Genomic DNA, 143,307 nt, shown 5'->3' with positions numbered 1-143,307 from the left:
GCAAAAAATCCAAACATCTATGTTTATGTACGTATGTGTATATAAAATATATATATATTATATATACACACATACATACATACATACGTACATAAACAAGAACTCATTTAATGCCATTAAATTGAACAGCATGTATGTGTGTGTGTGTGTGTGTGTGTCCATATATGCTGTTCAGTTTAATGGCATTAAATGAGTTCTTGTTTATATGAGTTCTTAGGATTTTTGCATACATTTTTAATATAATTAAATATAATATTCAGGCTGTAAATCTTGTATCTCTCATGGCTTTCCTATGGACCAAATTGATGACGTCTCGAACCTAGTTAGCCTAGCTACCGGCAAAAGCCGGCTAGTCAACTCAATTCATTCTAAAACAAACATATAACACTTTGATAGGATTTATTTATTTATTAATTTATTATTTGTTGTTTTCTAAAATGCGAACAGTATTGTTATTATGATTGTTGTATGTCTAAATAGGATGGGAAATGTTCAATAAAAACCGCAAGGCCTTTGCTAGCTAGCTAGCTAGCCCTTTCCATGATCTCAGTTCCATCCACCTCTGTAGTAGCAACGAGATGTTCCACATAAACACACTTTTATTACCATGATTTTTATGAAACATCTCAACAAAATATCTACCAATAAAGTATCCAGTACCTAAGTGTTCCAAGTTTTTGTAGCTGCTTCCAAATACACGGTACGGTCAAAAGTTTGTGGACACCAGACCATAAGATCTGTGCTTTCTAAACACGTCTCCATTTGCTCTTCTAATAACCTCCAATCTTCTGAGATGATGTTTCAGCAGATTTTCTAGTGTGTTTGTGTGAGTCATTCAGAAACCAGGGTGTTAATAAAATGGGTACTGATGTGAGGGAGGGTTGAGAGACTGAGCTCTACAGCAGAACATCTTCCATTCCATCCTATATAAAGCATATCTTCATGGAGCTGGATTTGTGCACCAGGTTTGGGTCTCCTAGTTCAAAGTAAAGGGAACATTTTATGTAGAATTGTGTGCCCCAAAGTTTGTGGTGTGAAAAGCCGGGTGTCCAAATACTTTTGCCCACAATAGCGCGTGTATAATATACCACTTTAATCACAAGCGTGACTATTTTTGACAAAATGACTGTCCTTTATTTAGACAGTCCTAATTTCTAAATTTTTTGGCATTTCCAAAAGGATTATTTGTTAGCATTCGTCTGAAAGGTGCAGAAGAATAACTTCTGAACGTCACCCCGGTCTTTCTAACATTATAAAGTTATCTGTCTTGCAGGAAAATGTTTGTTGGAGGCCTGAGCTGGGACACAACGAAGAAGGACTTGAAAGATTACTTCGCCAAGTTTGGGGAGGTCGTAGACTGCACTTTAAAGCTGGATCCAATGACCGGTCGATCCAGAGGCTTTGGCTTTGTACTGTTTAAAGAGTCCGATAGTGTGGAAAAGGTAATAATTTTTATTATGGTCCATTTTCTGTTTCTCTTCCATTACAATAAATAAGGAATAAAACACAATCAATGGTGCTCTTATATGAAAAACTTTGCATAAAACAATGTGACTTTTCCAATGTTAACTGCTTCTCTTAATGTTTTATTCTACTGTTTTCCAATACAAGTTTTGATTTATGAATGCACATGTCATAGTTTGTAAATGTTACATGTAATGCCATGGAAAATGGAAATGCCATGATGGAATATTCATTATATTGGAATATTCATCCAATGCCATTGAATAGTCATGCACTTTTTTTTTTCTTCTTATATACTACCGATCAACATTCCTTCACCAGCCTTGCTTTGTTTTCTCTCACTTTGAGTTGAAAATTATTTTAAATTACAGCAAAACAAAGTTTACTACATCACAGACAACTCAAATGTCTGTCCTAAAGACTTTCCTATGGATTAAAACCTATTATCCATTACACAGAAAATAAAGACTCCTTCAGTAAATGTTGAATAAATGTTTGCTTAAAGAACGTCACCATATACACAATTAGACATTAACTTTTGTTAAATAACAGTTGTATGTTGTAAACATTTTTATTAGTAGTAATATTGATTATAATAATAATAGAAATAATAGAAATATAATATATAAAGAACGACTACATTGATGTGCAGCCAGGACTTTTGTCAGAGCTCAGTGGAGTCAAGTTACCACTGTTGGGCCCTTGAGCAAGGCCCTTAACCCTTCTCTATCCCAAGGGGTGCTGTCTGCACTCTGACCCCAGTTTCATACATACGTGGATACACGAAGAAAGAATTTCAATATGACATTGTGTGTATATATGACAATTTTCTCTCTGACAATAAATAATCATATTCTGACACCCTCTGTGACCACGCTAACTAGTTTACCAGTATTTCAGGATTGTAGAACTTCCAGTTAGAATCACTTCCTATCACTTTAATTTACATATTGCTTCTTATTTACATTAGAAACCTGTTTTCTCTACACGTAAGAAAGCACTTACTATGTAGTAATGACGCGATTTCATCTATCGGTTGCAGGTTATTCAACAAAAAGAACACAAACTTAACGGAAAAGTGATCGACCCCAAAAAAGCAAAAGCTATGAAGTCTAAGGAACCTGTGAAGAAGATCTTTGTTGGGGGCATTTCACCAGACACGCCTGAAGAGAAGATCAGAGAGTACTTTCATGCTTTTGGAGAGGTGTGTAAAACATCTACAAACTTCTATTTATCATAGATTACATACGAAATGATTTTTACATAAAAGAAGCATACATGGCGTCATGTTATCATATTTAATCTTGAGCTGACGGCAATGATTGGTGTTTCGGTTGTCAGGTGGAGTCTATTGAGTTACCGATGGAGAACAAAACAAATAAAAGACGAGGATTCTGTTTCATCACCTTCAAAGAGGAGGAACAAGTAAAAAAAATCATGGAGAAGAAGTACCATAATATTGGCCTTAGCAAGGTAACGCATAATGGCTTGTAGTCTAACACTGATATGTACTGCTTCCTATTAGTTTTACTATTATATCATTTAAAGTTTGATGAACCATAATGACTTTAATGGCATTACTTATAATTAAATACAGAATACTTTGCGCCCATATGGAAATTGTCGAAAAATTTATAAGTTTAGAAAGTTATAAAGTCTTTGATGCAACTGCTAATGCTTTTATATGCTTTGGCACAGTGTGAAGTCAAAGTGGCCATGTCAAAGGAGCAGTACCAGCAGCAGCAGTGGGGTGGAAGAGGTGGCTTCTCTTCTAGAGTTCGTGGGAGAGGAGGTGAGCGTGATTTTATATATAGTATGTAGATGCAATTTTATTATCACCTGCCACACCAAACTACTGTTTAACATCGCCATCCGAAGTTTTACACATATGCTGTTTAAATAGGGAGTTATTCTCAGCGAGTATGATCAGTTTTAGCCATGTAGCACTGACTAGTCTCGTCTTTAATACGGCAAAGACTTGCAACCGAGTCTGCATTTATCATGTATTCTTTCCTATAAATTGTTCATAAAAATGTAGTTAGAGCACTTAGAACAGAATCTGTAAGGTATGATTTGCCATATTGTAATGTGTGATTTAGCCTAAGGTTAAATATAAAAGACATGCTGTCTATGACATCTGGCAGAACTTTCCCACATTTGCGTAGTGATAAATATGTGTACACGAGACGGTTTTAGAAAGTAACCGAGACTGGCTCTGTTTACAAGAAAGCACTTTATTTGTCTACGTTTACACACTATCACCTTCAAAATAGTCCCTTTGCACAGCACCTTCTGCTCTTCGTGAATTTCTGCGATGGCGTCAAAACGGCAAACTTTGAGAATTCATCTTCGAGAAGAGTCCGCGGGAGCCACATCTGTCAAGTAGGGTGGGTGTGGAACCGAGATCATGCTGGAACCTCATGTGTGAGAAGAGCTCGGTGACAGGGTGCATGGTAAACTTGGAGCATCCAGAAATTGCAGGCGTGGTAACGCATGTGGTCAGAATAGCACCAGTCGCACAGCTCCAGATGTACACGGGATGATTTCTTTTGGCAAACTGATTTATGAAGGACGGTGCTTCCTGTGACTGTGCGTGCACTCTTGTGCTGCCATCTGTTGGTGTGTTACAGAACTAGTCTCGAACTTTTTTTTGTGTCTGTGTGTGTGTATCTGCAATATGATGACATTTTGTGTATCTTCATTTCAGGACCTAATCAAAATTGGAACCAGGGGTACGGAAACTATTGGAATCAAGGATATGGAAATTACGGAAACTATGGCTACAACAATCAAGGCTATGGTGGATACGGGGGCTATGATTACACGGGTTACAACTACTACGGCTATGGTGACTACAGCAGTATGTAATGCTGTTTGTGAAAACGCTGCAAAAAAAAAAACTCTAAGAAAATAATGTATGAAAGAATTTTTTTATACTGATATAATGAGAACTGTACACTAAATGACCTAAGCTTTAAGCCTAGCTGTTTAGCTCATTCATGTTTTTGTTTATTGGTTTTTTGTTTGTTTTATTTTTTTGGTTTGTTTTTTTTGTCTGTCTTTGCTTTAACCTAAGATATAATGTAGATATTTATTGTATGAGATGTGGTGCTATGTGGAATGGGGAAAGGGATGTCTTACCTTCACAACTCATTTGTCACAAGTGCCTTGAGAGCCTTCAGCAAGAGTTAAAAATGTATATCTGTAGGTCAGTGGAGAAATGACCACAAGCCAATGGCCACTTTTAGAAGAAAATAAACTATTTTTAAAAATTCATCCAGTTTACTCCAAAAATTTTTTGTCTCCTCCAATATTCGCAGAAAACGTTATATTTGAAAAAAACAGTGTAACGTAAGTATCCAATGCAATTAACGTATGAATGACAAATTATGTTCTAAGGAATTGGCTAATTTAAACTGGATTAATAAAGTACATTTCAGATGGTGTATTGCTTTCTGGATCTTCATCATAAATGTCTGAAATAGAATGCTTGAAGTTTTGGCTGTAAGCTATTATCATCCTGAGATGTTCGTATACATTTAATAGCCACTGTTTTTTCCCCTCCTATGTTCTCTGCTCAACCTGCAGACCAGCAGAGTGGTTACGGCAAATCTCCAAGGAGAGGTGGCCATCAAAACAGTTACAAGCCATACTAGCATACTACAAGCATAAACTTCAAAACATACATACAGGTATGCAGTTGCATTACTTAACCCAAGCCATCCTTAGCCATTACCTTATTCTACATTAACCTCATATGTAATGTATTTTGCTTAATTTTTTATTTTGTTTTTCTTTAAAGTTTTTCACAGCACCCTGGAGTGCTTTACTGTAGTGGTTAACATAGAAACGTCTTTCGGGCAGTAATGTAACAGCTGGCTTTTGGCTGTTTCTTGCCTTTTATGTAACAGTAAAAAAAAAAAAAACATAAAAAATTTAACAGGTACAGTACTGCTAAATGGGTACGAGAAAATAAGGATTTGCAACGAAAACACACAAAAGAAGAATGTTGTCTCCTAACTCTGACCTTGTTTGTACCTGCCAGTGGGGACTTCCTTGCAGGCCATGAGCTGACTTCCCGATTCTCTCAGGCCCGCTCAATGCGGACAGGGTACGAGAGGCGTACGCTCTCGAATGCTCCCATTTGGTATGGTCTTCCAACATCCTGTATATGAATTGTCAAAAAAACAAACAAAAAACTCCAGAAAACATAACGGATACACCAGGCTTTAATCCTTGCCTTTGCTTATTTTATTTTTTGTTTTTTTACATTCTGTTTAAAATTCATGGCATCCTTTTTTTAATGTAATTTTTTATGTAATACAACGTAATGTCATTTTTTACAGGTAATGGTTAAATACGACAGCACTGAAAAATAACTGCTTACTTTTTTAAAGGATTCCGCCTTCTCTGGATTTTCCAGTGTTTTAATATATGCCCTTTTAATCTTAACTGTAATGCTTGCTTTTCTTTATTTATAGACTGTGTAGCAGTAATAGCCAGTAGTCCATGAGCTAAAAAAAAACCTGGTTTGTACTCGGACACCACTACGCCGGAGAATTGCTTAATTTTCATTATTGTATTGTGTCTTTTAATGGCAGCGGTGAAAGAAGTTCGTTCTAACAAATTCTCTTTTTTTTTTACTTATTTATTTTTTTATTTAATCTTTTTAAACCTGAAAAAAATTTGCATGAAATGTTTTCTTACTGTAAAATTTTTAAATAATTAAAGGTTATATATTTGTGTCTGGGTGTAAATTTATTAAAGTTTAATGCATTTTTTTGGGATTTATATATTCTGGCATTTTCAAGCATTATTTCTAGATTATTGCATTTTAGTATGAATATATTTTTCTTCTAAAACAAGATGCCTACCTGTTTTTTTATTTTGAAATTAATTAATATTTTTATTTTCTGTCTTTCAGGTGGGGATATTTTTGAAAGGTAACATCTCAAGCGAAACATCTTTGTGTCAAGGCAGATGTTTATTAAGGAGTGTTAATGACTTAAGAAAAGCTTCAATTGAACTACAGCTGCTGGCTGATGTGCAGTATGTTTTATCTTTATGAGCTGCCTAATGAAGGTGGACGTTCTGATCAACATTGAACTTGCCTGCAGTTTCAGTATAACATGCTTTCTCCAGTCAAAATCTTTTTTTTTTTTTTGTGTTAATATGCTTGTTTATGTTAGTGATTTGTTTGGTGCATTATTTTAAATATTCTGCTGCTAGGTCATTAGTTAATTTCTTCGCTATAAAAGTTCGTGTCAGGAGGTTTCTTTGAGGCTTAGGAGTGTTTTTGCTACAAAACCATTCAAATCAGTGATCTAAATAAAATAAAGTATATAAATTCTGAATGAAATGCATGCCACAGAGTGTCTCTTTATTATGAGCAGTCTTTTCTGTACAGTTTTCAGTATTTACATGCTAATTAGCGTATCGTGATGGAGAATAGGTATGGCTGTACATTTCATTTTGTCTACGACATTCAGTGTAAGATACACTTCATAATTAATGGAATACCATTAAACCAATACCATTACAACGAACATCCAAAATAAAAGGTTGGATCATAAATAGGATCCAGAGAGACAAAACAATACTAAACACAGTCACAAATATTACTTCCTTCTCTACCTTTACCCTTCACAGTCATATTTGTCACACAAACTACAACCACTATATGGTTTCAAAGGTCTAGAGGAGGCTGGATTTTAATGTTTTTCAGTGTTGTAAACACTTAAGAGTGGAATGTTGATTGATTATCTAAAGCTAATCAACTCTCCCAAACTCAGCGGTCCAGTGTACAAGTTATCAGACAATTTCCATTGTATTTACATAACATTAAAAGTTGGAATGAGTTTTCTTCCAAAGTGACAAACAAAAACGTCATAAATATAGATGACAACCAAATTTACTCTTACGTTTAATATGAAAATGGTACGCTGTGATGTTATGTGGGAATGACTCCGGTTGCCAAAAGAATGATGATCAAAACAATGATGAACACAACCACTCCAATTATAATCATCATTTTTGTGTTTTTCCACCAATACTTCCTGGAAACCCGTGCTGAAGTCCTTTGAAACGAGTCGGCCTGGTTGAAATGGCATGCGTTACAGGAGAAAATGATGCAAGTGTTAAAATGATTAAATATAGAGTTATTCTGCTAAATAGCTATAATATAAAAATCGAAGTTAATAACTTACAGTGGCCTGCAGATCACCTGTTTTATCAATGAGGTCGTCTAGCCTCTCTCCCCTCTCCAACACTTTGTTTATGTTGTCTTTGAGGATAACTTTGACATCATTGACCTGCTCCTGCACTTGACTGACTTTACTGGAGCTTTGGGGTTCTGCTTTAAGCTCAGCCTATACAGGATATCCAAAGAATATACGGCAGTAATTGGTAATCTGAGTGTAAAGTACAACATTGTAATGGGAGCAGTAACTCAGTAGACAATATACACATTAATTTTAGCATTTAACATTCATTTGTATAGGCAAAACTTAAGCAGTGGTTATAAAAATCAGTAATATGCCTCAGGACTCTCAGCAAAATTGCTGTTTTTAGCAATCTGTGAGATTCCTTGTTACCGACATTTTGCTGACATTTGCTTTTACTTCCCTCCTGAACTTCCTCTATTGTTCAATGAGTGATGAAACAGACTTTAGTGTACTAGTACACTGCTATTTAGATTCTCTGTGCAACTTCATTTAGTAAACCTTTTATTTTTATTGGTTTTTTTTGCTGTTGTAATTTAAGAACTTGTTCCATCCACTGAGCTAACAGCTTGGTTTTAACCTTAAACAAATAAGTACACAATCACAAGGCAAACAAAATGAAGAAAACAGTTTCACTTACCATATTCGTCCTTCTCAGATGCCAATTCAAATGTTCTCGAAAGGTCTTAACACCACCAACTTTGTTTCATAACAGACTTTCTACCATTGCTTAACAAATACAGGATATAGGGTATTTTTTTATTCCAGGCTGCTCCGAGCGACAACACAAGTCTGAGCAAACAGGCAGGAAGGCTTCAGAACTCATTTGCACACAAGGCCACCCCTCCCAGCCTGCGTGTACATTGACTGCCGGGTAACTCTGGACTGCCTTCTTTCCTCTGAGTCAGTGAGCTATTAGGTTTAGACACACCATACGTTGGTTAAGCACCTGATGAATATGTACTACACTCATATGACTGAGCAAAGGCCACGGTCCATTATCAGAGGACTATAAACAATGGTGATAAAGGAGTGAAAAGCAATAAAAGTCTTCCAATGTGCCAGCTGACAATGTTACTTTGAAGAACATGCTGCAACATTGCAACACAACTAATGCAAAATACCCTTTTAGCAGAAAAAAACACGTTCTTATTGGCAGTGAAAACCTGTGATGTCACAAATGTGAATAGTAAAACAACGGTTAATGACAAGACAAGGATATTGTTGTCGTTAATACGGTTATAAATGTTTCATTTTTCATGTCAAAAACGTTTACTATGAGCATTTTCTTAAACAAGACTCCTGGACTACAGTCTCTATGGCTGGACAATATGGTGGTACCAGGAGACATCGTTATCTCACTGCCCTCTTGTTATAGTTTGTGTAGAGTTTCATCTTCGTGTAGGTTCCATTATGTTCCCTGTTTTTTTTTCCCCCAGTCCTGAAAATATCCCAGTAGGTGTGCTGGCTGTACTTAAAAGCTCCTATGTATAATTGTGTGTATTTGTGTGTATGTTATATGCCAATAATTGGGCTTTTTATGATTACTGCAGCTTTTATAATTGCTGCGAAATCTTCAATGTCCAAAGGCGATTATTCATTAAGCAACATGAAGCCATCTCTGATGAAACATTGGGTTGTAAACTAAAATATTTACTCAAGAAAAGTATACTTACTGAAAGGATTAAAAAGTCACCATACATGGACAGATAGTTTGCCTCAAATTCCCAACACTTACTCATAGTTTATTTAAATCTGTTTACTCATAATCCATGCAGATGCTCAAAGTAGGAATTTGGTGACAATGTGAACATCTTGATTTTATTTTTCATGTCTAAAAAATGTGGTCAGAGTGCATTGTCCCGCTGAATGAGGGAATACCATGTTGCCATTAAGTGGTTTCTGCAACAATGTTTAGGTCAGTGGTGCATGCTAATTGACCTAAGCTTGATTGACCTCCTGAAACCATCTTTTCTCCAGATAAGTGATTCACATACACCTGGCTATCCACATGATATGGTTTACATGGATAGGAAGATCTTAAGTGGCCTGCTACTGAACACCTTTGGAATGAATTGGAATGCTGACTGCACCCCAGTCCTCCAAACCCTGCATCAGTATCTAACTTTACTAAAACCCTTGTGACTGTTAAACACAAATCTCTACGAGCACGCTCCAAAATCTAGAGGAACATCTTCCCAGAAGAGTGAAGGGAATTATTAGAGCACATACCATACTTATGACCAGATGATCACAAACTTTTGGCAATATAGTGTATAGATCAATTCAAGTGTAATATACAATATAAAGTGTAAGTAGGTTCTCATTAAATAAGTTAATGCAGAACATTATAAAATATCATGCAATTCTGATGTTTTGTGTAAAACTCAGTTGCTTTTAGGTAGACTTTAGGCATAATCTTTTTGTTGTTTGTAGCACCTTTTTGTTTAGAAGGAAAAACCAAAAGCCTACAGTGTAAATGATTACTGGAGCTGCTGTCTCTGTGAATGCATTCTGGAGACTTGGAGAAGGTTATTGGGGTCAGAATAAACCACTCCCACAACACATAGTTGAGCTTCATCCTCTGGTGCAGTTCTGCTGTTTGTTTTCCTGCAGCCAGGACACACTGGAAACAGATTTGCCATGAATAATACCGGGTACAGCAAACCAGGAAAAACTTTCCTTTTTACATCGGAATCTGTCGGTGAAGGTCATGCTGGTGAGACTTGATTTTTTTTTTAAAGATCTGCTCTACAGACTATTGTGCAGGAAGTCTGTTTCTTTTTTGAAATTCATTTTCAGATTTATCCTTTCATGCCAAATAATATAATAATTAATACTGATCCGTTTATGAACCGCAGTTCATGTTCACATTACAGTAGTCTTGATAAAGCGCCTTGCATGTCCTGACATGTCACATTATTCATCAACTAATGACCTTTGCTATATTCATTACGGCTTAAATTCGTCTACAGATTAATAGTTAGCTATTGATTATATAACACTAAAAAGTATCCTCTGATTTATCCACAGATAAAATGTGTGATCAGATAAGTGATGCTGTTTTGGACGCATATCTTTCCCAAGACCCTGACTCCAGAGTGGCATGTGGTATAAACTTCCATTAAATAGTTCAATGTTCTTCCATTAGGTCATCAGTATTTTGGTATTAAGAGTCTTCTGGATATACATATACAGTGCCTGTTTAAAGTGTGGAAACACCAAGTCTTTTATAGTTTTTGAGACATGTATTTTCCTGTTATTTCTATGCAACAAACTAGGAAAAGTTCTGTAAGCGTTATTTATAGAGCAAACAGTGGACTGGAGTGATATCTATCATGGAATTGCCTGCCCAGTCACCACACCTAAATCCTATTGAACTGCTCTGGTATGAACTGGATCAATAAGTCAGAAAGAAATCTTCAACTAGTGAAGGACATCTTTGGCAAGTTTTAATAAACATGGCAAAGTATTTCAGGCCCAGGTACCAAATGCACGGCACGCCAATGATTTCAGCTGAATATTTGGAGAAACAAAATCCCAAGAGTGTGTAAGGCTGTAATGCATGCTATGCAAAGATTTTTAATCTACACATTTATATGTTTAATTAGTCAAAGTAAATCTTTACACTTTCAGCCAAGTTTGTTGCATAGAAACAATAGGAATATACATGTGTCTCTTAAAAATCATGGTGTGTAGGTGTGTATATATAAAATCAACATTTAATAATCACCAAGCAGTTTGGAATTCTATACCGATACTATGCAGGGAATCCCTTCCATCTTAAATCAGTTTAATTCTTTATGCCATGGATTCCACAAGATGTTTGAAAATTTTCTTTGAGATCCTGGTCCATGTTGCATTACTGCATTACATTTTCTGCAGATCACTAAAAATATTTCAGGACTGGTTTTAGAACATGACAAAAAGTGCAAAATGTTCATTCAGCCACTGAATTTTACAAAACTTCTGTGGGAACACGTTCTATCTATGGAGATACCACCTTTGCAATACTAATGTCTTAGTGCCATATAGCAGATCACTAGAGCCCATGTTTGGAACGGTCAGTGCTGTTTTGGTGGCGAAATGGGGACCTACAGTATGGCTAATCTGTTTAATTAACTTCAGTTAATGATTTTTATTTTTGAGTCCTTCAACGGCTATTATTCAGAAGTGCTTTGTTTACTGGGTCAAACGTTTTCTTTTTTCAAAAACAGAATGTGTAGCTAAGACTGGTATGATCCTACTTTGTGGAGAAGTGACATCAAAGGCAGTAGTCGATCTTCAGAAAGTGGTCAGAAACACTGTGAAGAGTATTGGATATGACGACTCATCCAAAGGTAAGATCATTTTTTATAGAATCGAGGCAACCTCACAGTGAACAGTGTCCCGGTTTAAACTTTTCACAATGTGTGTTCATGGTGCACACTTTGGGTGTTTTCCCACCTCAAGTCGAGTATTCCCAAGATTTACTGTGACCCTGACCAGTTACTGAAAATGTACAAACTGACATGAAATAATTGGTGGCACAGAAATATACATGATAATTATTCTCTTAACAGGTTTTGACTACAAGACCTGCAATGTGCTTGTGGCCTTGGAGCCACAGTGTGCTGAGATTAGTGACTGTGTGTTCGAAGGCCGTGATGAGGAGGACATTGGTGCTGGTGATCAGGTTTGAATTATTTTATACAAATGTAAAATGTAAATAAAATCAGAAGGCAATGATTTGCACATCTCATAAACCCATAATTTATTCGCAATATAGCATAGAAACAAATCACATTTTGAAACTGAGGATGCGTACAATTTTAACTAAAAATAAGGTATTTTTTAATTAAGCGGCTGAAACACGTCTCAAAAAAGTTGGGACAGGGCCATGTTTTTCACTGAGAAGACCAATGTTTTCCATTTGTGTCTAAAACAAGATTCTTACTGCTCATCAGTCCTGGGTCTTCTTTCTCATATTTTCATTTTTTTGGATCATGTATTTGTGGGTGACATGGTGAACTGCATTCACAGAAAATGAATCCTGAAGGTGTCTTTGAGCTCGTGCAGTGATATTCATTACAGAATCATGTCTGGTTTTAATGCACTGCTGCCTGAGGGCCCAAAGATCAAAGGGCATCCAATATTTTGCCCATGTCCCTTGCACACAGATGTTTTACCAGATTCTCAAAACCATGTCATAATACAATGTGCTGAATGATGAGATATTTAGTCTTTTCAATTTTATGATGAGGAACATTATTCCGAAATTGTTCCAGTCTTTCGTAGATTGGTGAACCTCTGCCTCTATAAAATGCTCTTTTTATGCCCAGTCATGTTACTAATCTGTTGCCAATTAACCTAATTAGTTACATATTGTTCCTCCAGCTGTTTCTTTTTGGTACCACTTACTTTTCCACCCTTTTGTTGCCCCGTCCCAATTTTCTGGAGTCCACTAAAACAGTACATTTCCTCAGGTTGTTTGTGAATAAAATATGGGGTTATGAGATTTGCAAATGCGTTCTGTTTTATTTACAATTAACACAACATCCCAACTTGGAGTTGTATTATTATTATTATTATTATTATTATTATTATTACAGGGATTAATGTTTGGCTATGCAACAGATGAGACAGAGGAATGCATGCCGTTGACCATCCTCCTGGCTCATAAACTAAATTGTAGAATGAAAGAGCTGTCAAGGAATGGAGAATGTCCCTGGATTCTACCTGACTGTAAATCACAGGTAAAATAAAAAGAAGTGCACTTCACATTACAATAGCAGCAAAGGAATTGTAAATAAATTGTGATATTCCAACAGGTTACAGTGGAATATTGTGATAACAAGGGAGCGATGGAGCCAATTCGAATTCATACAGTGGTCATCTCAGTCCAACATAAACCCCACATTACTTTAGGAGAGATTCGAGAAAATTTAATGGAAAAAGTGATTAAAGCAGTAATTCCAACCAAATACCTTGATGACAAAACTATATATCACCTGCTTCCAAGTGGAAAATTCCTAATGGGTGGCCCCCAGGTGAGTATAATTGTTTCATTGCTAGAACATCAGTTTTAAGCTTCAAATGAAAACCTCTGGAGATATTATGAGTTTGGAGCAAGAATCTCAACCGAGTCATATAAGATGTTTGATATGCAAAGTTCTTATGTGACCTGATTTTCTTGTGTATGATAATTTGATTATCAGGGAGATGCAGGTCTTACAGGCAGAAAGATCATTGTTGACACATATGGTGGTTGGGGTAGTCATGGAGGTGGTGCTTTTTCTGGGAAGGATTGCAGCAAAGTGGATCGTTCTGGAGCTTATGCTGCACGCTGGGTTGCCAAATCACTTGTAAAAGCCAAGCTATGCAGAAGAGTACTGGTACAGGTAAGGAAAGTCATTATTTATTTGTTTCTTTGACTGTTTAGCAATTAAAGAAAACAGTTACTGACAGATGATACCATCTGCCAGCCAAAGTTTTATTGAACATCTATATTTTTTAATTACCAATTGTTTTATAGATCTCGTATGCCATTGGCATAAGCCATCCTTTATCAATCTCAATATTCCATTATGGGTCATCCTCCAGAGATGAAGATGAGCTTCTGGAAATTGTTCAGAAGAATTTTGACTTAAGACCAGGTGTAATCGTCAAGTAAGTGGAATTAAGTGCAGATTTTACAACAGTAAATTGTGACATGCTTATAAGGATACATTTATGTTGTGATGTTTGTGATGATGTTATTATGATACTCTCATCATCCCTTATTTTTTTACAGAGAGCTTGGTCTGAAAAAACCCATTTTTCAGAAGACTGCTAGCTTTGGACATTTCGGAGAGAGGAATTTCCCTGGGAAAAGCAAAGAAACTGGTGCTTTAGCCACAAGGAAAACCTTTCTCTACATATCATAAGCATTTTAATGATTGTTTATTAATTCCATTGGAGGACGAAATACACAAATCATGTATTTGAGTTAAAGTAGAGCTACACCAGGTAAAATATTACCCCAGTAAAATTAAATCCATTTCGATTAAATCAGATCCACTTAAACAAAAGTAGAAAAGTATTTGTCTTTACATGTACATAAGTGTCCAAAGTACTATGATTCATTATGGCTATAGTTCATAGACTGGAACATAAAAACTGATTTTTAAGACCAAATATTTTATGAAATCCATTTTTTTTAAAGCAATAAAATAAAAAATAAAAATAATTAAATTACAGTTTTTTGTGTAATTACCTACTGCACAATGGTTACACAGTTCACCTTGGCCATATAGTTTAACTCAGGTTTTATATTACCTTTACGAATGTTAGTGTTTTAATAAATTTTCTGTCACCCAATCACTGGAGTGTTGGATAGCCATGATTGGAAAATAAGAGCTGATAACAAAATAGTTCCTAAGAGAATTAATTGTTTGTATTTAAAATTAACAACATACAAACGATGTAAAAAAGGAAATGTAAATTTAATAATTACTCTGTATTTGTTGGGACCAAATAACTTTCTTTTTCTTATTGGCCCAATAACATAAAGTAGGCTTGACCAACAGAGGATGGATTTGTTTCATTGACCCCTGGGTTTAGAAGCCCAAGCAAACTTCTGCTGCACCACTCTGCTGAAAGATCACACCTGATGGGACACAGTCTGACACTTTTTACATTGAATGAAGGCTCATTTTAATTATATTCTATGACAAATAAAGTATTGGACATTGTAAAGTTTAAAGCAACAAGAAGGAAGTTTCAGGCTACTGTTTTACACTCATTCTCATTTCAAACTGACCAACATGAATATACAATTTACATCATTGGAGTAAAGGCTAGTTTTTAGTTTGTGACATAAATCAGAGAATGAACATAGCAGAGGATGGTTTTGATCCATCAACATCTGGGCTATGGGCCCAGCACACATCTGCAGCACCACTCTGTTACCTAGCAAGGTTCCTGTAATGTCAAACACCTTTATACACATCCTTACACTCATTCTTATTTCAAACAAATCAACATGAATGTATATTATTAAAGTAATGGCTATATTTTTAAAATTTGAGACATAATGAGGGCTGGACTTCAGCAAAGGATGATTTCGATCCATTGACCCCTTGGTTATGGGCCCAAAACACTTCCGCTGCACCACTCTGCCCAAAGATGACCCTAGAAGGAGCAAAAAAGCACAGTCACCTGGATTAGGAGGCCAGTGCCTTATTCATTAGACCAGTGGAGTGGAAGTCATTGGCAGTCTGCTGTTAGTCCTCCAAAGCCTTTATACACATCTTTACACTCATTTGTCAAACTGACTAACAAGTATGTGCACTTTTCATCCTTGACGTAATGGCTATTAATTGGTTTGTGACTTAAAAAAAGCTCAGCTATAGCAGAGGATGGTTTCGATCCATCGACCTCTGGGTTATGGGCCCAGCACGCTTCCGCTGCGCCACTCTGCTTGAAGGCCACCCCAGATGGGATTCGAACCCACAATCCCTGGCTTAGGAGGCCAGTGCCTTATCCATTAGGCCACTGGGGCAGATAGATGCCCACCTTGCCTACATCACTAGCAGTCACACAGTTAGCAGAGGGTCGCTTAAGCATGTTTTAAGGTCGAAAGCCTTTATATACAGCCTTTCACTCGTTTTTGTGACATTACTGTACGACTTCATTGACGGAACGCAGCAGCTCAATGAAAAAACTCAAAGATCTGCCATTGTGTGATGAAACGCAGCCTCGCAAGTGCTCCAATACAACAGGTGGCGCTGCTGCTCTAAAAAACTAAACAAGTCAAATAATTTTCAACGCAGAGGAAGAGATTTGGACTGGAAACATGGGGACACGCTTGAAGGTTAAGAGCAATAAAAATAATGCATGTTTTTATGTTTTTATAATATTTTAGTAATTGGTAAATTACTGATCATGATGCACGTGAACACTTTGTTCATTTCTATTCGGCGTTTAAATCGAAACATTTAAAATCGTTTGTAATGTTTATAATAAAACATACTATATGTGATATATATATAAAATGAGGGCTGTCAATCGATTAAAATATTTAATCGTGATTAACCGCATGATTAAAGACGACTCTCTAATCAACATGGGCCTGGACAAACATAATCAATAACGACTCTAATCAACATGGGCCTGGACAAATATGGATGCTTTATGCAAATTTACGTTTATTATTAGTGAAACCAAACTCAGCATAGAGCATGAAGACAAAATATTCTTGTAAATGTTTTAAAGTAGTTGAGGTGTTTTAAATTATGCGAATCATCAGGACACCAAACTGAACTTTTACTATGTTTCCACACGGACGGTTTTGATTGCCGGATGTGTTCATCATGGCGGATTTTGGTGCTTGAGACTTAGCACATCAGTAAAACAAATGTTTAATGATTAAAACTTATTTATAGTTTGTTTTTTATTTAAAGAAATGATGTATATAAAAGGTTTTAATTTCCGCACTTTTATATTCATTTATTTATATTTTAACAAAAATGGTTACAAAAATGCTCACTGCATTCATCGCGTTAATCAAAACCCAATTTGCAAAATAGCATTTGATACGCAGTACTCGGATTCATAGAGAGCAGCATATTTAATGTTTTTAAACTATATATTTTTTTCTCCAGGTGCTTAGAACGTTCAAAGCTCTGCACCGAACCCGGATGACTGTGTTTAAAGATGATGACCAGGCATTAAAAGGTGTGAACAAAGTAAATAGTGTAATAGTTTGTCTTTTTCTGAAAATAGATTCTTGTCAACAACTATGTATTGTCGCATGAAATCTAAAGGGTTCAGGGATATAAAAAAAGCAAGCATTCCAGAATGCGGGCTGATGTCATATGTCAGGTTCAGCTCATTAAATTGATGTTGAAGTTCATGATTTGGCAACAAAGGTGGAGGAAATACAAAATTCTTCACTTTCTTATTGTATATTGTTTATATACAATTGCTTTAGCTGATACCTTTTATAATATTTTTCTTTTTACCAGAGTATTATGTCAAAACATGATTGTTTCATAAGGTGGGTGTGTTGGGAACAATTAGTAATTGCTTATATAGGATGAATAGAATAAATGCATTAATATGATGCATATATTAAGAAAAGCTCATTATCTAAGAAAATGGGGTTACCTTTTCTTTAATTATTTTTCTTCTTTAAACCACAGCTGCCAGATTAAAGATCAATGAAGAATTTAAGAAAAACCAAAATGAAACATCAGAAGAAAATATACAGCAGGTATAAATAAATATTATTAAAATTTGAATTTGTCGCTGATTGTTTTTTTTTTCCCTGATGGTTATTATATTAAATTAGATTTTTGTTCTGGTTTCACCTCAACAATCAGAACATGTTTGTAAGACTTTGTCCTAGTTATGACTCTCTGCTTATGTGTTTCTGCAGATGATTAAAATGAGCAGAGCTGTTGAGACAATTCTGCGGGAGAATGTCTTACAGGCAGAGCATGTTGGTGAAAAAAAGCTTGGTAATGTCTGAACGCTGAATACCGTGATGATGCACTGGTGATTATTTTTTATAATTGCTAACAAGATCTGTTATAAACAAACTGTTTTGGTTCTTTTTTTTGCAGTTCTGCGACCCCGGGACAGTCTTCTGTTAGAAAACGTACCTTACTGTGACACTCCTCAATCAAAAGCATAACGAGCATGGATTCATGCTGGACATGATCTAAGGACATGCCGAATAAAAATGTCTCTCCAAACCCTGAGGACAAATTCCATCCCAGAAACTGAAGTGCATAAAGCTGTACATTAATATTTTTAATATATATTAATATTGTAAAATAAGTCAGAATTTTCTGACTAAATCCTGCTTTGAAATTGCTCTCAGACAAATACTTTCACTTGTGCTCTGTTGTTCAGACGTCTGTGTGTTATTTAGTTTTACATAATGTGAAAACCACATCAATGTTTTGTTAAATGTATGAAAACATTTGTGAAATTCACTGTATTTAATATGCAATCTGTGAAAGGCTTCTGTGTGTTCTGAAATGTATGTTCTCTACAGTGTTTGAAAGACGGAATTAAGATGACTTGTTTCATCATTTAGCAATATGAATACATATACAATGACTTGTTTAATATTAAATAATAATACTAGTATTACAGTTTAATCATGCATGAATTAAGTCAAGTTTATTTCTATTGTGCTTTTCACAACAGACAATGTCTCAGAGCAGCTTGACAGAAATCAACAGTGAAGGTGAATGGTATGTGTTTATCCCTGATGAGCAGCCATGGCGACTGTGGCAAGGAAAAACTCCCTTAGATGTTATGAGGAAGAAACCTTGAGAGGAACCAGACTCAAAAGGGGAACCCATCCTCATTTGGGTGACATCAAGACTGTGATTATAGTCTTTAAACAATACAGAACACTGGAGAGTGTGCATGAAAACTTTGTTAGCAAACATCTGAGGAAAAAAGCAGTTTTTTAAGCTATAATCAAGCTCTAGCTCCCAGACTGGCTGCTTAGGGTATATTTGTAAATATATTTTCTGTTCTTGTAATAAATGTTATATTTGCAATGTAAAATTTCAAATGTGGATAAATGAAATATATGTAACATTTTCCCCTGCTATTAAGGAGATTTAACAAAACTGGCAAGACTCATGTGTGAAATGATGTCATTCATTTGTATGCTGAATAAAACTGAAATGCAGAGATCCACCTGGAGTTTTCTTCTTCAGATAAACTGATCTGACAAAAAGAGAACAGTTTATTGTTTGAACTCACCTGCAAAGCAGTACGTATACAGTTTTTTCCTCAGTTGCTTTGGAGCATTTCTCAGATCAGAAATAAAAATTTCTACTTGTTCAACCTCCAAATCATCACTTTTTCACATCATAAAAGCAATTTCTCGTTTCTTGGAACAAATTATGAACGCTTAGGTACATTCATTTCATTGATTTCCTATAATTGTCTGCTGTTTTCCACATTGTCTTATGTTGATCCAAATATATTATACTGGTTCTCCCCTGAATAGTTTTAACCCCCAAAACATCTCAGCACCAGTTCATTGCATAAGTCATTAAATGGAAAATGGTTAAACCAGTTATTATAATAAGTGTCTCTTCTTCACATTTCTATTCAAATTTTTTTGTAAATGAGTCTTGAATGTCACTAATGAAGACGAGTGAACAGCATCAGATCAACCAATGGTCAACTAGTTGTTCTTACAGGTCAAAGGAGAATCTTGTGAACCTTCAGTTGGCTACAGGAGGTGAACACCAGTACATTACAGTAAAAGTGTGAATCCTGTATTGTGTACATGCTGTTGAAATTCATAGATGCCAAACAGAAGAAATTCAGCCTTGTGCATTTCCAATCATTGTGATCCAATCTTGTTTCTGAACAATAACAAAAGCACTTTCTATTCTCAGGGCAATGAGATGTTCATTGACACAAAAAAACTTTTTTGAGAGATGAATGAAGGATTTTGGGGAAAGTACAGGCTTTTGATTGTTTTGTGCTGTTTGTACAAATTGTTTTGAGAAATTCACATTCTGGTTTGCAAATATTAAGAATGATTCAAGGAAATGCTCCAAAGCGATTGAGAAAAATTGTGAATCAATGCAAAGCATCGCAATTTGTTCAACTAAAAATTGTATTTATGATGTGCACAAGTGATTAAAAGATGTGGAGTTTGAACAAGTAGGTTTGGGAATTGCGCTTTTGTCGCACTCGCACCGTTCCCGATGCGCCTGTAGATGACGCTGCTTTCACATTTGCTTCCAATGCCACGGCACATCCCCATAGCCCAGATGGGAGTGTTCAACCAGAGCAACTCCTTTCTCATTTGCCCGGCTGCAGTCATTTATTGCTGAGCTTGGTCCTGACCAGACGCGCTTTTGTCTCTGGTTCGTGCGCGCTCCCGACCTCCGCGTCTCCGCGTCCTCGTGCTGCCGGTATTTGGCTTGTCTCCGGCAGGGTGTGTAGTGCAGGTGAAATCCTAGCGCCTGTGTGTAAAGGACAGAGGACAACCAGAAGACAGCTTTGTGCGAATCGGTAAGGCTCTGGTTTTATTTAAATATATATTTAAGGATGTATATATGAATGTAGGATGGCATGCTTTGATTTGCATCTATCAATCTATCAATCAATCTATCTATCTATCTATCTATCTATCTATCTATCTATCTATCTATCTATCTATCTATCTATATATATATATATATATATATATATATATATATATATATATACATATATACATATATACATATATACATATGCTGTTAGTCTTGTCTTTCAAGAGCACAATATTTGGTATACATTTTGGTACATGATTATTTATTTTTTATTCCTTCACCCTTCTTTCACCTTACATTTCCATCATGCACATTAATTTTATGTAACATACATCTAGGCCATCTGCTTTGTAGTTCATGCTTTGTGCCATTCCAATTCATAGCGTTATTTATACATAACATTCATATAGCATTCATATATAACAATTCATTACATTTTTATTATTATTATTATTTTTCTTTTTACACATAATAATCACATCTGTCTAAATATCATATTGGCTTCAGGTTTAAATAGGGAACCTGTCAGGCATCTTTGGGGCTGGTGAATGAAGTCACCTGTTTTTTTTTTAGACGTGTATGTATACATAACGGATATACAAGTGTCATAATGTGAAAAAATCCAATCCAAATGAAAAGAAATAAAGTGTGATTTCTATGAAATCAGACCAAAGCACACCAGTGAGCCTTAAAGGCATTGTCTGGAATTGAGTGGAAATAATGTAAGAGGATTAATCTCATTTGAACATGTGCATCACCAGTAGGAGAGGTAATAGAAGGGTAGGAGAACCCTGTCTCATGGTTGTGTATTTTATTCTAAAGCATATGCATATGTTTTAAGGCATGGCACATTTTCTACTTCTATGATCAAGCCGTTATGTGATCACGGTCATGAATTATTATCAAAGACTTCTGCTTACATGTTGTTTATATTACATTTATATTTGTCATTTTTCCAGAATTCCTTGCAATTATCTCAATTTATACACCTGAACTGTTTCAGGTTCAGGGCCTTGCTCACTACACTACAGTGCTGGGATTTAAACTGCGACCTTTCAACGTCAAACATCTTGACCACTGTCCACCAATCTAAAACTTAATAGTGTTATTATTAGTGGACATGATGAATGATATTCCTCTACACATCACTCATTTGCCCTCTGTAACCACTTTATACTGGTCAGGGATGCAATAAATCCATGGAGACACTGGGCATAAAGCGGGAATACATCTTTGGTGGACGCCAGTCCAACGCTGGACAACAAACACTCACGATGACACTTTTTTCCCTTCTGTTCTACCTGAATGGTTTATTCATACAACACATTCAGCCCTGTTATTAATTCTAAGTCTCAATAGCCCACGATGAATAGAGATCCGACTTGTTTTCTGTAGGTCCATGAGTAATTTTTGACTCGGATGGAAAGTCCGACGTCTAGGAGTCTTGGAGCCATAAATCGGCAGTGTATTTTTGATATAATGCCATAGTGTACTTTTAATTGAACTGAGAACTTGAAATGCCTTTGAAATGCATGTAGTAAAAACATTACAGTATGATATCGGATACAGCCAATTTGACCAATGTTTTTCGACCAACCGTTTTTTTACAGTATGTACAACTTACAAGACAATAAAAAGTATAGCATGGAAATATATGTAAGCCAAACACAAGTAGCAGGAAATCGTGATATATAGGGGATAACGATCTTTTCACGGTTTCTCCCGTAGAAGTATAAATTCATTTCCTGCTTCCGAAAGAAAGGTTTTCTACAACATCTTCACGAGCTGACCCATTTACACTCGTCAATAAATACACACTCCAAATTTGAAGAGTAGTAGGTGCCAGCATAAACACCTTCAGTGGTTGACAGGAGTGATTTGGGTTGTCTAGATGCATCAGACCATTGCAGATGTAACCAATTTAGTGCCATTTAGAAACATAAGCTAACAAAATGCCTCATATGCATAACTGATAACAGTTATCACCATGTTAGCTTAACTGAATCAGATCATATCTGGATCAGAATTCTCAGACATGGTGTCTCAGGGTGATATAGAACCGAACAGTTTTTCACAATCAAGATTAACTTGAAGGAAGTAAACCACCATCTCATATCATGTTATTATCTTGTTACTGGAATATTTGAGAAGAGAAACAGGTCCAAAATGTGTTGCTAAGCTTCTTCTTTCACCCTATTATGTAAGTGTAAAGGAATTTTTAAATTTTTATTTTAGCATGACCATAGTGATGGAGGTAACCACATTCACATGCCACAATGCACATGACTTGTGTTATTTTATTAAGCACTGGGCTTTACTTCAACCTGCAGGGCTTTTTGTAACCTTCTAATCTAATTTAGACCTCATATGTTTCCCTTTAAGATCTTCTCATGTTTGAGACACCTCACACTCTGTACCAGTCAGAGATTCCGTCTGTAAATGCGTCCTGGAACCTGCGGAACTGCTGTTGTAATATATTTTTGCAGCTCGTTTCCATGTAAAACGCAAGTTTACCATTTTAGCCTCATCAGAAACCAGGTGACATTTCTGAGGGAAAAAAAAATTCATAACTGAATAACTGGAGGGAGACCCACATAATCTACATACTCCAACATGCGTTTTATGCTTCGCTTGATTTTCTTTCAGTCACTTATATAAAATGCTCTACTTTTCCCAAGACTATTCATTAAAAATTGAATGCGATGTGTGTTTTATATCACTGCCTCGAGAGTGACTGAGAACAGGCTTATGAGGAAGTGGGTTGAAACTATAATGCCTCACATCTGGAAACACACACTTCATATTGGCCTGGAAAAACACCCAGAATTATGTTTTCACACTCTGTCTACCTAATGAATCAAATCCCTGACCTCAGGGATCAAGTGCCATGTAGTCTATAATCAGTGGCACAGTCTATGAGGGTTCTTCTTCTATTGTCCGTTTTAAGTACAGGTTTAGGGTGACATGGAGCACAGTTGATGAAATGGAGATGATTAATCCAGTTAAAGAAACTGAAAGTCGTTGTTCCAGGTTTACGAATAAAAGACGGATCAGGCATAACATTATGACATTAGAACATTATGATCAGTTGAAGTGAAGAACACTGATGATCTGTTCATCATGGCATCTGTTAATGCATGGGCAACATATATTAGGCAGCAAACAAGCATTTTGTCCTCAAAGTTGATGTGTTTAAAGCAGGAAAAATGGGCAAGCGTACGGATTTGAGTGAATTTGGCAAGGGCCAAATTGTGACGTCTAAACGACTGGGTCAGAGCGTCTCCAAGAGCAGCTCTTGTAGGATGTTCCTGGTCTGCAGTGGTCAGTATCTATTAAAAGTGCTCCAAGGAAGAAACAGTGGTGAACCAGCGACAGGGTCATTGATGCATGTGGGGGAGTGAAGGCTGTTCCTTGTGGTCTGATCCAACAGACGAGCTCCTGTAGCTCAAACTGCTGAAGAAGTTCATGCTGTTGATGCTCGATGAATCAGGATTGTTTTGGCAGCAAAAGGGGGACCAACACAATATTAGGCCGGTGGTCATAATGTTATGCCTGATTGGTGTATATATAATTCTGTATTTTATTATGGTTCATGATAAGGAATTTAGTGACACTTTGTTTGAAATCTATATTCATAAATCTCTCTTTCGAAAATAGATATGGGTCTACAGTCCCTTTAGAATGTAATTGGACATCAAGATTCTATTGTTTTTTTGTTTTTTTTTTATAAAAGACTTTCAGAAAATCAATATGACATGACGTATGAGAATTTCAGTTTTCATATGAAGCTGCTGGCCCGCAGGTGCTACATACGTCTTTCATTGTCATATTGTATATTTTTAAAACAAAACATCAAAAAACATTTGTTGTATGTTTTTATTACATCAAACTTGTGTACTTAGGTGTCTGTATATATAACTGTAATTCATTCAATTCGATTCAAGTTTATTTCTGTAGCGCTTTTAACAATGGACATTGTCTCAAAGCAGCTTTACAAAATGTAAGAATTCTAGATAAAAATTGAAATATAAGTGAACTATGTGTATTTATCCCCAATGCTCAAGCCTGGGGCCACTGTGGCAAGGAAAATCTCCTGTAAATGGCATGAGGAATAAACCTTCCAGAAACCAGACTCACAGGGGAACCCATTCTCGTTTGGGTGAGAACAAGAGTGTGATCATAAATCATAGAAAAATTATACAAACACCGGAATGTGTGATTATTAGTCATGTCTTTCTGCAATCTTTTACAGTCCGTTGATGTTAATCTCTAAATAATAATTGTCTTACTACATAAATAAGAATAACTTCAACATATCCAGTTTATTTTGCACTCCAGGGAGCACCTCCATGCTCTCCACAGTTCTTGAACTATATTACAGTTGTTTTGTAATAATTATTTGTTATTACTAGTTATAATGGATGTACAATAGATGACGCAATATTACACTGAATATTGTCACTTGGAATAACTTATAATGTATTATAAGATGATTATAAGTTATTAAGGAATTGTTATAAGTATAAAGTATAGAATAATAGACGCTTTGTCCAGCTATTCTCATAGTTTCTATGTCACAATGAGACTTTGAGCAAAAATGGGAAGCGAACACACAAACAACTACTTACCTTGTCAGAAAGACGCAGTAGTTACTTCCCATTGCTCAACACCATGTAACCATGTAACTTAACTGCCAACACGCCTGGTTTCCCTCTTAATGCATTCTTCACCTAATGAAGATTTGTTTGTCAGGTCAAGCGAAGCTGAATCTGCAGATAGTTGGAATACCTTTGTTTAATGAAATTGCATTGAGACATGCTTTGTTAGAGTAGAGTGTTGGGCCAGTCTCTTAGTACTCTGTTCTGAGGCCTAGGGTATTGTTCTGACTTTATGTATAGAAATGACTTCATTGGTGGTGGTGCACAGTTTTGATAAATAGATGATGGTGTAATCTGCTTAGTACAGGAGTGCCCAGTTCTCAGCTTGAATTTGTGATTTTATTGCTTAAACATGCCTGATCCTGGTCATTGAGTAAAATGGATCTGATGTGTTTGAACATGAACCTCAATAAAGGATAAATCCACAACCCTGGTATGTGAAGGTATTTATTAGAATTTATAAAAAAAAAAAAAAAAGTAGTCCACTGACAAGAAGTTTGGGGCACGAGGATAAATCTTTGTATAGTTCCAAACGCAAACTAATAAACTAATTAGCCATTAGAAAGATTGTTATATCTCAGTTAGCTAGGTATCAGATTTCAGGTTATATTTATAACTACTTGCTATATCAAATTTAATTTGTCACAATTTGTCACAAGTATAAACTTCTTCTTCTTCTTCTTCTTCTTCTTCTTCTTCTTCTTTGGGATGCTCCCATTAGGGGTCACCACAGCAGATCGTCCATCTCCATACCCCCCTGTCCTCTACATCTGCCTCTTTCAAACCAACTACCTGCATGTCTTCCCTCACCACATCCATAAACCTTCTCTTTTTCTCCTTCCTGGTGGCTCCATTCTCAGAATTCTCCTACTGATATACCCCATGTCCTCTACACATGTCCAAACCATCTCAATCAGGCCTCTCTCACTTTGTCCCCAAAATGTCCTACATGTGCTGTCTCGCTAATAAATTTATTTCTAATCCTGTCCATCGTCGTCACTCCCAACAAAAACCTCAACATCCTCAGCTCTGCTACCTCCAGCTCCACCTCTTGTCTTTTACTCAATGCCACTGTCTCTAAACCATACAACATCACAGGTCTCATCACAGTCCTATAAACTTTCCCTTTCACTCTCACAGATACTCTTCTATCACAAATCACTCCTGCTATCACTCTTCTCCACCCACTCCACCCTGCCTGCACTCTTTTCTTCACTTCTCTAACACACTCTTCATTACTTTTGCACTGTTGATGCCACTTACCTGAACTTTTCCACCTTCTCCACCTCTTTTCCCTGCAACCGCACCACTCCACTGCCCTCCCTCTCGTTCACACACATGTACTCTTTCTCACTCCTCCTGACAATATATGAATATATAAAGTATAAGTTCTATTGTAAATAAATGTCATGTGTTCATGTGCTGTATGAGCCAGAACTTTTCTTTAAGTCCATGTTATTGTTTAGGACAATTATTTCCTCTCATGGCTGATGATCTGTTGAATATTTTAGTTTTTAGATTTTGCACATTACCTTACATCTTATACCCTATATGTTTTTTTCATGTCACAGCTGATGTTATTTGGTAAGGGAAACTCCCCACAAACACTATTGCATGTTGCACAATGCAAATATTTGTCTTTAGTGGCATTTGTGGCAAACACAGCACATCATGCATTCTCCCTGGGTGGAAAAAAAACATGAAGCTGTTCTTGCTTTTTTTTTTTTTTTTTTTTGAGGTGCAAAGGTTGACATATCTTCTCTAGTGTTTTAAGAACCTCTCAGAGCCAGGCACCGTTTCATCATTTATCATAGTACTACACGCAGCAAAACTCGATAATGTGTAAAACTGGCATGCGGTTGCATTTCTTAGTATTTGAACAGAGAATAGGATTATGATCTTAGTAAACATTTAAAAAAATGTATAGCCAAGTATAAGCCATTATGGAGGAACACCTTTTGTCTCATTACATGTCGCAGAGAATTTGATTACACTGAGAGTAAACACTGAGAGTGCGGCAGGTTCAATGCATTATTTGTTCTTTCAGCTGTTGTGCATGGGGTTTTAAATGCCTTCATAGACCGTGTTCACTTTCGTCTTTCAGAGCCACTGAAGTCACACAATGACAAGCGATTAACGCTGGCTATTCTTGTTTCATGAGTACACCACATTTTATGTAATATCACAAGTTTGGCTTTGTGTACACATTTTTACACCCTTCTGTTCTTCTTGATGCTGCATGCATATTGACTCTTCTTCTTTATTGCTTCATTGCCTTTTTTATGACAATGAATTTCGCTTAGAAAACTTTTCCATTGTACTTTACAGCCATGTGGCTATGTGCACATCAAATGTGAAACCTGAAATCAGGAACACGATAAAGGTCTTAACTGAAAATTTAAAAACAAAAATGGCAAATTTGCATAGTCTGTAAAACATGTTCAGGTATTTATTTATTTTTGCACTAAAAAGGCCTGTTTGTGAAAGGGCCATGTGTTAGATGTCAGAAATGTATGTCGCCTAATTAAATTTATGATTTGCCGTCTGTCTGAACCACAGAAATAAAAGTGAGCTATCTGTACCATATTGAATTGCATAGCATCTTATCTTGTCTTTCCTCTGCATCATTTTGCATTGAATAGCATTGTGTTAAATCGAATCGAAATCGGATTGCAATGCATCGTAATAGAGGTGAATCATATCGCATCGGTAGCTGCTTCACATGTGTCTTTAATCTCCATTCCAGTTTTTTATTCACATTAGCTGACTATGTACTGACCCTGGAGGTGTCAAAGTTCCCAGCAAGGCTTTAGTTTTAGAAGAAATGAGCCATCGGTCTTGGAAGTTTACACACTTCTTTTTTTTTTTTTTTTTTTTACAAGTCTTATCTGGTTGACGACTAGCTAGCTAAAACCTTAGTGTGTTTATTATGTCCAAATATATTGTGTTCATTATGTCCAAATAACTACCTATAGTAGTTTTTTAGGCCAAAAAACATATTAATTTGGATATAATTTGAAGAATATGGCTATAGTTTGACTTTATTTATGCACTGACAGACTTGTTGAGACATGCCACATCACTTAGGCTGTATTCATCAGCATGTAGTCATATACACTGTGTGACTCCCATCGTCTTGTGATTGTGCTTCCACCATGAGCAGCTTGTCTGGAGTGCTATTGCTGACCCAAAGAAGTATGACATCATTAAAGTGGCCCCTGGCATGATAAGTGGAGAGATTTTGGATTTGTCCCAGCTGCTTTCCTGTTCTAAGACATGCAGATGAAGCAGCTCTAGCGTGACTTCTGGAATAGCTCGGCTGTGATGTGATGTGAGTTCCGTAATAATAAGCAAAACTAGGCGAGATACAAAATGACCTGATAAGCGTTAGGCTTCGTCTTGTAAGCGTGTGGTCTTGGCAAAATGTGCCTTCATGCTCTATTCAATTTTTTTCATGTCTCACTTCCCTGTCTGGCTCTGACCGATTGCTACACTCAGCAGCTGACTATCTTGAGGAAGCTGAGGGTAAGTTACATAGGGACTTTAGAGGATTTTGTGCTGGATGTGCGTATTAAAAGTTTTTCTGTGTGCGGGAATGACCTTGTCAAAGCATCTTCTTGATGTTAATCTCAGCGCTTAAAATGGTAAATGACAAACAGGTTTATTGTACGCTTTATCCTTGCTAGCCTTTCTTCATCCAATTTAGAACAATATGGTTTGCTGAAATTGTTAAAGACCTTACATAAGCACACAGTTATGCTTTACGTAATCAAAACCCACGCCTGAAACTAAAATGGGGATCGTCCAAGGCGTATTTAGTGCCGTTGTATACCGTGTAATGAAATCACCTTATTTATTTTGGTCTGTCATCATAAACTTTATTTACTCGGAGTTTTGCCATCTCGTCTCGCTATATGCCTTCTGCTCTGTCCTTCTTTCTGCAGTTCTTTTGTTCTCAATTCATTCGTTTCACTGTGCACTTTTTGACGATTGCAAGAGGAATGTAATCTTACCTTTTCATTAGGACCTACAGTATTTGTGGATTAGTTTAGTGATTAGCTTTGGAGATAGATATTTGCTGTGGATTTAATGACGTGTTGGTGAAAGTGATCTGAGGTGAAAACGGGGCGTGGCAGAGGGTTACAAGATGCAGGGTAATTAAAAACAGAGTGCACACAGTTCATCGCAAGTATGATGAATAGCTTTTAAGACATCACAGATGGTCATGCTTCTTTTGGGTAATGAGTTCAGTACTGGTACACAGCCCCTTCCAGTGGACCTCATTGTGCCAAGTCGGCATATTTGCCACATGCACTGGGGTACATTGAGAGACTCATGAATGTATAAGACTAGATTTGTTAAAGATGTATGGCAGTAAAACATTTTAGTTTGCCTTCATGTTGTGCTGTTGCATGGACACTAAAGCTTACTTAAGCTGCATTCACTCTAAATTTTAACATGCAAAGTTTCACAGGTCAGAGTACATCAAACTTGAACTGCGAAATATGCAACTTAATCGCACTGCGCTTACCTTTCCATTCTCTACTGTTTGCATGCATTGAATGGGAGTTGAAGGAATGAAACGTGTAGCATGACTGCAGCTCAAAGCAGACATTCAGCAGAAAATTGTTGACCACCATCTGAAAGAGGATCACAAAAGCAGACAGGACACTAACGCTTACTAAAGCAGAACGTCAGCAGAAAATTGTCTAAATCAGTTTGAACTGCACATTTTTTGTCCAAAAACAAGAACATATTCAGTGTTTCCATGCTTTCATTTTTAGGTTTTATGGTGTTAAATTGTTTCTCTGTAATCCAAGATTCTGGTACACTATTAACTACTGACTATATGCTTCTTAACTCCTGAAATCCACAGTTATTATCTGTTACTTAACCACAGGATACAAGAAGTTAATCTCATGAAAGATTGGAGATGTTACACCAGTGACATATGGTCATTCTAAGCTCCCAGCAGTGCAGCCTGTGCAAAGTGCTGCATCTGCAATAAAGCTGCTACCAAGCTGTAAAGGCCATAATCGACTCTCGTATGAACAACAATAAACCCGATTTCAAACTTTTTAAGAAACGACACGAGCAATGAACTTTTAAATGAACTAAAATGACCTTATTTTAATTGCCACTAGTGATGGGAAGATCGGGTCATTTTAATGTCTTGGTTCTTTGAATCTCATTCATCAAAATGAACGAATCTTTTTTGAGTCATTTAGTTTATTTTGTTGCTTTGCTCAGAATGAAAATAAAATATTACATTTTCAGTAAGCAGATCCCTCCGAACATGACTACATACACAAACTATGACTATAGTTCTAATAATTATATATTTATATATGTGTATTTAACTGTGTAGCATCTATGGGAGTCACGTGATAGAAGAACGAATTATTCAAACTAGAAGAGTCGAGGGATGAACTACACAATTATGCTTCTTTTTATAACCTACGGAGATTTTGCAATGCTTTGCTCATGTGCGTCCAGAAGAAAATGAACAAATCACTCGTTCTTCTGAATTACAGAACGACCCATCACTAATTTCCACATTAAAGTGAAAATTAATTTATAATTTCTTTACTTCCAAGTCCTAAAAAACTGCTTAGTCATGCCAGAATCAGGAAGGTTATGAGCTTAAAATCCACTCTGGAATGTAAGTTATTGTCGGAATCTTCTTCTCGGTGCTTGCAGGCTGCTTTTTAAGTATTTTTCTTCCCAGAATTACTAATCCTTTACATCCTCAAGAACATTAACGCTTTCATTGTGGGCCTTGATTAGATGAATAAAGAAGGTTTCTACGCATCTTCAATGAAGCGAATGTTCATTCAGTATCTCAGACACATTTGTCTGCCTGGTTTTTATTCTTTATTCAACACGGTCTTGTTCTTTATCTACAGTGACTGCAGAAACGTTTGCAAAGTTTAAGATCTCCTTCTCCAAAACTTGCAACAGTCTTATTGTGTTTGTGTCCTTTGTATGGACATTGTAAGTCGAATCCGCTGTTAAACTCATTTTAAGAGAGAGAGCGAGAGACCGACAGAAGGAGGGGGAATTGGGAATGGGGGGGTCTATTGTGATTTCTCACAATCAGACACACCCCCTGCCTCAGTGGTTAGTGGCTGCTGTGGCAACAAGACTTTAAATGGAAGAATTAAGGGCTGTCCGCTAACATCAACTCTTCCAGCAAAGGAGGCAAAATGAGAATCTGGGATTGTTTCCTGAGCACAGAAACTGTTTGTGACTGTGTATGATCAGGTGTGGCTTTTTCTCCACAATATTAAGAATTCTGTGCATAGCTTGGATGCAGCAAGAGGTGGATATTCTGTATATATACATTAAATATGACTTTATTTACTGTAAAAAAAAAAAAAGTGGAATGTGCTTGTGAGCTTTAATGTAAAGGATTACATTTTGTTGTCATTTGTGTGCTGCCGGATTTGAAGCCGGATTTGAAGCCGAGTAATTCTTCTATGCATATTTGTAATGCAGTGGTTATATTATATGCAGTTTGCTGGTGAATAATGAGTGGGAAAGGGGCAGGGCCAGAGGCAGGGCTCAGTTCAGGAGCGTGCAGCAGCTTCGTGTGGAAAGGGTTAGTGATGGAGTAAGTGAATGCCACTTGGCCACTGATCCGTAACTGAGTGAGGGACAAAGGCCTCCCGCAGAGTGAAGTGCACTCGGAGCCCAGTGCTTCATCGTCCTCTTGCTGAGCTACACTCGTGTTTTAGCTCCGGATGGTGAGTAATGAATGCATTGTTTTGCGTCTGTTATGTTTTGCTGCATTTTGTTGGGTTTGTTTTAGTTAGTTCTGCTTTGTTTGAGGAGTATCATTCATTTTTAATGATGTTTCACCATGCTTGTGGAGATCCTCAGGTACTCAGAGATTGTACAGGATTAGTTTTGGATTGTTATGTATACTTATTTCTCACTCTCACTTTGGGATGCTGGTTTTGCTCAGCACTTTTTGTTCAACATTTTATAAATCCTCACACAACGTTGTGGTTCAGCATTCGAGGGGGTTCCTTTGAGGAATCTCACATCCAGGCCAGGAAACACGTCCTTACTCCTCCTCCATCAGGGTCAATTAAGCGCCAGTCCTAACAGTTGTGTGTCATGGGTCAGTCGGCCATTCATAGTCAGCGTGATGAGCCAGACCTCTTCTCTTCTACTCCTACATGGATAAGAAATTCCTTCTTGGCGGTCTTTTGTGAGCTGATCGAAAGTGATTCTATATGCAATGCTTGGAGTAATAACTTTTCTGTCGTTTGGGCTTTTTGTTTATTTCTGAGCATCTGCTAGTGGAAAGTTATCCAATCCTATGATAAAAATCTTTACTTAGTTCCTAAGATTATGTGGTTTTGCTTGACTATGAGTATTATACAGATTAAAGTACTATTAGGATGGGATAGGCTTTCAGGGTATAATTTTGCTAGAGGACTTCTGTTATTTTGGAGGATTTACACAGGAAAATCACAGAGATTTGTCTCAGGAATCCTCATATTACTGTATATGCATGGTTTTTTATCCAAAGATTACAGGCATACAATGTAGGCCTCATTTTTATAAAATCTTTACACATATAATCTACATCTGTACACATAAATATAATGTTATAATATGCTCATCGGAAATGTAGACAGAAGAGAGATAAAAAGACCATGTACATATAGGGAGTGATCTTTCTTTACATCATAAATTTGGTTTAAGTATAAAATCAGGTCTATTAGATGTTGCATATTTGGTTTATTTTTCCAAGTACAGAGTAAGTTGTTCCAGTTTCTGATTGACAAATTCATTTTTTTTGCTCCATTCTATAAATGTCCATTGTGATTTCCATTAATGCATTCATATATATATATATATATATATATATATATATATATATATATATATATATATATATATATATATAAAATATGTATCTATTTGTAACTTTTTCTGGGGTATTTGTTTTTTTACCCAAAAGTAAGATTGTAGTGATTAAATGTTATTGTTCTGCTTTTTAAACATGACTAATACCTGGATTTGTATTGTTCTGCCAGGAAATGGTAGATAATAGTGCTTCCTGTGTGTCATTTTTCCACAGACCTTAACAGAGTCTTGATTACCTGGTAGTATAGATGGACTAGACATTACAGCCCATTTATAGGGGGTTAAGTACAGCTTAATATTTTCGGTGCATTAGTTATTGTTATAGATACTATTCATAAAAAAACTAGTCTATTACAAACATGACTCAAGATGTTACGTTTGCTATGTTCTTTGATTCAACTGTTAATTTTATTGTTCAAGTGTCTATTTACTGGGGCTTTTGAGGACACGTTTCTGTTGGCTCCTACAAGCTAAAACTTCATCAGCTGCTCGTGTTGGTTTAGGGTTATGCAAAGCATTCTGGGAGCCTTTCATACTCGTCCAAATGATTCATTTTTTTAAACTGCAGGGATACCTTTTGTAGATTAAGCCAAGATGAAGTTTAGAAAACAGAGAGGGATATCAGACCCAGGCACATCGACGAAGGAATCAAAAGAGCCGGAAATGGACAGATAATTTTAGCAGAAAAGGATGGTCTTCAGGCAGCTTCAGAACTCATTTACATACATATTTGGCCCACATGTCTGAGGCTGAGCTCTGTCCACAAAGCCTCTCTTCTAAGGCCAGGATATGAGACTTGACTGCGCAGGGTGGCCTTTAGTTGGATGAATGGCCCATTTGATGCCTTGCATTAGTAGATAGGAAAGGAAGGGGTTGATTTCATTTAACATGAATATATCATCTTTAAGTGTAGCATGCGAATCGATGAGATGATTGGGTTGTGTTCATTTAACAGTAATTTACTGGGAATTATTGTCTGTTATTTTATTTACCGCACTATAACAAAGTGGAGGAATGACATGACATTCTGTTTTCGTAAAGTATTCATCGTTTTTTTGTTTTAATACTTGCTGTGTTTCCTCCTTAGACTAACATAATTGTGGTAAATGTTAAAGCTTGTATGCTCTGCTATGACTCATTCTACTTTCCTCTCTCTTCAGTCATAATTCCCATGTGGAAGCTTGCCATGTGAGAACTCCTCATAAGTTCAGTCAAAACTTTACCAAGTACATGATTTACGCAGCATTTTGGTTCAATTGCATAATTCAGAAATGCTTATAATATCTTGTACGAGTTCCACCCTGAAACACGCCAGCGGGATGTCTCACATTAAGTGACTACAGTTGGGAGTTCCTCGGTGGGAAAAGCCTTTAGACATCCTCACAAATATACAGAGACAAATGACACCTTTATTTTTAAGGAAAAAAACATCATTTATTCACTCATTTTCACTATTTATCCCAGGCTAATCTAAGGAACACTGGATGAACGGTGGAAATACACTCGTATGTACTCATATTCTCGTATATCATATACTCATTCATGCCCAGTTTACTGTAGCCAGTCCACCTAATGATTATTTTGGAAAACCTGAGGGAAAACCCCTTCTAGAAAATGAGCAAAATTCAAATACAAGCTCAGTATTGAATCAGGGATCCTGAAGAATTAGCCGCCATGCCACAATGGGGCAGGTGTGTGACCCACCTGACTGGGGTTTGAAAAGGCTTTGTGTAAGGACATTTTAATGAGGGTGAATGAAAGTTTTCAGCTTTTGACTAGCCTACATATGGATGTGTTTTGCAGTAATAAAACCTCACCTGTATACAGCATACAGGGTTTAATAGCTGGAACCCAACACTTCACATAGTAATGACTTTCACATACCACAATTACTTTTCTAAAGGGGAGAGCATGGCTCTGATTTGTATCTAGTGTGGGAGTGCAGGAGTAAAAAAAAAGCCTGCTAGGGGTAGGTTTGACCATTCTTATCTCTGGCCTGCACACGTCAAAGAAAGGCGGCCTGTCAGCTCATATGACGGCTTGGCTTTATTTTTTACAGTGCAAAAAAGTACAGACTTTTTTTTTACGTAAGAGAAAATGAAGCACCCTGAAAGAAGAACTGTGAAGCGTGCCATATTCCCTGGGGTCAGTAAATCCTTTTGTTATGTGGTTAATACCTTTAGCTAGAGTATTCTCAAATTCTTGAATCGGAAGGTGTGAATTAACTTTCTACAACAGCACAGCTCGAAACAGTATTCCAGGCTGTAACATGAATGACAGGTTTATATGAATGCCGTACATACACATTTCCTCATTCAGCGTCTCCCAGCTTCTAATTGGATACAGGTATACGCAATTTCGCTCTCATATACACACATGCGTACACACACACACATACACACACATGGACACACTATAAAAAGAGACTTCCTTGCACCAACACTTTGCGAAGAATTGTTCTCTGTAACCTGTTTCGGAGACTTACCGAGCTGCTCCGATTTACGTGTTGGATTCCCCATTAACGTTCTGTGTCTCTGGTTTTGGATTTCACTTTTTCTCCTTAAGACTCTATTTGTTCATCACCTGAACTTAACGTGTTTAGGATCACAATTCCTGCCTGACAATGTGGAGTTTTCTTTTCGCTTGCGTCCGTATGCATACATTTCAATTTACATCACTAAATATCTTCAAAAAAGCACATTGATATTAATCAGATAATAATATAATCATTACTAGTGATGGAATGTAATGAACATTTATGAAGGAAGTCTCCAGTGAAAGCACTTTGTAAACATGTTGTGTTTCTGGTTTCTCAGTAACAAGTTTCAGACAAACTAACTTATTTTTTGGGATATTTCTAAACATAAAATACAACTATAAATTATTTGAGAATGTGATGTTCCAAAGCTGTAATCATTGGTAAATAGCTGTGGTATAAGTGGTGTATTCTGGCACAGTCACAGGGCTGTATACACTGCTCCCAACATGGGTTATGTTCCTATAACCTCACAGTCAATCATGTATTATTATGAATAGCATTGTGGAAGAAAGCATCAAGATAAGCTATATCTGTACTCTCTGGTATACTGATGAAGATTACATGGTATTATATGAATTTGTTTGACTGAAACAGGCTATGGGACTACCCTACAGCAGCTTGCTTGTGCTAAGATTGGAACTAATGACCATTTACCCCTCAGTTAGAAGTGGCTAGGTCGATGCTAAAGTTTCAATGCCAATTTATTAATGGAAAGGAAACATTAGTGATCACAAATAATTTTTTCTTGACGTTGATGTAGTGGGGAGCAGTGGTAGATGAAGTACACAAACCATGTACTTGAGTTATATAGTGTAATATAATGTATATAATATACAAGTACAGTAACAAATTACATTTACTTCGTTAGTGTCCACTGGTGGTAACTGGGTAGTATGTGCGATTTTTGTTTGAGGCATAGGCTACAGTCCAATTACTCAGGTTTTAACCACATCAGTATCTCTGGTTGTTTGAAAGTTATCTTCCCTCCATGAATTGATGGAGAACCAAATTCAGGTCACTAATTAACAGATGCATGTGTTTACAATAATATAATTTTTATTTTATCCTAATTTTTCTGGCATCATTGTCTTTTGTTTATCACCGCCTTTACTGAGTGTGGAACTGAAACATGACAATAATCCAGTGTCTTTTTTTTTATGCCAGGCCAGAAGTCTCAATGCAGACACTGTGTTTAGTGCATGTGTCATTTATGGCCCAAATCCAAAGAGTTTTAAATGGCCTGCTGTTGACTCTGAATAGGCTCATGTATTCCAGTGGACCAGCCTCTTTCAGTTTCATGTGAACATGCATATTAATATAATTGCCCACTAAAAGACAACACTAATTAATATCTCTTTGAAGCAGTAGAACTAGCTCCAAATTAGACCTTGTGATGATGAAATGGAGCCAAAATTCTGTTCATATTCAAGTGTTTTAACAGTCTGTGCTTTTTCTTTTTTTTTGGAATCTATATAGTATGCACATGTGTGCACATCTGTGTGTCAGTCTGTAACACTGTAAACTATTCATATTTCCCTCTTATGTGTTGCAGGCCTGAGGGATTACCAATTGAAGAACACCAAAGAGATCCTCTCCCTGTGGGTGTGTGTATTTGTTTCTTTCAAGATTTGTATGGTCAGACAGAAACCATCTACCTCCAGCACCTCCAACAAAGAAACATCATCAGTATCTACTGTGCCAGGCCTGCTGAGTCCGGTGTTCTTTTTTCCCCCGACGCTTCCCTCGGACCTCTTGACACCCTCTGCAAACGCTGGCACGAGAGCACTTTAGGACTGCTAATCATGAGTGAATTCTGGTTGTGCTTCAACTGCTGTATTGCTGAGCAGCCACAGCCGGTAAGCCACTCGTGCTTCGTCTCCAGAGAGGCATTCAAACCACAGGAAGCAGGAAGTGCTCGCTAGTTATTGAGCAGCACCTGTGCAGAACTAGTACAAGGTTCCTATTCACGCAAACTATACATAAGAATAAGCCGTGTGTGTGTGTGTGTGTGTGTGTGTGTGTGTGTGTGTGTGTGTGTGTACTGCTGCTGTTTACTGCTAAAGGAAATATGTGTGGGTGTCAGTGTCTCTTTTATCTTTTTTGCATCAATATAGTAATTTCCCTGGCTAAGGAATTATGAGCTTGAGACTTCATTTCCCAATTGGTATCCACTTGTATCCCAAGATTCATATAAATAGCCTTATATGGTTCGGATATTCTTAGTCGTTATTTCTACATTTTGTGATAAATAGGTTTGATTTAAATTCGTCTGTAAGCTCTATTTCTGTTTCAAGATGTCTAGCACCTGGACCGCCTTGTCTATAAGACTGCGACTGTGGTTTTGCATTTATCATGAGACAAACAGTATCTAACACTAGAACGTTTACGTCTCTGTATGACAGTCATCTTTTGCTGTATTCTACAGCTGTATACTAGTGTGTGCATGTACTAGGTGCTATAACTGCACAAATATTTTCATATAACTGTGAATGTAATTTCACATCACTGTTTAGCACTCATTTCATTTATATCCTCCTAATTGCCCATGCTTTTTTAAATAGTTTAAACGATATAATATGTGAAATATTTGATCATATAGATGGATGAGATGAGATTTGTTGATGTAAATTGGTTTGAAGTGATCCAGGTCTAGAAATTGTGCGTCTTCATGTTACTTCTCCTGTCTGGGGTTCCATATTTAGTGGTTGCTGGTAGGAGATGAGTTATGTCGCTAGGACCTTGTATGGCAAAAACATTTGAGGAATCTGAAGTGTTCACGAGCCTCTCTTACTATAATCAACACTTGGCAACCTTACACTGAAATACGCTGTTCAAATGACTTTTCACCTCCTATTGGTTTATTTTATAGCAAGAACAATCTGCATTTGACTTCCTTTTACGTGGGAAATTTGTGGAGTAAAAATAGTAGATTACCAAGTAACCAAGCAAAATGTATTCCAGTATTGGTTCAATCTTCAACAAGTTTTATTTCCTTATATTGTTTCCTTTCTTGATATTTTTGGAGGCATATATCTTGTGATATAATACCAGAAATCATACAGGCAAGTCGAAAACACTTTTTCATTAACACATATACCATGATTTTAGCATGACTCATGGTCATAAGCTAGAATTACGCATTTCACCTATTTGAGGTTTTTCTGACCTAGATGTCACAGCATGCCACAGCGAATCATCATTTATAGATCTTTTCAAAGAATATTAGACTGATCTTAATAGAGTTTCTAGTACAGCCTGTGAACTTCCAAATAACTAACAGGCTTAAAAAACAGCCCTGCCTCATACCTGCTTTATTTAGGCAATCATTATTGGCAGTGAAAGTTGGGTGTGGAATTCCCCTATTGACTTTGCCTAGTAGTTTTCCAGTGGCCTATTGTCACCGTTGAACAAGAAAGCAGCAGTACAGAGGACAATGTGCTCCAGGAAGTCAAGATATTAAAAACACAGTGCCTAAATTATTAATGCAAATCAGTGCATCTGCAGCTGCGAGTCCCGTTATACCCCCCACCACCACCACTACCACCACCGCCATCTTAATTTTCAGTCTTATTTCGGAATATGACGTTCATTAAATTAGGCCGCTTTTTGCCTCAAGATAACCCTGTGTGTGTCCTAGTTTAGACCTGTCATCTGATGTTGGATTAGAATCGATTTTGAGACCTAAATGAAGGCTGCCGAAATCTCGCATGAGATGTTCTGAGAGAAATTGCATGCTTTCTTGTATTTCCGAGATGTATTTTTTTTTCAGGTAAAAAGCATATACATAAAGCTAGTTTCTTTTCCGTTGTGGTTAGACGTCTACAATAGGAGACTTTCAAGACAGTGAAGAGACTGAAAGCCTCGTAAATCATAATTCAGTTGATATGCCTGGACCTTGAATATGTCTGCTTAAGAGCAAAACAAAATCAATATCTACATCACCCTTGCATGTACTGACTGGGCACTTAGCCTAATAGCATAACACTGTAAAATTTACAAGTAAAGGAATGATTTTTATATACATATTTAACAGTAGCTCATTTGTTCAGGATAAAATAAAAACACATGAAAAAAATTGTAAGGAGTCTTTAGTTTTAGCTCTTCTAGCACATACTGTATGTTGAAAAATATATATAACACGCTGTAAAACCAGTGTGATATATTTTACTTTTATCTCCTTCGCTAATGCTTGCACTAATTTATGTATACAAATAATACAAAAGTAACATGTTTTTCTCTATAGCATGGTCTTTTATCGTTAAATACTTCATGCTTTTATTTTGCTAACTTTTTTAACTTGGTGTATAAAAATGAAGTAAAAAATTGGGGCAGAAAGATTGACCTCATTGACAATCGGACGCTGGAGTTGACATTAATGTTCCTTAGCTTGGAAATGTAAACTGACATCGACATGGATTTTTTTTTCTTTTCCCCACGAATTGGGTTACATCACAATAACCCAAATACGACCTTGTGATTGTTCTGTGTGGTGACATTTAGGCAGATGGAACATTATAGTAGCTTAATTTATGAGCATGCTTTATGACATCATAACAATATGCCATTTAAGATATGAAATACTTAATTTATGATCACTCCTCAAACTGTTCAATAGAAACACTTTTTTTTAGGTTGTTGTTTTTGCTAAAGTGAATTGAAACTCATTGCTCTGTGTGTACTGTGTTGCACCTACAGCCAGACATATGAACACACCAGAAGGTAGAAAGACTGTGACACACTTATGTCTGGATCATTTCCTCTGGGGTGGTTGACCACAGACATGTAGATGATCAGGCATTAATACGAGTTGTTTTCTGCTTTGCTGTAAGTCGCCCCCCTTCAATACTGCAGTAAAAAGGCCTTTTGATATTCAAGGCACATAAAGTGAAGTTGTTCAGCGGACAGATTTCAGATTCGCATTCATCCATTTATTCAGCCTTTTAAAACATGCTTTTGAACAGAACATAGTGTTTAAAATTGATGTTTTGTGTTGAGCTTTAATATTTTTAAGTGTCCCTTATGATTCAATACTAATCAGTCCATTAACTATGGACAAATGTTTTGTTTGGGGGGGATGATTACAGTGTAATTGCATGCAATGAGGCAGCAGAGTCGGGATACATTCTGTTAAATAAGTCATAGGACACTGGTTTGTTCTCTGGACAGGCCTGTAGACCTCTGTCCTAGGATCAGACATGTTGCTTTAAAGATATGACTAAAGATTCTTCAGGTTGAAACTCCAGGAAGTGTTCACGACATATAAAATCTCAAGGGACAGGGAACTAAAGTCAGCAACTTTGTGCTCGGATGCAGCTACAGCTGTGGGCTGTTTCCATAGGTGCATAACAACCTAAATTTCCACCACAAATCTATTGCAGTGAACCATGAAGCTTGATGTCAGCCACCACCAGAAGCCTAAAGGTCTTGGGACATTTTGTTTTACAACCTAAACTGTAAGAGAATTATAAAAATGCATAAAAAGATAGATATAAAAAATATTTCTGGCATTAGGCTTAAAAAGGAGCTCAGCTCAGTGGGAGTTTTTTTACACTGGGGATGTTAAAGGGTTCCCGCAAATATCTGATTCATTGTGCAATTGTGCTGCGAGATTTAATAGGATACAATTCAGCTTGACAAGGATTGGATTGTCTGGGGATGTAACAAGCTCACAATGGCTGTGCTGGTTTAGACTTGTTTCCTCTAAAGTTCCCGTTTTAGAGATGTTTGCATTCCTGCCATTGTATAAGTGAATCAGCTTCCTCACAGATGAAGTAGCCATGTGAGAGTCACATTACAGCATTGGCTTTCATCTTGTATGTTGTGCTCTGTCCTTCTAAGTAGAGGTTGAGTAATTGTTAAATATTGAGGTCTTGTTGATGTAAAATGTGATTGTGAAGGTGTGAGTGGGTGTGTCATGTGCTCTCACATGCTCAAACGTCATCTATGGTTTTGGGTCAACCTTTTTTCCTTTTTTTCTTTGATTGTGTCCTCTTGAGTAAATCAGCAAATACTTATTGTGCAACAGAAACAATTTCCCAGTTGGCATTTTTGCTCCTCTGCTCATCCCATGGTGGAAGGTTTAATCCTGTCTGTCTAACAGGGCTTTTTTTGAGCATAGGATGTTGTTCGTTTGACCTGCACTTCATCCCGGCACAAAGCCAGATTGGCACATTGCTAGTCGGGTCTTTTTGGCTCAGTTCATGCTATATTGGAGACGTGCACATGAGCTAGACATGGATTTGGCACCGTGTATTAAATATCTGTTTTTTATTAAGGTGGGATCTGTAGTTAGTGAGGGAGAAAGGCCAGCTTTGGAGAATATCCTTAAGGTGCTTTGAGATTTCTTGTTTGACTCCAGGATGAAAAGAAATAGTTATTTTTTAGGTTTGAGTTTGGCATTGGTGTATAGTGTGGCTTATTCAGGTCTGAGTGCTTGAAAAAAGCAATAACTCATAATTCCCAGCTTAATGATGTGGCATAGACTAAATATCTCATTAAAATATTGATGATTGATGGTATGTATCACATGTATCATCACTAATGTTGGATTTACAAAGGATAATAATGCCGTTTTCATTGATGAAAAGTACAATATTTAACTATGTAAAAATCCAGAATTAATAAAATATTGTGGCATAAATTATCCTTATATTAATGGTATATTGTTGTATTGACTATCCGTAACTGGCTACAGTTTTTGAATACCAAACCGGTAACACGAAATGTATTAAAAAAAAAGACTCAGAAAGCTTATCTTGCTTGTTGGAAGATGTTGTTGCACGTTTTTGCCGTTTCAGGTCTAGTGAGGTATAAAATGCCACCGCCTCACCCTCTGTGAGGTCGTCATAGCAACTGCTGCATGGGTTGGTGGGCAGCAGCTGACTGGTGATGGAGTAGCAGAAGGAAGAACGCTTGATGCTGCTGAGAGCCATAAAGCCACTAGTGTTGACTTTGAATCTTATAAGGTCCGGGAGGCAAAGCACACGCCGTGCATTAGCCATGAAGAGCCGTGATATTTTAACTCGTAGCCGTGAGTGTCATTCCACTGGGTTCGATTATAAAGGTCCATTTTTATTTGGAAAAGGCAGTCAGAATAAAGCTTTAGCATGAGCCCGAAAGCAAACATCGCATACTCACTTGTTTGGATTTGCGAACAATATTTTGTGTCCAATAGGGAAAGCTGTAAAGTCTAATAATATTAGAAAAGATTTGTTCTGTGTTTAGATTTAGATCAATTATCTAACTGTGTTCTCCAGCAGGCTGTGCCAAGGAGCGATTGCATCTGTGGCTATTTTTAACGCCGTTCTCGTTCCTTTGCAGAAGCGACGGAGGCGCATTGACAGGAGTATGATCGGTGAGCCTACAAACTTTGTCCACACAGCCCACGTGGGATCTGGAGATCTGTTCAGCGGCATGGACTCTGTAAGATCATTTGCCGTCCTCTGATTGAGCAGGTTTCATCAATAATCTGCAAAACAGTTACTTAGATTGCAAATTTATTTTAGATACCCAGAATCCAGTGAAATCATTTTTTTTAATGACTATTGTTCGCACTAAAACTGAAAACAATATTAGTGATTTTTAGCATTAAACATTAATCAGGGAATGGTTCAAAAGAAACTCAAACCATCAAAATGACAACTAAACATGGAAAAAGTGCCTCTAAAAGTGGTGTGTGCAAAATCTGTATTTAATGCCGCTAAACCCCAACCTTTATTTGCACCATGGACCAGTTTCAAGAACGTTTTTTCACGGACAGAGAGGTGGTGGTTGTCACGTGCATAACTTAACACAATACCGTGCATATTATATTACTATTATACGGGTTCTGGAGAAACGCCGTACAATTATAAGGGTTCTGGATAAAACGTCTCATTTCACTGCGTACAGCAATATATGGTTAAAATGACAATAAAAGCTTCTTGATGCAATGTTTTTAAAAGCTTTGAATATTACATATATCATGAAAATCCTATTTGATTTAATTTATTTATCTTTTATAAAAATGTGTGGCCTGGCACCAGATGATACATGGCTCGGTGCAGGTTTACGGTGATTGGGGACCCCTGCACTAAACCACTGCAGTGCCACAGTGACTGTAGACACCAATTTTGATTTATGGATTTATTTTGTATTTAATTCATACATTAACAGTTCATCAGTAGTAATTTGAGAAAAAATGAGCTAAAATCTTAAATTGATAGTGTAACCCTTATGTAAAACTGCAGAGTTCAAACAATCGAGGCTTTTTTAAGTGTCTCCTTGCATGTAAATGTCCAAACTAAATAAATATCAACGCTATACATTTAGCTTATAGACAAGACTATACACGGCAATACAGACTATATGAGACCATACATGACGGATCAGTAACGTTCATATATGAAATATACACCATCACATACTTATATAACTTTTCAGTAGTTAATGTATGTGTGTAATACATTTACATGCTCATTGCTGTTTTTATAGGTGAACTCAATTCAGAACCAAATGCAGTCAAAGGGGGGATACGGGGGTGAGACGATGCCCATCAATGTGCAAATGCAACTGGTAGACACAAAGGCAGGATAATCTCTTACTTGAGAAGGTGTGTAATTTTTGAATGCTGCTTTCTGACAATAATGCAAACTACCTTCATTTGCATTAGTGAGTGTAACAGATTCACATGATTGTTTAACTACACTTTGACCACCTTTTATAGTCAGTTGTTCTTTATCTCTCTTCCACTAGGCTTCCACTGCATCAGTGAAACCCATTCCGACACTTTCCATAGCCTCTTAGAAACCCTCTGTTCTCGCCAAGCAAACTCACGGACCATCATGCACTTCATGGGAATGAGGACGCCCTGTTCATGGCTGTCAGTATCCTCACCACCCTCATAATGGACGCTTGCATGCCTTGTCATCGACCGTCTAGCAGTGCATGGTGTAACCTGGCCTATTTGTTTGTGGTTTGAACAGCTCATTTTCTCAGCACTCATACATGAAGGTCTGGAACCTCCAAGTACAAACTTTTTGTAGTTTTTTTTATTTTATTTCCTTGTTTCCTTCACGGACTTCATTCAGTATAAAAATCTGGCGTGCAACACGCCAGCAACGCTCACGTAAATTGTTGCTAGCTCTGGCCGTGAAATGCCAAAATGCTCGTTTCGATGGGATAATGACTCACCTCTGAACAGAAGTACCTTTTTTTTTTGACTGAGACTCAAATGAATGCTGTTTTTGTAAGAAGTGATTGTTCTTTTGCTGTTTACGTCGCTGTCTCGGATCACGTTTCTTGTATATATAATTTTCGTTGTAGTAAAATATTATTAGATCGACATGACTGATGCTGAAATGCAAAACTGACAATTCTCTCACCACACTGATGTAAAAGTTTGTGTCATCCAGTTTATATGAAGATGCTCAAGCTGTAGTTGTTTAATGTACAGTCAATGTGGAAGAGCGACAGTGTCCTCAGTGTCCCAATGCTTTAAACTGGTATGGCAATGTATATATATATATATATATATATATATATATATATATATATATGCATACACAAGGTGGTATCAAAAACCTTCGAGACGAGCTTTGTTCACAAGTAAGTACTTTATCTACATTTACACACTATCACCTTCAAAACAGTCCCCTTACACAGCAATACAGAGCTCCCAGAGTTCCTCCCACTTCTGGAATGTATCCTGGAAGTCATTCAATCGTCTCAAGCACCTTCTGCGATTCGTGCTGGATCTCCGCACTGGTGTCGAACTTTGAGATGGGAAGAGGGCGAAGTCTGCAGGAGCCAAATCTGGTAAACAGGGTGTTGTTTTTCCGGCGAGAAACTCACGTGTGAGGAGGAGATCGGTGACATGGTGTGATGTGGTCGGAACTGCAGACGTGTTAATGCAGTTGGTCAGAATAGCACCAGTTGCACAGTTCCTGATGGACAGGACGATGTCTTTTCACACACTGACTTCGGTGCTCCCTGTGATTGTGTGTGCAGGCCATCTGTTAGTGTGTTACAAAACGAGTCTTTAAACTTGAACTTTTTGATACCACCGTATCATATATATATATATATATATATATATATATATATATATATATATATATATATATATATAATGTATGATTGTGGAAGATTTTGAAATGAAAGCGAATTTGCTCTCTCTGTTTTATTTGCAGTCTAATGGGAAATATAATATCTGCTCAGAAAATGGTGTTAATACTTTCAACCATTCCTTTCAATTGGGTTGAGAGACTAATGTTTGGAAATGTCTATAAAAGTACATACGTTGTTTTAAATTGCACTAATTTTTTCCAAATGCATAAAGAACAACCAAAATTCAGAGAAATGATGAAAATGGGAAAATGCAGCTTATCGTAATACAGTCAATGACTTCTAGCAGTCATATTGCTCAGGATCCTCATATTAACCCGTATATTGAAATTGATCAAATTTAGAATAAAAGATAACACAATATTTATGAATTTGTAAATCAGAATCTCAGTCTGGAGTGATGTACTGGATTTCAGCACCAGGCCCATGATAGATCAATGATGGCTATGGTAAATGATAAGGTGGCCATGCAGAATAAGGTGTGAACTCACATATGGAATGTCCAGTTGTTGTTTTCTCAAAGTGCTTTCCTGTTTGTGTGTATATACTGTGTCTTTTGTGTGTCACTACCTGAACTATGCTAATTTATTTTTCCTAATTCCTAAAAATTTTTGTGTGAACAAATCAACCATCATCACCAAAACCCCGCCTAGCATTTTAACGTCATGCCTTATAAATATATTTTATTATTGTGTTGTCAAAATGATGAATTTTTGCCAGAATTTGTTTAAAGTTTGACAGAGTGAAAAAGTTTCCCCGGTGCTCTAAAAAAAAAAAAGGTTACAGAATTAACGGACACATGAGATTTATCCGAATCAGGAGAAAATGTTGCTGGATGTGAACGATGATGAGATAAGATCTTGTGTGAATCCATGAACCAGTAGAAAAAACATGGCGCTTTGGTCTCTGGTTGGCAAAAACCCACAAAGTTTTACTTTTTACTAAAAGTTTCTTGTTGTAACTGTTGGCTACAGTGGTGTTCCTGGCATGCATTAGAACTGCATTGTCCCTCAGCCTTTATTCAACACAGATGGATTTCATCATCAGGGATTTCTAAAAGCTATTCAGATGCCAGAGCACATTTTTATACATTTAACGCTTGTTATGTCACATTCAATGTCGGCTTGTACATTACCGAATGTGTTCACTTGAAATAAATTTTTTTTCCATGTTACATGAAGTATTGTTATTGCACTTTTTTTTCAAATGTATTGAAGAAGAAATATCTACTATTCAATATCACTGATATTGTTAGATTCTCCAAAAACATTGATTTGTGCCATTTTGTTGCAACATAAAAACGAAGGAAAAATCAGTTCCATCCAGCACTGCATCACCACGGTCACACCCACGGTAGTAACATTAATAAGGAAGGAATGCGCAGCTCGCTCACAAGCAGATCTATTTGGATGTTCTGAATAGGCCCTGGAGCTCCACGCAAGGCATCTCGCCTCCGCGAAAGGCCTTCATCATTTACATTTTGCAAAGCCGTCGGCTGGTGTTCCATGCTGTTGCTAGGCGACCGATCAGGTAGCAAATGAAGAGGTTTCCTCGATGACGTCAATCTTCATGACTCTCACATCCAGCTGGAAAAAAAGTGCGCAGGGTTCAGTTGGTGGTTACACGTAACACATGAATGCACACGGATGAATGTGCTTTACTTTATCGAATGATCACAAATCGATAATAGCAACCTAGAAAATCAGGGTTACATATAAAATATCCAGTTTTTCCACCTGGACTGTTCCATGCGGTTCGGTACACCCACACCCTGTCACTTGTCATTTCACAAATGCTTGTGCAAATATGTTAGACAACTCAACACAAGGTTAAAGAACAGAACGAGGATCATGTAAATATTTTAAATACGTATGCTGACCACTCGTAGCTTAGCAACACTTCAAATTGCTTTTATTTATCATCAGGGTAAAATAATAAAGTATAAAAGATTAGGTTTTAATTAGGTTAATACCCAATGTGTATTTACACAGGTGATTTATATTATAATATATATTTGTATATATTTGATATGTATATAACGCATTAGCGGTGTTATCAGTCTTCTTATAGCAGAGGCCTTTTTTGTGGAGAGCAATAAATCTGCTTCTTAAATCCTCAGAGATTCTTTGCCATGAGGTGCCATGTAGAACATCCAGTGGTCAGTATTTGAGAATTGGACTCAAAGCACCAAATTTATAATGCTCTAATTAAAAGATGCTCAAATTTGTATGGTCCTGTCAAGCAGACAACTGCATGCTGAATAGGACACGTGTAAGGGGTGTATTAACTTTGATACTGTGATACTATATACTGTATATGTGCATATATAAATATATAATCAAAGAAATAAATATATAAAATATAATCATAATCAAAGAAAGTCATATTTTTTTCATATCAGCTGAGACATTGTGTATTTTAAAACCTGTTGAACACTTTATTTGATACTCTTTATTTATCTACCCTGAAGATATTCAGATGAAAAAGCAACTTTAATTGTTTCTGAGCTACAAGTATTACGTAAGCTTAGGTATTTACATAATCCTTTTACATAAGAAATCTGCCTTATTATATCTGCAGATTGAAGACTTTACTTTATAGCTTGATTTCCTGCATTCCTGCCCTCCTTTTTCTGGCAGTCATGCTTTGCAAAATGACTTCATATGTGATATTTTTGTCCTTCAAACCAGGAAGTAAGAATGTGATAGAATATACTGTGGGTCATATTGTATTTGGTGGTGTTTTCCTGTTGAATGTAACTTGGTACTTTTGCTACATAGCAACCCTTCAGCCTTATCTTCATCTAATCACATGTCTGCTGAAAGCCACCAACGCACTTTTTAAAACTTTAGTCATATTAGACAAAGCTGCCAGAAAGCAATGTTTTCATCACCTTTCTGTTTAGATGTTTGATGCAGTCTTGCGATAAGAACATCATGAGATTAATGAGATCATAACTGTAGATTTGATGTGTTTTTTGTTTATGTAATTATTATTTTCCAGTGTGAAACCTCAGACATTAACACTGTTCAGTGTGTGTGTGTGTGTGTGTGTGTGTGTGTTACCAAAGCAGACAGCCGATTAGGCAATGTTGATATTGGCATACTTGATGAAGACTAATTATTCAACACAGGCAGGGGCATGCCAGCACAATATGCTTTAAAATCTGCCTGAAAGGTAAGAAAGGACACACCTTTGGAACAAGCAGGACATTTTTTAATTTGGTAAATTATGAATAAATTTTTGTGTTAACTTACTTGTAAATATTGGTTTCCTTCAATCGACCAATCAATCAACCAATCAATCAATCAATGATATTTTATCATGCATATAATTATGCTCTAAATATTTAAACCTAATTTAAATATAAACTTATCTACTGTACTGCACTCAGTCCTTAATGTCTTTCATTAAGTGATAAAGTGTCTAACAGCACCCTCTTGTGGCCAAAAAACATGAAACATTTACATTCCAAAAATTCCTAATTGATGTTGTTTATTTAAAAAACTGATTTTTTTTTTTTACCATCAATTAAACATCCCAAAAGAAGTGCTGTATTACATTTTATTTATCTTGTCCTGTGATATAAAACAATATAATTACCTTTCTATAATTTATTTTGTTAAACATCATACAATGTATCATTATTCAACTTTTAACTTTTATTTCTAATATTTGGACAAAATGTCTGCAATTTTGTCTAATTAATCATAGATAGATACTATAATCATTCCTATTATTTAATTATCATCATAATAATTAGCTAAAATAATTAGAATTTAATATCAAATAGTATTACGCTACATATATCATCATTCTACAGATTTTTTAAAAACTAAACCAGGAAATGTCTGTTGGTCAAAATATCTGGTCTTGTACAGTAGTATCTTGTCAACAGTAATGACACCTGGGATCTACGTAATGGATGTGATGAAACACATGAAGAGTAGTGAAACATCATGATTGCACCATGAGACTTACAAGATTTGATTTAAACCATTTTGTATATTATGAGATGACATGATTATTCACTAGATAAAGAATAAAGATTAAGGGATATTAAAATCAAATATTACATTACACTACAGTCTGGTCTAAGTGACTGCCAAGTTTCCTCACCAGTTTTCTTCACCGCCACTTCTTCTCTTACATCCCAAACACACACACACACACACACACACACATATATATATATATATATATATATATATATATATATATATATATATATATATATATATATATATAATAAAGTCTAGAATGTTAAAAAAGATAATTACAATTTCTTTTTCTCTTATTTTAATAATTTTCCTTGCAGCACAGTGATTAGAGAGAATTAAATAAATGTCAGATAATAGAGAAATTATATATATATATATATATATATATATATATATATATATATATATATATATATATATATATATATATATATATATATATATACATCAATTATGAACATGGAATGAGTTTTTACATTGCAAAATGCTTTCTAGCTTTTTTTATTATTATTATTTTGATTAACATTTCAGGTCTTTTGTTCAAAATGTAAATTAATTAAAAATAAATAGTAGTTAATTAAAACAATCCACAAGAGGGCGCAAGTCCATTGCAGACAAAATGACGTATACGGCAAGGTCATGTGACGCGGACATCCAAGATGGCGGTTGGGCAACAGTGGGTGTTAGTTGAGATGGTGCAAGCTTTTTACGAGGTAAGTAGAAAAATGAGTCCGATATAATTTTGTAAACAGTTTTACGTTTTGTGTGCTGGATTTGCTGAAACCTGACGGATCGATGTGTCTTTCCTGAATAAATAAATATAATCTAGTTTGTTCTCTGGCTAATACAGGAAGTAAAACACAGGTTGCCAAATAGAAAGGGGTCGCATTCCAAATGACAGTGTATTGTATATATAGTGTCCTAGATAGGGTGTATCTTTAATTCTATCTTCGGCGAATGAAGTGCACTAATGTAGGGAATGAGCTGCTATATGTATTTAAGCCTTTAATCTCGTTTATTAGCTCCAAGACTACGTTTATTTAATCAGCAGCGGCAGCAGAGGCAAAATGTAAATAAACTAAAAATTAGATGAAATCAAATTATATATGTGAAAATTTTATAATATTAAAGATGAAAAGTTTTTTTGTTGAAAAATAAATGCTGGGTTCAAACATCGAGATTTACTCTGTTTCGGATTGCATTTATATTTAGAAAAGAAGATTCAAGAAATACAAGAAATGTAAAATAAAAAAATCAAGAAAAATGACCTTGTTTGTATTTTTTATAGTTATCAATGTGACCTAATTTCTTTTAATATATTAATTATATCGACTTAATAGATAGGGTCTTATAATGATAGATACTATTGTTATTTCTAATATTAAATAATTATAATTAGCTAATAGAATTGTAATCGAATTCAAATGAACCTTATCACGTTTATAATCATTTCATACAAATTCTATAGATTTATTTCTCTTATCTTAAATCCTGTAAATGTCTGCTGGTTGTTTTAAAGTTTATAATAATTTATTTTACTCTGTACATGCCTCCGTTTGACATACACTGTATATTCTGTTCATATGGTGATTAATCAGTTCTTTTGCATTTTATACAACATACATATTTAACCTGTTGAAGTTATAAAATCTTTGAAGCTTGTACACGTGTTTCTCTGCTCCTAGGCACCAGCGTATCATTTGATTTTAGAAGGAATCTTGATATTATGGATCATCAGACTGTTGTTCTCAAAAACGTATAAGCTGCAGGAGAGGTCTGATCTGACCGATAAGGTAACGGGATTCCTCCAAGTTTTATTATATATCGGTTCAAAATCATTTTACTGTGTGTTTGTTGTTTTCTTGGTCTTGTGAATATTTTAAATTAATGTCATGTCACATACACACAGAGTAGGACAGAGGTAAACTGTCCCATACTGAAAAAAAAGATATAGAATATAAAATAAAAATATAAAGTATCCCAGTATAAGCTTTTATCTATCTATCTATCTATCTATCTATCTATCTATCTATCTATCTATCTATCTATCTATCTATATGTTTTTATGCTGAGCTCATTTTTTTTTTTTTTTTAAACAAAGTGGGAGGTGGAACCTTCATACCAGTCCAGATATAAACATTTGCCCTCTGTGTTTGTTCTTTCCATCCGAATGTGTCATGGCAGTAAATTTTACAGATTTAGTCATAACCTGTGGGAAGGTTTTCATGCTTTTTCATTCGATTACTTCACAGTTTTGTATTGTCTTTTGCCCCAAGAACATTTTTAGCCAATTTCTAAATAACAGTCCAAAGGTTTGTGCACATCCGATGAGTCACACACACACACACACACACACACACACACACACACACACACACACGCCTAGGAACACATGTACACCTACTCATTTATGCAATTATCAAATCCTCCGATCATGTGACTGTAGTGAAATTAATGAAACTCAAGAGGCTGGTAATCTGCCTGCATAATGTTCACATCAACCGTCAGATTGGGGATTGAGATCACAGTAGGAAAGACATACCCTGGTCTGATGAGTCTCAATTTCTGCTGAAGCAAACAGAGGGTAGGGTCAGAAATTGGTGCCATCAGCATGAATCCGTGACCTCAAACTGCTTAGTGTCTACAGGCTTTTGATGTGTAATGGTTTTATGGTGTAATGGTTTGGGAAGCGATTTCTTGGGATACTTTGAGCCTGTTAATTCCAAACAATCATCTCTTGAATGGCACAGCCTATAAGAGTATTGCTGGCAATTAAATGCATTCCTTAATGGCCACAATTTACCCTTTTCAATGGATATTTCAAGCAAGATAATGCACCAGGTCACAAAGAAAACCAGAGGCTGACTGATTTTACCGATACTAATTGCTAGATTGGGTCGAACTTGCTGATAACTAATTAACCAATTAAAATGTCATTAAAATGGATACTGGATAAAAAATACAAACTCAATACTCCATGTAAAATAGTACTGAACTTTATTACAAAAACAAAAAACAGTACTGAATCATGAAAATGTGCTGAAGAAAATAAATACGAATATATTTATAAGAATTGCGGAAAATGCGGCATGCATTCACACCGAAACCAAAAGTAATTCTAAAAAATAAATATATCCCAAAAAAAGGACACTTTAAATAAACAGCCTGTGGCATGAGTGATTCGCCTCTAGAGGCCGCTGTCGTACTGTATAACGCAAACCGGAAAAACTATATGTATGGGTTTTTGCCAATAGTTCCAGCAATCAACTATCCACACCGATAAATCTTTCAACCTCTAATTAAATCCCATCACAAACTGTTTTCCTAAACATGACTGTTCTGAGTCTTCACCTTTCCAACATTGTAATCATTTCTGAATGACCCACAAAAAAACCTTTTAATGCTTAAACTCTTCCTGCGTGTCTAATGCTCGAAAACTAAAACCTGTGTATTGGTAAATATTTTAGGAGAAAGAGGAGTTAATTGAAGAATGGCAACCAGAGCCTCTGGTTCCTCCTGCATCGAAAGATCAGCCGTATCTGAATTATGACGTCGTGACGGGGTAAGTTGGCCTGGAACACCTTCCATTAGGGTTCATCGGTACTACATTATTAACTCTGACATGACTGATTACCGGAGTTCTATCGACTCCGAGCCGAAAGAATAAATACGTGCTGCGCTCCTACTTGCTGCTAATAGCAGTATTTTTCTTTACAGCTCTCCAAGCCACAAAATGATCGTTAATGGCAAAGAGTGCATTAACTTCGCCTCGTTTAACTTCTTGGGCCTGCTGGATAACGCACGTGTCAAGGTTTGTACCATCGCGAACGCAGGCGCTCACCTAATTGCTTTTCCATGCGTCTTAGTTTGTGTCCAGCTCTGATTGCAGAGCAGTGGTCAGACGCAGCTGCTTCAGCGCTCACTGAGTTTTAACTGCATTAATGAATTTCCTTGTGGAAGAACAAAATCGTTTTGCATAAATGGTTTTTATTACTAAAGGATAAAAAATGGTGTATTGCAAAAAGATCTCACTGTTTTCAAATATGTTTATTTATTTATTTTTTCCGTTTCAGAAAAAGGCGCTCGCATCTCTTAGGAAGTATGGCGTGGGCACATGTGGCCCCAGAGGCTTCTATGGAACGTTTGGTGTGTAAAGATTTCTTTCCACAAGCTTGTTTGGGTCTTGAACTCATTTGCATTGCTAAGCGTTCCTTATGTACTGTGAACATCCCTTCTTTTAGATGTTCACCTGGAGTTAGAGGAGCGCTTGGCTAAGTTTATGAGAACAGAGGAGGCCATCATCTACTCTTACGGCTTTGCAACCATAGCTAGCGCTATTCCTGCCTACTCCAAGCGAGGCGACATCGTATTTGTGTAAGCGCTGGTGTATTCTACACTTCCTCCTTCTCAGCCTTCCTGCTCTGTTCTGCAACTTCTATTGTTTCCCGCTTGTGTTTTTCAGTAGTTTGTTGAACTTATCGTTCTGTTATTCTCCAGATGCACCGAACTTTGATTACACAAGTAAAAAGCTTGTTATTGTGCGCTGTTTGTGACCTTGTTCCCACAGCGACGAGGCAGCGTGTTTTGCAATCCAGAAAGGTTTACAGGCTTCCCGGAGCTTCATTAAGTACTTTAAGCATAACGACATGGAGGACCTGGAGCGGCTGCTCAAGGAGCAGGAGCTGGAAGACCAGAAGGTGGGAAAAGAGACACAAGAGTCATGCATATGCCGTGCATACATACTGTGAGAGGAAATGTTGTGCTTTTAGGGCAAGAACTGCAGTAACTGTAGAACAAGAGCCACAAATAATCCTACAGGTCTGTCATCTTCAGGCAGATGGAATTGACCTCTGTTTGCTAAACTGTCTCCATAACCAGTGTGAGCTCTGTAGGAAAAATAGTCAAAGCAGGATTCAAATTACGTAAACACTAAATATTCTTGTGAAATGTGTTAACGTGTTCAAATATGAAGTCAGAACCCAAGAATTCATCTATTCTTTAGATGTGATCTCCACAGTGGTGGAAAGAGTTACTTCCCCTCCAAAAAAAATGTTTTGTGAGTAGAGTAAAAGTACCGGTCATAAATACTACTCAAAGTACAAAATCTAGCCCTTTTATAACTGTTTATTCCACATTATAACCTGCAAATTGAAAATGTAGCTTACATCCAATTTTTATCTTTGACTGTTGACTTAAAATCCAGGCATGAAATATTTGATACACCACTGGATATCCAATCCAGAGTTTCTACACAAATACGCGAAAGAAGGCAATAACGTGCCCTAATTCTCTCACTGATGGTTTTTTTTTGTCAGAATCCACGCAAAGCCAGAGTCACCAGAAAATTCATTGTAGTGGAAGGACTGTATATGAACACAGCAGACATCTGTCCACTTCCACAGCTGGTGAGAAAACAATTACATTTAACTTCATGGCATTTGGCAGACACCTTTATCCCCCTATCCTTCATTGCTCAGGGGGTCCAGGAGTGGCAGTTTGGTGTGGCTGGGATTTGAACTCATGACCTTCGAATCCAAAGTCCAATGCCTCAACCACTAAGCTCTACCGCCCCTTCTTTAAAAACACACTGTCCACATAAATCGTTGTTGGAAAACTGTGCGTGTCTGGAGAAATGACCGGGCATGTCTGCTTTTCCAGGTGAAGCTGAAGTACAAGTATAAAGTTCGCATCTTTTTGGAGGAAAGCATGTCTTTTGGTGTGCTGGGAGAGCATGGACGCGGTGTCACGGAACACTTCGGAACGAATGTAAGTAAAAATATCTGCATATTGAACAGTAAAGTGGAACTTTGACACTCGCGGCCTCGATAGATGGCGACTTTTCAAACATTTCAAAACAGAGTTTGTACTAATAAATTACATAATGTTTGAAAAACTATTTTATTGTTGTATTATTAATTTAAAGTAGTAAATAAAACATTTAAAAACATTTATGATGATTAATTCACAATTGTTGTTGAGTTTACAGTACAGCATATGTACGATTTCCCGCTTTTATAAATGGAACCATCAAGAGGAAAGAGTCAAAACCTCGCAATTTTTTTGGGCCATAGAGCGTAAAAGTATCGAGGTTGCACTGTACTTGAGTATTTGAATGTTTTTTTAATGAAGTATTTGAATGAAGACACATGTTATTGAAAAGCCAGAAACAGTTGATTTGAGTTTTTAATTTTCTAAAATATAAATCGACTTCTACACCTCAACAACCAAGATCAACCCAACAACAACAAAAAAAAAGATTAAAGCAATATTTAAAAAAAATCTTCAATGGACAAATAAAATGAAAGTAAATATCGCCTCTTTCGCAGAATAATTAGGCCGATGTGCAAAATGTAATAGATAATGCTCGTTGTCGATTTAAATATAGTGGAGTCAAATATGTGCATCTATTAAATCATAAATGTAGTAAACAAAAAGTAGCCAAAAAATAGCGTCAGTACATTTTACTCGTACTTTACACCACTGGTTCGGAGCGATTGATACGATTCTTTTTTACAATATTTGTACTTTATTGGATTTAATGCGAGTTGATATGGAAAAACCTTTGACACAATTTGGTAAAAAAAAAAAAACATTTCATCACATTTTTTTATATCTGCCATTGCCACAGTTATTGAGTTTTAATAGCAGATTTAATCCAAACTTTAAAACGTCAAACTTTTTTTCAATTTATTTTAGTTAGTGGAAAGTTCAGAAATAAAAAATCTCTATGATTTTAAATAAATAACCAATATATTGTTGTACATATTTCGATTCATATTTAAAACTTGTCCACATTATTTATTTAGATTATTATCTTAGTAATGTTACGACTTAAACTGTATGCAGATCGATGACATCGACCTCATAAGCGCCAACATGGAGAACGCAGTGGCCTCCATCGGCGGATTCTGCTGCGGACGATCGTTTGTAATTGATCATCAGGTACCTGAGATTTATGTCTCTTTCAGCACTGGATATTCTTCTCTCTGCAAACCATCAAAATTTTTTATTGTAGTTCATTTCGATTTCGGATGTGCACAGGATTGGAGAAGGCTTTTGTATCATCATCATCAGTTATATGATCAAAAGCAGTGGATATAACTGGATACATGTGTGCTTTGAAATGTAAACCCAGCTAAATGCAAGATCTATGACCCATCTATGAACATCTGTTATATGCAGACCAGATTTCTGGCTGAAAGAACTTTATGATCAGAGTGACTGCAGGACACACTCATTGAGCAACATTTCCTGGCAGTGAATTGAAATTAATTCCTGGACGCTTTTAGGCAGAATTCCTTATTTAGACATTGCGAAGTCACAGGAAATTTCTCACTGATCGATCATGCTTGTCTCTGTGTGTGTGTGTGTGTGTGTGTGTGTGTGTGTGTGTGTGTGTGTGTGTGTGTGTGTGTGTGTGTGTGTTTGTTAGCGTCTGTCTGGACAGGGCTACTGTTTCTCAGCTTCCCTTCCACCCATGTTGGCTTCTGCTGCTATTGAGGCTCTCAACATCATGGAGGAGAACCCAGGTAACAAAACACACACACACACACACACACTCTGGCATTCAATTTCCCATCCAATATACAGTATAATTCATCTTTCTTTATATAACAAAGCACACAAAAGCTGTTAAAATGCACAATAATATCTAAAGGGAGGAGCCGTTAAGATTCATGCGTTTTTGTTACCCATCAGATTACTGGGTTCATTCCATTTCACAATTTTGACCTGGAAATGCTTCAAACAGAAAACAAAGCCTGATATCTTCCTGATTTGGACCATATGTTGAGGCCCATATGAATGCAACAAAAATTATTTTTAAACTTTGAGGACTAAAAAAGGGACTCCTAACTGGCTGCAGATCTAACTCTGGATTTTATAGAAACAGACACGAGACCTCTCTTGATTTATATTAAGATCTCTATTATGAAAGATGCTGCAATAGTAAATAAATCATTGTTTAATATTCCGATCAAACGGCTCGTCTGCAAGCTCCTGAGCGAAAACCTGTTCTGTTTCACATGCGCGTTGGATTACAGGATACTATTAAAGCAAAAATCTCCCTGAAACTAATTGCATAAACTCCGCATAATTAACAGGCATATTTGTATTACAAGCCCAATTCCAAAAAAATTAAAAGTTGGCACACTGCATAAAATGTAAAAAAACAAAACAAAAAAAACAACAACCTGAAAACCAATAAGGTTAATTGACCTCAGGTTGGTTTTAATTGGGTATAAAGACTCTCAGAAGTAAAGATGGGTGGAGCTTCATCAATCTGAAAAAAAAAGTGTCTACAAATTGTGGAACAATTTCCAAATTATGTTTCTTCAACACTAAAATAGCCAACCTTTTTTTTTTACTTCTATTATGTGCTGTAAATGATGATATTCAACAGTTTTGTAATTTTGTTTTGAGGAACATGATTCTGATCGTACCTCTATGAAATTTTTCTGTTTAAAACAACTTGAAGGATTGAAGGACGATAGCAGATAAGTGCAGGAGGATTCCGCAAAATCCACTGCGTCGTAGCAGTCACGTCTCAGCAGTAGGACCTCTGCGTTCGCCGCTTCACTCTTATGTCTGCAGAACTTATTTTATTAATTGGGCACCGGCGTTCTGACGGCCAAGCTAAACAAATCACTGAGTTAGATCACTATTAATTACTAGGTGTGACTTGGTTCTTCCTACACAGTAAAAACTTCTTGACTAAAGTGTGGGTTTTTTTTTCTTTTCTTTTTTTTGCCCAGAGATTTTTACCATCCTGAGAGAAAAGTGTAAATATGTCCACAAAGCACTGCAAGGGTAAGGCTTTCTAACTCCTAATATTTTTCACATGAAAACAAATGAGCATTTTTTTATATTTATATATATATAAATAAATTTATTTAGGTCTAGAGAACTGTTTATAAAATATAAAATATAAAATATATATAATAAATAAATAAGAATTATTTATATATATATATATATATATATATATATATATATATATATATATATATATATATATATATATATATATATATATATATATATTATTTATTTATTATATTATATATATTTTATTTATTATATAACCATTAAAAAAAGCAGGATGCTGACGGAAAACAGCCAATAATTTACACGGACACTTCTAATATGATTTTCTGCCATATACACTGATCAGGTATAACATTGAGTGGTTATTTATTTTATTCATTATAATATTCAGTGAATATATTTATTAGGTAGCAAGTGAAAATTTTGTCCTTAAAGTTGCTGTTAGAAGCAGGAAAAATGTGTAGATTTGAGCGAATTTGACAAATTGCGATGTCTAGACATTGCTGGAGAAGTGAATGCTGTTGACGCTCGACAGGTCAGGGCTGTTTTCAGCAAAAGGGGGACCAACACATTATTATGCAGGTGGTCATAATGTTCTGCCTGATCAGTCTATTAATGCATGTATAGCTAAACAATATAAAATTCAGCCCATGTAAAGGAGCTTCCCAGACACATCTCATATACACATATCACATACGCATATCCCTCTACTTAACACTTTATTGTAGTTATTGTATTGTTTAGTGCTAAAACTGTCATCATTACAGCTGGCATGTGTATTACAGAATTCCAGGCTTGAAGGTTGTTGGGGAGACGTTTGCTCCAGCATTCCATCTCCAGCTGGTGAACAGCAGCGGATGCAGAGAAAGTGATGTTAGGAGACTACGCTCCATCATTGACTATGTAAAACACTTCTCTGAAATTCTCTAATAAATAATTTTTGATGTAAAACTTCAGATGGATACAGCATAGCTCTTCACTCTAGCAGTAACAAAACATATACAAATATTTAACTGGTCTGTGTTAATACTGTTGTTTATTGCTTGCTTGCAGTGTTTGGACAGACAGATCGCTCTCACTCAGGCTCGCTACTTAGATAAAGAAGAGCGTTTCCTTCCACCACCCAGGTGAGCACACAACTCTCATCTTGTGTATGATGCATATATTTTATATCCTTTTTTCTTTTTTTAAAGCATTATAGAGAGATTTTCACTATCACCAGTCATGATAGATATATAATAGTTCATGCATTTCCTTGCTTTAATATGCCAAAACACATTATAATTAAATGTACTTATGAATGAATGCTTTATATAGTTCAATGTCTGGTTACAAATAAATGGAAGAATACACATTCACTACTCTGCCAGAAACCCAATAAGCCAATTATTTCCAAAACAAACAAATTATTTCTAAAACAAACAAAAAGAAAAGAGGGCAAAAAAGTACATATTTAGCGTTTTGTTTTCTTTCTTTCTTTCTTTCTTTCTTTCTTTCTTTCTTTCTTTCTTTCTTTCTTTCTTTCAGATAAGTTTTGTCATGTGGTGTTTTTTTTTTTTTTTTTTTTTTTTTTTGTGTTGCGTGTTGCAAATGAAGTAGAGATGGAAATTACAAATTTTAAAATAGGTTGTGAGTTGTTTAATGACCCAATGAGCTGCGTAGAAGAAAAGCAGTTTATGGTTTAATTTAGAAGGAAGAAAACCCTTTTTTTTTTTTTTTTTTTTTTTTAAATTATTTACATTTAATTATTGATGTTAAGTTATGAAAAGAACTTGGATAAGCTTAGATAATTATTTATTTATTTTTTTGTTTGTTTTATTTTTTTTTTTTAGAAATATTTAAATAATAAGTAATGTTTTTATAAAAGAAAAGGAAAAAGTACACTTTTTTTTTTTATTCAAAGGTTTTACGTATTAGGACGTAATAAACAATGTGTTGTGTGGTTTTCATTTGTGGTTGTATTTACCTAAATGCATTTTATTAAAAAACCTTTTAATTATTTGATGAATTTGCTTTATTTGTGTCTGAATTGAATGTTTTGTGCCTGGATTCCAGCATCAGAGTGGTGGTGACTGTTGAGCAGACTGAGGAGGAAATCGAGAAGGCAGCATCCTGTATTCGAGAGGCAGCTCTTGCTACACTTTAATAAATGCGAACGCTTCCAGCATGATGTCAAACACTGAAATAAACAATAACACATCTGTCCAGCTGCAGACCATCTCTCATTCCATGCCACCCATTCATGGTGCTTTTGCCGTGGCTGTCGGACCTTCAGAGATTGGCCTTGGGACATGGTGTCCTGCGTCACGAGAACTGAATTAATGGTTGCAGCTTTTTATTTTGTTATGAATATTAATTCTAAAACACGGTTCGGTTTCGACTTTCGGTTTCACATTGAAATGAATGTAGAATTTCCTTTCACCAAATATATTTATGTTCCATCTGATGCCTTGAATAAAAGCAACGGTTGAACAAACTCCAGTAAATACTAAAAACATGTTTTAAAGCATTAAACACGTTCCTTTTATAGACTGTTAGGGATTCTTCCTGCACATTTCCATAAGAAAGACATTTCACCATGTACATTTTGGGATTTTTGTGTTTTGTTTTGTTTTTTACAAGAACTTTTTTTTTGTCCAGGAAAAAATTTATTACTTTTACACGATTTATTCTTTTTCCATATATTGCATGAAACTGTCAGCTTGTTTTGACGGCATGACTGCATTTAGGACACGTTAAGAATTATTTTTTTTATGAAAATATTGACGATTTCAGTCTTGGATTAACAGTAACAGTAAGCAGGATTATTGATCTCGGTGTAATCAGATTCTAATAACAGAGGGGACATTTTAATGTTTAATGTAAATCCTTTCTGAAAGTTTGAACCACTAAGCATCTTAAAAAAATAAATATTACTATATTCAGTTTTTCACATGATAGAGCTCAAATAAATGTTTTACCTTGATATACATTTTTTTTTTAATCCAATTTCTGTAAAGTGATGGATTTAATTTTGGAGTTGTCAAATCTATCATTAAGATTTTTAGTTTCTTATGCAGTCTGTGATTCATTTTAAAAAAGTCTTTAAAGAATATGAGAACTTTTACCATCCAAAGAACTCTTGATGTGTCCTTTTTTTTTCTAAGACTGAACAAAGTGCATTTTCTGTATTGCTGCTAACTGCGTGTGGGATTTTCTTTATTAAAATCAATTTGTAAAATGGGTGTTGGGGTTTTTTTTTTGCAATTCGGCTTCATGTTGAAAAGTAAAAAGGTTCTTGAAAGATCTTCTAGTCGCACCTTTAGAAATCTGGTTCTTTCAAACTGGAGCTGAGGAAGCATGCAAAACATAAAAAGACTAAAGTGCTGCTGCATCACTCACTTCAGACACAAAATATCCGGGAATTAAATCAGAGATTCTTTACAAAGTAACTCTTAGACGCCACTGAACAAAAAGACACGTGTTCCACCATTCCATCATCTATTACCTGTGCGCGCAACAATATAATTTATCACCTGTAGGTGGCGCGTTTCATTTGTACTAGGAACTCGGTTCCATGTTGTCCCGCATTCCCTCCCTCAGGACTGATCCGTGCTCCGTCAAGAAACACCTCCGTTTCTCTTAGTGAACTTTTCCAGCCTTTGAGAAGCTCAAACGCTGTGTTTCAGCTCTCCAGGAATGAAACGCGCAGTTCTTCTGGAAAGCAGCCACACCAAACAAGAAGCTTATTCACAGCGCACCTGTGAGATTTAACCAGAACCTGGACAGATTTCTTGGACATTTTACAAAGATCTAGGAGGAGATCCAGCAGGAGATCCAGACCGAAGAGTCTGTCCCATACCTGTACTGGATGTCGGATGCCCCGTCTATAGATCTCATCTCATCCAACAGATCAGAGTTTATTACCAGGAAGGATGCGTAACTCAAGGATTACTCGTTTGGCTTTGCGTGATTCTTTGCCCATGTTCCTCCTGGCGTTGTCCGTCTTGGCCACTGCGAGAGGCACAGGTAATGGTTTGGTTTTTTGTAATGCGCTCTGGGAGGAGAAAATGCGAGATAAGATGTAGATTAAATTAAAAAAAAATATATATATATATACAGATGTTTTTCATTTACATTGTTTAAAGTACTGAGAGTCTGAGGATGCAGAGAGATCAAATGCAGTCTGATGCAAGTCTGGGAATCTTGGTGCATTGGCTTGCGTAATTGTTTTTGGAGAATTTTCCATCTCCATGAAAGTGCATGCTGCGTGCATATCTAAAAACCCATACCAACTGAGATCCTGGTCATCAGTGCATTCCAGAGATCTCCTTACCAGAAAATCATTAAGATTATTTGAAAGTGATCTTCCTTTGTTGGGAGTCACTAATTCATTTAGTTCCCTGCAGGGGTGAGAGTGGGGGGGTGACAGATGTCCATGTTTCCTGTTTTACAGAGCTTGCCCTCTTGGGTCTTGCCATTCCATTTGGTTAAAGGGTTTTGATGGGGGGAAAAGGGGGGGGGGTGGATGGGCAGATGTTGAGACCTGCAGGTTGTCTCGGAACACTATCACCCTTTTGCAGCTGATTCTTGTCTCTGAGCTGAATGTTTTCTGTTTTAAAGATGGTATGGTGAAGTCTAAAACATGGGGTCTTTGAAATCTTAAAAAAAAACCGCAGAATAAATTGGATTTTTATCAGAGAATAGATGTGCGAATAGGCGACAGCCGCATCACTGCGTCGAATTAAAGGTCCACGGGGGGCGTTTGTGCCTAACCACAGGAGGCTGAGCTCTTTTGGCCAACACCACTCGCCCCCCATGAACAAGGTGTGTGGATATTCAACAAGGTCATTGACATGCTAATTGATTTACTTGCTAAGAAGAGTCCTTGAACCCAAAGGCGATTGTCTCAGAGCCAAACAAAGGAGAACTTTTGTCAGAAAAGAAGATTTTTCAAACATTAATTTACATTTCGACCTCCCCTTCTTTAATCGAATGGCTCTGTGGTGAGTGAGTGTGTTTGGACTCTAGATTTCACGATAAGGATTTCCTTGATCAGGGGTTGGAAATTAAAACTGATGTGTGGTGTGTTTTAAAACGTGATAAGGCTCCCAAGCGCCTTGATCAGAGCTTGACATTAAAACATGTTGTCAAATGCTGTTCGAGTCTGTGAGGTTGGTGTTCTGGGCATACAACCATGACATTTCAATTTCCCATCATGCCCAAAACTAATCCAGCAAGGCGAATGGGAACAATAACAGCCAGTCATGATGATTGATGTTGATTTTCCCTGCTGTGCAGCTCACTCAAACCCTGCTTCCAAAGCGGTCCTTGCTAACGCTAAATTAGTTTAGAACTTAAATAACAGATCTACCCAGTTTGGAAGGAGCACATCTGGGCTATATTTACAGTACATATAGAAAACCCCCCCCCACTGGTGTACAAAAACCGGTTCTGCCAACTAGGACGACCGCTTCGGTCTGATTTATGAAGAGCTAAATTGTTCCAGGACCTGTGAAATGATGAAACAAAGAAGCAAAGTTGCCCTTTTTTTTTTTACAACACCTTCCTTCCCCCATCCCCTGCCCTGCTTTTGAGCTGTGAAATGAAGCAGAGCAAGTAGAAGTGGACATGCTTGAGAAGTTAGCCAGAGTTCACTGTGTTAATACTGTGTTAACCAGGGCAAGGGTGTAAATCTACAAAGAGCCCAACACACTGTGCCACAACAGAGGATTTGCGAGTGGAAATCCATGAAAGGAATAGCTGATCCTTTGGGAGCCTTGGATACTGTGAATGTCCTCATCAGCAGTTTGACTGCAGGCCTTTAAATCTGATCTGCACGCACACGATTTATGCAGGGATTAGACATTACATTAACGAAAGTAGCCAGGTCTGTGAAAAAGGTGGAGATTGGCATTAACGTTATCCTGCACTCGGTCTTCTTGACTTGGAGAGTACAGTAGGGTGTATTTAATCAGGACAGCCTGCATTGCTAATAAAGTTGATTTCTAGTAAGGAAAGATTTCTAACCAGCAAATGTCTACAGTTAAGAGGGTCAGCTCCTGGATACAAAATGGAATTTTGATTTGTATTTTTGTGAATGGTTTTAAGATCTGGATCTACAGTTCCAGAGAAACTTTATTCCAAACAACAGAAATGGCACTTTTCCCCCCTCTTAGTATAGTGACCTGCCAGGGACGGCACATAAGGTGGCTAAATCGCCCTCCGTAAATTTAGAGATGCTCTGAAGTATTGCTGCGGTTTGTAAAATGCAGAAGTCCATATATATTAGATCACACCAATGTGACTAGATATTCTTCAGTGTCGGTTGTTCAGAGAGAAGCATGAGGGACGGAAAAGTTTGGTGATAAACAAAATGGCTTTTTCAGGGAAAAGACAGTATTCAGTGTGACCTCCTTTTGTACTTTTGTCATTTTGAAGTCTTTTAAGGGGAAAAGCATCCTGAAGAGTTTGAAATAATCTTCTGTTATATATGATATGATCTGTTTTAGATTTAGGTTGTCTTTTCTTTCTTTCTCTGCCCACGTGATCCCATACTGCCTCTAAATGATGTGGAGAGCATTAGATGCTTGCCAGGGTTTTATCAGCTTTTTTTTCTCTCCAAATATGTTTTTAAAGCGATCGCAGTGTGCTTGGGATTGTTCTCCTGCTAAAAAATAAAACCATTCTCAATCATTTTCCAAAAGGAAAGGCATGATGAAAGACCTTTGCTTACGTGTGTGTGTGTGTGTGTGTGTATGTGTGTGTGTGTGTATGTATATGTATATATAGATAGATATGTTTTTGTATTGGGTCACCTGCCCTTTCCTTCTATATGTGGTTCTTTTCCAAATTGTTACCACAAAACTGGAGGCCCTCAATTGTTCAGGATGTCTTTAGATGCCCTATAATAAAATTTTGCATTCACTTGAACTTGGAAACCCAAACCTGCTCCAGCATGGTGATTTCCCTGTGCACAAAGTGAGCTCCTTAAAGATCTGGTTTACATGCTTTGGAGAGGAAGATCTTGCTGCTATAGAGCTCTGAGCTCATCCCTACTGAACACCTTTGGGATGAAATGGAACGCTGAGGAACGTGAGGTCTCCTCACCTACATCAGTACCTGCCTTGTGGATGATAAACAACAATATCCATAAGCGCACTCTAAAATCTAGTGGAACATCTTCCCAGAAGATTGGAGGGAATTATAAGAGCAAATTGGGACTAAATGTGAAATGCGATGCTCAAAAATCACATACCGTACTTATGATCATGTGTCCCAATACTTTTGGCAATAGTGTATTATACTAATATATATATATATATATATATATATATATATAAGCAGGCTTAACTGAAAACCAGTCCAACCTATTCATTTCCCTGTTTTGTTTCTGTTGGTAGATGATTTAAGTCTGTGGAATTTCTACTGTCTCCAAGTCCTAAGATTTCTTCTGACAGTTTAAGGACCCCAATTCATCCAGACTCCATGTTAAGCCCATAAAGCGACATTTTTTCCAAAGGCCACCCAGCTTTAACTCTCGAATAAACTCGCTAAGCCTACTGGAGCCAGGAATCAGTCTGAATCAACACTGAGTTTATTTTATTATTAATAGAAATATTTCCTCCCCTTATAAACCTCTCTCAAACCTTTACCTCCAGCAAAGGGGTTGTGTTTAAATGGCCTGGAAGGGTTTTATAGGTTGGGGATGTTTAGAGCTATGTTTATATTACTGGTGTAGTGACCTAACCAGAAACAAACTTCAGGGGTAATTAGTAAATATGATTAATTACATCATTGTATATTTCCAATTATTTAGGGTGTATGCCAGATGGTCAGAATAAAACAGTGTTCTGAAAAGTGGTTTTTGAATGGAAATAATAGAAATGAACAGTTTGTGGTGAGGAGTCCCTGATGATGTGTTTTCTGGGTAGACATCTGCTGTGGTGCAGTTGCTCAATGGCAGCACCTTATGATACAACTGTGAATATATTACACCTCTACTTATACTCATAAATGCTTGAAATGAAATCGTGCTCCAGGGTTAAGATTCTACCCGATTAGAAAAAAATGATTGGAAGATAAAACAGAATGTTAGCATTATTACTTGACACTGAATGATTGGCAGCAAAATTCTATAACAGGCAACAGCCGAGATATAATGGGATTTGGTTGATTGGTTCTTATGTGTACTGTGGCTTCTGGGTCGATCAGAACACCTGGCAATGAATTCCACAAAAAAAAATTCAGAACACGTGATTGATCCGATGACAGCACGTACACACAGTTCTAATCTCCCTCTGACGCGCTGATGATCCTCTGACATAAACCCGATTTTTGTATCTTCTTACCTAAACACTGACACATCATTAGCTGGTCTAATTTATGCTTCCTTGAGGTTGCATGGAAGATGCTTTCATTTGTGCTGAAACTGTACAAACAGTCTGTCATTTTAAACCTCACAGCTGGTTGATTATTTTCCATCTGGGGCAACGGGAGCTTAGTAGAAGATGCAGGGACTGGGATGTCTAGCTGACATGGCAATTTTTGACACAAAGACCCACCAGCAGTGGAGCACGTTCTGCCCCAGTAGAGAAATATTAATGCGGTTGCCTTCTGTTGGAAAATTGGATCGAGTCACAGTCCATGTTGAAAAACTGATGGAAATTATTTATTTGGTGATTTGCAGGAAGCTCCTTATGTTAAACAGGTTTAAATCAACTTTGAAAGGTCTTTATTTGTTTGTGGTTTGTTTCGAGAGGTTGCCCTGAAGAGTGTAATATATCAGTTAGGAAGCAACGAATCTAGACTTTTTTTTTTGCTGGAAACTTTATCGATTTAATGTAATTGAATCAGATTTCTTAGATAATGGTTGAAATGGAAACTTTTTTTTTCCGTCCCTCCTCTGCACATGTCCAAATCATCTCAATCGCACCTCTCTCAAAACGTCCTACCTGCATGGTCTAGACTAATTTCTAATCCTGTGCATCCTCATCACTTTCAGCATCTGCCACCTCCAGCCCCACCTTCTGTCTTTCTGTCAATGACTCTGTCTTATAGCACGTATCACTAGAGTCTTAGAAACTTTCCCTGTTTCACTCCTGTACACACTTTTCTATCGCAGTTTAAAATGGAAACTCAGTTTATTTGAATTCCAATAAAATCAGCAAAAATCAAAATGTTTTTTTACTATAATTTTTGCCTCATTTTCTCGGTTAATGATAGTGAAATATGTTGCAAGATTGCTCACAGGCCTCAGACGTAATCATTCGGGTCCATAACCGTTTTTACTGCTCGGCTGTTAAACAACATCTTTGGATTTGGAATTTTGCTCGCACTGAAAGAAAGAAAAAAATTGGATTAGTTTATTTCTACGTACGTGGCGCAACAAACTGATTACGAAGATGCAAAGTGCATAAAATGTAGCGGCAAACACCCTGCTGAGAAAAAGACCCAAAAATGAGTTTGGCCTGTCCATAAATACCAGGTGTTTGACTGATTGTTTAGCTGGTGTATTTCAGACACTTTAAGTAATACCTTGACGCTATTTAAAAGCATAGTTGAAGCAGCGTGATCGAGGTTTGGTTGAACAGCATTTGAGTAGCTGCTAATCTTTTTCAAGGCGATGGATAAAGATTGATATGCCCAGGGGCTGGCGTGTGGGTGAAACTCGCAGAAGTGGATAAAAGGAAGTGTTTAGAATTTGAATGACATCAAAAAAAAGATTTGACAAGCTACAATCGTCCGGTTGGATTGTTAAACATTTGGAAAAGCTGCTGGTTAATAATTGTAGCAATATGAAAACAGGTGTTACTGCGCTTGTCATGTGATTTGTGTTTCTCTGCTTCGCTGTTGGAAATCGGACAAAAATTGCATGACAACGCTCGTGTTCCTCCTTCTGTTAACATTTATAAAGCAAATCTATGTATGAGGAGTGAGAACTAGCCGTTCCCGTAATGAGAACTCGTCAGGTTTATTGCGTGTTTCGTTCTTGCCGTAACTGATGCCATAACTCGAGACATTTCATTACCTCACATTTATTTTGATTTACAAGTTACGTTTTATTGCCCTCTTTTTTTTCTTTTCGCAAAGTTTTGACATGGCTGCACCTTTTCGTGTCAAATAAACAATTTTTCCGGCACGCTCTTGAAGATAGTCCATAGCTAGGACAGGTATGAAATTTCCTTCTCCTTCAAGTGACTTCCTTCTTCTTTCCACCTCTCCTGCACTAACACAATGTCGGTTTTGGCCTGTCAGATAACATCTGTTAAGCCCCCCCCCTTTACATGAACTCATCAAAGATGTGTAGATCATCTGTTGGAGACTTGAAACAGATTATAAAAGTCAGCCAAATGATGCTGGAGCACAGGGAGTCTTTTATGTGCGTCCATCATGTATCTTTCCTCACTGATCTGAGGTCCTCCAGCTGTTTGCATTCCATCAGGTGGCACCATAGCCTGGCAGTTAAACATGTAGGGGAAGAACAGAAAGTGTTGAGTGAAAACTGGATTGTTGTTTGGAGTCAAACAAAAAAAATGACCTTCAACTGTCCTCTGATTATGTGCTGCTTTGACAGACAGAAGAGGATGAAATACTTTTTGTTTAATGTTCAAGATCTTGCTGTTAGACGTTGCACTGGATACAGCTTGTTTCTAGTGAACTTGAAATTAACTGCTTAATTGTGTTTCGACAATGGGTGAAACTTTTGTGTAGAAAAGTTCTGGGGTCTGGAATGATGACAACAGACGAATAAATCAAGATAAAAACATTTGTGAACAATGATACCACGTCGGCCTGCGCAAACAAGGTTTCTAAAACGCGTCCTTCAATATGAAAATATGTTTTGGATTTTAGTCTTTAAAGGGGAATATTTTGTGGAGAACTTTCCAGCAATCGTGAATGTTTCGAAAAACTTGTAAACCACAGCGACTGGCTTTTAAGTCACTTACAGTGTCTCACTAAACCTGCTAGTAGAAAAGTAAACTGAAGAGTGTGGTCTCACAAGCTGATGATTATAATTGCCAGTTATGATGACTCCCACATCTGGATTTTAACCTCACACCTTATATTTGCCGTCGTATAACGATTGCAGCGTTCTACAAATAAATTCCCGAACCGAGTGACCGTATTGCTGTGTCACGCAACCCTCAGAGGAACCTGCTGGAAGCACACCTACACAAAGCTTGTCCGTTCACCAAGATTAGGACGAGACAAACCTTTCGTTGCAGACGAGAAACGAACACCTCGTATAGAAATAAACTGAATTTTAGAAACATATGGAACAGATTCCGTCACAAGCTATTATATAAATAAACACAAAAGGGAAGGAAAATAAAGTTATTGTCGTGACCCTAAAGCTGATTATTTTCCCACAGCGGCTTGTGCTGGAGTGTTTTTATTCCTCTTTTACCACAGCACTTATTCCAGCGATAAAAATCTTTACAATTATTTAAGAATTTCATGCCAAATGTCTTTATTTTTCTTTTAACAGTTATGTTGAATGTCACGGAACCTCCATGGTCCTCCAGTACAAAGTTTACCTGATGCCGGATTAATAGGAAACAGTTCTACGCAGTTTTCATTACAATGAGAACGTTATTAAAACTTTATTTATATGAATATAAACCTGTGATCGATTTCTGCGAGTTGTAGAAAATTATTCAATGCCAATCAAGAGCATATTATCTGATATCAAAGATGTTCCAGGAACTGTTGGAGAACCTATCACCTCCAGCATATCGCTTTTGCTTGAATGAATTAGCGCACATTTTTTCTTGTTTGCTCTTTTTTTATGAAGAAGGAGGAAGTAATAATTCTGTGTCTGTAAATTGTTTTGCCTGTATAATCTGATTGTTTGAAAAATGTTCGTCCTCAGAAAAGGAAAAAAAAAACACTTTCTTTTCATCTTCCTACGAAATTCCAGTTAGCTTGGGGGGAAATTCCTTGGTTGAAGAACCACAAGGAAATTTCTGAAGCAGCTGAGAATGCTGTTCCATAATCTACAATTTTAACCAGCACATGTTTTGAATGAACCACCAGCATGGAGAAAAACTCAACAGACATGGTACACTTGAGTGCTTTTGAATTGGTTTGTACTTTTCGTTTTTTTTTAACAAGGAAACTTTAACAAGGAAAGGCTCTTCATAGAACCATTAAGACGTTCTTTCTTTTTCCTTTTTTTTTTTTTACCAGTCAATTCCGGTCAGCTTTTTTGTAAATTCCTTGTTTTAGAATCATGGGGAACTTTCTGAAGCAGCTCAGACTTTGCTGTTCCATAATCCTCAATTTTACCCAGCACATGTTTTGAATGAAACACCAGCATGGAGACAAACGTTTGAACAAATGGCTGCTTAAAGGTTTTTGGATGCTTAGTCGTTCATTGTGGGTTGCATACTTAATCTTTTGCTTGGCTTTCTGTAGAACCATAATCATTTTTCTTTAGTTTCTCAGTTGCTTTGGAGTATTTTTCTTAATATGTGCAAACCAGTAAGTGCATTTTACCAAACAATTTGTACAAACAGAACCACACCATGGATTACCTACAAAAGCCTGTTCAGTCCTTGTAATCTTTAGTTTATCTCTAAAAAAGTAAATATTTGTGTCATCTCATTGCCATCAGAATCACAAGTCCTTTTGTCATTGTTCACAAACAAGATGGTCAAAACGTTTAGTCGTGTCGTCTTTATGACGGCGCACAGTTTCAGTGTTTTCTGATGTAAACTACGGTTTGGATCACAATGATTTAAAATGCACAAGGCCGAATTTCTTCTGTGTGGCATCTATAAATATATATATTATACATTATATATATATATATATATATATATATATATATATATATATATATATATATATATATATAATATAAATTTCAACGGCACAAATGTACACAATACAGTGTATGTACAGTTTATTGATTGCAAGAGGATTCACACTTTTACACTGTACTCTAGTGTTTGTTTGTTCATTTGCTGGTTGTGACATTAACAATTAATAATGTAGGAAACAGCAGACAATGGTACACGATCAATTAAATAAATGTACCAAATCATAGGAAACGAGACATTGCTTTTATTATGTGCAAAAGTGACTCGGTGATGATGGAGGTTGAACTATAAATTTTGAGAATTTCATTTCTGATCTGAGAAACTGTAAATAGCTGATCTAAAGAATAGTTTATAGTATTATATGCTAGATTGAGCCTTCTTTCCTCAGAGTGCAGCCTGGGAGATCATACAGGCTTGTGTGCAAAGAGTGTATTATTGGTTAAGAATTCAATCAGGAAATTCTCCACAAACTATTTCTGCTTTTCAGCATCTGGGCCTCTGTTTTTATGGGCATTGAAGGAATCGGAACCTGATTTTAAAAGTGCCACACTTTTCCCTTGGCACCTAAGTTTGTCTTTTAATATGTTACCGTTGTTTATTTTTATTCTGTTTCTAGTTGATCGGAATGGACATTTCCAGCCACTTTCCATATGTGCTGTGGAGACAGTTGAAGGCTGTATGAAGCAGTTTGGTCTTATAACAAACCATTCTTTTTAGTGTGCTGATGTCTGGTGTTAATTTAGCCCATTAACACACACACACACACACAAACACACACACACACACACAGGAGACTGTCTTATTGTGGACTGTGCATACTTGTTCAAGTGTGTAACTGTAAGTCAATGGCAGCTTCAGTTTGTCTGGTTGAGAATGGGCAGTTTTCGTGGTTGTGTATATGCAGTGGATGTGCACCATGGTTGTGTACATGCAACTTTTGGTGTTGTATATGCAGTTTGTGTGACTGTGTACATGCAATTTGTTTGGTTGTGCAGTTTGTATGGTTGTTTTTATGCAGGTTGTGTGGTTGTGCATGGGCAATTTTTGTGGTTGTGTATGTGTAGTTTGTGTGTGTGTGTTGTGTATATGCCGTTTGTTTGGTGATGTACATGCAGATTGTGTGGTTGTGTAAATGCAGGTTGGGTTGTAATGTATATGCAATTTTTGTGGTTGTGTATGTGCAGGTTGGGTGGTTGTGCATGGGCAATTTTTGCGGTTGTGTATGTGTGGTATGTGTAATTTGTGTGGTTGTGTTTACATGTTCGGCTGTGCACATGCAGTTTTTTGATGATGTTTGTGTGGTTGTGTATATTTACATTTTACATTTATGGCATTTGGTAGACAACTTATCCAGAGACTTACAACTGAGCAGTTGAGGGTTAAGGGCCTTGCTCAAGGGCCCAGCGCCTTCACCACTGTGCTTCAACCTCCCCTTATATGTATATGCAGTGTGTGTGGTTGTGTACATGCAGTTTTCTGGTCATGTTTGTGCGGTAATGTCTGTGCAGTTTGATAGAAACTTGAAGAGCCATTTTCATGATGATGATTTTATATTGTGGGTGACTCTGAACACCCCCAACTCGCCCCCCCTTGCTCTTTAGGCAACGCTCACAGAGTAGCCCAAATGTTCTACCAGGAAATGACATATGGGTAACAGAAGTTTAACAAGCAGGTAGACAAAGTCGGCTGATCTTTGCACACAAACACAACATTAAACATTTCAGAATACTTTTTTTTTGTTAGCTGTCCCAACCAAATGTCTTTTAATTTCTCCCCTGTCTCCTGTCCTCAGGTCTGTTTCTCTACCTAGACTCTTTGGTTTTTATTTTCAGCCCCCCCCAACCCCTCCAACCTTTCCGACTTTTTTTGCTTTGACGTCAACAGATGGAGACTGTTGTTTTAACCCAGGCATTGGGATGAAATTACCATCAGTAAGCTACCTTAACGATGAGGGTTATCCCTGCTGCTGGTTGAAGATAACATCTGAGGGTTGTTTTTTTTTTGGGATTGGTGAAAATACCATTAGCTTGCAGACGGTGATAAAATCTCGCAGCAGATGAAAAAGCTTTGCAGCCGACCTGCTCAGCTCTCACCGATACGCCATTAGCGTAACGACAGAAGTGAATCTGCTGATTGCTGTGTTCGATCAACAACACATCCAGATCATGTTGGACCATCATGGAGTCGATGAAACGAAGCTATGCAGCCAGTGAGGACATGGTGTTGATGCGTGTGGTATGCTTTTTCGTGTATCAGCAACAAGCATAGTCTATGCAGGACCACAAGATTAAGATTCGTACTCAGATGATCGGGTTTCTGTATGGCACACGACGTGATAATATAGAGAAAAGGTGTTATTTAAAAAAAACTAAACAAAAAACTAAATCCTTTTATATTAGCACTTGAAATGCAAAGGATGAACATCTGGCAGGAATCTACAGGTTGACTAATCACGCCTGACCCGTTTTGACAAGTCTGCAGCTTGTTTCGAGATACGTCTCTCAATGAAACGCCTGCTTTTTCCCCAAGGTTGATCATGGAGATAAAGGTACTGATTGTAAATGTTAGAAAATATGTAATTTTTTGTTGGTGTGTGTGTAGAAAGATAAGGTAGTAGAAACTGGGAGGGCATGTGTTTGAAGAAACTAGTGGCATCTGCTTTTAATTACACTGCATCTTATGTTTAGAGCTCCCTCACCCTTTCAGGCTACCCTCTCTTTTTTTTTTTTTTTTCTTTCTCTCATTCACATATGTGAAAATCTGATGTCATGACATTCAGCCCAAACTGACTCACACATGCAAACATATACATACTTGTGTCCATATTTTCCTGACAGTTTCTCAGGGTGGAATTTCAGCTCAGGAACACGGCTCACTGGTCAGCAGTCAGAAGTGACTTGTTCTGGTTTGCGAGACAACTCGCATATGTCCCCCTCTTGCAACTTGGCTCGCTTAGATTTCACCAAACCCTCACTACACACACACACACACATACACACACACACAAACACATTCTTAAGGAATTCCTAAACTTAGACAATTAATAGGAGCCAGATGATGAAGCCTGTGCATGCAGCAAATTGAAGATGATTTTCCCCCTCCTGTTTTCCTTATCACATAAGTCCCTATGCTGTGTTCTGTGTGTTCTGCTTGTCTTGTATTAATCTGTATTCCCAAACAGTTTGTTGATGTTTAGTTCCATGTGGATCCGTGTTTATGCCGTGTGTTTTTGTGGTTGTTTGGGTTAGTTTAGAGCTTGAGGCTGTATTCTCGAGCAGCAGGAACAGTTTATTTAGTAGTTCGGGAGAAGAGGGTCATGCTCCACTGAGGATTTTTGTGTTTGCAAATGTATTTCATGTATAATCCGTCACAAAATTTTGCCGGAATAAAAACACAACATTTTGGAAAATAATCAGAGACAAGTTGGTGAGATGTGACTAACAAGCATTTATATTATAACGGTTCATTCCCAAAAGTGTTAAAATGTTTTAACCTAGCTGTTACTCTAGAGAGAAATTATTTATTTTTAGAACAAGCATGTTAATAAATCCCTATGATTTGACTTGCAGCTGTAACTTAAATCGACTCCTTCTAACATGTTATAATCAAGAATTCCATGCGCTTAGTATGTAAAAAGCACAATATTGTAGACCTTCTACAAAATGTCACTCTAGCTATAGTTTTGGATAAAGCTTGGATTCACGATGATCTCAAGTTCATATGCTGCCAGACATCATTTCAGTGGTTAGATCTAAATAGCTAATGCGGCCTAACTCGAGTAATCTAGCTAACTATATTTTTCACTTTGCTTTTGATAAATAGGTAGACCTTATTAAAAAAAAGAATAGTTGTGTGTTTATTAAATCAGGGAGGCTCCTGAGTATTTTGTGGATTGAATAATTCTGTAATAGGCACTGGATTTATTTTACCTACATTTAATGTAATATGACCCATTTGGCAGCATTAGTTAGCTAGCTATGTTTGGCAGCTTGTTCTGTTTGGTGTGTGCGCTTTTGGGGGGGGGGGCTGATTTAGCCGTAGGCTGTTTAAAAAGCAGGCATTTTAATGTCACATGTACAACTCGGGGGAAATAATTGCAAACCTTGAAAATGAATACCAGGTTTCTGTGTGTTGTGTACCGTACTGCTAACATTGCAGCATAATTAGCATTGCTGTATGTTTTTAGTTTGACAAATGGCCTTCTCCCATGGTAAGCATGAATGAGTGTATTTTGACATTGGAAACATTCCTTACTTAAGCCAAGTGCAGCTGCCTTTCACTAAAGAACAGTTTTCAAGCCGGGTTGTTCTTATGGCCTGCTATCATTTTGGATTTTTTTTCTTTCTATACTTAAGTTGGCCCATAATCACCTCATTCACTAGACAACAATAGCTTTGCCATCAAGCCAGAGTGCGTTGCAGGGGTTCCCTTTGTTGTGAGAGACAGTAACTCAGTTGAACAAATTACAGGTTTGCCTTCGTGCCAGTGTATAGTCTGACTTCCTTTCTGCTGTTTAATGAAAACACTCTTGTCAAGTCCATGTTGACGTAATTCCTAGACGGCCAGCTTTATTAATCTGTCTCTTGCTTTGTGCCGTTGTTTGTGCTTTCAACCGAACCTGATTTGGTAATTAGTGCCACCACGCTTCCTTTGTTCCTTATTTACCTGTCCACTGTGCCATAAATGCTCTCATTATTACAGAAAACAAATGTATTGACTTAATAGCAAATGTGTGCAATTTCATTAGAAGATTGAAATCTACCATAACATGTTCCTCTGGTTTGGGGCTGTAAATGCCAGAAGGAGATAATCCTTTTTCCAGGATCTGTCCAATCCCTTCAATTAAACTAGCCGTGGTGGTGGTGGTGATGGTGGTGGTGGTGATGTTCCTAGTCTGAACAGAATCACTGCTTGGAAAAGCAAACAGGATGCCAGGATTATGACTGCTTTCTTTTTTTTTTCTGTAAGCTAAGAAAATGGACAATGAGGTTTTTTATACTGTGGGGAGAGTAATAATGCTGTCCTGACATCAATTTATTATGATTTTCTCTAAGGACTCCATTTTCCATGGCTATTCCGGCTACTCTGTGTGTAAATCTTCCACAAATAAACCACTTTTATAAGACTTACGGTTGCTAACGCGAGCAGGATAATCCAAATGTGTGACTTTGGAGTAAGTGTAGATAATGGGTTAGATAATTTGGGTTCGACCAAAATTAAATGGGTTAGACTTCTGACCAAAAGGTTGCGAGTTCAAATCCTAGCACCACCAAGCTGCCGCTACTGGGCCCTTAAGCAAGGCCTGTGACCCTCAACTGTTTAGTTGTAAGTCGCTCTGGATAAGAGCATCTGTCAAATTACAGTAATGTAATATAAATGTTATGTAATTTACTAGACACAGAATGAACATATAATAACTCTAACTACTCTGTTCTACATTATGAAGCATTTGTCTAAGTAGCTTCATCCACTCAGTAACATGGCACTTAAAGAGACCGTGCCAGAGGGATTCAGATCCTTAAAGAAATCCTTTTGTTCTGTAATCTGGGACAGTGCCATTGACTAAAGAGCCCCATTATCAGCAAGGCCACCTAGATCATTCCTCAGTCACTCTCCTTGCTCCCGGAGATACTCAATCCTTCTCTATTGTGCACACCAAGCGGCTCCTCTTGTGTTTTTCTTTGCTTTAATTGGTTCACCCTTTTCCCTCCGAGGGTTTTCTGGGTCTTTTTAGTTTGGTCCGTGTGAGCAGTCGCCATTTTGTTCCGCCTGTATAGTTAGCAAGGCTTTATCATGTGGTTGTTGAACGTGGTGTTTATACTGTAGAATGAAAGCTGCAGGGTAGTTACCTTTTCACTGTGCTTTTCTCTGTGTATAGTTTTTGCAGGAGAGGTTGAAGGAAAATTGCATCCTTAATGACTTTTATATTAACTTTTAAAACTAGAAAAAGGAAAAGTGGTTTATACTTGTAGCATTTACTTTACAGAAAAGTGAAATACTTTCTTTGTATTTCGCAGTGAACCTGGGATCAGAGTACAGGCTCAGCCATGATACCGTGCCCTTGGGGCACACGTACGGTTAAGGGCCTTGTTCAAGGGCTCAAGAGCTTGGCAGTACTGGGGCTTGAACCCCTGACCTTCCGATCAGGAACCACTGCGCTACCACCTCCCAAAACAAAATTAATGATATTCATTATACAAGTTTTATCTTTTAATGGTGTTCATAAAAATAAATATTAGTCTATTTTCCCTTTGGTTAAGACTTTCCTTCATTCCCCAAAATGCTGATTTACTACCAGCATATAGTTGTACCAGTGGGAATTAATCCTTCCTTCCAGCATGTTTGTTGTGTAGTCTGTCTGCCACTATCCCCTTGCAAAAATTAGTTTCCAAAACGTTCATGCTAAAACCACTACCAACACCTTTGTGCTAGCGATTTCCCAGATTGTGAAGTTTTTCAATGGTAGTTATACTATTACTACTGTTTAGGTTTTAGTTGTTGCTTGTAGTGATGCTTTGCAAGGCATTCACAATTAACCCTGAAAATAAAGTCACACTCGCCACTTAAATACAAAACACCAGGCATAAATAGGTATGCATATTCAGATTCTATGAACAGGAATAGAAAATCTTTTATTGATTTAGACAAAAATAACAGACAAAGGAGACAATAGAGGGAAAGTTACTAAGTTGTTACAAAATGTTACCAAGGTGCAGGGAAATGCCAGCGGGATTGTGCAAGGATCGTTGAGCTTTAGCCAGGTCTGAAATGACTCCCATATATGCCAGCGCTACTCATTAATATCCAGATGATTCCTATCATTTGCAGCAGCAGAATGTCTACCAGACCTCCACCATCTGGTGCAACAACACCGTATGTAATGCGGTGACTATGTTTAGGTAAAGGGAATGTGTCTGTTAATTATATGGGACATAAAAGGCCAGTAAAGAGTGGAAATGGAACATGTATCTGCCTGCGATTGATTTAAAACACAACAAAGATGAAAACTTGCAGAATTCTTGTTATTTTATGTTGGTACCTTCCAACATCTGTGAGCCACAACTTTCTTATATCAAGTGGTTTATTAAGTCATCATTCAGGTACATTATAAGATTTTTTTACTGTACCAAGTGTACATGATGGCATCAGTTGCTCTCCTCGTTTAATTCGTAGTCGTTATCTTAAAACACTTGAAGCATTCATTCAGTTCTGTTAGTATTTTAATACTATCTGTTATACCTGCTTAAATGCCAGAAGTGAACAGTGCTGGAGGTTGTAGAGGGGGTCAAATACTTAAAAATAAATAAAGCTTTTCAGCAAATGTAGGGTTTTGTTCTACTTGGAACACAATTTTTCTATTAAACTGTTGTTAAAGAGACGGCCGTTGCTGTCAACTCTGTTGCTTGTCCAAGTTTAATATCCCCAGGATGTTACTGTTGGAATAGTGTCTGCATGCCGAATGCACATCATAACATCTCACAGATCTAATGAAATAATTGAAACACTTTAAGAACCCATCAGATTTTCTGACATAGTTTTTTGTGTGACTTTTTTGTGTGTTTCTGCCCAGTTTATGGAAAAGTTTGTAACATTTACGTTGAGATATTTCCAGATACCATGAGGTAATATATTTCTAGAAAGTAGAAGCATTGAGCTATGAATTGAAATGCACTGAGTTACATTTCAATTTACCGTTTTACTGAATAGTTTTCTGGTTTTACTGAAAACAAATTGTTCATTAACACAAAAAATTACTGTTGAATATCATTAGCTCTAAAACACACTGTGCTGTTGGAAGGCAGTTAAAATCGATCATTTATAGTTTGACCAGTTATTTTGTAGTGGTTATTCACCTTGAAAGTTCACTCTTCAAAATGAGAAATCAATACGATTAAATATTTATTCATTCAGCAATAATTTTACCTCAGAATTTTACAGAGTGCTGCAAGGTTTTTTATTATATTTAAAAGATTAAAAGAAAGGAGGTCATAAATTACTCTACTATTTTTATTTGATTGGTCTCTGGCTCAACACTTTTTCTTTCTGAAGACATTTGGGCTTTTCTTGACAAAAAAATCAGTTGCAGGTGTCAATCCATTTCCTGGTACCATCACATCCAAAACACCTATTTACAAAAAAACTCACTTTGTGTTTGCTTTTTATTCCCTGGTTTAACATGTCAGTGATTTGATTTCTATTTTGCATATTTTGTGATTTGTAAATGTCTTTTTTGCACCGGCTGCAAAACGGACATGTGGTTTTGCTTCTTGTTCTTGGAGTGCGTTGTAGGTTTTGGGATCGACTTAACAAGCCTGTAGGAGTTTTGGAGGTCTTCTCAGGACGTAGAGTCCATGTAAACATTTTATTGATTACGTCACATTTACGTTTCATTTACATCTAAAAACAACAGACTAACAATTGAAGCATAATGTGCCAGGCTTCATATTGGTAAAGAGGTTGACAAGGAGGTATGAGGTGCCGATTTCTCTCACGCTAAAAGCTAAAAGCAAACGCCATAAGAGAACTGAGAGTCCTTAAATGTAAAAGTGCAATAAACACTAATTCATGGTGTGGTCAGACATACTTCAGTCAAACAATCGATCATGTTTTCTGAGTGAAATAATGTTTTCATGATGATGATGATGATGCTAATGGTGGTGTTGATGAACAATAATAGCAAATTAAACATTACAATAGCCAATAGTCTTTAACCATATAAAACTCAAAATGGGTTTATCCCATGTTCTTGTATTCTTGTATAAAAGAGACGCATACAATCAGGGATGGTTTAGCTTTCTTTAATGGCATGTTTATAATTTATGGATAAATTCTGCAGTAGCAGCTTTTTGCAACATTTCCTTTTTTTGTTCACCAGTGGAGTTTTCAGTGAAGTTGCTTTGCTTTTTGTGGGTTCTCAGTAACAATAATTTGCTTTTTTTCCTGATCCAAGAAAAAAACAAGACTAAAGTTACAGCAGTGACTATTTATATTAACTATAATGTAAAAAAAAAAACTGTGGATCTTACACAACATTAGCTATAACTAGAAGCATTTATAAAATGTGATCATTGCTGAATTGCACCAGTGAAACATAAAACTGATTACGTATTAGAAAACTATGGGAAAATAATCAACTCCAGGTCGATCTTGTTGTTTGCATCATGGTAGTCACATGTTTTTGTGGAATAATGACTCGATTGTGTTTGGAAGCTGTATTCCTGTGTCCAACCTGTTGATGAATGGCTGTTGTAACTTATTGCCCTACTTTTTTGGTCACAAGTAAACATTTGGATGAAGAATCTTTCACAGAAACAAAGCCAATTTATAATTTTGATGAATTGATGAGTGTCATATTTCTCGAGCAGATGTTTAGGAAACAGATCCACCATAGATTATCTTGTTGGATTCTAGTCTGCTAACATTTTTTTTTAAACTATGGAATGATTGATAATGATTATGGTGATGAGCCTTATGTTAAAGCCCCAGACTGGAGGAGGAAGCATGTCTCACATGCCTGCCAACAGATGTCAGAGATTAAAGAAAAGATAAAGCTCTAAGAAATCTGCCAATTCTGGAGGTCTGTTCCAAGTTTTGTCAGGATGTGTTCCAGTTATTTTACTCTCCTTCCCTCCTTGCTAATCTGTTTGAGCAACACCTGGACAGCCTTCTCTTTTGCTATTGGCTGCCTCTGCTGTGATGTAAACTTAAAGCAGCTGTGGTCTTGGCTTGACCTACTGGCTTGTGGATGATTGCATAAATATGACCTTCGAGACCCCTCATATTGGAAATTAAGCATGTCATTTTTGAAAAGCTCTGCCAACACTGGACCTAATTGTACCGATGATTGGTTTAACCCAAGAGAAAGCACAAGCTCAAGGAACGGAGCAAGAATATAGGCAAGTGTTCTTTCTTCAATCAGCAAGCAGGACATATCTTGAATGTGTCCATTCAGTCTGGATTGGCTTAGACATTTATAGTTTACCCTACTAATAAGCGGAAACCTGTTATGGCTGAATTCAAAATCCGTAATCTTTTAATCAGTGCGTCGCTGAAGACCCAAATTGCACCAGATTCACCTGCCAGTTATTGTGTAGTCTTTGAGCAAGTGCCTGGATTGCTCCACTGGTGCTCTGATTCCAACTTACTTCCAAATATAAAAGACAATTTTCTAAGTTGTACTTAATAAAGTAATAAAAAAGGAAGGTGAAAAGCCGAGGTGGAAGGTAAAAAGCGTACTGTTGACTGCTTTGTTACCCCGAGGTAGTAAATTGTTAATTGGAGCAGATTTAACCATCATACCTTCTTTGGTCTTACCTGCGAGCAAGAGCCTAAGAACATCACAGCAAGCAATATTTTTACGGTGTCTGCTGAAGCATTTAGCGAAGTGGACCAAGAGTTTCCGGTATTTTAAAGGTATGGCTAGCAGACAGAGTGGAGGTCAAACTTGGCGGTTTTAAACACTTACAGGCCCATGTAGATCTCCTCACCGGTAGCTATAAACCAGGCCACACTAAATCAGTCGACCCGTTTCCATACCTGCACTCAGGTCTCCATGGGGAACTACTTTTAGCTCACGGACTGTGTAGCCGTGCAGTCTGAGTCCTCTTCTTATTTGGAGTTTCCTGCCTCTTTCTTTGAACACATGATTGATTTGGAACCCTGCTGTTGCCCCAGTGGAAAGCATAGTCTCAGTGACTTGAGCAACCTTGAAAATAACAGGGACAGGACTACTGTCTCTGTGATTGAAAGTTGCCTTGGGCTTTCTGCGCTGACTTGAAATGTGCCCCAATGCAGACAGCTGACATTAGTAATGAATTCGATAGGCCCATGAGGAATTACTATTTATTGTTTAATGTTTCATTAATGGAGAGAATACAACATCAGGAAATTTACCTCAGCAACTCAATGAATTAACATTAAATAGATTGCTACTATACACTATATTGCCAAATGTTTGCAGACACGTTCATAAGTATGGTATGTGCTTTTTGAGCATCGCATTCCACATATAGTCCCAAGTTTCTCTTATAATGCCCTCCACTCTACTGGGAAGATGTTCCACTAGATTTTAGAGTTTGCTTGTGGAATTTAGTGTTCATCAAACAATAAAGGTACTGATGCAGGTAATGTGAGGAGGCCTGGGAGTGCAGTCAGTGTTCACATTCACCCCAAAAGTGTCCAGTATGGATGAGATCAGAGCTCTATAGCAGGCCACTCAAGATCTTCCTCTCCAAACTGTAAACCATATCTTCATGGAGTTTGCTTTGTGCACAGGGGCATTGACATGCTGGAACCATTTAGGGTTTCCAAGTTCAAGTGAATGCAAAATTGCATTATATTGCATCCAAAGACATTTGTAAACATCCCTTTCATATATTAAAGGGTCTGGGTTGATGTTTGAGGAGGAAAGGAAAAAATAGACAGTATTAAGGGGAAAAACTTTCTATCTTGGATTGAAGTCTTGTTCAGTTCACCCCTTTTTTGAGCACCCATGAAGAAAGCGAGTATTTAACAAAAGATTCCCAGTGAGAAAAACCTGGAAACATTCACTGCCCTAATAAATTTCCTAGGATCCAGTTGTTACAGTGTCTCCTTTATGAAGCCAGTGCTCTCCATCAAAAACCTGCTGCTTTTCTCGAGTATGATGAACACTTTAATCTTTCATTGTGGTGTCAAGAGAAGTACAAATGAAATATTACTAGATCGCAAAAGCTCACACCAGCTGTAAAACATCGAGAACGCATTGTTGTGTACTTAGAGCTGACTCAGTACCTCAGCAGCTTGTAACCATTGAGAAATCTGGAAATTTCCGCAGCAGAATAGGATGGCGTCGGTCTGTGATCTAAAGCTCAACAGAGGGTCAGGAATTCAACACGACTGATCCAAAACACAGAGCTTAATCCTCAACTGAGGTTCAGGAATTCAACTTAACAGTTGTGGAAAGCACAGGGGATTAATCACTTGAGTTTAGCCCGAAGAAATGCATCTATCTGTAGTAAATGCCTTATGCTTGCCAGGTGAATGTCAATCCTGGAAACATTGTTTGCTGAGGTGGGAATACACCTTACATTGGATGCCAATCTATCTATTGTTTATTTGCCAATTCGTTTACATTTTTACTTCACCTTATCCCAATTTGGTCATTTTTTCAAGTTCCCACATTGATGAATGCTAATGTTCATTCTCTGAGACACAAATGCTGGATCTCAGTTTGCCTGTTTATACTACACTAACAGCGTGTACCTTTTTTGGGTGAAGAAAAGTTCAGTTTTCGATTTTTCGATCTTACGTTGACATTAGCAATACGACACAAATTTTAATAAAATTTGTAAAATACATCCTTCACTCAAGTAGAAAATCAGATACTCATGTTTTAAAAGACTTTGGAAAAAAGTTGAAGTTCTGACTGCACTTTTTCACTCAAGTTAAAGTACAGAAGTTTGGGCTCTTACATGTACTTCAGTAAAAAGTAGTCATTACTACTACCTGTTTTAGTGTCATGCTGGAAACTGAACCTCACATCATATTAATACAAAGGAATGTCTCTGTTCTCAGTCATGTTTACATCACTGACTCCCTCCGTCTCATCCACGTTAACCCCAGACTTCTTACTGCCTTCTGTTTTGCTTGTTGTTAGCTTTATAGGCTAGCCTACGTCTGTGGTGCATGATAGCAACGAAAAAGATACACCAGTGGTAGATTAAAAAAGGCGTGCAATAACAATAACTTGGTGTGCTGAAAACAGATCGTAATAATAAGAAAATGTATCATCATGTCACTGAATAGATAACATAATAGATTTTTGCCATCTCTGAAAACCCCAAAAAGTTTTTTTAAGCCTTTTATGAACATTTTTGTATTCCTATGAAAGAATTTTTCAAAAATACTTAATTAAAAAAATCTTTTTAAACCTTTTTCCCATAATTAGAACTGAATAAATCGTCTTTCTGAGTAGGAAGTCATTACTGTCTAGTTTAGCATCTATACACAAGGAGGATATTTTAACCTTCCTCTCCTTTCGAGGGCGTATAATTGCATAATAAGCCCTGATCTCGGATTAGTGAGTTGTTCATGCTCAGACCAAAACACCTCGGCAGTGTTATGACAAGCGCCCATCAAATAAACACCTACTTTTATGAGATGACCTTTGGAAATTCGTGGTGGACATTTGATTAATGTTGCAATTAAAAAGCAGTTTGCACAGGGTAGCAATGTCATCCAGATGTCGTGCTGAGAAAAAGCAGAACTGACTTTGGGTTGAAACTGTGTCTCATATTCCAGTCTATTTGGCTGCTATTTGTTTCCGATGGTATACAGTTTTCATGGTAGTGATTTATTTAATAAAATTGAATTCTTTGTAAAGGATTCTTTGTCTCTTTTAGGGCACTGTTTTCAATTAGTGATGATTAACGGATATTACTTTGATTTTATGAAGCCTTTTGGAAAAAAAGAAAAATATACCAAATGCAGTTTGCAGTCTTGTTACAATGTGTCTAAAAGTCTAATCAAATAAAAGTAAAAACTTTTTTAACAGCGAAAAAACTCCAAAAAAACTCTATTGTCCATGACTTGCATTATTTTTATTACTTTATTTTTTAACAGATATTATTTAATATTTAGTTAAGTTCTACACTTCAAGCAAAACATACTCAAGTAAAAGTAAAATTACATATTTTAAAAACTACTTTTAAAGTACAAGTACTCAATTACAGTAACAGGAGTAAATGTAATTCTTTACTTTCCACCTCTGCTTACCTTGTGCCCTTAATTCCAGCTTGTAGAATTTGGAACCTTCCTTTTATCACCTACACAGTTTGGTTTCATGATATCCAATGACCCATTTGGGTTCTCACAAGCTCGTAGTCCTGATCTCGATTCTCACCTGCTGGTTTCGGTTGGAATCGGATGATCTGTGAGAGAAGTCCTCCAACTGCAATCCAATGTTTTGCAGTTTGCAGGTAGTTGAGATTTTCTAAATCCCTGGCATGTTGACCCAATCCTGTCATGTTCACATGAACGTGGTGCCAATCAGAGATTTTTTTAGAGACTGTAAACTTTGTGTAAGGTGCTGAAAGATACACAAATGGAGGATCTCGAAGCTTGGAGAAGCACACAACCCCAGGAGGTTGTTGAACTGTTCTCATGAGAGGCCTGCTAAAAAAAGGTGAGTAGCAGTTAGCAGTGATACATTTTTTACACTGGTGTGTGGTCTGTTTGGAAGTTGAATTTAAAAACTGCGTACAGCTCTGCCTGATGGTCGCCATTTTTTTAAATAATGCTGAGCAGAAATGTGTAATCAACCAAAAGAAATGTAGGGGTCTTGATCTAAAATTTATTTTTAGTTCTGTCTTGTTGACTCTGATATCATTCCTGTTGTTGGAGGACCATCACTCAATTAGTAAGCCAGTTTGGCTGGAACAAAAGGTTCTTGCTTCAGGGTCAAACGTGAAGTGGTGGGCTAGGACAGGACCATTAACAGGGTTTCAATGTGACCAGAGTTGGAAATTAACAAAGAACAAAGAGTCCTAGAGGGAGGGAGTGTAAGTGTGGGTGGGTGGGGGGTTGGGGGGTGTTTAGTGGGGCAAAGAGAAAAACACCTATTGAAAAGGAGTTTTAACTAAGAGAGGTAGAGGAGAGGGATGAGGCTTACCAGACGGCCCTTTCTTGTGCCCCCGTTGATGGAGTGGTCTGGCTCCCCTTTCCTCAATGGACGTATTCATGGTCTGGCCATTTAGATGGAGGAAGGTAGCTAGAGCAGATATTTCTTTGCACTGGACTGATGGCAATATAATAATCTTCAAACACAGGGAATTAATGTCAAACTAATATGAGCAGATTATTATTGACGTAATATAAAGTTGAATATTTTGCGCTGCCCCAGTTTTGAAACACAGCTGAAATATGGAGATGGATTTGAATTCTTTAAGAAACGACATCCACGTTTCAGGCATTTTTTTCTAAGCATTTTGTAGCCCTTTATTTATGTTTTGCCTTATTTCTTATGTTTATTGAAAGTAGGAAATGTGGGTGGGAGAAGAGATGGGCTGCTGTTTGTGGGCTCAGACTCTTTCAAGTTTAATTGCAGTTGTTCACAGACAGTAAAGACTTCCTCTGGTGACTTCTAGACCGTAAATGATTTCCTTCAACTTTGGCTTTGTGATTTTCTCTTTTTTTTTACTTTTTACTTTTTTTTTGCAATTCAGTAACTACATGTTCAAATGTGGTCAGCTCACTTGGGAGCAAATTGAAGGAAATAGGCCTTATCTGAGTTAGCAAGGTTATTAAATGTAGAAAGAGGGGTTTGGGCAGGGGGGCACAAGCAAAACCCTTGTGTACAATAATTTAGTTCTGTTTAGTCCAGGGTATTATATATTTAATGTTATTTTAATCAGCACTCTAAACTTTTTTTGATGTAATGGATATTATAAGCTCAGCAATGGATTGAGAGGAAATTGGATTGCGATTCAAACATGCTTAGTTGTGGTTAGACCTACAACATAGTTGTTTACTGAAGGAGTCTTCAGTGCTGACTTCATCCATATCTGAATATTGAACGTTTTTATGTAGCAGATGCCATATGAGAAAGATTTGTGTGACTATTTAAAGTAGGATAAATTGGAACTTATAAATAAACTTAAAACAAACTGCTGAAAACGAGGACCTTTTTGTACTTCTATACATTTCAATTCAGTTTACAGCTGAAAAGTACAATAATTTACTGGGACAGTTTATATACGCTATGTATAGGTTTTTCAAATTCTTTGCCATGCATGTAATGAGTTTCTTGGTATAACCCCTTACACCCCTGTCCAAAATGGGAAACGGGTAAAAGAGCATCATTTCCAGTGACAGGTCTTCACAAGAGCTTGTTTGTTTAGTATTCCTCTTCTTCTAAGAGTTTCAGGCAAATGTTTGTGAAAAGTCGCCGGTTCATTCGTCACGGTGCTTAAGCATATTAAGTGGATTAAGTTATCGTGTATGGTGGATTCAATGCCACGGCATGGCCTCAAATTCTCTCGAGGTAACAAACCCGCAATTTTGGCAGTGGCGAACTTTTACATGCGCTCGAGTTATAATAAAAACCAGGCAGCCATTTCACTGCTTTGTAAATTGGCATCACTGTTTTAATGAATAAGTCTTCGGATCGTAGTTCAGGTATTGTCAGGCAAAACCACTGCACAATCCGGGGTGGGGGCTATTGGGTTAAAACAGGAAAGCACAAGGCTTTGTTTCCTCACACATCTGCTGAGCACATGGCACTGCCATGGAAGAGCCAGTGGGAGGTTGGAGTGCAGTCGCTGCATATTCCTGGGACTGATTACAGCTTATGAGGAGGCAGAGATTAAATCATTCACGTGGCCTCTGTCCTGAACAAGCACATATAGGTTCTGTTTTTTTTTTTTTTTTTAATGCCAGATTTAGGATTAGACTGTGAAAAAGAATTTGAATGCAAGATGATAATCGAGCACTTAAAAATTAAGTGCATGTCTAATTGCATTACCAATTGTACACTTTGTATTTTTGATACATAATACAAGTTTTATACACAAGTCTATACTAAGGCTCTCAAGAATCTGATCCTGTGTGTACATTCCAAGCTTTATTTAGGCAATTAAGGTTTTAGGATGCTAAACATGCTAGCTTGTTTTGATTTTACCCGTGATTAACCCCCCTGGCTCCTTTCTCGCCACACATTTGTGGCTGGGGTTAGTTTGCCCGAGTCCACTCACTTTGCCCTGGCCAAGGCTTTATTTAAACTTAAACAGACAGTCCCACACACAGAAGCCCTGAGCATAGCGACTTTGATCATTTCTTTCTCCTCTAAGGCCTTTGGATCCTGTTTGATGTTGCCCTCACTGATATGTTTCCCATCAGTGAGCAGGGGTTTGTAGTACAGCACATGTGCATCATTTGAGGGACGGGGGTGGGAGGGGTGAGAGAACTCCGCGCTGAAGTTGTTAAAAGAAGAAAAACACTTGTTGGTCTGAAACTGCTCATGGAATAGTCTGCACAATTAGCCTTTGTGTTCTCAAATTGGCGCTGAGCAGTGAAGCTTCTTTTTTGAGTTCACCTAGAGCGAGAGCCTAAATCATCATCTGTGGTAGGCTTGGATTGGATTCTGCTTTTGTTGCTCAGGCTCTGTAAATGCAGATATCAGCCAAAACTATATACAAGCAATATTCTGATGGAACTGAATAAGAAAAATTATATATGGTGAGAAATTATTGTTTTTTTTTATGATGCAACATTCATTTTTAGCCTGATATAATGTTGGGCTATGGTTCGACACCGTTTTTAATTTGGGATGTCTTCAGATTCCATTCATAGCTTAACAGCAGTCCAAAAATAATAGTCAATAATGTATATTTGCATTTACATTAATGGGATCTAGCAGATGCTCTTATCCAGAAAAGCTTACTGAGCAGTTGAGGGTTAAGGGCCTTGCCCAAGGGCCCATCAGTGATAGATTAGTGGTGCTGGGATTTGAACTTGTGAACTTCCATTCCAGAGTGCAATGTCTTAAACATTGAGCAACCACCTAATATAGTCTCTAACAGTAGAGTGGTACAGGGGAAGCATTGCTGTGAGATCATTCATATAGCCAGTCTCTATGGTTTTATCCGGGTCCTCTGGTTTCCTTCTTCCTCATGAAAAAACACCAGTGGATTGGTGAATTGAAAATGCCCGTAGGTAATAGAATAAGTATATTTATTGGTCCTAGCTGGGGTGTATTAATGATTTCTGCCTTTTGTTTCTGGGATAAATACTCAGGGAAAAAAACAATCACAAGGTTCCATGGTTTTGAAACCTAAACTCATTTTCTTAATGGTGCTTTCATAGTACATTGTCAGTTTGTTTGTTTCTTAGTAAAGAATTTAGCTTTTAAAGCATAGAAAGAAGAGAAAATCCTGCCCAAATCTTGATAATCTCTTAAATGCAGAGGGTAATTGATCATATTTTCTAATGAATATTTTTGCATCATGTCTATGTGGTTGGAAGATATTAAGAAGGATAACCAGGATCACAAGTTGGGGATTTGTCAGGCTAACAAAAGGATGTTCTTTGGATGTTCCAGGCTCGCCATCTTTTTCCTGGCTCGTCACGAGTTCTATTGAGATTCCTCTGTATTTCCACCCGTGGGTGACAACAAGGTTATGGTTAACTTAGAATAAAACCTTAATAGGAGAACCTGACAGCCAATACCCCAGACTTCCCAATTTATTTTTCTTGTATACCACTGTAAAGTCCCGATATCTTCTAGAGTTACTGTAAATGGTGGATTTTTGCTACCCTGTGGTCACAGTGATCTTGTTTTTGCTATGCCTCAGTGTGCTTGCATATGTGGTGCTTGAGGTCTATTTACAGATGGTTTTATTCATGTTGATTTTGGTTTACACCATCTTACAGTTATTTGAACATTTGCAGAGGTTGCATTGTTCAAGGTGAAACCACCCCATATGGCGCTGAGACAGACGAGAAGGATAGGTAGATGTTTCTACATTTTATTCTACACCAATCATTAAGTCAAATCCTCTACTGATGGTGAAATGGTTAAGTACTGAATATGTATTGTGTTTGATTGAGGTCCCGAAAGTGAATGTTTTCCTTCAATTTTAAAATTTGCCTCTGAAAGGATTCTGGCACCAGAACCCAAGAGCTTTTTAAACACCAATGCCTCCAAGGACTTTTCTGGCCTCTGCACTGACCAGCATTAAATTGGTTGCTTGGAAATAACTTGTAACCAATAGAAAGAATAAAAAAATGATCAAACAATACATAAGTACTACTTTGCTAACATCTGAGACTTTCTTTAAGAACATAAAGAAGCTGTTGTTTTCAGTCACATTATTGACATTTTTAAACCACTTTATGGTGAAACAAGTACCATGTGTCCGGGGGAGACCTCCCTCCCCACTAGGGAACATAAAGAGAAAAGTGCTGTGGTAAATAATCAGTAGGAACTGCATTAAAAATATGAGCATTTTTGTAATTTTAATTTATACCTGCAAAATTTTTAAGGCATAAGAACACTATAAATGAACCATTTCCTGTCAAGAAAATAAACAGTGAACCACTACTTACCTTTGCTAAAGTTCTATACCTTTAAGCATGATGTAGATTTTGGTTTTATGATTGTGTATTAAATAGAGGCATAGCCTCAATTTCTGTCTGACATCTGAGCTCATAAAAGTCTCTCTTAAGCGTTTTTATATAGTTATAAGCGCAATTCTAAATCACCTGAACTTTCGAAGGCCTTGTGTAGTTTGCTGTCATGATCTAAACTTGCAATCATAATGGATCGGGTGCTTGATGAATGATATCTTGGGCTATTCCTGTGTAATATAGGCGTAGAGAGGCCTAAACTTCCCTTAAGTTGCTCACTGGTAGACCCATGTCTGGAGACCATGAAGCATTTTTCATTTAACACCAACCACACGATCTTCAGAGAATGCCTATTTTCACAGGTACTGTTTTGCGAAAGGAAGAAAGCAGGTACTCAACCATAGCACAGATTGTTCTAACTTTGTAATCATACTGTGCTATACTCCATCATCCATGGAGAAGAAGCATTAGTGTGTCAGTTGGGGTGTAAAGTGTTAAAGCTCAAATAAATAAAGAGGACAAGACCATGAAGTTCTTGGCAGCAACATAACTGATGGAGAACAAATGTAATGTGAGCTGACCACAGAAATAATTTGGGGTTTATGAAGGATTTTTTATACCAGTGAAAAGGGAATTGCAACAATGTTTTGCCATCTTTTGGACCAAGAGAGGCAGCTGGGCAGCGATCACAGGACTGAAATAAAGCCGTTCCAATACATGACCTAATATTGGTTTCAGACGGGATAGGGTGGAACAAAAATGCAAACACTAAACGTTGAAAAGTATAAAAAAGAGCCAGCGTTCTTTAAATCCCAGAAAATCGTTTACTCCAAATGCTGGTCGCATACCTTCAAACGTTAAGACGCTTCAATTTCTAGAGATGTTTTGCGCTTTTGATTATCGCATTTTTACCTCAAAGAACTGTCAGTGTTGGTAAAGCAGGATTTCCTTAAGATGGAAATCAGGATAAATATTGTATCGCTAAAAATATTAGCGTTTACTGTAAATTCATAGCGCTTAAGGACAGAGATAAAAGAACAAATATGGTGTCTAATTACTTCCTGAACTCTTGATTTGCCCTTCTTTTTCATGCACACGCAGACTTTCCTGAAGTAGAATTATGAAATCTCTGAGTAGAACTTGCTTAATCTATTAGCAATGAATATAATCACTTGTGTACATTTATAATGTATTTAATTAGTACATGCTTGTTGATACTCTCACGATTTCAAACATTTTATTGTAAGAAATAAGAAACCCAGTCCTTATAGGGCCCTCAATAAGGTTACACAAGGACAGGCATAAGCCTACACCAGTACATCATTGTGACTCGTTTGTTTGAAATGAATTCCCAGTGAATTTGTTTGATAGATTATTTTCAAGTCAGTAGAGAATGAGAATGCATTGTGGGTGCTTTCACCCTGCTTTCATGCTGTATACTGCTTAACCCTTTAGTGCCTTTTGGTATTTTGACCTATAACTATACTCGCATACTTGAAATTTTCACATAAAAGACAAGGCATGGGGGAAAAGAGACAAATATTTACAATACACAATCAACAGACCATCTAAACTGCCTTACCATTTGTCTATACACTCCTGTCTAATGCATGAACCACACGGGCTCTTCATTTATCTCCAGAGTCACAGACTGAGGTGAACCATGCAATGCTACATCACTGACCCCAGGCCTTCCTTTCTGTTTAGTTTTCAAGCCTCTCTCATGTCCATGAGCAAAGGCCTTTAACCCTAATCTGCTCAGTTGTACAAATGAGATGATTGTAAGTCGCTCTGGATACGGGCATCTGCCGAACGCTGTACATGTAAATGCTTAAGGCTCATGTTTCAGGAAGTCCTCGGATTTAAAGTGGCATCTTTCTGGTTACTAAAACAGACTGATTTGGCCTCATTTTCCACTAATAATAATCTTTTTTTTCATTTTCTGAGTAACAAAAGTTTACAGACACCTGGTCCTAAGTATGATATGTGCTTTTTAAGCATTAGTTTCCACATTTAGTCTCAATTTGCTGTTATAATTTGCTCCACTCTCCTGGGAAGATGTTCCTCCAGATTTTAAGGTGTACTTGTGGAGATTTGTGCTCATTCAGACACATTGGTGTTCGTGAAATTAGGTACTAATATAGGTGAGGAGGTGAGGAGGCCTGGGGTGCAGTCAGCATTTATAGCAGGAGCCCTATAGCAGGAGATCTTCCACTCCAAACCATGCAAAGCATATATTCATGGAGTTTGCTTTGTGCCCAGGGGCATTGTCATGCTGGAACAGGTTTAGGTCCCATAGTTCAAGGGAAAGGAAAAGTTTATGCTACTGCATCGAAAGACACCATGTTCAGTTGTGTTCCTTCAGCTTTTCGATAATCGTTTGGGGAAAAAAACACATATGGCTGGGGAAAGTCAGGTGTCCCAATACTTTTGTTCGTATAGTGTAACTTTTACAATTGTTGCATTCGGCATGTGTGAGTTGTGTTGTGATGAATTTCCAGCATTGGTTTCATTTTGTTTTTTTTAATTTAGCTGTTTAAAAAACAGCCTTCTGTAATATTCAGAATAAGTTTTCTGCTGCATCAGTAGTTATGAACAGGTGTCAGTCCTCTTTCTACAAGCCATAATGTCATTTCGATCCCTACAAGGCAAACAGAATCACATATTTACACAATGCCGTCGCAGCTCTTAGTTCTGTCAGATTGTTTTCAGAGACCGAGTGTAACTTTAAGGATGGCACACAGACTTGTACGACCCGGCTGAGTTTCTTTTGTGTAAACAAAATTTGTCTTATGCACTGTTTGTAGCAGCGCAGTTTGTAAAATAAACTTGCTCGCTGGCAAAAAAAAAAAAAAGTCCCAACGCAGAGCAGTCTGTATATCCTCATAGACGAACTGCTCTGCCAGCCAGCCGTCCCTGCCCTTTTTTTTTCATCCACAAACCTCTGCCTGACTGCCTTCCTCCAAACATCGCATCAGTCACAGAGAACCAAAGTGGTTCTTGGTTGGAGGTTTAAGTTCAGCCTTTGCCAGGGGGAATAACATGAGCCAAAGAGATATGCTGGAGCTCAGTGTTTGGTTAATGTGCGCTTTGTCTGCTTTCCACTCAGAGAACTAAATTCTGGAGGAGCCACAGTATGTACCTTCCAAGACTAGCTGGTAGTGTGCTTAAGAAGAGAAAAAAAAAACTTTGTTTCTGCAGACACTGCTTTTTATGCCCATGCTCAGCAGGCCTACTTCCTAAAAGAGGAAATTTTGGAGGACATTTTTTAACACTATGAATAAAAGTGTAATTCGAAACAATCAAATGTAATTATTTCTAAATCACTACTGTGAAAGTGATATTAACGGCATTTTTGTTCGTGAAAATTCGAGGGATACTACTGGAAGCTTAGGCTTATGTGATTTTTTTTTTTTGCTTTTCGGGTTATATTTTTGTTCAGCATTTCATAAAATCCTCGAAGTTGCCTGGAAATTATGTAGATGAAGCTAAAGCTTTTGGATGATGAATGATTTAAGTGCTTCTCTATGTCATGTCCTGTAGTATGTCTCAGCTGAAAAAAGGAAATGGATTTGGGTTTTCAAGAGCTGCCAAGAGCTAAAAAAAAAAAAAATGAATGGAAAATAAAATAGACATGGCTCGTGATAAAATGCTAAACCATAAATTACAGAGAACCTTTGTACCTCACTGAGATTGATATCTCTAAGTAAAACTTTGTGTTATTGTAAAAGGAAAAATAACCGCCTGCTCTGCATAGTAAGTTAGTATTGAACTATGAGTGGTCATTTTGGGGGGGGGGGATTCATGGGTAAAGTGGGTTCTAATGATCGAGTGGGAGGTGGAGGGGACTTATAAATCTGCTTAGAAAAAAGAAAAGAAAAAAACCTTCATATGAACTATCACACCCTTCTCAAATCGAGCTCAGCTGGGAAAAGTATTCAAAAAACGAACTCTCCTGAAAGTTGGCTTTTCTGTCATCATAGTCTTTGACTGTCAGTATTCCATAATGCACTGTGAATGTGGTTAGATGGAAGGTCCATATGGGATTAATGTAGATCACAGGCTTTGCTGGAAGACTTTTAGTAAGTTGATTTAAACATAATTTACTGAAGTATGTTTGTTTTTGTCTATCTTTCAACCTTAGTGTATATATTCATTTCATCTGTTTCTGGATTTCTTTTTATTCAGACATCTTGTTGTTCCTGATGGGGGTCAGTGAAAAGTCCTTGAAATTAAATGTTTAAAGTTTGGAGAGATTTTTTATTTATTTAGCTTTTACCTTTAACCCCAATAAAATGTATTGGGGAAAAAAAAAATCATTATTGACTTTGTTTTCCAAAACTCCCCTGCTAATTTTTTGATTTTTACAGATATTATTATTATTATTATTATTATTATTATTATTATTATTATTATTATAATACCTATTTTATTTAAAAAAAAATAATTTTTTTTTTACATTTTTTAATACTTTATTAATACTACAGGGAAATTATTACTTTTTCGCGTATCCCAGCGATGTAGTAAGTGGGGGTAGAAGGAGCTAGAAGGAGTAAGTCTCTTGTTTTTGGCTCTTTAGCCAAAAAAGAATAGTAAACCTGGGATTTTTAATCAATGAGATTAACTCTTTTTGCAAACATTCAAGCACATGCATTAGTGAGAAGCTCAGCTAGGCAAAAGGCAAACGAGACAACACTCCTCATAAGCTACCACCGGAAAAATTACAGCATTGTCAACCTCTAATGAGCCGTTTACGTCTCCAGGATGCTCCGTCAAAACGTCAAAGTCATAAGCCAATAATAACTCGAGTATGCGTCACTTTTGGAATCTCATTTTGACTTTTGCTTCACTTTGGGCTAAAACAGCATAAAATGGTTAGCCATAATGCCTCGACCGTGAACTTGTGGCCTTGACGGTGAAACTTACATTCCTGTGAACCTGAACATAAGGACGGAAAGCTCCTACTTGGTTACTAAAATGTATGTTATGGTTGATGTTATGGCTTATTGCATTTTCTTTTTTCTTTTTTTCTTTTCTTATTGGAATTGTAATGTATTTGTAGTAACACTGTGCTTCATAAAAGTAATTTTTTACCTGTTTAATTTTAGAGTTAAGATTAAAAAAGGAAAATCCAATTCAATTTCACACCTTTCATATTGTTTATGTTCATTTGGAAATACCATTCCGGATGTAGTCATTCCTTAAGAGTTCAGAGTTTTGTGCAGGACACTTTAAATGCTAAGTCTTGGCAAACTGTCTTAAAAAGACATTCTTTACAATTGTGTGCTTCTAATTTTGTAGCAGAAGTTTGAGAAAGGCCTAAATATGTGTTTGATGGTCAGATGTGCAAATGCTTTTGGCATTATAGTGTAGAGTATGTAGGATTATAGTACAGTGTTGGTGGTCGGAGGTTTAAACTGCTTCTCTGTGTAATAGATCTTGGCCTGAAGGATGAGGGAAGTGTTTTTTTTTTTTTCTTTAGTCTTTTCACCTTATATGGGCAGAAGAAGACTTTAAGACCAGAGCCATTCAATCTACTGCATCATTCCTATGGGATGCTATTAGACATGTATGTGTAAATCTATGTATAAACATTAGGGCTGGTATGGAAAGTTTCTGTCAACAGAACTGTCAACAGAACTGTAATCTCAGTAACCCACAGACTGGATTAATTTAGGGTTTTTTTTAACGAGTTTTCTTGGTTGGTTCTGGAGTTCTTCCAGTTTATGAAAAAATTGGTGCAGTTGCTTTTAATCCAGTTATGAATTACCTCATAGTCAATTTGCATGCATGAAGAGAATTTGGGCGGTTCAGTCTTTGATCTTGTGCTTTTCTGCCTCTCAGATAACCCAGTCATGCCATAGCTGTAATCTCTGGCATGTTCCCAGTCCTTTGCTCTTTTGAATCTCCAGGACTGAAATTATGAATAATTGCAAATACATATCGAGTGAATAGTTGTGAAACAGTTTTGTTTTCGTGATGAATTTAGAACTCATCACCCCCACCATAAGTCATACTGCTTCAACATGTTTTCTGACAAGCTGTGCGACTCGAACATAAATCTTCTATGTTTGATTGATGATAATGACCATAATCTGAGCAAATGGCTGTAAAACTGTTTATGCTGGCATTGTGAAAATAAGCATATGCTATCCAGCTAACCACCTGTGCATATCATTAGAATAATGTTTACTTTCTGAAAACTATCTTTTGTAGTTACGTCGGCTATCAGGCTGTAATACACAACGTTAAGCTTTATGTCACAAAAAGGCTTCATCTGCAAAACATGCTTATGGCTAACATGCCAAGTTCTGCTCAATCTAGGAAATACTGGCATGTGCCTACGAAATGAGTCTTCCATGTGTAACATAAACAACTAATTTAAGAATTTATGGAGATGTAAGAGTTGTAGAATGAAAAGGTTCCTTTTGGCATGTGTATTAGCTCATTAAGAGCATGCAGGGATTTGATGGGAGCCCTATTTGCTAAGCTGTGGGATCTTTGCTGCATAACCTGGCCGCAGTATTGCGCCAAATCGAATGGGGAAACTCATTCAGGCCTTTTTCCTTCTGAAACTTTATTGTGCCATGTTTTTTTCCCTCTATTATGTAGGTTTTTTTCGATTTGCCTAACCCTATCTGGAAAGCAGTTTGTCATTTGTGTCCTTTATTTCCTAACATTTGTCTATGGTTTTTTTTTTAATTCCAATATGGCCTGTTTTCTTAGGTATAGAATACAGTCTCTGACAGGATTGTGCAAAATAGTTTGTTTTTACTGAAGAAGGGACCCCATATTTTGCACTGTGGTTGCCATAAAGTGGCAGAAATTAACCTTTTTCTACAAATTTACGAATTGAATTTAAATCGACTTCCAAACTGAGATCTAACATATGAACTTTGTTTGGATTAAAACATCTGTATACCTGCTCGTTCATAGCATGCCTAAAATCCTTCCTATTCAAGAGCTTGCGAGTCAGATTTTAATATGAGGAAAGAAATGTGATTTCATCAACGTTGACTGGGGTGTGTGTGTCTGTGCCAGGATTGTGTAAACTGCTGATCTCCAGGGATTAATTGTGGAATGCAAAAAAACATCCATTGAGTGTCCATTTTTTTTGTGGAGGAAATGCTTTGTTTAGTGACAGACGCCAAGGAGAATGGCTAGATTGGTTTGAACTGACAAGAAGCTTATGGTATCTCAACCACCTTTCCGAAACGCATTTCAGAATGCACAAAACGGTCGTCTGACCCTTGAGTCATACAAGAGACGGCAGAAGATTTATTGGTGCTACGATAGCCACAGTCTGTGTAAGAAACTGGACTGTGTAAGACGAACATCAACTGGTCTTTTCTCAGTCTTGGTTGCAGGGGTGAGTCATGGCCATGTCAGCATGTGGTCGGTAAAAAGCTGAACAATGTTGAACATTGAATGGGGACAGAGTTCCATTTTATTGCAGCTACATGGGTTGGTGCATGCTGCACAGAAAAGAATTGTAGTATATACACCGTTATATATGAATAGTATTTAGTGAGTGTTTGTTTTTTTTTCTTCTTCAATGGTACTAATAAATCCTTAAACACTGCTTAACTGCTGGCTTTGACACGTAGGGAAAAACGTGTCCAAATTACTTGAGTGGCTCTTTTTAATACTTTACTTGAGCAGGGGTAGGTGTGATTCGGCTTGTGCGTAATAGATTTTCCTCTTATTTACAGAGCATGTGTATATATGCATATGTGTGTGTGTGTGTGTGTGTGTGTGTGCGTTTACTGCTATTGACTTAGTCAGTACCTTTGACACAAAATGTTCATAGCCATGAAACCCTAATAATTCTTGGGGTAGGAATTACTAGCCTCTGTTTTTCTTGGTACTTATGACTGATATGTAATACGCTTTATACCACGTGTCTGAGTAGAATGTTGTGGAATCTGTAGCTCTTGGTGCAACCACAACTTGAAGCCAGCCTTATTACAGTATAAGGTATGGCAAGAGGTTGAGGGCAGCACACATGTACCTGATATTGCACTGCAAGTCACCATTTTGTTCACTTTTATATTTAGCGGCCTTGTTATGACTACCAGAATTCCTGTCGATAAACACAGAGCTTGGCAAGTTGTACGGAGTGGAGTTTATGTCTGTGGAGAGAACTCGGAGAGCTGTTATTATCCCATCATTTGTGCAGAGGATCGGAGAAACAGAGCTAGAGTACTGCCATGCAATTACAATCTGGTCATTGAAAAAAAAAAAAAAAGCACAGCTTTAGTAGAATCAGACCATCTCTCTTGCTTTCCCTCTGTTGTTCTCTCTTTTCTTCTCATGTGTGTGTGTGTTTGTTTCTTGCTGTATTTTTAGCATGTTGGCCGCAATGTTACATCTTGTACACTTCCGGACCTCCTTCAGTGACAGGAGTTCAACCACTCTGCCCAACCACCGACTCTTTTTGAGGGTTTTTCTGGTTACGTGTGCACTGTTGAAATGACGTCAGCTTAGTGCCTCACTGTTATCTGATAGCAGTAAAAGATTCCCTTAGCTATTGCTATTTTACAAGTAAGACATTTAAAAGCAGGGTTAAAATAATGGGGTTTCCCGAGGGTCCTTGTTAAGGGGGTCTTGAACTGAAGACTGTTACTACTATCAGAGTTGGAGAACAAGGATGAAAAAGCAGGAAAACCTGTACACCCATTAAAAAAGATTTACTGTCAAAACTGAACTTGGATCATTACATAAACGGATCTTGAGTCATTTAGGCAGTATTTTGATTATCAGGAGAAAATTAGCCAAAATGTTCATCCTGTCAGAATCTAATTTGAGAAACTTTTGTTGATACTTGAAAAAAATCAAGTTAATCCATATTTAGACCTGAGGTCTTTAGAAAAAATAAAAACGTAAACCTCTTATTTGATTTCTTGTATAACTAGACCTGGATTTTAGCGTGAACATAGCCATAGAAGCTGGCATGGCTTTAAGAATGAACAAGGAGGGGAAAAAAGGTCTACTATGTAGACTTTCAATAAAATTGTATTTAAAAAGAAAAAACTAAATATACAACCAATGCTCATATATGTAAAACACTACCTTCCAGACTTTGTAGCTGCTAGTTTAAAAGCTAACTTTGCCAGTTATTTCTATTTGCATGACTGAAAAGAGATTGGGTTTGAATGTTTGTGGTAGAGATCTAGCTCCCAAAACAGTTTAAACTTACACTGTCTGGGAAGAACATTACTGATCACATTGCCTTACTAGGAGAAATGTAGCTAATTCAGCTAATTTGACTTCCAACTCCATGCCCATCAGTCAACATGATTCATCTATCTTGGAAAAGCAGCTCAAAGATTTACTCTTTGTATATTTCTTTTGGCTTTAATGTGCTTTTTTGCAGCAGATCATGTTCTTCTGAATGCTGTCTTATGATCCATCCTCATCCTTCATCAAAGAGCGCTAAACTCTACCTAGAGTCATGGTTTCCCACCGCATTTCGGTTTGTTTGCCCTTATTATGTGCTCCTTGATGTGGTGGATAATTGGTGTACAGTGATTTTTCCTGTAATTCCAGCACTTGTATTAGTGAATAATAAAGAGGTAGAGAACATGCTTTAGCCAGGTGTCTACCTTTGCCACTGACATATTTTGCTAAATCGTATAAGGCCATTAAAAGATGCTTGCAGCTCAGGGTAAGAATTTGGCCTTTCATACAGGAGATAGATATGTTATAGTTATTACATGGTGATGAAAACTTCACTTCTCAGAGCCTCACTTCTCTGAGCCTCTTGGTTGAACAATAAAGGTTTTGTGGTGATACCATTTCTTCCTCCAGCCAGAAATTACAACTATGCCCTTGAGTCTTGTTGCATTTGTCTCATGGGGATGCTCACTCGTGGTATTATGTCAACGGAGTGTCACAAGAAAAACAGACTTTAAAAGCTGGCATGAAATTACATCACTTCAGTCATTACAAGGTTCCCTATTTGGTGGCAAATTAAGTGTGTAATTCGAACCTTAGAAAATAAAACGAGAGTTTGGGTATTCGGCATGACTTTGCACGCTCGTTGAAAGGCCATTTCCAATTAGTAGGCTGGTTTAGAGCCAGACTCCGAAGGCTACAGAGGATATGGCCATCAGGATTTTTTCTCTTTTTGTTTTGAGTTTTTACCCAGAAAAGATTAAAGGCTTGAAATTGTGACGTATTTCTGTGCTCACAAACATCCAAACTCCGCATCCTTCCTAAGCTATAGTAAAACCTTAAATCGGGCCTTTGAGACCTGAATCTACAGGAGTCAGTTTCAATGAAAGAGCTCATGAGAGACTCATTGACCGGGTACATATTTCTTTTTGGCCTGAATAACAAACCTGAAAGGAAATGGACTCTGATGTTCAGGTACTTCCCAGAGTTCCTCACCAGGTCGTAGGATATGTGGGCCAGCGGATTTCAGGCACCTCTGAGCTATTTTTCATGAATGTCACTTTGGGCTAAGAGCATCTACAGACACACTATCCCTTGGGGAGGGTTTGGGGGTTCCTTATCCCCAAACATGCTTCATTTGAGTTTTCCGTGTTCTCCAGGTTATCCATAGAAGTACATGTTGTGCTGGTCTTTGGTAAAGAGAATAGTTCCTGGCAAACTTTGCAAGAGCTCAAAGCTATTTCATCTGCAGAAGACAGAAAGAGATGACACTTTTGGAAACATGAAGCTACCACTGACCTGCACGACTTATTATTTTTATGGGCTTTCTTTTTTCCCTCAGAAAGCAGCCAGCTACCTCTAAAGTGACTGCCCTTTATTTCAAGTCTCCCTCATTTTATTTTATGACCCTGGCACCCATCTCTATCCGAACGACTCGCTAGAGGGCAAAATAAAGTGTTAACAAGCTCCTGCATTTTTAACTTGGCCAAAAGTGCACCCCTGCCTCCCCTGTCCTCGTCCTAAAGCCTGGCCATTCCCAAGAGGGAATTCGGAAAGGGGTGGGCGGGGTTGTTCAGCCTCGATGCTGTTTGCCGTCACCTCTTTTACGAGGGCTCAAGAGTGGTCTGCTGGCCGACGGTTGCCAGGCACAGTGTATGCTGAAAAACAAGAATGGGCTGTGAAAGGCACTGATTCAGGGCCCTGAGCACTCGCAGGCATGCTGAGCCAAAATAATCAGATCAGCCTCTTGACCGAGGCGTCTACACTGGTCCATTTGTTTTTTTTGTCCGCCCTCCTTCCTACGATATAGGCACCCTAAGCTTAGGTCTGCTTGTATAGAGGTGGAGGGAAAGTCACGTTTGCTGTTATTGTTCATTCTTGGCATTAAGGTTGATTATATGCATTTATTTTTAAATAAGCTTCATTTATTGAGCCATAGGAATCATAGATGCAGGTACAAATTAATATTTTTAAGGAATGAATAAGACTTAGCAATAATAAAGCTTGTAGCTGTAAATTGGGGCAAAAAAACACGAGAAGCGTGAACCATGTCAAATGCATTAATATCATCAGCAAAAATATATATATTTTTTTACAAATAACGATGCATTAACAGCAATAGACTTGATGTTAATGACATCTAGGTTTGCATTGCTTGTTGTTATAGGAAGTCCAAAAATGTACAGAAAAAGAGCTTGTGTTCTCTCGGAATGATTGTCCATGGTATTGCATCATCAAATAAATCTGGTTTCAACTTTTGATGCACCTCACTTCCACATCTGTTGCACGTATGGGAACAACTCCATGTATAAGGAATGCCATCTTAAAAAGATATTCCAGAGTATTACGTTATTAGTGGAACATATATTATAACAAAATATTGTCACATGGCTACCAGCAGTAAATCTTTTGTAGACTGTTCTTGATGGTGTCTATTGCAAAATATACCTAAACCCCCTGGAGATTTTCTTCAACCAAAAATGTACATGTTTGGATGCTAAATAATTCTTTACAGAGCTTTTACAGGGTTTTAAAAAGTGTAAAAAAAAAATGCAGGTTTTAAAAAGTCTTACATTTGTTGTTCTAGGTCTTAAATAATTTTGAACAGGTCTTAATTTTTCGGATGTCCACGTAACTCTACCTCTAATCTTGATTGAAATGCTCCCTTTAGCATTTTAGAATAGTTTTTCTTGTTAGTTTTCCTGGTGTTGTAGTTCTTTTTTTCACTAGTCCAAATGTAATTTGCTGTATTACGACTACAAATGAGACCAACATGCAACAACCAATCAGCTTTCTGTTATTGGTGCAATTCTCTCTATTGGATTGTACCACAGATATAAAACGGTTTACTTTTTTTTTTTTAAGTTTAGCGATACATGGCTTGAAAAATAATTCATTTAGGACTTGATGTGGGTCTTAAATTTCATTCTTAATGGTCTTAAAAAGGTCTTAAAAAGTCAGAAATTTTAAACCTGCAGAAACCCTGCTTTAGACAAAATGCTTCACTGGCTGTTAATAATATTTAAGTTAAGAGTCACGTGTCTGTGACAACTGTTTTTTCCCCCCTAATGTTCCTCTCTGAAAGTCACTTTTGAAGAAGCCATTCACACGTTAACACGTTTGTTAGCTCAAAGCCGTGTGAAGGAAGAGCTGATTCTGAACAAGCTGACAGCGAGCAATGGAGCTGACGTTAGCACTCAAACAATTAACAGCTCTGTCTTCATTTGTCAACCCGTGCGAGCGTAAATCGCTTTGGTTCCCAGCCAAAAAACAGAGTAACTCATTCATCTTGGTTCACTCCCTCAGGATACAGCAGAGCAGCGTGCCAAGGTTAGCCTGCACATTCTCTTGTTGGTTTTTTTCGTACTTTCTTTTCTCGAGAGAGCTGCAAAAATTATTTAATGTGTGCAGAGGTTAGAAAATTGTTCACTTTGGAGAATTAAATGTTATTTCTATCTCTTTCTTTTTTTTTTGATATCGAGAAATGTCATTCCATGTTCCTGGGTTTTAACTCGCACTAAAGGCCGTAAATAAAAAATGATTTCTCAATGCAATTGCCAGTTCTGTGACTTTAAGAATGTGGGAACTGCTTCTTTTCAGTTTCTTTTGGCTTTGTCTGAAGTTATTACTTATCCTCCTATATCACAATGTGTGGATAAGTTGCATCTTTTCTTTCTGCATCTCTATAGACACAAACATTTGTAATGGTTCAACTGAAAAGGTCTGATAAGCTGAATTCTCCATCCAGTAATAACACTAAAAATGCCTGTAGGCTGATTGTATAAAAAAAAAGATCTGCCCAGCAAATCTCAAGCCACAAAAGTTTTTTGTCTGTTTTGTCAGTCAACATAACGGTCTCATAAAATCTGCCTGACTCTTCAGTTTTTCAATTGTGTTCAATGGAAGAGAAACATTTTCGATTTCCTTCTCAGGTCTCTTATTCCTGTAGGCCCAGATCTGATTTCTGCATTGCTGAATTTACATAATTTAGTAGACACTTACACACTGCACTTTTCAATGAGGCTGTCATGAGTGATGCGCTAAAGCATTGTACAGTTTAGCATGTATAATTTACTATTGCATGTATAATTTACATGTTCCTTTAAAATATGTACCCCCCAAAAAATGCAATATATCTGCATTCCCAGGTAAAAGATAGATAAGTTAGGTTCGATAGATAGATGGTTTCCTCAGCAACAAGAAAAGGTTCGGTTTATTCAGATTTTCTTCCTGAGTGTGTATAAGTGTATATTCTATGCAGACATTTAGGTTATACAGTTCTAATATCTATTTAGTGTGTGTGTATTTATGCATGCATGTATGTATGTGTTTGCGTAGTATGCACACATCTCCGTAACTGGGGCCGATGAGATTCACATACTGATGCATAGCCAAAGATACGGTGCATAAAAGATACATATTAAGCAGCTACCGATACGATAGGATTTACCCCATTCTATTCAATTAAATGAAATTTAATGCAATGGAAATCGAAGGGTTTTTTGTTTCAGACAGACAGCAAATCATCAATTTACTTAAGTGCCTTCTGACTTATAACACATGGAAAAAAGATTAAATAAAAAGGCGTTATTTTCCTGTTCTGTCTCCAGGAAGATGCAGCTCTACATCTGCCATGTTAATCTGTATTCTATGTGACTATCAATGTAACTGTCAAATTTTTGTTCACTTTCTAAATAATAAAAGTATAGCAAATCTATTAATATTCATATAGAAATAAATAAATTTTTAATCTATGCAAATATGTTAAAAATGATTATTTTGAATCAGTGCATCAAAATCTTACCACCCCAATATATATATAGGTTGTGCATTAAACACTTATAATTAAATCCTGTGTTATAAATAAATAATCCAGTCATATAGTTATAATAATCAGTCTGATGCAAGATTAAGAATCTAAAGACATTTTGAAAACTACAGATCAATTCATCACAGTAAATTGTCCAAAAAACCCCAAACGCAAGATAAATAAAACCAGTGTTGATTAGATTGAGAAAATGTGTAACACTTGTATTACAAGTACTAATGATTGCTGCAATTGTCCGTAGTTCACGTAGTAATTGTTCACAGCACTCGTAATGGCTGCAGATGCTATTAAGTCCTCATTCTCCAGCACGTCTTAGGTCTGTTGTACAACCAGTGAGTGCTGGACGAGACGAGACGAGACGTTCCAGATTAGTCTTCATTACCTTTTTGTTCATTAATGCTAATCGTCAGAGCAGTAGTGCATTCTTAAACGCTCCATGCTAATTGAGTGCTGTGTAACTATGTGGGCGATTTCAGCAGGGACCAGCTGCTTACTGCGTGCCTAATGTGCTTTCCTACTCGCATACTTTTGAAGCACACACATATACGAGACCGTCATAAAGATTAGTTCAACGAAGAGAAATGTTCTGAGCGTTGACCTGCTTTGATGTCTCGCTGTATCGGACGAGAGGGAACAAGAAAAGCAAGAGGGATGTGTTTTAGTTGGAGTGTTTTCAGAAATAATGTTATTAGGACATTTAACCCTTCGGCACAGAATAGCTCCCTGTCTTGTATAAATGTGAGGGTTCTTATGTATTTTTTTTTTTCCAGAAGGAAGCCATTTTTCAGTTTAACAAGATGGTAATTAGTCTGTGATTATTTAAGTATGAAAATCTTCCCAAACCTCATATCCTCAGCTAGTATTCGTGTCTTAGATGTGGCCTTAGACGCTGCATAGTCTTTTTCAGGTGCTTGCTGTTTTTGGAAAAGAAAGCCTCATTCCTCTTGGGCATGTCGGAGCCATCAGTGCTTTTATCACTCGTTTCTGTTTTAAATTTGCCGGTGTTTTGCATTACTTCAGAGCTCCTCTAATCTCCTGTGATATGTTTGGTGATTAAATGAGTATTCCTTCGGGTACCATTGCAGGGCTGAACTCATCTGTTATTAAATCCCAACCTTTAGCAATGTTCATTCTCATTAGTGTCACGATGACGGAATATTTTAATTGCTAAATATTTTATGTGTATTATATGTATTCACTATATATCCATGTAATGGCTGTTTTTTTTTTTTTTTTTTTTTTTAAGTCCACGCCTCTTGAATCTGAATTGACTCTTTCATAGCGCTAACCATTTACTACAATCTGCTTCTCTGGTGATTGAATCTTTATAGAGTGTCTAACAGCATGTAGAAATAGTGTTGGCGCATCCCGCGCTGGGATTTCTCTTAAGTGCTGTAAACTAATAGCTCGTGTTATTTCTTGCCGATTGACTCTCATTGTGCATGTCTGTCTGCTCTTAAAAGGATCTGAATCGGGATGGAAAGGCAGGAAGTTTCTCTCTGTCGTACCGAAAATGCTGCCAGAACATAGGGCATTATTTTCAATTGAGGCAAACATGACGAGATTTTAAATCGTTCAAACTTTCAGCACTTCTAAATAATTTGAAAGCACATAATCCAAGATCATGTCAGTGAGAATCCACTAACTTTTACTTACTTTCTTCCTTTTTTTCTGTGTTTTCTGCAGCAGCCAGCGTGAACCTGTCAGAGTCTGGAGAGATTGAGCCATTGGCCGAAGCCCAGAGCAGAGGCTTGCCAACTCCAGAAGGTACCCGATCTCAACTCTAAACTAATCTGCATAGCCCCTTTACATTTTTTAAAGCAAGGGCTAGTTCACATCATGTGACCTTAAAACATATGCTGGATTTTAAATTTGTACTCGCCTGTTTACCATCAACAGACCAATTGTCTGGTGTGTTTGCTTTTATCTACATTAGAGTCTAATGGTTTACTTAAGGGTTGCTGTTCGTGGTGAGCACCTTAAGGTTTTCTGGATGAAGAGTACTGAAGCCTTTGGCGTTTCCTCCCTCTTGGTCCATTTTTAGTGTTTGTTTTCATGCTGGCCAGTTTTTCTCATCTGTTAGCAGCATTTTTTCTTTTAAATAAATCATTTGGAAACGTATAAAAAAAACAAGGGACTGCGATTTTCAGCTTTGAGAAATCTCTTGGAAAATTCTCAGTCTAATCTATTAGCCTCTGTAATTCTTTTTGTGTGTGTGTGTGTGTGTGTGTGTGTGTGTGTGTTTATGTATTTCCTGATCTCTGTTCCGTCTCTGTTAAGTGCACACTGACAGTTGTAGCACCAGCAGTTCCGGATCATGACACACACTGCTAGTTCTTCGTGATTACAAGTCACGGAAGTCATTAACCTTAAATTAAGTTTTAGGTCAGATGGGTCACACTTCCAGCCTCTTTTTCCTTTGACTTATTTCTGTGCACACCACTATAATCCTGCACCTGGAGGCGAAACATGACGTGTTTGGCCCTCAGTAAAAGCATTGACAAGTAACAGCCCCTCAGACCACATTCTGAAAGGAAAAATGCCTTTAGGAGCAGTTACAATGCTCTGGTTCATCACATGCATGTCAGACCATGCAGGAAGGCTGCTTGTGAAGATCTAGATCTTGATATACGGCTTCATGCGGTCGTGCCGGGGCGTGCGCCTGTACTCAGGCCTTCGACCCACATAAATCATGTAGAAAGAAAATGCACCACTCGGTCCTGCCAGGCCCGTTTAAGAGCAGCTGAAGAAAAGGGAATGTTGCACCGTGGAGAATTAGTATATTTGCTTTGGCCATGATGTGAAGGGTCTGGAAATTAACATAATCAGCAACGGGTTTTTGAAAATGAGCACAGGACAAAGTGATGTGAAACGTCTTTCAAAGGCATACTTATATTACAAATGGCAGTGTGAAGTAAAATGTAAAGCTATTAACATGATGTTTGACCCTGGCTAAGGGCTGTTTGAGATCTGGGCTGTGTTTGGAGTTGTTAATGTCGAGTCCTAGAAGGCAAAGTTGTTACTCTGGAGTGTGTATAAAATTTCACTTTATTAACATTTTACATACTGCAGCCAAATTGTAGAGGGGAAAAGGAAAAAGTCGCACACTAAGCGGTTACATCACAAGTAAAAATTGCATTTTGAATCCAGGTGATTACTGCATAATAACAATAATCTCATTTGTTGCTTTATTGAGTCAAGTTCTTATATCATCACTTCATATCACATGGGTCTGATTCATTGATGTTAATGCGGGCCGTTCGGCTTGAAAAATGCATCTCCTTGACTGCTTTGGCCTTGCTGTTCGTTTTCATTACACACTCTGGATGTCCATTTACACAGCTGAGTGTGTGTTGGCATGATGCAAGAGGTGGCTTTACCTCAAAGAGGAAGAAGGCTTGTCATTCTGATTTATTCCTATCAAAAGAGTCAGTGAGTGCCTTCCTGATATCCAAGTGCCAGTAATAGGACTCCATCCAGAGAACTTGCCTTTTGAAAGTATTGATAAATCTCTTGGTCCTCTTGTATTTTATTTAACCTCGAGGTTAGTAATGTTTCTAAACCTTTGTGGTGTTGGTTGTTGTTATTTCTTCCTTTGCCATTGTGTAATTCTGCCAGAGATTCTCATTAATGCACTTTATTTACATTTATTGCATTTGGCAGACAGTCTTATCCAGAATGACTTTGAAGTGCTTTGAAGTCTTTATTGATAAAAAATAAAAAATACATTCTGATGCTGGTTCATTAGGACAATAGCTAAATTGATTCAAACAAGATAACAGTCACAGCAAGGTCTAATGTTTATGAATACAAGACCTATATTTTAGATAGATCTACTTTTCTGTTTTTGCTGTTGGCCAATCCATCTGTCTGTCTTGTATCTCAAAAGGTTGTATGTTTGTAGGATGGATCATTAATGGATAATGGATAATGGCTCATTCCAGATTCTGCTCATTCTTTTTTTGCTAGTTGGATGGATTAGTGACAAAAAGAACTTCACTTGTGAAAGAGATCCATACTCAAAATATTGCTATATTTTGCCACATTCCCATATCCCATTAACCAGCCCAAATTTGTTAAAAGCAGAATAGAGAACAGAGAGGATGAAGGCTATCACAGGCTTCCACTAACACCAAGAAGCCATTGCATCTTTTGGGCCGCCGTCCATGCTTCATCACAGGGCAGCGTAATACACAGAGAGACGTTTAAACGTTTGTGGCATTCGGCAGAAGCCCTTATCGAGAGCGACCTAAAGTTATATCTGAGCAGTTGAGGGTTAAGCTCATGGGCCTAGACAGCTTGGTGGAGCTGGGATTTAAACTTATGATCTTTTGATCAGAAGTCCAAGATCCTAATCACTGAGGTACCACCTCCTGCCCTCTTCTGCATATAGGAGCATACAGACACCCACAATTGGCTAGTGTTGCTCTGAATGTCTACTGTGGTTGATTTTCTGTTGTGCTACTTGGGTGCCAATGAATATGACAGTTTGATTTTTCAACTGGTCTTTGTTTTAGTGTTCGGTCAAACCAAGTCATTGTCAAAGGGCCTTTTACTGGTGTGGTGGTTCGGTCAGGGAGGGCTATAATGGCTTATTAGGGCTGCCAACATTGTTTAGCACATCGGTCATTTCCAGCCCCAAGCAAACAAACAAACTACCAGTCTGCCAGCTCGTCTGGCCTGGACACAGCACATACTCCTCTGAATAGGTTTCAATAAGGAAGAAATAAACAGTGATTTAACAGAGGATAAGGAGGAAAATAGCAAAAAAAAGGAGATAGCAAAATAGACAGGCTGTGTGTTGAGCAGTGGGCTAGGAAACTTTAATTAAACATGATGGTGACATCATGGTTGAGTGCTTCTTTGTGGTGATGGGCACCGTTAGAAGAGTTTCCATTGCGTCAGGTCTGAAGCTGCCTCGAGCCCCTGCTGTACAGCCATTTTAAGCACCCTCTCATGTAGCTGGTGGCCTGGCTGCACGATCCGTGCGCATTCCTGTGCTGATTCAGTTAACTGTAATTTGCATTGGAGCAGCCGAGGTGAAAGTGGAGTTAAATCTGTCTGCGGTGGAATTCTTCAAATGGGTCATAAAAGTAAAGCGCTGCCTTTGGCGAAGGCACTGTCCATGTACAACACAAATTTGCAGTATCACTGTTAGAGTGGTTTTTTAAAAACGCTTGGAGAAGCATGCCAGTTCTTTCACCATTTGTGAGGTTGTTTTTGCCAACCCCTTTTATTTATGCTTTCTCCCATGAAAGATACACTTATCCAATTCGGGGATTGATTTGAATCAAAAATTAAGATTTTCAGTCTTTAATATTTAAGCGTATCCAATCTGATGTTTATCTGGGCAGAATGTGCAAATATTGTTGCATTTCCTGTAGTAGAAAATGAACATGCAGTTTATTTGATTACTTATTAAAGGGTAGGTCTAAACTGGTTTTAGAAATATACTACTAACTATAATGTTACTTGCTTAGAAACTTAAGAGCACCTGCTACGTCCAAATCTCTGGTTTCCGATAACCTGTGCTGCTGGTGCCCATATAGGTGTAGCTAATATTACCAGCCTTAGACTCGAGTCTTCTAGAACCAGAGCTCTTTCAGGTTTCTCAGAAGGTTCTTCACTGAGGAGAGCAAACCTGTTGAACACGTGAAGGGGAAAGGAGTGGTTCTCCCATGGCCGAGTCTTAGTGTTAGCTTTGGCTTCGCGAGTCTGCTGACAAGTCATCAGTATCCAGACTTCTCCTGCAGAAGCTGTACTGGTCTCTCTCTTATGTTGGATATACGAGGTGGTATCAAAAAGTTTCGAGACTAGTTTTTTAAGACGCCAGCAGATGGCCAGTCAGTTTGCCAGAATACATTGTACATCAGGAGCTGTGCGACTAGTGCTATTTTGATCACGTGCGTTTCCACGTCTGCTATTCTGACCACGTGTCCCTGTCACTGAGTTCTCCTCATACGCAAGTTTCTTGCCAGAAAAACACGTTCCCACTTCCGCACCCCCCCTACATGCCGGATTTGACTACTGAGGACATCGCCCTCTTCCGAAGATAAAGCTCCAGCTCAAAATCTTCCAGTGCGAATCGTAGAAGGTGCGTGACATGCTACGAAAAGAAGACTTCTAGGACGCATTCGAGAAGTGGCAGAAACGCTGGATTGCTGTGCAAAGGGAATATTTTGAAGGTGAAAGTGTGTAAACGTAGATAAATAAAGTAAACAGAGCTCGTCTCAAAACTTTTTGATACCACCTCGTGTTTCCTACCATAGCGTGAAGATGTGCTAAGTACACATGGACCTCTTGAAGGACTCTTGTACCTCCAGCATGTTTGTCCTTCCTGGCAAAAGGAAGATAAATTCTATGCCACCTTTTAAGGGTACACATACTATGCCATCCTCCAGCTGTACTGCAGCATGTCAGAGCTTGCCCCTGTCCTGTTCCAGGCAGTTTGCAAAGCATGTGTTCTCATTTAAAACATCTGTGAACTGGCTGGAGCTGGAGGAATCAAATTGTGCGTATGTAGCAACAGGTGTGCATTCTGTTAAAGCGCTATTCAATATTAAATCAGCATCATTATCAGCTACATTTCCCACTGTAAGAATTGTATGTTAGCTGTTACAAAGAGAATTCTTCAGCTCCCCACTCACACTGTGCAAAGATTTTATTTTTTTGCCCTTGTTCCGATCAGCAGATGGGCATCGTCCAAGGGACCTGTTGCCCACGGGAGGAAAAAAAAAAAAAACCCAAAGCAAGTTCTTCTACATTTGGAATTGAGACTCTGAGTTCCCCTTTTCCTTTTCTTTTTTCTAACTGCACACGTTTTCAATTTCCCCTTACACCATCCGAAAGCAGATTCTGTCTTAACAAAGAAGAACAAGCAGTCTGACTGAGTTGCAAAGTACGAAACGTCCCTTTTTGCTGTGTTTACTGCCCTGTTCTTGCCCTTTAAGCGATATATATCTTTTCAAATCCCGGTTCCTGGATTTAACTAGATATGAACTTGGCTGTAGTTTCCCCACATAAACCACTAAAGTTTTCCGTATCGGCTCCACGTTTTCACGTGTTATCGCCACTCTTCATCACAACAGAGCCGTAAACGAGCGTGCCCAAAACAGACAGCTTGCAAATCATTTGCGTAGACACCGATGAGAGATTGCTCCAAAACCTGTAAGGACCTGCCTGTTGCACAGTGCGTCACTAGCGATCCACCCCACCCCACCCCCCCACCCATTGTGTTACTTTGTGTGCTATTTTGGACAGGAGGATATTACTAAACTACCTCCTCCACACCCCTTCTCTTTTCTTTCTTTCCTCCTTTTCCATCGAATGCATTTTCTGGATTGCCCCAAGGCACATTGTGTCAACACGCCTTTTTTCTTTTTTTTGTGATTTCTGCAGCTTTTGTGGAACTTCCCATTAAAGGATTTCAGCTTTGCTGTGTTTAAGCTTCTGTTTACAGCCGTACGTGTAATTCGGTAGAGTAAAGTTACATTCGCATTGAAATCTAAACGCGCCGAACGAAAATAAAGATGATACATTGTCTAGTCGTGTTACAAAGCCTGAAGATACCCCAAGCGTATGTTCACTTAACAAGGCTGGTGGTAAGACAGAAGACTTCCATATATGGCTGTTCTTCTCGTCAGACCTTGTGCTTGGCCTTGTTGGTAAGGCCAGAACTGGGCAACAGAGACATAACCTCATCTAGGTATGAGAACGACAGGGGGTTGGTGAGAACACACTGATTGATGGAGTGGGTCCTAAAGTCTGGGTGATAAGATGGAGGTCTGGTGCACCAGTCTCTGAGTGTTTATTTGAGCTCCGTCTGGCTCCTCACATGATCTAAGGTCATACTCTTCACACACTGAGACTGACCAGAGGCCCAAACCCCTGCCCTTTTTTTGTTGTCTAATTTGTCTGTCTTTTTTCCTCTCTTTTTTCAACCTTGATCTTAGTCAAACCTCATTTAATTCACTTTTATAATTAAACTTTGTCCCAGATTATCACCTCAATATTTATTAGCCTATTAATTAAATAGGAAGACATGCAAAAAAAAAAAAAAAACTATATATAAATGTGCAAATGTTCAGAAGAAATTCAGTTTGGACTGTGTTGTAGTTTGGCAAAGGTGTGTTGTTTAGGCTCGGTTTGATGTAATTTAGGCTTGGTATGTTGTAGGTTGGCTGCAGTGTAGTTTAGGTTCCATGTGTTGTAGTTCAGGCTCAATGTGTTGCAGTTTGTGCTCACTGTGTTTGTTGTAGTTAGGGCTCAGTGTGTTGTAGTTTATGCTGGGTGTGTTGTAGTTTTTGCTAGGTGGGTTGTAGTCTGGGTGCAGTGTGCTGTAGTCTGGGTGCAGTGTGCTGTGTGCTGTGGTCTGGGTGCTGTGTGCTGTAGTCTGGGTGCTGTGTGCTGTAGTCTGGGTGCTGTGTGCTGTTGTCTGGGTGCTGTGTGCTGTTGTCTGGGTGCTGTGTGCTGTAGTCTGGGTGCAATGTGCTGTAGTCTGGGTGCAATGTGCTGTAGTCTGGGTGCTGTGTGCTGTAGTATAGGTGCTGTGTGCTGTAGTCTGGGTGCTGTGTGCTGTAGTCTGGGTGCAGTGTGCTGTGTGCTGTAGTCTGGGTGCAGTGTGCTGTAGTCTGGGTGCAATGTGCTGTGTGCTGTAGTCTGGGTGCAGTGTGCTGTGTGCTGTAGTCTGGGTGCAGTGTGCTGTAGTCTGGGTGCAATGTGCTGCGTGTTGTAGTCTGGGTGCAGTGTGCTTTGTGCTGTAGTCTGGGTGCAGTGTGCTGTAGTCTGGGTGCAGTGTGCTGTGTGCTGTAGTCTGGGTGCAGTGTGCTGTGTGCTGTAGTCTGGGTGCAGTGTGCTGTGTGCTGTAGTCTGGGTGCAGTGTGTGCTGTAGTTTGTTTATCAGTTTATCAGTCCATGGCATATTTTTGTGATGATCCACCAACATTGATAGAAATTACAGTGAAGTGTTTCCATCTGAAAATGTTTTTCTCCTTCCAGTCACGTATCCTAACGTCACCTTTGCACTAATGTGTCATCTCTCACTTCTGTGTGAGGCTCTGACCCGTGCTCACTCTTCCTTGCTGAAATTGAAACCTGCTGGATTCTAAGGCTGCGCATGGTAAACCGCGGTTAGGCTCCGTCACACGCGAAGAGTAAAAACAGATTTCAGTCACTTTCAGTACCTTCGCCCCCTCACCTTACTTTCTTTTGTTGATTTAGAATAGGACTAACAACTCTGATACCCACATGAGTAATCGTGAGATATTTAACACCAGTGTTCAAAAGGCGACGTGCCAATTTACTGTGGGTAACCGTTTTTCACAGGTTATCTATTTCTTCATGTTTTTTTGTCTTTGTGAAAGTACTTTAATTATAAATGACATTTCAGTGTCTTGCAATATTTTTTTTATTTCCGATCTGCCAAAAACAACACAACCTTCCTGATGATCCACATTCACCTTGCAGCCATCAAGCTGGAGCTGCTTAGACCAGTATGTTTGTTTCACAGGCTGGAAAAAAAAAATCTGCAGTTACTTAATCCAGATGTGGCAGATCACGCTCTCTGGAATTTTGTGCTTTGTAAAAGATCAGGCCTTTAAAAGCAGAGTCGCTGGCCTGTTTCTGCTAAGACTGCGTTGCTGCTTTTCTGGCATGTAAAAGACGGAGATGCAGATGTGCACATAAAGACACATATCTCGCTAATGTTTCAAGAGCATTGGGTAGTGTGTTGGATGTATGTTGCTTGAGGCATTTATTGCAATTTGGGTCTTTGGTTATTGTCTAACAGTATGTTGTACCCAGGCCCAGTGGTGGACAGTAACGATGTAAATGAAATATGTTCCTGTACTTAAGTAGCTTTTTTTTGTTTATATGTACTTTACTGATATATTTTTAGTCAAGCACGCAACAAGCCACCAATCAGGGTCGAGCACGTACTCTGTTTTGAACTTGTTTTTATTGCCGCTTGGTGGTATCTAATTAGCACAGTCATACAGTGCGGCATCAGTTCAACAGCAAGCAGAACATTTTGAAAGAAGTGTTAGAAGAAACTCCAGACTCGAACTCGCCACAACACCCGTGGTTTTATTTGTACGTTTTTTTTTTTTTTTTAAGGTTTTGGGCTCATGATAAATTAGATACTAATCAGTCTTTGACGTATTAATATCATTCTATTAATTGATCAGTGTGTTAGGAGAAAAACCTGAGTATTTTCACATGAACTAAGTTGATTAAGTAAAGAGTCATGTGACAAAAATGATAATAGGAACATTACAGCTGTAAAATCATAGCAATTTGGACACTTAAGTACATTTGAAGGTAAAATACTTTTGTACTTTTACTCAATGAAAGTTTAAAGGGACACTTTTACTGGAGTCATATTTTACTTAGTGGATGTCTACTTTTAAGTACATGCTTGGTGTACTTTGTCCACCACATGCCAGCGTGTTGGTCTTTATTCAGTAAGATTTGACAGTGTTTTGCAGTTGCAGTGTTCAGGGAAGTATTTTGATGTATTGTTGATTGGTTTGGTTGAGCAGTGTTCTGCAGTTTGAGCCATGTCTTGTTGTTTGAATGTGTAGAGCTTGAACAGTGTTTTGTAGTTAAGGCAGTATGCTTATGTTATAGTTTTTGGCCATGAATTGATGTAGAAGCTGTGTATTTGAATTAATTCCTTTATCAGTTTATCCACTGATTCAAACCTTTTTCTTTTTTTTTCTCATCCCCAGGGTACTTCTTGGAATTTGTGGAACCCCCAAACAACATGACCATCATGCAGGGTCAGACTGCTACACTGCACTGCAAAGTGGCAGGTAACCCATGGCCTACCATCAAATGGTTAAAGAACGACGCCCCAGTGGTGCAGGAGCAAGGCCGCATCTCCATCCGCAAAACCGAGTCTGGCTCAAAACTCCGCATTCAGGATCTGGACACTACTGACACCGGATATTATCAGTGCGTCGCCTCCAATGCCGTCAAGGTCATCTCAGCCACCGGTGTTCTCTATGTGCGCCTAGGTAAGAGCTTCTAATACTGAACGTAGAAAATTGTCAGTGAATGATGACACTGTCAAACAACGTGGTTGTTGTTAGCATCCCTTATCAAAGCCCTAGCTGATTTTTCTATGCAGCTATAATGTTCTTTTAACTTGATTGCCTTTTTGTGAAGAGAAGACTATTAACCATCATAATAAGCACATTCTCTCCTGCTACATGCCAACATCATAGGGTTAGTGTTCTCCATCCTGTCTGCATCATTTAGGGTATTATTTGATCTATTTTTTTGCAGCTTAAACAAAATCAGCTCTGTTTTAGAACCATATGCATGAAATCATTGATGAGTATCAGGGGTTTATAGCGTGGTGCTGGTGTAAATCTGTCACACCACTGGAGAGGACTTCCCACTGTTTTGGCTGAAATTCGTTTTTTAATAGGGAAACCTCTTTACTAGAAGCGAGTTGCGTATATTACACCATGTTTTCAAGTGTTTCTGAGTGACGCTCTGCCTCCTTTCTTCATGCAAAGTGATCTGATAGTAAGAATGCTTTTATTTCTTGCCCTCCACTCTTGAAAAGCAAGATCAGCCCTCTTGAAATCACGAGGTGCTTCTCAGAGCAGTGGAAAGGTTAAAGGCAGATGAAAGACCCGGGCCAGACTTGAGCAGTTCCTCCTGGTTTAGATCAGAGATGCAATAGTGTGTGTTCATGGTGAAAGCTTTAAATAGACAAAAATTTTCCTCAGTGCAAGGCTGTTTAGCCTGTTTACGTAGGTGATCTTACATTCTAATTTAATATGGGTTTTTTGATGATTATGGGGTTTAGCTTTTATTTAGATGAGATAATGAATAATTTACAGCAGCTGATTATTACTTGAACGGAAAACCACTGTAATATATTTGCATGGATGATCAGTGCAGTCGCATAAACAAAAATGTTCTTCGGAAGATTTTTTACTGTCTGGTGAGCATGTTATACTGGACGTTCTCAGACTGACCACTAGAGGGTGATCGATGGATTTTACTGAAACCGATAGCGAGATACTTGCTGATAACCGATTAATCAACCAATAGTTTTTCAAATGGATACTGGATAAAAAACAAACAGCACTCCGTGTAAAATAGTTCTGAACTTTCATTTTTTTAAAGTTATTAAACTTTCTTTCAACTCATAAAAATGATTATTAATATATAATAAAATTCTAAATAATAAAAATAGTATGGCGCTCTCCGTGCAGCATGCAGTCTTGCGTTTAAAAACAAACAGCACGTGGTTTTATTGATTTGCCTCTACAGGCAGATCGCATAATGACAGCGGGTCTTCTCAGCCGAACCAGCAACGAATGCAACCCGGAAAAACTATCAGTATGGATTTTTTGCCGATAGCCAATAATTCCATCTAACTATCAGTGCTGATTAATCAGCAACACCCATGTTTTACCCTACCTCTTCTGACAACCTTAACTCAAGACCATGTTGTACACATTCTTACTGTGATGACCAAATTTGTTTAGAAACCATACTAGTGAAAAGCTTTCTTTACTTTATAGATGAACTTAAAATTGTATTTTTTTTCCTTATTTTTACAGGCCAGTCTCCAACCCATGGTCCAGATGATGCGTAAGTTTTCTCTGTCTGTCTTTTGTGTGTTTGAGTCTTTTATGTCACCTGGTTGGTGTACCTGACATTTGAAATCACTCTTTCAGAACAATTTTAACACTGTAGCCTTTGTCTTTTCTTATATCTAAATAGAGGCATTCCTGCAGTGAATTAGTCATAAAACTCATTTTGCTCACTCGTTACCAGCATGATAGCGAGGCAAATGCTTGCTGGGGTCAGTACGTGTTGATTCACCACAATTCCAGTCAGTGGTAGTCAGTCATCTGGGTGTAACTCCTATCCGACAATTCATCTCTTTTGAAGCCAAAACAAATCTTTAACAAATGGAATAAACCTTTTTTTTTTCTCCTCTCTTCTATGAGCAGGATAAGTAAAATGCAAATCCTATATCATGTCAAAACTTAAAATTCACAGCTGAATCAAGGACAGGAAGCTAATTCAGACTTGTTTATCATAATAATATGATCCAGTGGCGATATTAGTATCATATTAGTATACATTAGTATATATTAGTAGACTTCTCAAAGACTTTTTCTACCATCATAGTGATGGAACTAGAACTAGAGTTACTTAATGAACGACATCAATGTTAAAATCACAAATGTAAAGTTTGTAAAATTTTCATTATTTATAATAGGTTCTAACGGATATTGACCGGTTTGACCGGTCCCTTGAATTGAATCGATTGAATGGGACCTAGTGTTACTACTGTGTAACACTGTCATTACTATATATAATTCCAGTTCGAATACCCTGTTCATTAAACATGAAAGTTAAAACCTGAAACATATATATAATACAGAAATGTCTAAACTTTTCTCCTATCGAGGGCCAAAATGAAAGTTAGTTGAGGACTGAGGGGCCACTAGTGTTGCACTACACCCAATTCTATTATATAAAAATAATTATCATTTATGATTTCAAAACATTTAGAAACAAATAAAAAGCATGACTCTGTCATCTAATTACCTAATGCAGTTTTCCTTTTCTAGTCTATTTAAACTTATAAATACTACATAGAGTTCAATGCCCAAAACTGTGAATTCAGTTCAGGCTCTTAACTATACAGTCATATGTAATATTCTAAAATCAGCGACCTCTAATGAGAGACATGAAGCTCCGAATTTGTCAAATTCACTTCACTTTTCTTCACTATTCTCTTCTTTTCATATCTTTTTTCAGCTTACAAATATAAATAAATTATATTAAATATTAAATGAAGAGCGGTCAAGTAATAACATTGCCATTATAACATTATGAGTGGTGAAGTGAAGAACACTGATTATCTCTTGCTCATGGCACCTCTTATTGGGTGGATTTATTTATTAGGCAACAAGTGAACATTTTGTCCTTAGAGTTGATGTTAGAAGCAGGAAAAATGGGCGAGCGAAAGGATTTGAGCGAGTTAGACAAATTGTGACGTCTAGACGACTGGGTCAGATCTATCAAAGTATCGATCAAAAGTGCTCCAAGAAAGGAACAGTGGTGAACCGGCGACAGGGTCGTGGGCGGCCGAGGATCATTGATGCGAAGGCTGGTCCGTGTGGTCCGATCCAACAGATGAGCTCCTATAGCTCAAACTGCTGAAGAAGTTCATGCTGATGATGCTCAACGGATCAGAACTGTTTTGGCAGCAAAAGGGGGACCAACAAAATATTAGGCAGGTGGTCACAATGCTATGTCTGCTCGGTGGCCATAAAGTTATGCCTGATGTATATTAGTGTCTATGTATATACAGTACAGACCAAAAGTTTGGACACACCTTCTCATTCAAAGAGTTTTCTTTATTTTCATGACTATGAAAATTGTAGATTCACACTGAAGGCATTAAAACTATGAATTAACACATGTGGAATTATATATGGAATTATATACATAACAAAAAAGTGTGAAACAACTGAAAAATGTAATATTCTAGGTTCTTCAAAGTAGCCACCTTTTGCATTGATTACTGCTTTGCACACTCTTGGCATTCTCTTGATGAGCTTCAAGAGGTAGTCACCTGAAATGGTCTTCCAACAGTCTTGAAGGAGTTGGCACTTGTTGGCCCTTTGCCTTCACTCTGTGGTCCAGCTCACCCCTAAACCATCTTGACTGGGTTCAGGTCCGGTGACTGTGGAGGTCAGGTCATCTGGTGCAGCACCCCATCACTCTCCTTCTTTGTCAAATATCCCTTGATGCCTTCAGTGTGACTCTACAATTTTCATAGTCATGAAAATAAAGAAAACTCTTTGAATGAGAAGGTGTGTCCAAACTTTTGGTCTGTACTGTACATGCTGGTGTTTATTAGTGGTTATTTTCCATCGCCTCATATATTACATGGCGAGACAAATCAAAAGTCACCACGGACTCTAGTTTGAGGATCTCGGCTGTAATATATCTTCATAGTCATTACTTTCTCATAAAAGGCAGAGCAATCAGTGATCTTTAAAAACAACAACAACAACAAAAACAGGTCTTATTTTAATGGTGGTTATGTAACTTTGCTCGAGTCTTTACCTTAAAACCCTGCCGTCACGAGTCTTAATTGCTTCTAGATTATGCTCTAGCATTCAGTTGGTGGAAAAAAGGACCCCCGCTTCTCTCATCTACCTCCTCCTCCATTATTCCAATCTCCATCTCTCCTTGACCTCTGCGAGCTTAGCTGCAGCACAGCACTTCTTGTTTGATTTGGCCATAAAAACCGCTCTGAGAGTGAGACTGAAACGTGTTCGCCCTGGAGCACTCTCCGTAGATGCTGTGTGTACAGGGACTATGGCTGGAGTCAGCGCTACATAGGCAACAAAGAGCCTTTCTCACTCAGAGAGAGTTTTGGCTAAAGTTCCCTGAGAACCAGGGAGCTGGTGGTCACCATGCCCTGAGGAAAGAAAGCACAGGGTGACGGCCAGATTGAGCCTTTTCCAACTTTTAAATAAGGGCTATAATGTCTGAAGGGACATTCAGTGGAAACTCTGCTGACATTCACTATTGTATTTAAAACCTGAGAACAAGGTTTCCTCTGAGAGGCTTTCTATTTACTAATTTGTCTCCTGTGCTAGGATTAAAAAAAGATCACTCTGACCTGGGTGCTGTTTTTGAATGATCATGTACCTAGAAAAGTGCATATAGTTTCCTTTTAAAGGTTTTCTAGGTAAAAGATACATACTGTGGGAAAAGTGCCATTTTTTTATTAGCGAAGAAAGTCCAGTTTGTATCTTTATTTCTCAGTGTGCAACTGGTACAGGACTTCTTTCACTGCCTGTTGGTTCTGCTGGTCTCCTGTGTAATGTCTTTCTAAAGGGCTGATTGTCAGAGGCTCAGCTGGTCCTCGGGTGGGTTGTGAGCATGTAGTGAACTTTACCATGTTCTGACTTACTGATGAGTATCAGGGTTGATAAATGGGCTGAATAAGTGTAGAAAGATATGCTCTGATAAAGATCTTCTGTTATGGGGAATGATTTTTTTAGGGTTTCAGTATATACTATACATGGATGTGTGTGTATGCATGCATGTGTGTATGTGTATATATGTGTGTGTGTGTGTTTGTGTGCGTGTGTGTGTGTGTGTATGCCCCAGCAGGCCCAGTGCTTCCTCTCAGGTCACACAGACTGATTAGGACCGTGTTGTAAATACCACAGTGCAGGAATGCTTTTGTCCGTTTATTGCTCCTCCATCAATTGCTTTTCCCTCTGAATCACTGCTGCCCTATGGAGATACTGTCTCTTCAGAGCCATGGGTGTCTGAGCATGTGTGTGCTGCTTGATATGAGGATATGTAACTCATAAAACGAATACTAATACCGTCACTCGATTTCAATACAAATATACAGTATGTGAGATATTTCACTATGACCCCAGGCCAATCTCTAAAATGCATGTGAGAGGTGGACAATTTAAAGAAAACATCCTACCATATTGTTCTCAAATACATTTATATATAATAATAATAACAATAATAATAATTACTTTATATATTATTATATAAAGTTACACCATAAAAATAGGAAACAAATACAATTAAATTATAATAAATAAATCAATCAAATATAAAAATCTAATATACATCAAATAAAAATAAAATCTCCTGAATAATATCCTGAAAAAGTAAGTTTTAAGTGCAGATTTAAAAACACTAAATGATCCAGCCTGTCTAATCTCAATGTGGGAGAATTCAAAAGTTTTGGTGCACAAGAAGAACAAGCCAGAGCACCCATAGAACATAAATAGTTAGGAGGAACAACTATAAGATCAGAATCAGAAGAGCGGAGATCACGCCTTGGAGTGCAGACAGTTAAAAGTTGTGACCAGTCATGAGGCGCCATACCATGTAGGGCCTTGGAGGTCAGCATGAGACTTTTCAAATCAATCCGAAACCAAAACAGGGCGCCAACGCAATGACTCCAAACCTGGAGAAATACACTCACCAGACCTCGTCTAGACAAAGACAAGCTTTTTTTCATGCATTGATCATTCTTGCAATGTTTCTTAGATAAGAAATTTTTTAGCTGTATTCTGAACATAAAAGTCGAAGGTTAAGTTTCTGTCAAAATTATTTTAGTTTCTTTATGTTTTGACTGAAACTCTGAAACAGAACCTTCCCATTTTTAGGTTTGAGATCAAGCTTTATTAGTGATGGTGTAAACTGAATTTCTGTGAGAATTAATTAACATCATTGTTCATAAGTGTAAATTTGATTATTATCACTAAAAAGAACATCAACATATTAATATTTTAAAGTTTTTGTTCAAAATCATATTAAAGGCTTTTAATTATATGGAATTATTGAAAGTAAAATCGTAATAAAATAAACGAAATGAAATTCATAATTCATGTTGATAACCAGATCCAAGACGACTTCTTTAGGGTCTTTGTGTTACAGTTATTCTGGGTGTAATTATTGCCATCTTGTGGTGTGACAGATGTTATACAATGATTCAGGATGAATGCTCGCTGACACCGTGCCCTGGAGCCACCATCATCTACTAAATCCTCCATAAAATGCAGTGTTTTATCGCTTTGTGCTCTTTATAGAGATTCCCAGTCATTAGCGTGTTTGTTCGGGGGGGTATTTAAAGGCTTTCTTCCAATTAGTTGCTTCCTCCACTCAGAGCTTCAGCTTGAAGAGAAAAAAAAAAGAAAGTTCTGGGCAGTATTTTGCTAAGTATTCCCAGCTCACCTCTGGCTCTGTTTACAGAATGTTCTCTCTCCTTGGCACAGGCCTTGTTTGTTTGCTTGTTTCCTTGCATTTGCTCTCAACATTGCTGGATGGAGATTCAGTTAAAGCTGTCCAGTTGGATGGTTACTCTAGCAAAGATGCCACTCCGGTGTATACTTGTGTTTGCTTCAGGAAGCACGGCCCTGGCAGGCAGGTACTGCAGATCACACATTCACTGGCATCAGTATTTACCAGCTGGTCTTCATCAGAGCCTGACTGGGCCGCTTGTTCACTGGGATCAATCAGGCACATGTTTGTTTTTAGCCTTGTTATTCTCTCTCTCTCTCTCTCTCTCTCTCTCTCTCTATCTCTCTCTCTCTCTCTCTATCTCTCTCTCTCTCTCTCTATCTATCTATCTATCTATCTATCTATCTATCTATCTATCTATCTATCTATCTATCTATCTATCTATCTACAGTGAGGAAAATAAGTATTTGAACACCCTGCTATTTTGCAAGTTCTCCCACTTAGAAATCAAGGAGGGGTCTGAAATTGTCATCGTAGGTGCATGTCCACTGTGAGAGACATAATCTTAAAAAAAAAAAAAAAAAAAAAGGATATTGTGCCTGATTTGCTGCAGTGGGGGTGAGCTGATGAGTGTGAGCCCTCAGCAGGTTTGGGGTTGCAGAGTGCTTTTAGGCCCCATACAACACCTCCTCTGTTCTTCTACCTTCCTTTAAGGCCGTCAGGTTACTGCTGTAGACATGACATAGTTCAGGTCACTACGTCAAATCTCTTCCCCATGTTCTCTGGCATCACCCAGAACAAATGTCAAAGTTTCTCCCCAAATGAAGCCTCCTTGGATTCGCTCTGATTTCTTTTAGTTAGGAAAAATGCCTAAAAGCATAATTTAGCAAAATATTATTCGAATGCGTCATTATTTGTGCAGAAACTTTGACTTTTGAAGCGGAACCACCCGAATTCTTTTTGCTAACGATAGGGTCTGGAATAGTGATATTACTTAAAGAGATTTTTTTTTAAACATTGTGTTGGAGTAAGGAGCTGTATTTAAAGAAAAAAAAAATGCTAATGCTAATTTCCCACTAGCAGACAATACACAGTAAACAATATGCATGGTTATAGGTGTTGAAAATCAATAACTGCTCATAAGGATGTAACTAATATGTTAAGGTTTAGCATTAAGGTTCCATACTCAGGAATGTAAATACTGCTGGCGAATTCGTGAAGTTTGTGCTGCTCCAGTGCTTCAGTCCGTTTTTCTGTTTAGCTCTTTTCTTGCCCAATACCTTATGTTTTTTAGCCTGAAAAAAGTAGGAAGTAAAACTTAAATCTTGTTAAGCAGAAAGTCTTCAGACATTTTCAGAGAGACAAAATTCCTTCCAATCACTTTAGACTGCAGTAAAATTGTAACCATATGTGATATTGATGTGAGCAGGACCAGGCGTTTTTTGGACATTAACGGCTCCTTTGGCGTTACAGCATGCTGGGACTTCAGCATAAGGCACTGTGGATTGTGCAAGATAGGGTTGGAAAGGAAAAAAAAAACCTCCACACATGCACAATTTCAATTCACACATTTTGGAGGATGTGCCCATCTTCAGGTTTGGCAATGTTTTCCTTCACACACATCTCCCTCATCATTTACACAAAGTCTGTTGGAAATCACCTTCTTGCCTTCGAATCGGAGGAAGGGGATTAGCTTTCTTTTTCTTTCAATCTTTACGCTCACCAGTGATAACATCAGAGAACCAGGAACAGAGAAGTAGAAGCACAGGAATGTGACGTCTTTCCCATCTGCGCTTTTCTTTGTAATACTTCAGTGCCGTTCCTTTCACACTCTTTCGATATACATCCTCTTATATGATATTAATATGTGCAGTTCTGGAATTCATTACAGCTCAAAGCTCCCAAAGTTTTTCAGTCGTGAAGTGTTTATTCTACTTCCCGCTAAAGTAAAATTCATGATCTGATACTGCAATGTGGGTGGGTCCTTGTCAAGAAAGCCTGAGTGTTATAACAGACAGTTTGTATATGCTTCTGTTCATTTTTGTCCGATTTCAGCTGCTGGTCTTATCCATCCATGTGGATCGATTTCACCAGAGTGTAATGGGGAAAACAGTTCAGACCAAAGGGAGTAGAATTCGCTGAGTAGCTCCAATCACAACCCACAAACCAGTCAGAAAAGAGCCCTGATTCCTCTGAGCTCTGCAGTGGAACAATATGTAAAAACACTGAAAACATTACTGCATTGCAATGGATATCGTTAATATATTGGGGTTTGGTCCGTGACTGTCTGATGTCATGTCTGATGTTTTAAAAAGGATTTCGTATAAATGGCTAAATGTTGCTCTGAGACGGCTTTTGTTACATGTCTGATTCTTCTTATCTTCACAGTTAATGAGTGATGCTATGAAAATACACTCCAAGCATTGAATTGTCATAGGAATCTAATTCTAATTTAAAAAGCCCCTATATAACTTATATAACATATTTATATAGTATATATACTATATAATGTGTGTGTGTGTGTGTGTGTGTGTGTGTGTGTGTGTGTGTGTGTGTGTGTGTGTGTGTGTGTGTATATATATATATATATATATATATATATATATATATATATATATATATATATATATATATATATATAGTGGTACCGCTGAATATGAATGTCCCCGAATACGTATAATTCAAAATTTTTTTTTTAAGAAAGATGAAAAAAGTGAAGGTAGTGATAACAATGAATCAGTCTGCCCGATAAGGAGATTCGTCTCCTTTCAAACAATAATTCTTTCTCCTTGTCCTCCAAACAACATCTCCATCAAGCTGGCATAAATTTTTCTCGAAGGGAAAGTACCCAGTAAAGATAATGTTGTCCTATTTTAGATGTTATGGCACCATTATTAAATGCTAAATACTAAATATTAGTGCATATTGGCTGTATTTTTATTTTTATATTATTTGGGGTCGTTCGGAACGAATTATCTCCCTCTTTTTTTTGGTTGCAGCAAAAAAAAATTCAAAATGTCCGTTATTGTTAATAAAACACTCTGAGTACAGAATTTTGCACTCTCAGTGTTTGTTAAATACTCTTTTTAACTTCATTATTTTATATGGAGTGTCTGGCATACAAGTCCTTTAACTTTATGACTGTAGAAAAGCAGAATATTAGAGCTCAGTATATTACAGCACAGTGAAATTATTTTCTTCGTATATCGCAGGGATGTTAGTGCAGGTCAGATATGGTACAGTGCACCTGAAACAAAGAAGGTTAAGGGCCTTGCTCAGGGGCCTCTAGAGAGGCAACTGGGTGAGACCGGGGCTTAAACCTCCACCTTTCCATTCAGTAACCAAGAGCCGTAACCACTGAGATACCACATCCCTGATATTAGAATGAGTGCATTAATATGAACCTATTGTCATAATATAAACCTACTGTCAGCTTCTGCTTCAAAATGTTAATCAGCACCTTGTAAATCAGATCGAAGGAAATACTGGTGCTTTTTTTATGAGGGTATTATAGCCAGGTTTAAGCATGACTTAGTGTGAATCATCCTTGTGTACACATGTGACCATGTGCCTCCTGCAGCATGCTGAAAAGATTTTTGCTCCACTGATTTCGCCATTAAAATCGCAGGGTGTGTCACTTGTTTCACATAACAAAAGTGTCGTATTTCATGTCGAGATGCTTTTATGAGTCATGGAAAACGTTTTCAGCTTAATTAGGGAAAACGTGGGATGTTGTACGTTGACAGTGTGAAGATAAATGTCATGGGAACCGTTGACCTTTTCACTAAAGGTGTGCCGTTTGTACGTGTACGTAGACGTTTTCGACGCAAATAAACGACTAAGAAAGAACGCTCCTGTAACATTCAAGAACTAGGATTTGTTTGAAAGGAAAAAAAGGTCAATGAATTCTTGCTTGCTGAGGTTGAAATATACACAGCGTTGGATGTAGTAGGTCATGTTTAAATGGGCTGATCCTGATCATCAATTTTCGCATGTCTGTATTTGCTGCTGGCAGTAACGATACCGATGTTTTGGGTTTGTGACAATTAAACATAACTGTGGTCAGATCTGGGATTCGGTCTCGAGCCCACAAGTGAGGCTGTTCATCTGGAACAAATTACGATTAATGCGTCATACTGCCAAGAAATACGAGTCGTATATGAGTACTGACTCTTAATACTGAACTGATACTAATATTTGGATATTTGTTGTTTAATTCTATAATCAGATTGCAGGACAAAATGAGTTACTTAATATAAAACAGACAAATAAAAAGACACAGACTGTAAGACAGACAAGAAGACAGATTTTATATATATGCACAAATATACAATACAAACCCCGATATAATGATTTGTTGATTAAAACCTGTCTCTTGTCTTGTGTTTCTCAGGACCCACGAGAAAGGCTTCTGTCAGCCGTACCGAGGCATCGCATGTGCCCGATTTATTGGTAATAGGAGCATCTATGTAGAGTCTCTGCAGATGCAAGGAGAAAGTGAGAACCGCATCACAGGTAAGTGATGACAGTTAGTTTCAGTACTGAACATTGCATTCTTGTATTTATTGTTTTTTTTCCCCCAGCTGGAAGTTTCTCTCTCCTTATCTCACATCGCGTTCAAAGCCGTTCTTGAGTTACGTCCAACATTGTCAAGTCATTTTGTATGATGTTTCAGATAAACATCCCAGGTTTTTTTTCCTTCCCTGTGGAATTGCTGCCATGTTAGCCTTTCACCATACACTCTATATTGTTCCCATATCCAGCATGTCTAACCTCTTTCATGCAGAGACATATGGAATGTATTGCATGCAGGAGTTTGTATCTGTATGTTTTGTAGGGAATGAAATATGCTGAAAAGCTGAAAAGGATTGTGTGTAGTAACTTCAGAGCATTTCATAATTAATTCTGATTCATTCTGCATTTACCTACTGATATTAAAGAAATCCTCTGCGGTAGGATTTCATAAGATCTTTAATCCCAGCATGAATCAGCTGCATTTCTGTCTGGACAACTCTCTCTAATGTAATTTGACTTTACTTTTATTTACATGTAATCGCTCTAAACTAAAGAATTGTGGTTTTTATCTCATTGGGAAAACAAAACAAACATTTCTGAGATACTCTTCTTCAGAACCTGAAAAACTGAACAACAAAAGATTGGAAGATTCTTAAAGTAAATGTTTGGGAGTCCTAGAAACATCTGGAATATATTGAGATTATTCCATACAAGCCAAAATCTGATCATAAACATATTTGTGTGTGTGTGTGTGTGTGTGTGTGTGTGTGTGTGTGTGTGTGTGTGTGTGTGTGTGGGGAGTCAATGCTGTGATGGTGGAGTGAAACGACCGGCTGGTGGAAACTCTTAAAGTGGTGTCAGTTACTTAAATATATGTAGTAATGTATTGTATATGTACCTTGTTTACACCTTCTTTTCCTTTTTCTCACTCCCAGCTGCCTTTACCATGATTGGCACCTCAACCCATTTGTCAGATCAGTGTTCGCAGTTTGCCATCCCCTCGTTCTGCCACTACGTCTTTCCCCTGTGCGAGGAAAGCTCGAGGGGCCCTCGGCAGCGCCAGCTCTGCAGGGACGAATGCGAGGCACTGGAGAACGACCTGTGCCGTGCCGAGTACACCATCGCCCGCTCCAACCCGCTCATCCTCATGCAGCTGGAGCTGCCCAAATGCCAGCTGCTCCCTCACCCAGGCTCACCAGATGCTGCCAGCTGTATGCGCATCGGCGTGCCCACCAACCGTCTGGAGACATGTAGGTGGACCCGCCGTAATTTAAGGCCTCAAAGCCCGATGTTGACAATAAGCTCTTTGTAGCGCATACCGTAATGAAATGCCTGTGCAATGAAGCAAAGATTTCCAAAGCAGTCCTAAGACACTCTTGCATTTTTTTTCTGTTTCACATTTCAGTATACGTAAAACATGTATAACTCTGTATAACTGGCTTACATGGGTTGGGTGTAGAAGCAGAGGAAATATGCAGACTGTCCAGGACTTATCAGCTGCTAACATCTGGAATAAGGCACATTTTAAGAATAGTGCACATAGCATGACCTAGCATAATGGGTAAACTGTGTTTGCCATAACTAGCATGCTATAAATGAATATAGGGATGTGGTAGCTCAGTGGTTAAGATGTTGGACTTGTGATCGGAAGCTCATGGGTTGAAATCCCAGCCACACCAAGCTGCTACTGCTGGACCCTTGTGCAAGGTTCAACATATATAATGTACGACTGAGATCGCTAAGGGAATCAGAGACAAATGCCGCAAATTTCTAGGGAATTTCTTGACTTTGGATCTGAAGGTCTTGAGTTTAAATCCCATCCATACAAGCTGGGTGGCAGGCTGTGGCCCCTGAGCAAGGCCCTTAAGACCATAGCTGCTCACTTGTGAGAATGAGACAACTGTAATTCGCTCTGGATAACGGCATCTGCCAAACACAATAAGCAACAGATTTGCTAATGTACAGAGTATGACGATGAATGTGATGGAAGTCTGAACCAAGGCGGCCCTCTAGTGGTCTTTAGGGTGGCATGTCGTTTCTCTGTGTTTTTGTTTTGCTTGCCTTTTCTTGTTTATTTAAAGGTTATTTTGAGTCCATTTCTGCTCCCTAATTTTAAATCCTTGTGAAAGATTCTCCCCCAGATCACAACTGTTATAATGACAGCGGTGCTAATTACAGAGGCACTGTCAGCATAACCAAGTCCGGCCACCAGTGTCAGCCCTGGACTGCGCAGCACCCCCACAGCCATCATCTGTTGCTTACAGAACATCCAGAGCTCAGAGGGGGACACAACTTCTGCAGAAACCCAGGGGGGCAAATGGAGGCTCCATGGTGTTTTACTCACGATCCCCGTGTGAGGGTCGACCTCTGTGATGTCCGACCATGCAGTACGTAGAACCATCATTTATGAAAAATACTCAAACAGTAACATCTCTGCATAGTAAACACTTGTGTGCTCATGTGACCATCAGTGCTATTTTGTTTTCAACCCCAGAGCCCCCAGAAAACATGAAGAAGGAGATATTGTACATCCTGATCCCCAGTATTGCGATCCCATTAGTCATCGCCTGCTTATTCTTCCTGGTGTGCATGTGCCGTAACAAGCAGAAGGAGTCGGTAGACACTCCCCCTCGCCGGCAACTTACTGCCTCTCCCAGCCAAGACATGGAGATGCCACTCCTCAACCAGCACAAGCATCAGGTATTACTTTCAACTGTCTAATAGTTACAGTTGTGAACGAAAAGGTACAAAAGCATTTGCCTTTAAATGTACTTAAGTATGCAAAGTACAGTCTTCCTCTTTTCCTCCTTCCTGGTGTCTCCATCCTCAGCATTCTCCTACTGATATACCCCATGTTCCTCCTCTGCACATGTCCAAACCATCTCAATCTCACCTCCTCACCTTGTCTCCAAAACGTCCTACATGCGCTGTCTCTCTAATAAACTCGTTTCTAATTTCGAATTTCTAATCCTATCCATCGTCGTCACCCCGAACGAAAACCATAACATCTTCAGCTCTGCTACCTCCAGCTCCACCTCCTGTCTTTTACTCAATGCCACTGTCTCTAAACCATACAACATCACAGGTCTCACCACAGTCCTATAAACTTTCCCTTTCACTCTCACAGATACTCTTCTATCACAAGTATGCACAGTACAGTACTATGATTTATTATGGCTATAATGTCCTTACTGTCATATTGTAATCAACTGAAAAGACTCTAATGTGACTCTCAGCACACTGATCTATTAATAGAACTATTCAACAAGTCAAACACTGATTGGTTTCTATTAAAACCTGCTTTTCCAACACTTATAGTCTAGTTCAGTACATGCTATAAAGAGGGTCAACATTATATGATTTAGACATCATTCTGTTGACCCAATTATTATTATTTTTTTTATTATTAATATTATACCAAAGTTGTAACTTAATGTGATATTTTCCTAACAGGGAAAACTCCGAGAAGTCAACCTATCAGCTGTACGCTTCATGGAGGAACTTGGAGAGGACCGTTTTGGGAAGGTCTACAAAGGTCATCTCTATGGCACAGCACCAGGAGAGCAGACCCAGGTGGTGGCCATCAAGACTGTCAAAGATAAGGATGAAGGATCACTGCAAGAAGAGTTCCGTCATGAGGCAACGCTCCGTTCCCGGCTCCAGCACCCAAACATTGTGTGCCTTCTTGGTGTGGTGACCAAAGAGCAGCCCATGAGCATGATTTTCAGCTACTCAGGCCATGGTGACCTCCATGAGTTCTTGGTTATGCGCTCACCCCACTCTGATGTGGGTAGCTCTGATGACGATAAAACCGTCAAGTCGGCTCTTGAGCAGGCTGACTTCCTGCACATTGTTACTCAGGTGGCAGCAGGGATGGAGTATCTGTCCAGTCATCATGTCGTCCACAAAGATTTGGCTGCTCGAAACATTCTTGTTTGTGACAAACTCAACGTGAAGATTCTCGACCTTGGGCTGTTCCGTGAGGTCTACTCTGCTGACTATTACAAGCTGATGGGCAACAGTCCTTTCCCTATCCGCTGGATGTCCCCAGAGGCCATCATGTATGGCAAGTTTTCCACCGACTCTGACATCTGGTCCTATGGTGTGGTGTTGTGGGAGATCTTTAGCTATGGCCTGCAGCCCTACTGTGGCTACTCCAACCAAGATGTGATTGAGATGGTACGCAATAGACAAGTCCTATCCTGCCCTGATGACTGCCCTTCCTGGATCTACACTCTCATGCTGGAATGCTGGAATGAATTCCCGGCACGCCGGCCACGCTTTAAGGACATTCATGCACGTTTGCGCACATGGGAAAGCTTGTCCAACTACAATAGCTCGGCGCAAACCTCTGGCGCAAGCAATACAACTCAGACCAGCTCTCTAAGCACGAGCCCTGTCAGCAATATCATTGCTACCCGCTATGCCACCCCCAAGAAGACCTCCCCTTTCCAACAACCCCAGTTTCTGCCTATGAAAGGCCAAATGAGGCCGATGGTACCTCCACAGCTTTACATCCCAGTCAACGGTTACCAGCCTGTGCCTGCCTATCCGTACCTCCAGAACTTCTACCCCATGCAGATCCCTATGCAGATGCCCTCACAGCAGATGCACCCGCAGATGGTACCTAAGGCAGGCTCACACCACAGTGGCAGTGGCTCCACCAGCACAGGTTACGTCACCACCGCGCCGTCCAATGCATCCGGCACAGAGAAGACCGGACTGCTCAGTGAGGACGCCAAGGCAGGCGAGGACAACATGGCTGACGGATCTTCTCAGAACGGCATGCATAATGATGACACATCTGTCCCTGAAACAGAGCTTCTAGGGGACAATGACAGTCCACAGTTTGATGACAATGAGATGCATTCAGAGGCATAGGCAGCCTTTTGGGACCCAATGACAGCGAGAGCTGTTCTCTAAAGTGTGACTTTGTAGCTTCTGCCAGCTCAACCACACGGTGAAGGGAAATCATTGATCAAGACAAAAACTGAATGTTATTCATGGGGTGTTTGGCAGTCACTAAAACAGCTTTTCTACTTTTGGAAGCTACACCTCTAGGAGATGGCCATGCCCTTATGCTGTTTTTCAGCTGCAATGAAGAATCTAACTTCTCACCTTGTGACAGTAGATGGGTTGTTGATGTGACACACTGACAGTGTTCTTTTATATTTTTATTTTTTAGATCATATTTGTTGCAGCGCCATTCAGAAGAATTCGAGTTCTTACTGTTGCTGTGCAACATGGACAAATGTATCTCCAATTTAAAACAATTGCATAGGAAATTCCAGACATTCGGTGTGCCTTATGTTGATCTCATTCTCAAGAAAAATGAGAATTAGACTTACTGAGTTTACTACATAGACGCTTACATTTTCTATGGCTCGCTGATACCGAACAGGGCCAAAGAGCTGATATAATGGAGCACCTATTTGAACTGAAATCTATGCAACATTTAGTGTTAAACTGCCTTACATATTATCAGGACTTATTGAGTTGACCCCCAAAACATTTGTGTGATTTTATTTTTATTTTTTTTAAATACTTGTTTTTAATGTTTAAAAATGCTGTTGTAAAGTTTTGTAATTTATAGCATTGATTTTCATTATTTCCTTGTCTTTCTTTTAAGTAAATTTGTTTAGCCAGTGATATTACTTAAATTTAGTTTCAAATCAGATATTTGCCTTTTTTTTTTTTTTTTTAACAAAACTGTTATACCAGAATTTAACCATCTATTATGTATGTGCAGAAAGAGGGAGTGTCAAATAAAGTGACAGGTGAAATATTATATTGTGTGTTTTTCCCCCTTGATATGGATTTGAGTCTAAATCTAGATAAATGGATGGATGTAAGGATGGATGGATGGATGGATGGATGGATGGATAGATTTCCCACTACACCATCAATTTATTTTGTTACAGTTACACCCACCAGGCATAACATTATGACCACCTGCCTAATTATTGTGTTGGTCCCCCTTTTGCTGCCAAAACATTCGTGACCCATCAAGCATGAACTTCTTCAGCAGTTTGAGCTACAGGATCTCGTCTGTTGAAACAGAAAACACGGACCAGCCTTCACTCCCCCACGTGCATCAATGAGCCTCTGCCTCCCACGACCCTGTCGCCGCTTCACCACTATAAGGTCATAATATTACCTGATCGGTGTATAATTAACAAGTGCACAGCAGTTATAAAGGGACAAATGAGGCACATGCTGAGAACATGAAAAGATAAAATGGTTGGGATTGATCTAACATGTCTGATAAGTAGAAGTTTGCACAGGGATACATTTAGTTTAATGAGGAAGTTCTCGAGGTGAGAAGGTGCTACACGCACAGTGGGCGTTTTAGAGGTGTGCCTAAACCACCGCCTTGTTCTATAGGCTTACTTTTTCCCCCATTCAAGAACTTTGGCAAGGTTTAAAGTGCGCGTCTTTGCATCCGTGGGTCACACGACTCGATCGGGTGCGCGCGTGCTCCGTCCGTGCCACGATGTCATCCAGCACGTGCTGTTGCGCGCAAAACGCGGACACCTACGAGTGCCACTGGAACTGCGAAAAAGGCTTCGGGTGCAATCGGAGCGCGAAGGCGGCCGTCCCCACGCGTCGGAAAAGGGAGTTCACGCCCGACGAGCAGAAGGACGACAACTACTGGATGAAGCGCAGTCGCAACAACCAGGCCGCCAAGAGGTCGCGCGAGCGCCGTCGCGTAGAGGAGCGTCTCCTGGAGGAGCGCGCGCTCCAGCTCCTCCGTGAAAACGAGAAGCTCAGGGCGGCGCTTTCTAGCGTTAATTATCACGGCGTGGCCGAACAAACTTCCCACGACACTTTCCTGGACTGCTTCTCCGTCCCAGAGCTGGCACGGGACTCGTACATGCGCTCTATGGTGGACCTCCAGGCAAACCGTATACCTCATTACGCGCTCTCTCGACGGTGCGACTTCACTTCAACCTACAACTCAGTGCTTCTCCCCAGAGTGCAAAGCTTTCCTGCTGCAACATTCCCAGCAAATAACACGCACCTGGCAGACAGGTGCGTGGAAATCCATGCGCGTCGTGATGGAAACGTTCCGTCAAGCGTTGCCAATGTCTCTTATGCAATTACGCAGAGCAAATGGCCTCAAGGTTACGCGCATCCTACCGTGAACCCACACTCTGCACCTTTCTCTCCAAATGAAGTGGCATCTGGTTATCAGTGTTCCGCAGCAGTCACGCCAGGTCGCGACGCGCACGTGCACGTGAACGCGGAGCAGCGTGCGCGCGTGACCAAACCCAAAGAGCTGGAGATAAGCAAGGAGGCAGAGCGCGTGTCGACCTCGCCGCTGCTGCCGCACAAACTGCGCTACAAAATCAATAAACTGCGGCTTGGTGGAGATTTCTGATTATATCTCGGGATTAATGCGTAGAGCGCGTGCGCTTCGTGATGACCTGGATTACAGGTTTCTCATTAGTTAAGGATGCTGTTGGTTGGTAGATGTACTATAGTAACCCACATGTGTTTGTATGCACGGAATGATTTAGAAATAAAGATTTTTTTTTAGACCTGACACAGGAACAATTGTCTTGTTTTTCATCTTTTTATAGGATGCACGAGATCTCAGGCTGCACGAGGTGGTCGTGAAATGCACTGCAATTCATTTGACCCATTCATATAATTCATATATTTTATTCTAATTATTCAAAAGATGCAAATATCAGGTTTATTATTCTCTGATCTACTGAACAGTGAGAAATACTTGTGATTACATCAAAAACATTACTACTAGTAATATTATAAATCCTCTATTACATAACTATTGCATCGGAATTATGTTATTTCTCAAATAACTATGTTTGGCCTGATGAACACAGAGATGTTCTGTTTCTGTATTTGTCTTCTGAGAGGATGAACTTGATGGATGCACACATAAAATGCACCGGAACGCATTGTATAAATGAGATCAATTTTATTATTTCTATTGAAGGGTTGTTTTATTCCTCAAAATTGTAGGTCTGTTATTTATGAACAGTGAAATAAAACAGTTTTGTTAACGGTGATTGCAAAAAACCCTTAGCAATATAAATCCTGTATTATTACATAATTATTGCATCGGCAGCCTATTATCTCTGCGCATGCGCAGTGATCCCGTTCTGTAACCCACTGACCTGCACGCCGTTCAGGGTTCCATTTTAACGCTAAAGGTCAGATGTTTGCTTTATTTGCCTTTAGCACGTTTGTGCAATACTTTTGCGCATGCGCGAGGGTATAAACGATAAGAAGTTCAAATAAGACATAACCTCTGCCCTAATTAGTCTCTGACTCTATGTTTCAGGCTTAATGCTAAATCTGGTATTTAATGACATGAACTCATCTCAGCTCCTGAGACAATTCTTATTTACTTCATAACTGCTTGCTTTTTTCTTTATTTCCAACAGCAGGAGGCTCAACGCACAAGTCCAGAATAGAAGCAGTGATACTGAGTTGGAATGCTCTATGTTTTCCTAGACACAAGGGGGCGCCATTGCTACGTGGGGTTGGAACTGCATTATCTATGTGTGACAAGCAGTTTTGCAATAATAAGAAAACACACTGATTGTGCTTAGAGCTTATGATTACAGCTCGTGGTGTTTAAAATATGTTTACATTAACATCTGCGATTGTAGCATTGTAGATTGTAGTATTCAAATTCTTGTATAATCACACAAGAAGCCACGTGAACATGACGTCATCCCTCACCTTTTGTGCTAATTGTTGAATTACATGAGCACATGGCATTCGCCTTTCACATTATTTACCTGCTAAACATAATTTTGTTTGCGTACTTTTTAATTTCTTGGTATTTTTATTATTATTATTATTTAATTGCCCCACTTGATCTCATGGCTATCCTACCACACACAGCCCCAAGCACAGCTCATTCATTTGCCTTTAGATTTCCTGGTCTTTCCACGGGAAAAAGGCGAGGCACTGGTTCAAAAAATTTCTCCAAAGCCGCACTGTGATTGGACGAGACGCCTGTCGGTCACAGCACGCTGCCAATACATTTCCTCAATGACCTACTAACACAGATCCAGCAGTCAGTTCAGGAGGAAAACGCAAAGGAGGAACAGGGAAATATTACCTCTATTAACAGGATTTTAACTCTGCTTATGCAACATATTCTTCTTGAGCTTTTTTTTCACCCCATTTTTCCCCTTACATAAGGACCTCATAAAAGAGCTGGTGCTAATTAAAAGGTAGGGGAGATGTCTTCCTTTACGCGTTTCACTCTGACTCATGTGGTCACTTTGGGATTGTCTTGGCTACTGTAATAGTTACATTGTAACTGTTAGATTTATTATACAGGTCACTTTGTCTCTGTGGAGAACATTTGCATGGAGGGGGGACACACGTCATTTCCATAAACTTATGTCCCATCATCCTGCATTGCTTATTTATTATTCCGCGTCCTGGATCCGAACCCTGTGTTGGTTTGTGAGCCATTACGCACACTTCACCTACTACTTCATCCTCCAAGCATTGGAAACATGTAGGTTGGAAGCGTGACCACAACCGTCCGAATGGCACAGTGACCCCCAATCCATGCTGGAGGGTGGGTGCACACCTCTGCCCATCGGTCCGGATTTGCACCCTGTTTTTTATTATGTTTGGAACCGTTTGTTACTTATTCCCGTGAATGTTAATGGATGGCATTGCGAGTGCACTGGGTTAGGTTTGGTTTAACAAACAAACAAACAAACAAACAAGGTCAGTATCCAAGTGCATTATCTAATACAATATTACAGCTTATAGATATTTAATATTATTTATATCCTGCATGTGTATATAAAGTAACCCTTGGGGTATGAGGCGTCCATGTGACGCGTAATGAATGCATAATGAACACTTGGTGATTCTAATCCATCGTGGTGAAGGATTAAGGAATGCGGTGGGAGATATGAGGAGGGAACCAGGTTTCAGGACGATGGAGCTTTTTTAATTTTGTTTAATTTTTTTTATGGCTGCATCTAGTTAATATTTAACAAAGTCAAATGCCCCGCTGTGGCCCCTCGGGTCCTGAACTCTGGCCCGGACGGCGTGTTCACGGAGCGACGTGTTCCCTGTCTGATTTCTCGCTCGTGCTGCGTCTCGAGTCGCTCGTTTCATCCCGACGTGTGCGACCTGCAAGACGGATAATGGAGGACCGCAGGAGCGCCGCCGATCGCGAGCCGTGAGACTGGATTGCAAGATAAACAAATTACGGCACGCACAAAAAAAATTAATAATAGAATAAAATACGCACACCTGAGACGTAAAAGACGCACGTCTTATAATTAAGACAAAGCTTCTCCTCTGTTGTCCTGCTGGTCAATTCTTCTCTCGCGCGCACGTTCCGGGTCGTTTGTTTTCATTGTCTCGGTTCTGCTCAGCCACGTGAGAGGACCATGAGTGGTGACCATGATGATGATGATGATGATGGTAATGATGGCTGCTCGCATTCCTTTGTTCTGCGTTTTGGGCACGAGCACGAACCCGAACCTGAACCTTCAACCATTAAAAAAATAGGCATGCAAGCTCAAGTTAGCTTTATGGAGAAAAGGGGGATGTTCCTGCATGTGTGTGTGTGTGTGAGAGAGAGAGTGTAAGTGTGTGTGTGATTATTTTATACATGTTGGCAGATACACTATAAGGCGGTTGGCTACCACGTTGCAGGTGTGGACACTGGACGGTTTGCCAGTAACGACGCGGTGAAGGTCATTAGTTAAAATACAACAACAACAAAAACAAAAATGAGAAACAGCTCTACCCCTGTTTCTCTGCGTGCACTGGTGCGCTCATAATGCGCTCATAATGCGCTCATCAGCTGTTTCAGGGTTTATTCTGGAGGTTAGATAATGTGCTTAATGTGTCCTAAAATAAAGAGTGCCGATTCAGTGTTGCTCTTTTGCGTAATCGACCTCTAGGGATGACGTCATGGGAATGCTTCCAAATTGGGGGTGGGGGGTTAACAGTAAAACATTTTCTTAAAAATTTTGTTAAACTAATTTTCTTTCTTTTTTTTTGATTAGTATTTGGTTTGATTCTATTTCACCCGGAATACTAAATTACAATAATTCATTTGGGATTAATAAAGTACTCTTAAAAAAAGTATCTATCTATCTATCTATCTATCTATCTATCTATCTATCTATCTATCTATCTATCTATCTATCTGGGGGGGGTAACAGTAAAACATTTTTTTAAATTAATTTTCTTTCTTTCTTTGATTAGTTTTACTTAGAATACTGTTACAATATTTCCTTTGGGATGAATTAAAAAAATGTATGTATGTATGTATGTATGTATGTATATATCTATCTATCTATCTATCTATCTATCTATCTATCTATCTATCTATCTATCTATCTATCTATCTATCTATCTATCTATCTAATTCTATAGCTCTTACACTTAAATCTAGAATTTAATAACAATTATTTTCCAAATCACAGTTTCCTATCATATTTACATGCACATTTACATTAATGGCATTTGACACTGTCATCCAGAGTGATTTACATTTATCCTATTTATATGACTGGGAAATTGAGGGTGAATGTCCGTTCTCAAGGGCTCAGCACTGGCTGCTTAATGGTGGGCTTTGAACTGATGAACTTCCAGTAAGTAAGGCAAAGATCAACAAAATGAGGGTATCCTATAGTCATAGATAGTTTGAGGTAAACATTTGCTTCTTTTTTTTTTTTTTACCCTCGGAGCCACCTGTTCCATTTCTCTTTCCTAATATTGCTTTATTTATGTTTTGATTTATGTGTTTTTTTCTTTTTACTGGCCACTTTGAGAAAAACACAGAAAGAAAACCATCTTGCAGTGTTTTACCCCTGGCATGATAATGTGTTAAGAAGCATATTCTGCGCATACAAATCCTTCCCAAACATATGGTTCTGTTTCTCCCACCCACGAACTAACGCATCTGAGAAAGTGTACGTATTTATTCGGTGGGATGTATTTCCAACAAATCATCAGGTTGTGTAATTCGGGTGTGCTGTGCAAAACGAGGCAGCGTTATAGCTCGTAGGAAATGGCTGCTGTGTGATGGTGAGCAGTGCGGTGTCAACAACTCGGCGAAATCTGCATAACATTAGTTTATCAGCTGACAAATTTACTGAATGTCAATGAGCCAGTGGCAGGAACGAGCCTGTTTCAGACTCTGTGATGTCACGCCTCAGAAACACTGAGGAATTCAGAGACCAAGAGCACAATGTGCTGCTGTCCTGAGCATACTGCTGGCATTAGCCTCTGGACCTGACTCACAAATACCCATTCATAACATGCGGAACCTGAGCTTTCGAATCAACATGCAGTAGATCAGTTGCCTAATTGTTATTGTTCTAGTGAGTTATTTTTCGCATTGCTTACGGACTAAATTGAGACTTTTACAGGAAGTCCACATTCTTTCAATAAAGCTTGATGAAGGCTGTTAATTTTTTCTTCTTAGAGATTTTCTCATAAACCACTGTAGAATGTTGAAGGGTTTCATTATACCTGATAAACAGTGCCTGTAATAAGTCCCTTATTTAGAATGTTATTATAGATGACTCATAGTTTTTTTTATGGGAAGCAGAAATTCTTGTTTGGCACATCTGAAGGCAGCCGGTTGCAATGTGAAACCAGATTCTCATAACATTATTATTGTATATGTCTAATTTCTAAGAATGTTTCCTTTGTGTTTTCAACAGGTCTACCAGGAAGCATTATCCGGCGCCCATGATATCTCTGGCATTTAGTTCGATGATGATGATTTGTCTCCTCGACACAAGTGAGAACTAATGAGCTTGTGTAATCTGGATCACACCGTTGTGCAACATGCAGGACATTAAGAAAGAGCTGTCCTACAGTGGAGACGATGACCTGGTCTTAGCCATGGCTCTGCAAGACACAGACAGAGACTTGATCAATCAGAAGCTGCCCGGCATGCCCTTCAAGGTCAAACCAAACACGTGCCGCAGAAAGCGGGAGTTCATCCCGGAGGAGAAGAAGGACACGTTGTACTGGGAGCGGAGACGCAAGAACAACGAGGCGGCAAAGCGTTCACGGGAGAAGCGGCGGATCAATGACATGGTGTTAGAGAACAAGCTGATGGTGCTGGGCGAGGAGAACGCGTCACTCAAAGCTGAGCTACTGTCCCTCAAGCTGAAGTTTGGCCTGTTGAGTTCGGCTGCCTATGCTCAGGAGGTGCAGAAGATCGTGTCCTGTACTAACGCCTTGCACCAGGAATTTTTGGCCCCTAATGATGCCAAAAGCTCCTACTCCAGAGAGGCTGAGCCATCGTGCCTGAGCAGTAGCTGCATATCGGTTATTAAGCACTCACCTCACAGCACCTTATCAGACGGATCTGACTCAAGCACTATGAACACATGCAGGACACCGGAAATCATCAAACAAGAGCCACTGGAGAACAGCAATTACCCTAGAGACCGAGCCAGTCCGTATGAACTGTACAGAAATTACCTGAATAGTCCTTTCCCTGGAGGCTACTCCCAGCCAAATCCATTCCTGCAACTTACCAGGTCATCGAGTAACTCGCCCCGGACCTCTGACGGCGATGATGGGACCGTGAGCAAGTCATCAGATGGAGAAGACGAACAGCAGGTCCCTAAAGGTCTGGTACCGTCTACAGCCGACCACAAAAGCGTCATAGTCTCTGCTGTAAAAGTCCCAGACGCCAGTGCCTCGGCTCTGCCCCACAAGCTGCGCATTAAAGCCCGTGCCATCCAGATCAAAGTGGAGGCTATCGATCCTGACTACGATTCATCTGGGAAGTTCTCTTCCCCCATCGACATGTCTGCACGGGCATGCTACCAGATGGGTCAGGGCTCTCCACCTGAATACACTCAGTCATCACTCAGCCCACTCTCCCTGCAGGTGAACAACGTCCAGGACTGGATCCAACAACCCGAGTACTGGCACAAAGACCAAGCTCAGGCAAATGGCTACAAGAACACACTTTGTCCTGACTCACCCGGGGCTGTGACTAACAAACTTGTTGTAGATCTTAAGGATGGCTGCTATGCCATTTCTGAGTCGGAGAACTTGTACTTGAAAAAAGGCATTGCCGACCTCTCGGCAGAAGTGGACTCCCTGAAAAAGTTGATTGCAACGCGGCAGGGTTCTGTTATCGAGTCCACCAAAAGCACTACTGAACATGACTTGGTATCTAAAGGATGTTACTCAAACTGAGGCTCCTCTGTTTGCACAACACCTGTTTTCCACTGTATCTGCTACTACACCGTTCCACTCAAATGGTGTCTAAAAAGCTGCAGTTCATTGAGATGAATAGTGGTTTTGTGCACTTTCTGTTTGTAGATTGGCACGTCCTCGCAGTGACTCATTCTGCTGGCAAAGAAGCCAAAATGTTAGGTTACATTCAAAATTGTATGGCGTCTTCTTTCAAATTTGTTGTACATTACATTTTTTTTTGTTTACAATCAATGTATGTAAGCACTGAAGCACCATTTTGTCTTTTTCACCTACATGAGATGTACTGAAAACCACATTGTACCATGAAATGTCTATCGATTTTAGAAGGGACTGCAGACCTGGACTGTCGGTGCCTCCTTAATACTTTGTTTTTACTGTGCCATTTCTATGGAGGTTCACTGTTTTTACCCTGTGTTCTTTTTCAGGAACAATAGGTAGCATTTTTCATGTTGATAAACTGTCAATAAAATTACTATTGAGAAATGACACTTGATCGATTGATTGATGGATTGTAATAAGGCACGCGAAAGGTTTCTGCTGAAACGCTCGTTTTATCCCATAGTTCTTTAACGTGTTAAATTAGTTATTTCCTATTTCCTTGTTGAAACGAAATCTAAGAGAGTAAAAGATACCATCAGTATAGAAAACATGAAAGTAAAATGATTGCAGTTGAATGATTTGCTAAACAGTACAGTCTGGAAATAACAATCAGTAGTTGCTTAGTTGTTACACTGTAAATCCTGAATTTGCATAAACGTGTGATCACATGACTTGGGAGATGTATATCAGAAACAAAGTTAGGTCAATTTATTGTCATGATTTGCATCATCATGTTGTTTAATTTAATGCACATATGATCTAAAGCATTTGAGTGATTGATTCAACCCAAAATTTATGATCACATTATAATAGAAACATGAAATTCACAGATTTGGGGAAAAAAACTGAAAACTTCAGAGCAGCTGCAATGTTAAAATTGATCCTGGGATCCTGGGAATGATGATGGTGGTGGAAAGTACCGTCTAATACCCTGCTCCAAAATCTCCTACTGGTATGAGATCTGGTGACTGCTTTGGCTGTATTATAAAAAGCATTTTTAATTCTATTATTTCCATCATATCGTCAGACCATTCAATGTGCCTTGATGCATTGTGGATGAAGGTGATGTCATCATGGATAAGACCACCCCATCAGCATAGAAATCGTTCATTGTAGGATAAATGAGATCAATCACAATAGTTTTATATTGATTTGCAGTGATAATTCTGTCTGAAGAAACAAAAAGGAGACAGCAAAACATCTCCATGGCTGTAAAGGGCCAATAGACGTCTTTCACTGTGAAGGTCAAGCCTTCAGGTCTGTATTGTTCTTTTGGTGGACGTCATACGTTCACTGAGAATATGGTGAAAGATGACTCATCTAATCGTATTGCCTTTTTCCACATTTCACTCACCAGTGCTTATCATTTTATTAACAATGACCTCTCAAATGTGTATTTATCCTTGTAATTAAGGGGTTATATGACGCAACTCATACAGGTTAATACTTTTATCTACGTAGTCAGTCTTTGCCAACAATCTGTTCACACTTGTCAGCTGAAGAACTTTAAATCATTTAATGTGCTTGCAAATGCAACCCTTTTTACTCACATCTTTCCCATATATCTAAATGAAGATGTCATTTTAGTTACCTTTCCTACTAAAACACCAGTCAGTTTTTGGGCCTGAATTTCCTGCTCCAGTGATGAAGTCATGATCATATTTTCCTTTCGTAAGCTTCTTTCTAAAATTAAGCTCATCTGGCCCTAATCAGGATTTTTAAACATTGCATATTTGTATAGGGCTTTTAACAATGGTCCCAAAACAGCATTGCAAAAATAAACAGTTCACAAATATAAATTTCAGCGTAATAAATCAGTCCCTCAAAATTTGA

At 38.1% G+C, this 143,307-nt stretch overlaps 8 protein-coding genes, 1 long non-coding RNA gene and 2 other non-coding genes across 23 annotated transcripts in view; 7 read left to right on the top strand and 4 right to left on the bottom strand.

Annotated features, from left to right (window-relative positions):
* The window catches only part of hnrnpd (heterogeneous nuclear ribonucleoprotein D), a 7,488-nt gene extending 661 nt beyond the window's left edge, over positions 1-6,827 (top strand). The window contains exons 3-10 of one of the 8 annotated variants that reach the window (XR_006927328.1): positions 1,274-1,442; positions 2,507-2,668; positions 2,806-2,937; positions 3,163-3,256; positions 4,172-4,324; positions 5,053-5,156; positions 5,510-5,611; positions 6,389-6,827. Coding sequence is in view for 6 of the 8 variants with exons in the window: in XM_046861347.1 (XP_046717303.1) it covers positions 1,274-1,442; positions 2,507-2,668; positions 2,806-2,937; positions 3,163-3,256; positions 4,172-4,324; positions 5,053-5,120 (778 nt within the window). In the remaining 2 variants the exon portion in view is untranslated. Of the gene's footprint in view, positions 1-1,273; positions 1,443-2,506; positions 2,669-2,805; positions 2,938-3,162; positions 3,257-4,171; positions 4,325-5,052 lie in introns of all 8 variants that reach the window. The other 7 variants (XR_006927327.1, XM_046861347.1, XM_046861346.1 and 4 more) reach the window with 7 other exon arrangements.
* si:ch73-234b20.5 (uncharacterized protein LOC449923 homolog) lies at positions 6,819-8,559 on the bottom strand. Its single transcript, XM_046861351.1, has 3 exons — positions 8,326-8,559; positions 7,671-7,832; positions 6,819-7,558 (listed from the first exon to the last, which is right to left on the bottom strand). The coding sequence occupies exons 1-3, from the start codon at positions 8,326-8,328 to the stop codon at positions 7,415-7,417; spliced, it is 309 nt and encodes a 102-aa protein (XP_046717307.1). The 5' UTR covers positions 8,329-8,559; the 3' UTR covers positions 6,819-7,414.
* A 1,689-nt stretch (positions 8,560-10,248) lies between these two features.
* mat2al (methionine adenosyltransferase II, alpha-like) lies at positions 10,249-15,338 on the top strand. Of its 2 annotated transcripts, XM_046860451.1 has the most exons (9): positions 10,249-10,404; positions 10,719-10,796; positions 11,903-12,025; positions 12,248-12,360; positions 13,277-13,420; positions 13,496-13,714; positions 13,883-14,065; positions 14,200-14,333; positions 14,458-15,338. In XM_046860451.1, exons 1-9 carry the CDS (start codon positions 10,329-10,331, stop codon positions 14,588-14,590), a joined length of 1,203 nt encoding a protein of 400 aa, XP_046716407.1. In that variant the 5' UTR covers positions 10,249-10,328; the 3' UTR covers positions 14,591-15,338. The 2 variants fall into 2 exon arrangements, with proteins under 2 accessions (XP_046716407.1, XP_046716408.1); XM_046860452.1 differs by lacking the exon at positions 14,458-15,338 and having other exon boundaries at positions 14,200-14,337.
* Positions 15,339-16,054: 716 nt separating this feature from the next.
* Positions 16,055-16,126, bottom strand: trnam-cau. Its single transcript has one exon. It is a non-coding gene; the product is annotated as a tRNA-Met (tRNA).
* Positions 16,127-16,133: 7 nt separating this feature from the next.
* trnar-ccu lies at positions 16,134-16,206 on the bottom strand. The gene has a single exon. It is a non-coding gene; the product is annotated as a tRNA-Arg (tRNA).
* A 258-nt stretch (positions 16,207-16,464) lies between these two features.
* Positions 16,465-18,814, top strand: lyrm7 (LYR motif containing 7). Its single transcript, XM_046861552.1, has 5 exons — positions 16,465-16,518; positions 17,309-17,381; positions 17,849-17,919; positions 18,085-18,166; positions 18,272-18,814. Exons 1-5 carry the CDS (start codon positions 16,501-16,503, stop codon positions 18,340-18,342), a joined length of 315 nt encoding a protein of 104 aa, XP_046717508.1. The 5' UTR covers positions 16,465-16,500; the 3' UTR covers positions 18,343-18,814.
* A 1,691-nt stretch (positions 18,815-20,505) lies between these two features.
* cdc42se2 (CDC42 small effector 2) lies at positions 20,506-47,084 on the top strand. Of its 2 annotated transcripts, none has more exons than XM_046860613.1 (5): positions 20,506-20,705; positions 37,359-37,662; positions 43,127-43,228; positions 44,279-44,396; positions 44,540-47,084. In XM_046860613.1, the coding sequence occupies exons 2-4, from the start codon at positions 37,609-37,611 to the stop codon at positions 44,378-44,380; spliced, it is 258 nt and encodes an 85-aa protein (XP_046716569.1). In that variant the 5' UTR covers positions 20,506-20,705; positions 37,359-37,608; the 3' UTR covers positions 44,381-44,396; positions 44,540-47,084. The 2 variants fall into 2 exon arrangements, with proteins under 2 accessions (XP_046716569.1, XP_046716568.1); XM_046860612.1 differs by lacking the exon at positions 20,506-20,705 and adding an exon at positions 32,019-32,132.
* A 3,440-nt stretch (positions 47,085-50,524) lies between these two features.
* On the top strand, positions 50,525-60,944 carry sptlc1 (serine palmitoyltransferase, long chain base subunit 1). The gene is made up of 15 exons (XM_046860611.1): positions 50,525-50,624; positions 51,597-51,704; positions 53,379-53,473; positions 53,629-53,722; positions 53,985-54,057; positions 54,153-54,285; positions 54,479-54,608; positions 55,227-55,316; positions 55,570-55,677; positions 56,758-56,853; positions 57,344-57,440; positions 58,665-58,719; positions 59,523-59,640; positions 59,791-59,864; positions 60,793-60,944. The coding sequence occupies exons 1-15, from the start codon at positions 50,571-50,573 to the stop codon at positions 60,881-60,883; spliced, it is 1,416 nt and encodes a 471-aa protein (XP_046716567.1). The 5' UTR covers positions 50,525-50,570; the 3' UTR covers positions 60,884-60,944.
* A 1,386-nt stretch (positions 60,945-62,330) lies between these two features.
* Positions 62,331-132,946, top strand: ror2 (receptor tyrosine kinase-like orphan receptor 2). 3 transcript variants are annotated; one of them, XM_046860608.1, is made up of 9 exons: positions 62,331-62,745; positions 106,558-106,638; positions 115,599-115,886; positions 117,453-117,483; positions 127,037-127,158; positions 128,094-128,408; positions 129,288-129,545; positions 129,653-129,858; positions 130,612-132,946. In XM_046860608.1, the coding sequence occupies exons 1-9, from the start codon at positions 62,652-62,654 to the stop codon at positions 132,037-132,039; spliced, it is 2,823 nt and encodes a 940-aa protein (XP_046716564.1). In that variant the 5' UTR covers positions 62,331-62,651; the 3' UTR covers positions 132,040-132,946. The 3 variants fall into 3 exon arrangements, with proteins under 3 accessions (XP_046716564.1, XP_046716565.1, XP_046716566.1); XM_046860609.1 differs by having other exon boundaries at positions 62,332-62,745; positions 129,300-129,545; XM_046860610.1 differs by lacking the exon at positions 62,331-62,745 and adding an exon at positions 103,155-103,373.
* A 3,232-nt stretch (positions 132,947-136,178) lies between these two features.
* On the top strand, positions 136,179-141,861 carry nfil3 (nuclear factor, interleukin 3 regulated). 2 transcript variants are annotated; one of them, XM_046860737.1, is made up of 2 exons: positions 136,179-136,373; positions 139,854-141,861. In XM_046860737.1, the coding sequence occupies exon 2, from the start codon at positions 139,981-139,983 to the stop codon at positions 141,352-141,354; it is 1,374 nt and encodes a 457-aa protein (XP_046716693.1). In that variant the 5' UTR covers positions 136,179-136,373; positions 139,854-139,980; the 3' UTR covers positions 141,355-141,861. The 2 variants fall into 2 exon arrangements, with proteins under 2 accessions (XP_046716693.1, XP_046716694.1); XM_046860738.1 differs by lacking the exon at positions 136,179-136,373 and adding an exon at positions 136,384-136,884.
* Positions 136,841-137,579, bottom strand: LOC124393195. The gene is made up of 2 exons (XR_006927292.1): positions 137,442-137,579; positions 136,841-137,353 (listed from the first exon to the last, which is right to left on the bottom strand). It is a non-coding gene; the product is annotated as an uncharacterized LOC124393195 (long non-coding RNA).
* Positions 141,862-143,307: the final 1,446 nt, after the last annotated feature.

This window comes from Silurus meridionalis, chromosome 11 (genome assembly GCF_014805685.1).
Source record: "Silurus meridionalis isolate SWU-2019-XX chromosome 11, ASM1480568v1, whole genome shotgun sequence".
Taxonomy (NCBI): Eukaryota; Metazoa; Chordata; class Actinopteri; order Siluriformes; family Siluridae; genus Silurus; species Silurus meridionalis.
This window is presented reverse-complemented; position numbering and strand designations above follow the sequence as displayed.

What these genes read in the sequence shown, in the direction of transcription:
- nfil3 (XM_046860737.1), top strand. Translation starts at nt 139,981, where the DNA reads ATGCAGGACATTAAGAAAGAGCTGTCCTACAGTGGAGACGATGACCTG.
- sptlc1 (XM_046860611.1), top strand. Translation starts at nt 50,571, where the DNA reads ATGGCGGTTGGGCAACAGTGGGTGTTAGTTGAGATGGTGCAAGCTTTT. An exon ending in CGTTTGTAATTGATCATCAG is followed by an intron (nt 56,854 to 57,343) that starts GTACCTGAGATT and finishes TGTGTTTGTTAG; the next exon opens with CGTCTGTCTGGACAGGGCTA. An exon ending in CATCATGGAGGAGAACCCAG is followed by an intron (nt 57,441 to 58,664) that starts GTAACAAAACAC and finishes TTTTTTGCCCAG; the next exon opens with AGATTTTTACCATCCTGAGA.
- lyrm7 (XM_046861552.1), top strand. An exon ending in CAGAAGAAAATATACAGCAG is followed by an intron (nt 17,920 to 18,084) that starts GTATAAATAAAT and finishes GTGTTTCTGCAG; the next exon opens with ATGATTAAAATGAGCAGAGC. An exon ending in TGTTGGTGAAAAAAAGCTTG is followed by an intron (nt 18,167 to 18,271) that starts GTAATGTCTGAA and finishes TTTTTTTTGCAG; the next exon opens with TTCTGCGACCCCGGGACAGT.
- mat2al (XM_046860451.1), top strand. Translation starts at nt 10,329, where the DNA reads ATGAATAATACCGGGTACAGCAAACCAGGAAAAACTTTCCTTTTTACA. An exon ending in ATATGACGACTCATCCAAAG is followed by an intron (nt 12,026 to 12,247) that starts GTAAGATCATTT and finishes TTCTCTTAACAG; the next exon opens with GTTTTGACTACAAGACCTGC. An exon ending in ACATTGGTGCTGGTGATCAG is followed by an intron (nt 12,361 to 13,276) that starts GTTTGAATTATT and finishes TTATTATTACAG; the next exon opens with GGATTAATGTTTGGCTATGC.
- ror2 (XM_046860608.1), top strand. Translation starts at nt 62,652, where the DNA reads ATGCGTAACTCAAGGATTACTCGTTTGGCTTTGCGTGATTCTTTGCCC. An exon ending in AAGTGAGAACCGCATCACAG is followed by an intron (nt 127,159 to 128,093) that starts GTAAGTGATGAC and finishes TCTCACTCCCAG; the next exon opens with CTGCCTTTACCATGATTGGC. An exon ending in TCAACCAGCACAAGCATCAG is followed by an intron (nt 129,859 to 130,611) that starts GTATTACTTTCA and finishes TTTTCCTAACAG; the next exon opens with GGAAAACTCCGAGAAGTCAA.
- si:ch73-234b20.5 (XM_046861351.1), bottom strand. An exon ending in CAGGTGATCTGCAGGCCACT is followed by an intron (nt 7,559 to 7,670) that starts GTAAGTTATTAA and finishes CATTTCAACCAG; the next exon opens with GCCGACTCGTTTCAAAGGAC.
- cdc42se2 (XM_046860613.1), top strand. Translation starts at nt 37,609, where the DNA reads ATGAGTGAATTCTGGTTGTGCTTCAACTGCTGTATTGCTGAGCAGCCA. An exon ending in TTGCTGAGCAGCCACAGCCG is followed by an intron (nt 37,663 to 43,126) that starts GTAAGCCACTCG and finishes GTTCCTTTGCAG; the next exon opens with AAGCGACGGAGGCGCATTGA. An exon ending in TGTTCAGCGGCATGGACTCT is followed by an intron (nt 43,229 to 44,278) that starts GTAAGATCATTT and finishes CTGTTTTTATAG; the next exon opens with GTGAACTCAATTCAGAACCA.